The sequence below is a fragment of the Pieris napi genome, chromosome 2 (assembly GCF_905475465.1).
Source record: "Pieris napi chromosome 2, ilPieNapi1.2, whole genome shotgun sequence".
NCBI classification, from domain to species: domain Eukaryota; kingdom Metazoa; phylum Arthropoda; class Insecta; order Lepidoptera; family Pieridae; genus Pieris; species Pieris napi.
This window is the reverse complement of record NC_062235.1, coordinates 8667070-8798305: the sequence shown is the minus strand read 5'-3', so window position 1 is coordinate 8798305 and position 131236 is coordinate 8667070. Positions and strand designations below refer to the sequence as shown.

The following is a 131236-nucleotide window of genomic DNA, read 5'->3' as shown; positions in this document are numbered from 1 at the left end:
CCAGGACAACACACCGCGTACCACGGTGGAACTATCGTTACTTCAAATGATTTTATGCCTATGCCAATAACCTTTAATTCACATGGGTGATGAAGACTCGGTGGTCCTAGCTTCAACACCAAGTGAAACAATTTTTTTTTTCAGGTTGGTAGTTACAAATTAATGAAATAGAGACGAATTGGCAAACGAAGCAAATATAATTACTAGAACTAAATAAAACCTTTTTGGCGCTTACTTAATTTTGTTATAAAACATAAAAAATTTGTATTGAATTTTTCTTGAAGATTTTTATAATTATTTAGTAAATTGAAAATAAGCAAAGAAATAATAAGGTTTTAAATATTTTTCATATCTTTTTGAACAAATTAATGTAATAAGTAATATTTTTACTGTATTTATTTATTTATATGTATATTAATCAGCATGATTAATTATAAATTTTCAGTAACTTGTAGAAGTTGACCATCCAAGGGTGAAGATTTGTACTAATATTAACGATAAGATTTTCTTAATTATATATTTTATCGCGTAGAGTTATCGTTGTAGTTAAACTGTCACAACGCGCAAAACTAATATTCTTCATACAAATATTAGCAGATGCTAACGTTTAATACTTTGTCGCACATGGTAGAGCTACTGGCATAGTACAGTGCGCATCGTAAAAGCAATTAGTTTTAATCTCTAAGTGTGGCAGTAGGTTGCGTGCACCGTACTCTGAATGCACAACATTAAAGACTATCCAAGGAGCCACTTCGCTTCGGTGATTACCGTTCAGTACCGCAAACCGTATCTTCCTTTTAATCTGTCGTCAACGTTTTCAAAAGGTATTTAAAAATGTGGTTACGAATTCAATGCTTAGTACGTGAGACAGAGAAATGTATAGAAATATTACTACTACATTACTATCATCTAGGATACTTATTAGCTGTCTATGGAAATTCACGTTAATGGATGAATGCCTATCATATATTGTCTATATCAGGTGAGCCTCCTGCCTCGATTGCCTCCTGTAACATGAAAAAAAAACAAAACAAAAGCATGTCATGGAACAACGTATCCTTCAACTCGTACTCGTATAATCGTTCCATAAACAACAAACTCAATAGTATAGCTATAAAGTGATACTTTATTCATCACCTTTTTTTTATTTGTAAGCTTTTTCTCCAAGCTTTCAAAACGCAGGAGACATAACTTAGTCAAGCATATTTTGATAATCTTCACATTTTATTTATACTATTATACCACTTTCATGATTAGTTGGTCGAAAAATATGTCTACCTCTGGGGCAAACCCCACGAAAGACTTGGTTTAACGTCTTAAAAGCACAATATTATACAGTCGTTAAGACTATTTCCAGACGAGAAACAAAACAGTTACAAATGTCGTTTTGCGGATCGCCGACCGTCTAGTTCATAAAAAAGAAATAAATTGCAAAGTGATAAAAAGTGTTTATATGGACAGCTTAAATAGCTCTTAACTGTGCAGTTTATTGGATATCTGCATTTATTTTGGAATCCCAAAACGATAAAACATATAACTCATGCGTCAAACTTTCCGATTCGAAAATGATCACGTAAACTGTTGGAAAACAGTTTGTAACTGCGTTTTGAAGACAAATAAACTTTAACGCTGATTAGTCACCCGTCATTGTACTTTAGTAGTCTGGATTCGAATCTGTGAAAAATATATGTTCGTTTTATTTTGTTCGCCACAAAGCTTTTTGACGAGTTTTACATTACAGCACTTATGATGTAATGTAAAACTCGTGTTAGCTTAGTATTTGACTTATCAAACATTGTTAGCTAACACAATTATGTCTCTTATAATTGAGTGAATAAATTGAATATTTTTTTCTATATTTACATCAATGGGATTATAATATATTGTACAGAACTAGTGAAGACATATAGGAATTGAAAAACGTCAAATACGATGTTTTTTTTTCATATACACCCACGTTATAATGGAGACTGTAACGTATTTAAAGAATAGAGGGTCTGTTGATATCTCGATTAAGTAAATGGGAAAAATATGATACCCTACTTCTGGAAAGTAACATTTAAATAGAAAAAACAATTTTCTTTTGCTATCTATCTAATACAAATATTCCGTAAATGATAACCTAATTCTAAAGATAAACAACTACAGAAATCTTATTTTGTAAACGTAAAGCTTCGTCTGTGTCTATTCATAATCCGTCACCAACCAATACTTAAAGTTTTGCGAAAAGTATGAGTAACGTTGTTTGAATAATAATAATAAACATTATCTGTATTGTGACTTGGGCTTATTCTGCGTCTGTTTCATAGATCACTTTTCCATATAAGTAAGTGGGTGTGGTGTGTTAACACAGAACGTCGGGTTTAATAAGATCTAAGACATGCTGCGTTCTTCACGTAGTAGCAGAACTAGTACGTAGTACGAGTGATTGTTATATGCGAAGTCGCACTTAAAAATGAATATATACATACATGCCTGCAACTGACAATATAATTCCACCCGTATTACCTCGACGTCCGCCGTTCCACAACTGAGCGTTTTTCAAGGCAGTTTTTGCTGCGCACCACTACTATGTGGAACCAGATGCCCACTGAAGTATTTCCAAACCAACTCGACTTAGGGTCCTTCAAGAAAAGAGCGTACCAACTCTTAAAAGGCCGGCAACGCACTCGCGAGCCCTCTGGCATTAAGTGTCCATGGGCGGCGGTATCACTTAACTTCCTGCCCGTTTGCCCCCTGTTCTAGAAACAAAAGAAGCTCATGGGAGATTATTTAACTTGAATGTGCCTTGCCGATAGTGCTTTTGCCCCAAAACTTCCAAAAAATATTATTTACATACCATCTAACTTTGCTTTGAAATATTATTTTTTTAAATTGGTTTGATTTAAGCTTATAAGCTGTTATATACTGAATAAGCAAGAGGCGTCTAGACGACGATGTCTTATTTATTTCCACCTATTACTTGTGTTATTCATATAAATACTTTTCGGACTTTATAGCATAATATACTGTTATGTAGTACCAATTAGTACTGAATAAATAGCTTACAAGAGATTTGTACATTACAGGTTTTGGCTACACCGTTTATTGATATTCATCTAACAGTAAGTATGTTAATTTATGGCTTGGGGATTAATATGGCTACTTTTACGTAGGAAACTATACCCGCTACATGTTTATAATTTTTTTAATATTACTTTACCCTACAAAGTGCCAATTAAGCTTTATATGTACTCTGGCAACCCGAAGCATCATAAACGCTTCAAAGACATCCAATTTCGTCTAGTTTTTCGAGATTGGCAATTGTTTGCTTTTGTCGTCCTTTATTAAGCAATTTAATCACATTCCTTTAATATTTCAATGTCTGTTTTAAAGAATTTTTTAATACTCTATAAAGTAATTTGCAAATAATAATATTAATCTGAAACGCGATATCGTGGACTACGTGGACTTCGTTGTTTAATGAAAAAACAGCTGCACTAATTATACGGTATTATTTTTAAGTAGAAGAATTCTATATAAAATATGTTTTTACATCAATTATTAGGTCAATGCTATACAAAAAACTTGAAAATCAATGTTACTCGGTAATACGAAGTAAATATGGCATTTATTGATAAAAATATCAGTAATTGATAATAAAAGCCTTAAACATCTTGCAGTCCCTTTAAAACCTATAAAATTCGTGAATTTAGTTTTCGAGACGAGTCGATCCACTTTAATCGTCGTTAAAGTTACGATCAAGAATATAAAGAAATCTCGGAACATAATGAAAGATAATATTTTGTCACAAAATCCAAAAATTTAAAAATACATGTGAATAAATACGGTGCTTTATAATCTGCTTAAATTCAATGATTACTTAAGGTTTCTTTTGATCGGTCATATTTCGTAAAAATATATGTATAACTAATAAGTGTATAAAAATAGAAATTTATTCAGAAATCAATGATTAGAATTATGAGAAAATGTTAGTTACTTAAAGGCACCGACCTTCTCTGACCTGGTTCACTAGGATGGTGCACGATGAAAATTCGTCACGGAAGCTAATGAAGACTACTGGTACGGGCTGGTTGAAGAACCATGCTTTTACTATCTCGCTACGAATGACACATCTGTGGAGCGCAATAAAAAAGCGCGCGATGCCTCGGTAGCTATTGCAAGAAAGTGAGGGTAGGCATATAATAATCTACCTACCACGATACTTGCAAGACGAACGGCATGTTAATGTTAATTTTCTATTTATTTATATATTCTATAAGATGAAAACACAGTTTTGACTACGTATAAGTTCCATTATATGCATATTTTAGACATAGACATAGACATAACATTTATTACAAACAAAAACACACACACATAAACACACAAAATAACAATACTTAAAGAAAACATAAAATAAAATAAGACATCACAAACAATAAAAATTAGAAATTAAAATTAAGAAATTTTCTTTTGCCATTCGGTTCGCCTCTAGTGTGCAATGTGTGTGTACTGTGGTTGTAATTGGCCTTGGCTCAGCATTATGCTGAGGAGCAAAAAGTTCCACAGCGCTGGTCATTCTGCCAGAGACCACAGCAGCTAGTTTGCGCCTCTAATAAAATAAAATAAATAATTATAATACCAAGTAGAAAAATAATAATAATAATATTAAAGATAAATATTAAAGAAGTGTGAGTAAATCGTGTGTAACGGTGTATAATAAATAGAATTAAATTAAAAGTTAAAAATAAGAATAAACGTAAATAAGTAGATATTTGTTTGTTTTATGGGTAAAAACTAAATTTTGTGGGACTTTTGTTACATAAGTAGAAGTGTCTTATAAGTGCGACTAAAATTCGACTTTAATTGAAGACACTTCAACGGAGGAGGGATATTGTTCCAGCACTTCGTCGCGCTATATTTAAAACTCCCACGAAATGAAGCCGTCCGATGCTTGGGAATGGCCAGCTCCTGAGTGCAACTCCTGACTTTATGCTTGTTGGCATTACTACGCCAGAGGAGTCAAATAATAAACAAGCCAAATACAATTTTTGTCGACCCCCCATTGTTAGAAAATTTAAGTTGTTCAAATAGGGGGTGACATGAGAGCGAGGTGGTATGGTGATACAAAACCGGGCGCATGCATTTTGTACTCTCTGGATCAACCGTTGTGCTTTAGCAGTTATACAAGGCCCATACACCGGAAGAGCGTAGGTAACGTTTTAGTTTGTTTATAAATGATTATAAACTATAGATTGGCCCCATCAAGGAAGTAGCAACGAATATTAGCTAACACGTTGTTACTATAAGTAGGCGTAAAAAAGGCATTTTGTTACCAGTTACCTTGTGATACTTTTTGTTTGGTAATCTTTTTAAAAATGTCTTGTGATCAAGTCACACATCAAATGTATATAATATATATAAGCCTTAGTTAAATGATACATATGTTTATGTTTTAAATTAAGAAAAATAAATGTTAATATGGTAATAAATAACACAATAGTCTATTAAAAACTTATATTGTGAATGTTCTGTACTATGAAGTTGGTTCAAGATGTAATAACAATTTTTCCAAAGATCTATAAAACAGATAATTACCACTTAGTTATAAAAATTCAATTTATAACGTCATTCTGAAGGATTTGAAATAGTTTATTACCCACTCTGTCTGGTCATATCATATCGTTCATAGCATCTTTTCAATTTTTCTTGAATAATTCAACGATAGACGGAATTTAGATTATATTGCAAATATGACGCGCCTTGTTAGATAAAATTGACACTTTTATATTAAAATGAATTGTTTTCTGAAATGATCAATATTAGTTTGAAAAACTATTAATCTAGTATGAAATTGAATTCACAAGAATCCTATTAATGTAGAGCTATCAATCTTGTATAAAAAATCTGTCTAGATGTATTAGAGTATCCAAATTATATTCGCAGATTCATGCGTTACCTATATGTTACTTTATCGATCAATTTCATCATTCATCCACAAGTATCCATGGTCGATCTTTGTATAAAAAGGCTCCAAGACATCGCAAACAAGTATTTTTTCGGGTTCTAAATCGCACGCCTAACCACTAGGCTCTTTACATTATGAAATAATATTGTAAACCTAAAGTGTTAAAAGTCCACGTCAGCATATTATGTTCTTTATGCCCGCCTTCCACTGCGAGCGGAACGGACCCATTACGGACTCCGCTGTACTCGTAACGATGATTTTCATACTCTTAACTTCATACTTTCAACTCAGCTGCAGGTATTAATCAGAACAAATCTCTTGTGTGATAGGATGAGGTTTATTGGCGTTTAATTTCACTTTTGAATATGTTACAGTTGCTTACGTTCGTATTTATCGTGTGAAATCCGCTTATCTACAATGTTGAGTAATAAATTTTGGCACAGCTTTGGCGCGGTTTTCTAATGGATCCGAGGACATGACACTTGACAGCCATAGATAGCCGGTTGCAAATGTAACTGTCCTTGTGACTTCAGTTATATACAAAAGTATTTTGTACAAGCTATATATGTATGCAAAGAAAGTTGCCTGTGATTCAGGGAAGCTTAGGGAGGTAAAATACCTTTTTATGTTTCCGATTGGATCTAATGTGAACTGAACTAATTTTTCCTCAAAACTATTATAAACAATAAACTACAAGCTTCCTCCTTATCAGAATGCCAAATCATAAAATGACTGCTTTACGACTGATTTGAGCGCGACCGCCGCTGTGAAAACCGCCGTGTGAGTTCGAAAAGTGAGTTACAGAATCGCAAAGCTGCATACAAATTTTCGTATGCTCGCTGCGTACAACACATCATTACAACGTGTCGAGTGTTATTACTCAATATAATCACTGTGCAAGAACAATGAAAGCCCATAAATTAAACACTTGATTCGATCAGATGGGCGAATATAGGTCAATTACTTCCGCCACTCGCCACAAAGCTTACACCGACATACGAGTAATCAAAATACATGCTTCTATAGTAGGTGTATGAAGAATAAATTTGAAACTCTTGAGACATAAAAGTAACGTTACGTCAAATTATTTCGTTGTAATTTTATTTGGTAGCAGTTTTTTTACGGTTTCATAACTATCTTACTTCATAGTAAATATTATGTAAGTTAATAAAAAACAAATATAATTATGATCACGAGTAAAGAACTATGACAAGAGAGCTCCAACTTACGTAAGTGCTTTCTGTTTCTCATTTGGTTACCCATACAAGATTTATTTAAACATGTTGTGTATTTTAGGTAATGGTGAATTATATATACTTTATTTTATATTTCGATCGTCCGTTGTTTCTTAAAATACCTACGTCTCGCATTTCTTTGTTTCTCAAAATAATACAAAATATGATATCGTAATTTACAAAATATAAATGTTAAACATGTTCATATTGATTATTCCTTAAGTGTTTATAAATTTGGATCAATCAGACATGTGTTTATTGAAACGCTTCTAAATTATTATATACGAAGAAACAGATCCAATGATTATTTTATATAACTGACGATATTAATAACAAGTAAAAACATATTAGTCAAACTTACCTTAAATAAAAAAAATACTCACAAAGACTACAACATAGAACAAAAATCTTTTGGTAAAAATTAAAAAACATACGTATACTATACGCATGCATATAGTTATATATTATATACTAAGGTAAACTATAGTAATTTTAACAATAACTTTTTGAGATTAATATTGTATATGTATGAAATATAAAGCCAAGTATCTGTCAAATCATATTAAGTACCGTGTCTGATAGATCGTGTAGGTTCTTAAATAAGATAACATGCAAATTCATTTTGAATACGGCGGCTGGGTTTATTGACTAAACCATAATTGCGGGGTGACTCTTTAAATTATGAAAATCAGGTAATTAAAACACATATAAAGTAAAAGGACTACACCACACGAAAAATATACCCACGATAAAAAAATACTTTAAGTAAAAAGCCCATTGAAGCCGTGATCGATAAAAGCTTTAACAAGTAGGTAAGTTACTGAACGTCACGAGTCATTTAGGCCAACGTAATAGCGGAAACCTACGAACCATTAAAGACTTGATTTAATTTAAACCGACCTAAAATCAACTTACTTTCCATCCTCCGCTCAATTTGACAATAATAATCTCACCCGGAATACGGGCCTTACAAGCTCTTTTGAATTGAACAGAAACCACTGCAGTTTTAATCTCCCTAATTAATATTTGTAGTGGGTGGCAACGTAAAATAATAATATTTTCAAACGACAGCGCGGGTGCCGTTACTATTTTTCACGGGGATTTTAAAAACATATTTTGTATGTAACATCTTAAAATACGTAAACTTTTTATCTGTAACTTCTATGCCTAATTTACATTACAAATGAAAATATTTACATTATTAAATAAACGTTAGAATAAAATCCATAATACAAAATAGAGCTGAATTTGTCGAGTTTTGCATTTAAATGACCTTAGTAATTATCGTATTAAAGTTTTAGGCTTCAAATTAGGCACACTTGGCCTTTCTACGCTTTAATTACAGTTGAAAATTATTTATACTTAATTCACTTTAAATTACAAGTCTGTCTACAGAGAATTTTCTTAATCATTTACTGTAAAGTAGCGAATTTTACAAATAAACCAGCTGACGCATATAAATTAAAAATATATATAAAATACAATAACTTAAAAAATTCTGTATTTTACAGTTTCTTTACATTGTTTATTAAAAATATAATAAATAATTTATTCGTCTGAATTATTTTCTAATAACAAAAAACATTTAATATTTTTGCAATACTTTCTTGCAAACAATGAGTTAAAGACGACAAATTACCAGTTATGAAAAAATACAAAACGTACATTACTTTTCGTATTCAACAGCAGTGAGCACTTAATATAATAATAAAAACAAAAAAAATATTTGTAGATGGTAATAACTATTGGTAAGTTTCGAACCATCAGTAAATAACTTGATAGTAATTAAAGACACCAATACATTTATTGCTAGCAAAATCACCTAAAAGAAAACTATAGCTTAATTAAATGCCAACGTAACAACGAAAACCTCTGCGTTTTGACGTTCATTGTTTGCATACAGCCTGCACCGAAACCTCATTTCATGATATTGGCTTGTTCAAACAAGTGCAGCTGTCCGATACTGTACTATCTACAAGTGGCATCTTAATGACATTGCTATTAATGTTAATAAATCGATGGATATACGGCAATTATTAATATCAATTCACAATTTGATAGATTAAATCGAATGAATAAATTTCTATATTTTATTGCACCATGCATTTTATTAGACTTTTTGTTATCAGACTTTGATGGCTCTTGAAGCTTAGCTGCAGTGCCGTGCCCCTGCCGAGCAAATAAGCGGCGATAGCTTTTCTCGAAACAGTTCAGACGCTTTTCGACCATTAACTTGTTGTGGAAAAAAACAAGCCTGATTAACAAGCAGGCATTGTATAAACACGGTATATTTCAAATTTTATTCAATTTGAACCAGGAGTTCATGGTTTGTAACGAGTGAAAGTGTCTTAATTTTTTCACTCACTCACTCTCTCGTGTATAGTGTATAAATAAAGCAAAAACTAAAATATGCTGCAAATTTGATCCAGTTTTCTAGAGACTTTGTAATCCCATTTAAATATATAGGATTTCATTATTTTTTTGTTAAAAATATCTTTATTAAAAATGCTAATAAATAGCATTAACATTTTCTACTATACCTTCTATTCAGACATTTCATTACTATAATAAATAACGTAAACTTAAAGGCTGTTATAAACTTATTAACAAAGTCTACGGATACCACAAAAGCCACGAAAAACAAACTCCATTAAGGATATTTGCAAAGGTATAAATGTAATTACTGGGCTACGTGCCAAAATTGTCAATGTTAAAAAACGAAAAGTCAACTATGCTACAGGAAAAATAAATTAAACACCGTGTTCAAATATACGCGATCGAAAAAGGAAGTTGAATACGTTTTAATCACTAAAAATACATTTTTAGTAATTTGAACGTATTTTTTTATATAATAGGGGGCAAACTCGCAGGAGGCTCGTCTGATGTTAAGTGATACTGCCGTCCATAGAAACTCACATTGACAGAGGGCTCGCAAGTGCGTTGCTGGCATTTTAAAAACTGGTACGGTCTTGTCTTGAAGACGAAGTCGAATTGGTTCGGAAATACGACGTGGTGCGCGCAAAACTGCCTTAAAAACGCTCAGTTGCGAAAACGAGGACGTCGAGGTGATAAGGGTGGAATATGGTACATTTAGAATATTGTAATTATGATATCCTAACAATTCTCTTCTTTACTGGTAGACAATGAGAAAACCCTCTCTTATGCGGTGGTGCAGGGAATACCTGAGAGAGTTTTGGGTATATCTCACTCTGTAAGCAGTGTCTGGAGTGAGTAGAGTTCCACAATCCATTGTGACAACTTTGGGATGCGTGAATGCACGTTCAGCATTTAAACGATTACTTCTGTACCGTCGCATGAAATCCCTTAACGATTTATCGCTTTATATTTATATAGTAAAAAAATAATAAAATGTTTAAAGAAAATGTTTTAAAGTAAGCATAAGGGTTCGAACCTTTTATTTATACGTGTCATCGGCAGAGAATGGAGACTTTAGAATAAACATTAATTTTTGATTTTCTACTGAAAGTCCTATTGAGAGTGGACCTAAGAAAGTACTTTGAAGTATTTGTAAACAACTTTAAAAAAGAGCGACATTCAATGTGCCGAAATCTTTTTTAAAATTCCTAGGTTACTAAAATGAGAACCGACCTGAACACCTGAACTGATGTGACATCACGTTGGAGTTCATAAAATTTTGGTATTCACTAGTATTGTAAATCCAATATTAAAAAAGATGCACCCATCTACCCAATATAATAATGGTGCGTTATTGTGGATCACAAGCTGTGTGTAATAATATTGGACAGTAATTCAACATTTGAATTCACATAACTGCGGGGCTTCCTACAAATCCATGATCAAAATTGAAAAAACGACATGCTCCCCTGCCAATATCCTGGAAAACGCAATTTTGAGCTGTCTACTGCGTATGAAGCTTTGAATTTTGATCCAGTAATCCGCGAACTATTAGATACACAGAACCAAAAATGTTCGATTAAAAGCTTCGAATAAAAATTTGATACAATTATTTTAAATATCGAATATGCCGACCAGTTCTTACATAAACCTATTCGTAAAATGTAATATAATAAAATAGTTTGTCAAGTACATGAAATGTCATATCTATAGATAGACCTGACATTTCATTTTCTGTTCTTTAATTAGAAAATAAATCTTTGTGCCTGTTATTTGATATTTAGCTGCAAACGTCGTAGGCGGAAATATAAGAGCAACTAGATATTATAAGGTTATTGATTTTAAACATGGAAGTGTATCCTTTAAAGCTCTTGCTACGACCTACGGGGTTTAAAACGCCCACACGCCTTTAGAGAGCTTTTATATAACATCTATTTAAATGGGTTCGTCTTGAATTAAACGGAAAACCTTGTAACGTCTTATTATTTTATTAAAAATAAACTTTGTTTTCAAAGATCGAGTAGGTTGTAGAAATACTTATTAAGGCTTTTTCTTCTACTCTGCCCATCTTTGTCTCAAACGTAAACTCTACGCTTTACGTTTTTATGTAATTCTATTTTCGGAAAACATCTTGAAAGCCTTAATGATATATTGTAATCGATCCCGATCGGGATCGTAAATATAAATAAATTAGGTGTCAAAATGTGTGTGGGTAAGCGTAATCCATAATGTTCAGGCGTCACTGTAATAATAGTCCAGTCGCGCTTCAACGTTATATGTTCTCTTCGGATTTAACCTCAGAATGCATCTGTTTTAAGGACAATCAGATAATAAGTCTTCTGTCAATTGTCGTTTTGGGTCTAGGACATCCCAGTTCCTCACTATACCTCAACGTTAACATACTAACAAGATTAGTTTCACAGTGCACTTCCGGTATTTGAACCCACGACCTCAGCGTTCATAGTCGCTCGCTTTTGTGAAGGCTAACACTGATCTTCCACTCAACATACTATATGTATATTTAATTTACATTTTTGCTTTTGAAAATTTCAGATTCTAAACAAAATTGAAAATACTACCGTTCACAATCGATACTATACACAATACATAAATATTTGCTCTTAATAATACAGCTTTTTTATTCGCACTAATTTCCTGCAGTATTACTTAAAAAAGTGTAAACATCTATAACTGTATCTTAAACTTGTATCGCATACCATATAATTTTAAAATTACATTTTCGGAATAAAACTTTTCATATCCATTTAATATACGATGTAGGTTGGTTAATTAAAGGTAAGCGGCAAAAATTAAACAAGCATGTGTGCCCTGAATTGGTTTTAATCGCTATCCACACAATAAATTAGTGTTTTAATATGACTCGACAACATTGTCAGTCGATTTGCGGAAATTATTTTGGGCTTACCCTAATTAGTTTGCGGAGGATTTATATAAAAATAGCCTTTTAGATCGGACCAAATTTTATAGTTGTTATGTAACAAATATACAGCATTGGTTTCTATTACTGTGTATTTTAGACAGTTTTTTTTTTTTGTTTTTTAAAAGACAATTCACACGAATTGACCTAGTCCCATGCTAAGCTGGTGAAGCTTGTGTTATGGGTACTAGGCAACGGATATACATACATATTATAGATAGATATAAATACATATTTAAACCTAAGAACAACACCAAATGCTCATCACATCGATGTTCGCCTCAGCCGGGGATCGAACCCGGGACCCATGGATTCGCAGTCAGGGGTACTAACCACTAGACCAATGAGTCGTCTAAACATGGTTAAACATTATGTGCCTGCCATGTGTAACTATTGTTTCGGTGGAAATCAAATCCAGGACCTAGATATCCGCTCTGTTCGTTATTCTAAGCTGAATTATTTGATTTGTTGATTAAGTACTCTAATAAAACTACTTTTTCACTTACACTTTGATTGTGAAACTGAAAGTGTCTCGTGTCGGAAGCTAAGACACTTTTTGGGTCGCAGAAACAGTGTGGTGAGTAAATAAAGTGTTATTATTTTTACCATAAAGTAATACGTTATACATTTGTTAGAAAATACACTCCTGAATAAAATTATAATAATTTTAAAACAATCGCGGTGTTTGTGCGGTCTTTTTAATTACTCACGAAAGTGGATAATATTTTGATTTCATTTATGCTAAATGTCAACGCCATAAATGTTAAACCTTACTTCTGTTATTTTTGGTTACATTTTGTATAATCGTTCTTTTTGTCTCTTTAATACAGTTTTACTAATAAGTAATGTACGTTCACATCCCTCCGTAATAGTTCGACAAAAGCTTGGTTGATTCAGTGTGCTTAAAAGGTGCTTACGATTCTTGTTTCGGGTTGGTACAGATGATCCTTGTCTATAAATTAACAATGTGATAGACGCATAAATGTCTGCTTAGTATTCACGAAGGTAATTTCTTCAGAATATACATTATACATATTTCAATAACAATTTTTTTTAGAGATTCTATTGTAGCTCAATAAATTATATTATATTTCGGTCATCCAAGTTTTATTCAAAATACGTTTATGTGTAGTAGTAATTTTAAAATTAAGTTATCATTATTGTTTAGACATCTTGTCAGACACTGGCAGGTCAGTGCTTATATTGATTATATTTTTTCTAAGTAATATTCGGAATAAAATCCAATACGTTTTGACGTACAGAGGTTAAAGTTCGCGCTAGGTCTTGTTTTCGAATCTTAGCCAATCAAAATAGATAGTAAATGTGAATAAGACGAAATGCAAAAACCGAGCCCCAGTCCGCAGCTCTTTCATCCCTGGTATCAATGCGTTCTACGTTTATCACACAGTATTCGCCCGCCAACGGCACCAAGCGAGCGTGATTTGTGTCGTCCGTTCATTCGCGAATGTCTCGTAACTTTATTTCACTGTAAGTATAGACAACTTTAAACTATGATTTTAAAAAATAAAATGAATTATGAATGAACGAACAAGTGATAGCAATTGTTTAACAAACAATTTATAATAATTAATAAATCGTTATTGTTTTAATGTTTTAAAAACGTCGGTAAAGAGAAATGACTTACAAAGGAAAAACTTTTCCTTAATCGTTTTACATTTTATATAATCAGCTTACAAGAGTTTTGAAATTAATCGTGCGTTAAGCGAGTTTAAGAGGTCAATAACTCAAAATATTTTTTACTAAATAATAAATGAAAGTGCTGTTTTGATGTGTAAAAAACTGAAATTGTTATTCGTAAAATATATTTGTTAAAATAATCAGTTTGTCAAAGAAAATTATAAAATAATCCCAATAAAATCATGGACATATACTACTTATATCGCAGACGAAATTAGGTACAATACTATTGAATTGTTTTTGATCTCAATAAAGGCATTTAATTCATATATGCGACTTTGTAGGTGAGAGTTTAAATAGTATTAAGCTCAAACTATAAATGTATAACAGAATGCTTAACAAATAAATAAATATTAAATGTTTAACAATTCCTTTCTTCATAAATAACCAAGTTCTGTCAATGGAAAAGCATGTCATACAAAATTCAAATAGGAACACGTCCAAAGTTTTTGCAATATCTTTTTGACAATATCTAAACCAAATTGTAACTTTTCATACTAAAATAGGATGTAAGCGAGCTACTGTTTGTTTCTATAGGCCTCGCTAAATTATCGTGAATACAACTTCAAAGTACTAATTATATTAAGAGTCAATCCTGCACGTGTAATTGGAGTGGTTATAATGGAATTGCTGCAGGAAGCCCGCAATTATATTAATCTGTCATCTCTTCAGATTTGAACTAATTGACGAAATCAATTACATTAAGGAATTTTTTAAAGATCGAGGCGCTACTAATTATTTAATAAAAGCATTGCAAACAGATACAGAAAATAAATTTAACTTTCAATAGAAATTGTATGAATCTATAGCACATTGATTTCTCTTTGCAAGGTGAAAAAATAACGTATGCCTTTTAGTAATGTAACAACAATATAAATAACTTGCTAAAAAAGAGGGAACAAAAAGGGAGGTATTACTAGTAGTACACAATTCTCACTTATCTACTTTTGAATCTCTTAAGGCTTTCAATTAACATACATCTAATTAAGCCTAAATGAATTTATTCAAAGTATCGATGCCTATCGTGGTCCTATAATTAGATGTTATAAATATTTACAGTAGTTGTTCAGTTTTCAGACTATAGTTCGAACTAATTCACCTTAAACGTTTTAATATCATTAGAATAATAATAATAATCTTTATTTATTTCTCACAAAAACTTAGCACATAAACAAGTGACAGTTATATACTATGATAAATAAATAATTGTCTTACTTCTGTTTACGGAAAAAGCTAGTTTGTGTGAGACTGACGCCTGCTAAAGGTAAGAGTACCTGTGTTACAGGTGATCAGGCCTCCACCACTTCGGATCGACAGAAGGTCTTATAAAGTAGATAAAAAAAAAGAATAAGCGTTAATACTTTGTACCTCTTTAATTTAAAACAAATCGTTGTTTACAGTTAAATTTATTTAAATCTTAGTTAGACAGTAGTATCTTATGACACAGGACATCAATGGCCTTATTAGGCTAAAAGTAATTTCAGATTTTGTTAAACATAAAATAATTTAAACCAATTATTATGTTGCCTGCATAAGTAGAATATTTTAGCTATAAATGTTTAATCAAAGACTCTATTTACAATTTTAACATACATTTCAGATATTTAATTCTGGCGGTGATAGAACTAGCCAGAATATTGTTGAACCAAGTAATTCGATGGTCAAAAATAAACTCTATTAATATCGTATGCGTACACATACCATATGAATAAATGAAATCCCGTGTAGCCAACACTAGACAATAAAGAGAGCGTGTAAAAACTTTTCCAATAAAAACTAAACGCTGCTGCGTTTTATAAAAAAGTATATCTGAGCTATGCCAAGAATTCCAGTGCTATTCGTAAACAAAATCGCCGCGGCCCTTTAGAAATGTTTTACCATGTAAGTAAACATAATTGTCTCATTAAAATATCGTGGATTTCGTTACATGCTAATAAGTTCAATTATTTCTGGAAAACGATTTTATTTCTTAATTGAATTAAATACGATCTCTTATTAAAGACCGAACAAGACATTTATTACATCTTACGACATGCAAAGCCCCACAATTCAAATGTAGAGTAAAATCTTATATGTCGTATTTTAGTTACCAAAAAGTACCTAGTACCTTGTGTACCAGCAGGGAAGCAAAAAGTTACGAAACTAAAATTGCTCGCTAGAATATTGGAAGTATGAAATAAAGGCAAACAAACAAATTCGATTCATTACAAATCAGGACAAACATTGTAATTGTAAAATAATAACTGAGGTATTCCTTAAGCATAGCATACAATCATACAAACCAATCAAATAAAAATATTAATGACATCTACAGAATTTAATCATAACTTGACGATGAACGTGATTTAAAAAAAGAACGTAGATATGATCTTGACGTACAGTGAACATTGGCACTTTGCAGTACACCCACGAAGAGCGAGTTCGCATTCCAACGGCCCGTTTCGCGACCGACATTGCATCAATGACGTGACTGAAATGATTACTTTCCGATAACATTGGGTTAACACCTTATTTGCATGTTGAATCTTGATAGCTCAATTTTGTTTAACCAAGTATATCAAAGCAATTAGTCAACTTTGATTTATAAAGCAAGATTGGGCAAACATTATCAGTCTATTTGTCCGCAGGGATTTTTGACGATGTCCTTTAATAAGTTTCTATCATCTATTATATCTATTCAAATTTATCAGTCTTCGGTATGCGGGAGTACCAAACATTTCGACGATTTTAAAAAAAATCGTTCACATATACGCTAATTTGAAATAAACAGGACGCTTTTGCAGCAATCCAGTTCTTGGTGTCATCAATCAAGTGGTCTTCAAGTTTTGTTAAATTCAAACGTGTTTTATTTTAAAATAAAATACTCGTATTCGTTTAAATAACAAAGAAATACAAGACTATGTTACGACAGTACTTTGTTCTATTTAAGCTTTATAAGAAGACTAATTAAATGTGAACAAAAAGCGTAAAAGAAGAATTTAATCGGTCAAGGAGTGCATTTTATAAATATATATGAAATTAAATCAAAGTATTACGTGATATAAAGTGACCCAATCTTTACAAACTATATTAATACTAAAAATACTACAAAATAATGTTTCAGAGGCATTAATAACTAAAGATCCCTCCAGATACAAAAATTGCTATATTTCTGATAATGACAGCATTTAACCATATCGTAACAGCGCATAAAAACCGATAGGTTTTATTTTCTGTCACCTGCCGGCGTTACACCCGTATTGGATAGCCATTACAGTTTCAGGCGATATTTATATTATTCAATTAATGGATTCTGTATTCATAGTCTAGAACTTACATATCGTAGATTTTTTAGTAAATTATTTTTATGTTTAATGGCGAAGGCATTACACACATCACACAGGATCTGCTAGTCCGTAGTCAATGGCGCGTTTATATATTTAACACTTGCACTTATATAAATACAATATGAGAAGAATAGAAGACACACATGAGTTCACGCGGCCCTTTCGCTTAAAAGTATTTTGCAGTTTTATGGAGAAATAAAGATGTGTTGGAAGTAAATTTTCAAATCAATCTTAAAATGAATAGATATAGTATATTTTTATCATCGCTGTTTTTATGTCATTAATAAGTACTTACAACTAAAGTCTTACAATATATATTATTGGCATATTATCAGCTATCTATAGGCCATCAGCAAAACACTTTATGACCTCGGATGTGTATTATGACATTAAATCTCTTCAAAAAACGGAGGAGGATTTTACGTCTTATTATTTGTAGAAACAACTACGACACACAAAATCCATATTTTGTAGTACTTCCTTCAGTTTCCAAAGTATATAGGCATTACTGCATAGTAATATGCTACAATAAGTTAGACAAACAGGTACCTACATTATAAGGTTCATTTATCATTGTCAATTTAAGTAAATACGCTCATAAAGCCCGCATCCGTACAGATCTATCTATAAGACTACACCGTTTTATGATACTAATTTTGTATTTTAATTTTCATATTATCTGTTAAGTAATACAATTAACGTTAAGTATGAGATAAAAGCACCCGGAATCAACTTCCGGTGCAGAAGTTTAAGTGGCGGCTAAAATAACATGAAATTGTTTTCACTTTAAAGTACAGTTTGAAATTAGAATTCGCGGAGAATTTAAAATTATATTTCATTAAAACTTCTACGGTCTATGAAGGAGTAATTTCAGTAACATTACGTATAATTGTAATTTCGAGTATGAATGTTTTTCATATACATACTAGAAGTTTTGCACAGCGAAGTTAATTAACTTCTGATAAAATGTTAGAGTCTATTACATCTGTAGGCGGTAATGATATTTTAAAAGATATTCATATTTTCACATTTATACATAGAAGACCAAAGACCCTTTATAATGAGAAAACAACCAGTATTTTCCTTCGTACAAACGAAGGTAATAACAAAAGTGACTATGGTGAGGCAAGGATGTCATGCCTTATAATCTTATAAGGTGATGGTATATTTAAACACATCGAAGTTTTTATTAGCCCTTTTTTACATTAAATTCTCACTCCGCACTATCTTAATTATTTATCGCGGTTCAGTACGCATTTTCATGTAAATGAGACCAATCAAAAGACATGCAAAAAATCTTTATGTTTAAAGAACACGAAATCGAATCGTACTTAATTAAATTTGTAACTTTCTATAATAAGTGTCACAGTTAATTAAAAATGGTACGATTTTATGTTTATTTACACACCGAGTACATTGAATATTTAACGCGTAGAAACCGCAATGCTTATTTAAATTTATAGTGTAATTTATAGCGAATTTTGGCCTTACTCCGTTCCCAAATTACGTAACGACATATTGTAAATATATGCTTGAGAGATTATTTGTACGTATTTAATGTTCGTATGGAACCACTCTATTTCTCATAAATTTATTTATTCTAATATTGTAAGTAAAAATCCTGCATACATATTTTTATCTAATCTCAAATCCTAATATTTGAATGCCGACAGACTGTTGTAACTGAGTTTATAAAAGTATCTCCATTGCTTGAGAACGTTTTAGCCAAATGTCAATACTACGAAGTCTGTATCGCTAAAGAGCTTTCATTGCTATTTTTCCTACGAAGTACACAATTTCGATATTCTATACTCTATACTCTTGGAGATTTCAAGTCGCGTTTTGACATTATTTTAATGGGTTAAGACGATTTATGACATAACATCAAGCGTATATTTCACTCTCAAAAAACACGCTGATGTTTTAATAAATCCATCCAACGGTTACAATCATCACCGATAAATCATTTACACACACATAAATAACACGTCCTTAAACCCAATAAACAAATGGTAAGACTGTATGAAGCCATAATATAGCAGCATACTACAAATGAATAGGATTGGACGCCTAAAATTATACATAATAACGCTGTCATTGTAATACCAGTGGCTAACTGGCTACCGGTTACTGAAAGGATCCTTTGACGTTCAACTATTGTTAGTTCAACAATCGACACAGCTTTAACGTAGCATATACATTTCAGGCTTTGTTCACGAAATATTAGTGACGTCGCCTTTACAACATGCAAATGAATTATGAACTATTTTTTAAATTAACCAAATTCGATAACGATTACGTACCGTACGTATTTAAGTACTTTCTAAATCTACCGCCCATATGTTATAGCTACGTGTTAGTCGTGAGATCATCTGCCCTGTATTTGAGATATAGCTTGCTCCAACAAGACTTTTAGGCTTCACATCAGATATTGTTTTTATCATTATACTATTGGATATGTGTTTTCCGGTAGAAATGAAGCACAGTGAGACACATTTCTGAGTTGAATCCTGTTCTATATGTAATTCAATATGCATTATAATGTGTAAGATTTGGGAACCCTTTTAAGTAAAAAATACCAGCTGTTCCATAACAACGTTAATATAAATGTTTTCTTGTTTTTAATTATAATTTTAGAACATCTTACAACAATTTCTAATCTATATTCATGTACGAATAGCTAGAGATTTGACCCGAGGAATTGATTCTTATACGTACTATATAATTCGTTGAAAAGACCTACTATCTACTAGTTGAAATATATACTTTTAATATAATATATTAGGATGTTCATAGACTATTCTAAGATTAATCACGTAAAAGCAAATACTTGTTTAACTCTAGGGATTTCATTAGTGCAAATCACCTTGTTTTCCTTTGAGCCCCCACTCGAGAAAACATAAAGCATCTTCAGACGCATTTCATGTTGACCGGTGATAAGTCTGATTGAAAAAGTCGGACTTACTTTTTAAAGTTTGTGTCCACAATGACAACTTTAAATTTGGTTATAGTTTGTTTGCGTTTCCTTTCACGAATAGATCAGTCTGGCGAAAAATTAAATGGATTGAAAGGAGATTGATGTCTTTCTCAAATAAGGTTTATTTTGTGTTCGGTTTATGCAAAGATAGTTCAATAGTTTTATGCTTTGAAAGACTGCGGGCACATGACGTGCATTTTAACACTGTAAAGTTTTGATGTTTTAAAATTATATGGAACTGACTCATGCCTAGGTCGCTTGTATCAGTTAGAAATGTAGGCATTTTAAGTGATATTTTAAAATGTAATGTGATAATATGTTTAATGTACAAAAATACTACTAATATTGCATTAAGAAAAGCAGAGAGACGTAGTCACATGTATTAATTTATTTAACCGATAGGATATTGGTATTAATAGATGTATAATGTATATGCTATATGATTCTCGTCTAATAAATACCGATATAAAATAACATAGCACATAAAGGAATAGTGAGCAAATGGGCAATCCCATATGAGAACAGTCTTTGGTACTTAGGCATTCTAATAGTGTCAGATTGCGAGCATTCAAGAAAAGTCGGTTGGTGGACTTCCTGTATAACATTTATGTGCGCATTTAACACTCACTCGTATGGTGAAGGAATATCGTGAGGAAACCGACTTGCCCTAAAAGTCAACGGCGCGTGTCAGGCATAGAAGTGGTCACATGCTTTAAAAAAAAACAAGTTATTTCGTAACAAATACAGAGTTCCGAGGCCCATTTTTTATAACAAATTCAGCAGTTAATCGCCCTGAATCTTGGCCAACAAACAGTTGACCAGCAGTGGAAATTAATATATTTTTTTATCGCAAAGTATTGTTACATACATTCCAATTTCGACTATTACTTCTAAATTGATATTCAGAGCTACTGGATAAACTAATTGTATTTTCACTGAACTGAACATAATCATGGAGCTTAGATCAATTGCATCCAGTAATTAGTGTTAAGAGGATAATTCGAATCGTCCAATTAGATATAATAAGTTCTGCACAACTTTCAGTGCTATACGAAGATTGAAAACGGAGTCGTTTGAGATTTCTAAATAATTTCTCAGACTTGAATTATTAAAGTTATGCAGTTCGCGAAATTCGTTTCAATTAGTATTCAACGGGTCCACCTTTCGTTGTGACCTTTTGTGTAATTGTATATCGAATTCTTTAATTGCCACCGTTAACTTCGGACTTAGCTGCTGAGAAACTTACGCAATCAAAAATGTTTTGTAAAATATTTAAGTACACCAAAGCAAAAAATCTGTGTAGGGGAATAACTTGTAGACAATCTGTAGAAACACAAAAAATATAATTTTATCAAACAAAATTTACTTTCAAGTTCGATAATATTATATTAAAGCTAATTATTGGTCGATCAAGAAGTGATTAAATTAATTACTTAAAGAATGGTTTTATGTAGTTTCTATTTATTAAAGAATTTACCGTTGAATACATTATTTTTTTTGGCAATAAATTATGTGGCTGATACTTATTTGTTTGCTAAACATCTAAGAACAACATATTTTAGAAGCATAAGAGACTAAGCAAAGATATTACTTTAAAGAATACGGATAAAGACCTAGAGATTAGTTTATGGAACACTCTGAGTACGGCCCTTGAACGTACGTTATACGTAAATACTGTCACCAAAAAGGTTAGGAAAACCGAAGAAAGCTTTGCAATAAAATACCAGTTTTAGTAAGGAAGTTTAGTTTTCTCAGCTATAATTGAATAAATATTCCCCGACGCTATTTAAGTCTGTGGGCCCATTAAGGTTATTATTATAAAACACAATTACCTAGAGATAAAATCATTTTTATTTTTCTGTATTTAGACTTCCTTATGGAAGTTAGAATAACATTTCTTTATGTACGATATTTAGATCGCACTTTCTTGAAACTTAGATAATAACTTATGAATAATTTATCGTAAAAAATACAATCAGCCTCTCAAATAGAACCTTTTCTTACCCCAGAACAAACTCAAACCTCCGTTATGATATATTAATCTATCATAGATAGACTGATCTACGGGACAGGGCGTTTTATGGCACACATTATTGTTATCAAAGTACGAATGTTATATCGTTTAATTTGCGTTAAAATATTATACAACTATAAAGACAACAATCAATTTCACTACGTAACGGATTTTCCGATACTTCTTCTTTCTAATTCTAAAGAAATTACTGTGACCGCGTCTGATTTATCACGAAGACAGGCAGTCCCAAGCGTCTGTCACAAGTATTTGGGCCACTCTGACTCCCTTACATAGAATAAAAGTCGTAAAACTGTAATACCTCGACCACATATTAGACGCAGCGGATTATTTTCGATTACAAAGCTTGGCGATAATTTCCTTACTAAGGGTGCCTGGAAGAAATCGCCTGTTAGCAATTAGGCCGCCCGTTGCATCCCTAATAATTTAAGTTATTTATTTTCTTTTAATGTAACGTAAAAAATTATTTAAAAAAATCGCATGACTTCGAATAGTAGGCATATTAAAATGTCTGCCATTGTTTTAAAAAGTCCATTACATTTATACAGTGTATCTTGAATATTCATGGTTGATGAGAACGATCGCTCCACAATCCAGCCACGGCATATTATACGGTCTTAATGGGTTTCGGCCTTCAGCTTTAAATTCAAAGGGCCGGCACGACTTTTCACAGAAAGACGTACAGTGATTCAATAGATTCACCTTATTGTACGCCTTGCGTGGGGTCAGTGGGATTACCGGAGCTCACTCAACCCAATAAAATATGAGTATATATAAGTGTAGTTCAAAAAGAGACTACCCCAGATACCACTCGCATTTTCGAAACGTTTAGCGTATCGAACGTTTACTTTAACGTATTCAGGTTTTGGTGCTGGGGCAAACAAACCAAATTAAAACAGCGTACCATTTGTTAAAAGGCCAGTACTCGCGAGCTTTCCATTCATGGGTGATTGGCGGTATCACATGACATCAGTGAGATTTCAGCCCGTTTTCCCCCTGTTTTATAAAAGAAATTTACTATTATCACCGTGAAACAGACGCTGCCTATCAGCACGCGTTCATATAGTTTCGTAACCTTTCTTCTTGTTCGTTTGATGGCAATGACGATTAAATAAAATCCCTTTTTGACATTATATATGATATAAATATATGCAGCACAATGCCTCTCCATTGATAGAATTATTCTACCTGCTACCGCCCCGCTTAAGATAGGTGAGCGGTATGTGAACTGAACTGAACCATAAAATTTTGTAACTGTGATACCTGTGTGCAGAATTTAAATCATTTTAAAGGGTTTTCTGAATATTAATGCGAGCTGAATTTATGATTTTTATTTATATTGATTTTAATGACGATTGTTTTTCACAAACTCGCTTAAAGATTCTTACAAGATATTTAATTAAATGTCATAAAAAACTTGTTTGGCCGTTTGCTCCGTATTAAAGAAAAGTGGGATAACGGGTAAAAAATAATCATACATTACAAAATTTCTCATAACATTATAAGTGCCCATCAATCTGTATTTCATAGATCGGTGTGACTATCTGAGAATTTTTTTTTTTTTTAAATGGCGCATTTTATAGTGAAGTTAATTTTAATAGCAAGGATTTTGATCTACCATCAATATTTCTGCTGCTAAGCCAGCACAGATAATAACATTAGTCGGATATAGCTTCAACAAAGTGCGCCAAAAGCTATGCAAATAAAATCGTTGCGTTTGATTCATTGGCTTCCATAAATTACAATTGCCAATAAATTAAAGGACTTATCTATCATTGAAGAGCATTTGGATTTCGACAGACCAAAGCATCATGAAGTAGGAACTTTGCCAACTGTTCCATAGATCATAGACGCATTGATTTATTTACCTTGTTTTAGCGTTTCTTAAACGATTTTGAAAAGGTCTGTTTAGAATGCACTTAAAACAAAATATCTAAGCAATTGCAATAAAGAATAATAAAAGTATTAATGAAATAGAAAGACTTTCTTTAAATGAAAATGTATCATATAAATGAAACAAGAATGTGCTTGAAATGTCCTATTGTGTTTAAAAAAAGTATTTGCATTTACGAATATATATATGTATATATTAAGAAATGTAATGCGGTAAATTAGCTGCAATTTCATTTACATAATTATGAGATTTTGTATTATATGTTCTAATGAAGCATAATGCGTTTGATATATAGAAATTATGATAGTTTCTATTGAACTTTGGTTGTTAAAAAGCTCATTTAATGTTCTGACATAATTATAATAAAACATAAGTAACATCTTTTAGTATTTCTTTTAAATTATTCTTTTGCCGAACTGTGAGAAACCACGTTCCCAGTTCTTTTATAGCCCAAGGTATACATTTCTGCGCGTGCGTCAATTTTCTCGAACCAGTGTCATGTCAAAAAATTAGCGCCAATAAAATGCGATGCCGTCTTTAAAAACAATTTCGAACCATTAACACGAGCGAGTTTATATATTATTGCAATTATTGAATTCACTCATATATTTGTAGTTATTTTTAATTATTTTATCTCAAACCAGGCCGCCGCATTTTAACTCCTTTTTAAAATTTAAGGAATAATTGTGTTGTTTTTCAAGTTGCATTAAGCCGGCTTGCTTTATACAAAAAGTAATGATTTCATCATTATATTGCGCGGCATATAATATATAACTATTAGAACCAAAAATGACTAACATGGGAGCACAGTAAACCGAATACTCTTTAATGAAAATGTACGTAAGAAACAATAATATGTACAAGTTGACTTGTTATACAACGATTATAAACATTTATGAAAAATCTGATAGTACCAGCATTTTCGATGTTTTGACGTGCATAAGTTAATTTAATTTGATTCGTTGACGACCACAAGAACCACCTATACCTAACCGTTTTACCCGAATTACACTTCTGAAATTTAATTTTGTATTCCCAACACCATGTAGTATTTTTATCTATAGAATTATTTTAGCTAAAGCCTCGTTCTCAGCAACCAATTTGTAAATTAAATGAAGTGAATGACTTTATAAATATTAAGAAATCTTAACTAAGAGCGCCAGACACAATATTAATAAACATTAATAGAAAGCGATTTAAAAAAAGTAAATCCAGGATCATCCCGAGATAACAGAACTGTCGAGAAATTCAATTGTCTGTTAGGTAATGAGGTAACAAAGAAATCTGTGCATGTAATTACTTACAATGAATGACCAGAGGAATTGTACATTGTCTGAAAACTTTGTGAATTTCAACGTGTAAATATAGCTTCATTCGTCCACTTTCCATTTAACCATCTTGGAATTGATGTTTTCACAATCTGTTATTCACATCGCTTGTTTTAATACTTTTCTTAGTGAGATCTTAGTTGATCGTTTTTCGTGTTCTTTATTTATGTTTTTATTAAATATTCATTGAAATAAGTGTGATTTCTTCTTCTTATTAAATTCTAATGCTTGAAAATTATGTAATGGTTCCGAAATGACATTCAATATGCGAAGATAGGTGATCGGGTCGAGATTAAGAACTAAGTGTACGTATAACTTCTGTATGTGCAATACATTTTTGATACCGGTGTCATACTTAGGGCCTGTTTCACAATGTACGGATAAGTTCTACATAAGTTCCAAATTTGCTATTTATTACTTATTGGTAGGATAAACACTATTGTTGCGGTTCACGACTGTCAGACTATTCGTCACATAAAGTCCATCATAAGTATGAGTCCGATGAAGTGTCAAATAGCACAATTTATCTTCCAAATAATTTATGTGTTGCATAGCTATTGGGTACTTTATCTATACATTGTGAAACAGACTCTTAGTCTCGACTTTGAATGTCACCCGTAATGTTAATGATAAAACATTTTGATGAATTTGGTCCTGGATAGCAATTCGAAAGAACACATTTTTACTAAAATATTATATTAATTCTGTTTTCTATAATATCAATATATACTTTAGAAATCCACAGATAATCAGTCTTCTACCTTTTGTAAATATTTCCTTCCTAATTCTAAGGATTTAGACCCCGACACATAATTGATCACATTTTCCCTAATATACATTTACATAAGCAGCATTTAGTTTACCATTGTATAATGAATTATTCATATTATATTAATACTACTGCAGAATAAATTTTAGAAGGGAAATGGGACTCAATGTCGAATTAATGAATGTACTAGTAATATGAAATAGCTAGCGTTCATTTCGAATACTGTTATTACAGCTTAAACGTGCGTAACGATGTCGTTCTGATTACAGTAATCAATAATAATTATTGTTGACTTACTAGTGGAATAAAAACTATGTTTATACCACTTGTTATAATTTTGATACAAATTTAAAGAATAAATGAAATGTTTAAATTTCAGCTTTCATTAGAGACAGAAAACTTAATGTTTCTACATGGTTTAAAGAACAATTATATTGACTGCCCCGAATTGCTTAAAATATTAAACTTAAATGTACCCGATTATTGATCTCGTCATACTGAGATATTTCAAGTTTAAAAATTGAAAAAAAAAATCCTTAAAATTGTAATGGTAAACTGTTAAATACAATAAATAAAAAAAATTACGACTATAATTTTTTTAAATTAATTATAATTATAAATAATATAGGTAAATTTAATTTTGTTTCAGGAACAGTGCGATGACGTGAAAAACCTATAGCCACAGATCGAAGTTTAAAAATGTGTTCATCTAATATAAGTGACAATGACTCTTCGTCGGTGTGACAGCTTGCCCACGAGACTCCGGGAGGCGCCTGTCCCAAGCCCTGACACTTGTCGACCCTTCGCTAATAAAATATCGGACTCGAACACCGTCCCAAATTTCAGAGGCCCGCTTGTGCGGGATGAAGTTATAGCCACTTGGAAATCCCTGCACACCGACATCAGAAAAATAAAAAATGGTCATCCAAAAATTGATACACCACCCGATAAAATTATCGAGTCATATCACAAATTTCCATACAAGAATAGGCTCCGTCGTAAAAAGATTACTTATGGCAATCACATTTCCATTGCGTGTCAAGACGCCGATCGCAGTTCATCATTCCCCTTGGACATGGGCCAGGGATGTCCAAACCGACGGCCTAGTACCGTACGAAGACGAACTCTACTGGAACGCATTCTCTCCTGGCGAACCCCCGAATGCGATTGCCAGGGACAGTGCGCATCGAAAAAGCGTCAATCATACCCTCGCTCAGACATTCAGTGCACGTGTAGTGTCAGGAATCGGATCAAGGACAAACAGAGTTTCGCAGAACGCGGCCGCTCGAAAAGTGTCGGTTACGAAGTTACGCGTGAAGTTACCCAATTTCGTCGGTTAGTGCAGTGTTTTTATATGTAGTGGTGTTATTTGGTTGTTTTTTAATGAGTGTGGTGGTTTAGGTGCGCTAGTGCGGGTGCAACGGTGGGCGCTGAGACGGCGGCGGCCTTGAGGGCCAGAGCTGCTCTCACTCTCGCGAGACGGTACTACCCTGAAGGAGGCTGGGGTTGGACCGTTACGGTCGTTGGTACTATAGTGCAAATACTCGCACATGGTCTCCAACTTGGAGGCGGCACTGGGGCCATTGCCTGTACCGCTGCTGTAAAGTACCGTGTTGCACCAATTTACACTTATGGTGAGTGTTTTATACCGTTTTAAAAACAATACATTCTATATATGTTCCGTTATGTATCACCACCAAATATAATTGACTAACGGAACATTAATTACCGAAAAACGTCGATATTGGCTTTTATAATTTGTTCGCAACTCGGAAGTTTCATAAATTACGGGCATTATTGCCATAACCCTTTATCATTGAAATCAACACAATAAACTGACACAAAATGTAAAGTTATATAAAGTTACAAACAATAAGGCCATGGCTCAAGCAATAATTCACAAATTCAAAGGCGTCGGATTATTGAACATTCATTCTTGATCCGGAACATTATTCCGCTACAGTGACTTAAGAAAAACTTATCAATAAGTTTATATAAAAGATATTCTTAGCGGTTTTCATATCGAGATCCAAGAATTAATAATTGGCCGCGGGTATTCTAATTTGCTTAAGAGATATTGTAACAATGTTGGTATGGTCAAATACCAAACAACGCTCATCTAGAAGCACGCTGGAGTTCAACCTTCGTTGTTAAATATTTATTAGATTAAGATCGTCGTATCTTGTAAAAACAGCAAAGAAGTGGATCTCATTGGCCCCTTCCATTTTCCCTAGATAATTAAATATGGGTTCATATAAGCATTAAATAAACATAACAGGCGTGCCTTCCAATAGATCGCATCTTACTTAACATCAGCCCTGCGATTCTGTAACTCACTTTTCGAACTCACACAGCGGTTTTCGCATCGGCGGTCGCTCTCAAATCAGTCGTGAAGCAGGTTTTTTATGATTTGGCATTCTGAAAAGGTGGGAGCTTGTAGTTTATTGTTTATCAGAATGTCAAATCATAAAATGACTGCTTCACGACTGATTTGAGAGCGACCGCCGATGCGAAAACCGCTGTGTGAGTTCGAAAAGTGAGTTACAGAATCGCAGGGCTGGTCCTATTGTGGCCAAACGTCCAGTTCTGTATATATGTAAATGGTAATTATAAATAAGTAGAACTCCTTATTCTTTATTTTTTACTATCTAAATATAAATCTTACGAAACTTGATTGAAAGAGAAACCCGTAAATTTATGATGATGTATAACTGCCAGGATTAAGTTATGTCGACTGACCTTTTTGAGAATATATCGTAAACAATCGGAATAATTTAATATTAATGAAGGAAGTAAAGTAATTTATAGAACCAGTGATGCCCGCCGTCTAAGAAATTATGATATGAAGGATTAAAAAAAATACATTAAATAGTTTTGTTCGATATAAAATTTTAAATGTAAAGTACTAACCATTCTCGCAAATGCTATGTGAAAAGATACACGCTATGATCGAAAGGATTCTACGAATTGCACTAGATGTTCACCTACACATTATGGGAATCTGACAAACATTCTGAGAACAAAAGTAGGCTTTGTTTTATCACGTATTATTGTTAAGTATGCGGTTCTCATTCTTAAGGATAAACTCAAGCGAAATTTTTATGATTTTTGGCGTAGGCAAACATCGCGCCAGAAAATCGAGACTTTTGTGAATAATCGTAGCTAGCATTATACATAAATTAACCACGGAGATATAAAATAAAATCACCGTGACATGCGTAAAATACATCGACGAGTATTGCAAAACAGATAATATTTTATCGACAGATTTTAAGCGCTCTATGAAAATGGACGACATGTCAAGCATTTTAATGTGCTTTATTATATATCTGATATTTTTGTACAAGTTTTAATAACTACAATAGAGAATAATAGCAGAAGTTTTAATAGAGAATACAAGCTTGTCTTCCTAGTACGTGGTTCGTCTAATTATTACCTTTTACATAGAAATGAAACTCAGCTCCTCATATTCGAACGTAATAAGGAAAGCACTTTACCCACTGAAGCACTAGTATATTATATTGTTTAGATAAAACTTTGGTATCTATTTCTACGAAAACGGTAATTAAACTTTAGATTTACATAGTCGTGTGAAACTAGTATTAGTTATATTAGGTCTTGGGTGTTTAAATATGTATTTATATGTCTATCTATCTATAATATGTATGTATATCCGTTGCCTAGTACTCATAACACAAGCTTCACCAGCTTAGCATAGGACTAGGTCAATTGGTGCGAATTGTCAAAAAATAATAATAATAATAATAATACACAAAGCTTCGTTACTTGACAAACACTAAACAAAAAATAGAAAACCTATCATTTGGACTGCGTTTGGCTGAAATATGTGCAATCCCACTGATGAACTCAAACGGCGTTGGCAGTAAAAGTTTCTATAAATAGCTTAAACCTTGCCAAAAACTGTTTACATTAAGCCAGCTTACATTTTAAGGGTTAATAAACACGCTAAATAGACGCTTATTTTTATAAAACACTATTTCGGATTAAAGCTTGTGTATCTATTTTTTTTTGTATCTGCATTTATTTAACTGTTTCGAGCCACGAGATATGTCAGAACTATGATAATTTTAAATTAAATATATATAATTGTCAGAGTTATGTGATGAATAATACAAGTAAATAGATAATAATATGAATCTGCTAAGGAAATATACATTTTATTCACGTATGTAAGTGTGAACATACAGGGCAGTTTTGATAGTGCATAACAGTACCATTGAAGTTATACTGAATTCAGGCATCTTCGTTTTATTACAAGTTGATGGGTTAGCCTTCTTTAGAAGAACATAGTTTATTCTACTTAATTCCTGTGGTAAGGACACTAAATCATGTTGGTCATATTATTGTTACATAATCAATTCCATAAATATTAAAACCAGGATAAAAGAAAACTAATACTTAAGGCGTATCTAAAAACAAAACTTACCTATTGCTTATTTATCTACCTACTTAAAGAAAACAACTTTTACAAAGATACATTATGAAATGATTGTTCTTAAAATTAAATGTTTAACTTTTACATATTGTTCACAAAATTTTTAAACTTGTGTTGATATTTCTAAGAAAAAGAGTTAATTAGTCATTTAAATATTTAATTACAAGCTTATTTGAAAGTTGGGCGCCGTAATATGGGTTAAGGAAATTGTTAAAATAAGTAGTTTTCAACAATAATAATATCTGAAGTAAAACTTAACTAAATCTTAACATTAACTTAAATGAATAAAGGTAGGCGCCAGGGAGATGTTTGGACTATCCTACCAAACCTGTGATAAATTTCACCATATAAATAAATTGTTTTCCTATTACCATATTGATGGTACACCTAATTTGAAAGCGTTTCCCAAAGCCCAAAAAATTATATTAAAATTTAATATAATTTTACAAGAAAACAATTTATAATCAAGAGCGTCAATTAACGGCACTCACCGCGGCGTCCGTACCTATCTTTTCTTACCTACCCTCAATCTATTATAAGCCTTACTTTGATTCAAAGACGCCCGGTGCGAACTAACTCTTCTATCTGTCATAATAGTCTTGTTTCATATTAAGCATGACACACTCAGCAATTTTGTTCTAAATTAAAACTTTTTTTTATGTTTTGGTCTAAAGATTTATGTTCACTATGCCGTATAAGCAGCACTTCCCTTAACTCCTGTCTGATATAGTACTAACCATTCATAAAAGGTATTTCGGTGGAAATTGAATTTCTACGCAAAACAGACGAATGCCAATACTTTAGCTTCATTGACGTCGACAAAATATGTAATATTTTTGACTGTTTGAATGCAAACTATATTTTTTCATGTTTTAGTAAAACACGCATTTTTATCTCATCTCATCTCATTATCTCTATTCATTCTTGAGTAACTATATATTGCTATATATTTATAACTATGTATATAATATTGCCTCGTTATTAATTAATTCTCAAGCATTTCAGCAATCACGATTTTTCTTTCAACGTACAACATTTGCTTTCGCGGTGAAGGTATATCGGAAGGAAACCAGTATGTCTGAGATCCCAAACGGGCCATGTTTCAGGTACAAAGGTATCATGTCTTATAATTGAAAACGATTATGGACACATATCTAGATAGATATAACACATATACCCATACATAAATCTATGCCTAACACGTAGTTTTTCATCAATCAATTAGAAAAATTACAATGATCTCAGCTAAGCAGACAGATGCATTCTTTACACAAATTGCGTCAAATTTGGATTTAAGTCGGTTAATAACAGGAAACATTAGGCGGTATATAGAATGTACACTTAGTACACGATTAAGAATATTAAATGAAGCTCTTATACGCCTTTTAAGTACGTTCAACGAGTCACCATACCCATAAAAGAACTATTAATACGCGTTATAATAACAATTAATACAAATAAGTCATGTATCATTTACTTGCATCAATTTGTGAAGTAATTGATAGCGATACGAGTAATGATAGTTATTAACCGTCTATAGAAAAACCTGAACCTAGTTTGAATAAATTGCTTGACACACTTTTGTATTTACATGTTTGACATTAATGGCGGCTGTGATTAGACTACTTACATAGTCAATCAGATCGCATATTAGGTTTTACGCTGATATAATACGAATAATTGTTTTATATGGAAATTCACTAAAACTAGAAAACTCAATAATATTTTACTATTTATTTAATGCTTGAAGTAATAAAAGAACGTATTACATTGTTGTCATACTTATCATATTTTTCTGCTATATTAGAAATAGATATACAATAGTAAAAGCTATAATTTAAATCTTTGACTAATACTAAAGAAGGTAGTTCTTCCTTGAAGGATTGTGGGTTATACTAAGAAAAGAAACTAAATTTGCGGTTTCTGTCTAACTCCAAATAAATGTCTTGTTAGAGATGAATTCATTTCTATGACACACACCTTTCAATCATCCAATTTAAAGTAAATTTAACTGTTTCGTAGCTACGATGCAATAGCCAGACCGAGAAACAATTGAAACTTACAACGCTTTTGTCATACAGGATTCTCGACATCGACTCTGAATCTGTCGAGACTCCTGTTTGACAAAAACGTTACAGATTAAACCCGGTACTCATACTTTGCGCTAATCATTTATACCATGATTGTTTGTTCTACCTTCTTTTAAAAAAAAAAAATGTTATAATTAATCGTAGTAACATTTGAAAACTGAAAATGCGGGCAGACTACAGATATTGTTGACGTTTTACAAATATTCGTGCGCTGCATTATTACATAAACATAATCCTTACAATACTAGTTAATGTATACTACAAATAAATTAGATTAGCCACGAATAGGTAATCAACATATCGATATGGCTGACTCGCTTCCGTTCACGGCGTAGACCTTCAGCCCTTATTTAAGCATAAAATATTCAAAAAACCTTTTTGCATGTCTTCTATATATCTAATCAATCATAATTATAATTCGTTGACCTAGCCTAACCATACAGCTTGGGGACCATGAATTATCCATATCGTGGCAAATCACCATCTCATACAGAGGAAACTTTATAATTCTTCGCGCATAAATGCGAGAAGAATTATAAAGTTTATAACAATGCAATAATTACAAAATGTAATTGTAAGTGAAATTTATCAAGATTTTTTTTAAATTTCTAGTTTATTTAAATCAGTTCATTATTTTTAGGTTCAGTTTTTGACGTGATAACGTCTTTAAAATCGTTTTAGTCGGGTGACATGTTCAGAAACTTGTGTCACACCAAAACCTCACGAGCGCGATTGCAGGTATAACGAGAGAGAGACGGACCGATCTCCCGTCTCATCTCTAGCGCTGCCAGTCATTCCGTGAAACTTGTCACGCGGAATCCTCACGAGCGGAGGCTGGCATATATGTTTGTATAAATGTATAAAAGTATGTTTGTATGAATGTATGTATGAAGAAAAATGTATATCATAGTCGAATAAGTAAACTTGTCATTTTACACCCGAAATTTATCATCAAAAGTGTGAATAAAACGATAGATGTAATTTAAAATTTGAAAAAATTGTTATCTTCATTAATTCCTTACTTCCCAAAAACTTATATCACCAATAAGAAGTTATCACGTAAACATCTCGATCGTAAACCTACTTTACAAACAACCAATATTTTATTTGGTCATATTATATTTTAAATATCTATAAAATAAATACAGGTACTTGAGAATTTAATAAGTTGTTTAAAGTGTAGAGTAAACCTACATCTTGATAATGGACTAAAGGGTGGAAAATAAACGGATTATATCCAAGATCCCTTAGTCATGATTACGTCAGATCTCTTCATCTGTTAAATCCCTTAGTAATAATAATATATAGGTAATTCATGGAATGAAACAGCATAATTTCAAGTTACGATTTTATAAATGCTTTATCTCTCTCTCGAGACTCCGAGACCTACAGAGAGCAACAAAGTTTAGCAAACAATGTTAGGAATTTTGCGTACGAAATGAGGCTATACGCGAGAAAACGAATGTGATCGAAGTAGATTTTGTTTTGGGCAAATATATATTTGATGTCCTCAAAGAAGCGCTTTTAAGTAGGATAGCAGTCGTCATGACTCGTGACGAAACCTACTAAGGTCAATGACCTGTATTAAGGATAGATAAAATAACACAGATTAAACATGATGAGGAGCTTTTTAAAATAGCGTTTCATTATATATATTTGTCTATAAGTCAATTGTTGGCCAATACGTTGTTCAAGGTTCAAGAATAATCTGACCCAAGACTACTCCAAAAAGACGTAAAGAAATTGGAGAAAAAGTTGAAGAAATCCTTGCATACAAAGAAAGAGTATACAAAGAATTTATTTTATTTTCTATCTAAATATAGACGTCCTTCAGAAAACATAGGTTATTTTTTATTTTAATTCTGCGGATAAATGTCGGAAGTATAATTTTAGGAGATACTTTCCATATCTAAACAAACTTGGGTATGTTTTGATAGGTTGATGGATATTTGATGGTTTTCGGGATTATTTACTTGGATTATAAATTGATATTGTGGATGTGTAACGTTTAATTACACGAGCACAAATAGTGGTTTATAATAGAAATCTCAGTGTAAACGACTTTTCATTCCCAGTGTAATGTCAACAAACGATTAATTAAATTCTAAAGTTCGTAGAAACTTGAACCTAATTTATTTGGTAGTAGTCAATACAAAATTAAATTACTTGTATAATCTTAATACAACTTTAATAATAAATATAACTTAATAGCTATAATATATAAATATATTTATTTCACGTGAAATTTCAAACTTTTTCAAACTTCTACAGTTTTGGGAACGCGGTGGTCTGAGAAGCCAAACATCAACCAGCCATATAAACCTACTAGTTATTGCTTTGTGGCTTCAGCGTGCGACGCTCATACCTGAGGTCGTAGGTTCGATCCCCGGCTGTGCACAAATGGACTTTCTTTCTATGTGCGCATTTAACATTTGCTCGAACGGTGATGAAAACATCGTGAGGAAACCGACATATCTTAGACCCAAAAAGTCAACGGCGTGTGTCAGGCACTGGAGGCTGATCACCTACTTGCCTATTTACAAAATGAGCATGAAACAGATTCATAAATCTGAGGCCAAGACCTAAAAGAGGTTTTAGCGCCACTGATTTATTTATTTTTAATCACAATCAAATATGTCCATTGCGCTCAGAAACCTAGTTATCGACTGGTGCGAATCTGTTTAGTGGTTCCAGATGACTTCACAAACTCACAAAACGTTAAAGAGATAACTTTAACGTCGGTAACTAACACCACACAAGCATGCAAATAAATCTTAAAATAAAAAATAAATTAATTAATTTTTTCTTTAAATAAATCTTCGTTCAAATATATTCAGCACATCCCCAGTACATACGTCATTTAAAATAAGAACTAAAAAACGGCGACACGCATTCACGCTTTATACCTGCTATGTGCTTTTGTAATCAGAGGATGATACGGCAAATTATTGTTTTGACTTTTATTACGGCTCAGCTGCTAGACCCTTTATTGCGGTAGCAATAACTGAAGGTTGTTTGTATTGGCATACAAAAGAAAATTTATTTTAAGCCGTATTTTTGTAGTCAAGAGATTTTCTACTACCTAAAACTATAGGGGTACAGGGGCGTTCAAGTATTACGTTAGCAGATTTACTGCAATTTATCCCCTCCCCCCCACCTCCTCTTTTCAGCAAAATTAAGCAAAGCTCTCAAAAATAATAGTATATAAACGTATTAATTTTTTGTAGGACTCTTCGAAAATGCTTTTCGTTTTCAAGCATAGACAATGTGTGGGTAATATGTGTAAAAAAGTAAATAATTACTGTTGACGTAAACACCAAATAAGAAAATCAAAGACCACCCCCCATAAAGCTTACGTAATACGTGAACGGCCCCATACGACAGGAATAATTCTAGTATAACCACCCAGGATAGTTCCAACACGAGTATTTCGGAGGCGCTCGACGTCGCTTTTCCTTTTTTTTTTTTTTTTTTTTTTTTATTGATTGATTTTACTATGGTCCCGGTAAATATGTTGGCCAGTATACCCTGAAGTAATTCTCTATGATTTTTCATACTAAAAGTACATGCGCGAACTTTCCCCTACTTAACTTCCAATAGCGATATCTATAGCGATCTCAATCTCAATAATGAGTTTTTGTAATAATAATAATAATTTATTTATTGCAAGAATATGGTACAGAAATGTTAAGGTGGTATAATCGTAAATCGTTCGCATATTCTGCCACACACAATGGCGCGCAAATTTGTCGCAAGGAATTTTACATTATTAGTCAAAGTCAATTCTTATAGTATCTGTATCGTACATATCATCATTATTAAATTTATATCAATTACAGTATCCATAACCATTTATTGAATAGTAAATTTTTTCCAAAAGTAATACACTAAGTCGCTTTTTGAAGACTCTAGTCTGAAGATCTTTTAATTCTTTTGGTAATTTATTGTAAATTTTAATTTCTTTAATTTCTTTCCATGTCTACTTCTTACTTCGACTTCTACATTCAACTTACAAATATGTATGTTTCTGTGCACCAATATATATATATATATATTTCTAAAATATAAATACATGGAAGAGATAAAATTGTACCGAGGTATGCCAAGGATGCGACATCAGCGCTACGGATATGTGCAAATTTACGTTGAACTTCCAAACAAAAACGTCGTGGGAATCGGTATTGCTGTCGCCATGGCCAATTGGTAGCTTTTTGTTATATTTGTTTAAACATCTCTGTAATATATAGTAAAAAAGAAGAACTATTTAGAAAAAGCATTTACACGACTATACCTTACCTTCTAAATACAGCTTATTCATCGAATAATCACGTAGGAACACCTGCTCAGAATGTAAAATGTCGTGCGAAATGGTGCATAACAGCCTGTGAATACCACATTATTACGTGAACATCTGTTTAAAATAGAAAATGACCCTTTTCTTCTCGTAACATTTTACTATTAATGTTATTGAATATGTAAAAGATGTTATCAGTCTCAATTGCAATTGAATCGTAGAAAACTATAGTTTCTTTCCGATACTTTAAAAACGGGATAAATAAAAGTTGATGTAGTGTTTATATGGTTATGAATTATTAAAGAAATATTTATATAATACTAGCTGACCCCGCGAACTTCGTTTCTCCGTAATTTGATTTTACTTAGCCTACCTTTTTAGTACATACCAACATGGAACATTTTGCTATGCTACCCCAAAGACTGTTCGGTTTTCTGGAATTAAAACTTTTTAGGTTTTTCTGTAAATTTTTCTCTATATAAACAGTTAAACATTTATAACAATGTTCTCAGATTGCAAAGGCCTTTTCTGAAAACCTTTTTTACCGTGAATGGCCCAGTCTGTTGGTACCAGTTCCGCTTTTTTACATGTTGAGCCCATATTTGTATTCAAGTATCTATCTCCTTTCTCCATCTGCTACATTGATTTATTATAGTATTCCAGGGGAACATTACACGAAAAAATATGTTATCTAAACACGTTTCGAAGGTTTTTGTCTCTATTATTGTTACAAAACTCATCTTAATATATAAATTAAGTCGAGTTTCTTTGAACACAACTGGTCAACGGCTGAAGTTATTTTCATGATTTTTGATTTATTGTATTTGAATAATTAGAATAAGTATAAAATTGGTTTTCGTAACAGTCAAACATTTAATGTATTTAAATATAGGTTTCCACAATATGTGAAAAAAATGTAGAGTGAAATCTATGTTTATAAATAATACAATGTATACAGTATTAGTGTCATAAAATCATAAATTAAGTTCAACTAATCTGGAACACGACATTCATGACTGTTAGGTGGTAAGTCGCCGGGTCATCTAATCGACAATAAGTGAGACAACTTAAATCTTCTACTCGTAAGTATATAATACATAACCGTAAAAAAATTAAATGTACAACCAATTAAATCAAGTAAAACGAACAACTCCGTTTTAATCCTCAAATTTTCATACAAGAGACAGTTTTGCTTCCCCAGACTTATTGTACGTTCCATAGGTATTTAGGACATGCGAATTTAAAGAAGAAATATATGTTAACGTAAAATTGTAAACACCGTTAGATTGTAATCTATCTCGAGAGATTATAAACTGTCGAAAGATTGTGAACCTCAGCGTACTGGTTACAATTTAACGTATTATTATTCGGTAGATTGTACTACACTAACTTAGTTATCATTCAAACTTCTTTGGTCAATTACAGATTAATTTTACTTCCAAACAATTTCATATAACTACCGAATAATAATACCTTAAATTGTAAGCAGTTCGTTGAGGTTCACAATCTTTCGACAGTTTACAATCTCGCGAGATATATTACAATCTAACGGTGTTTACAATTTTACGGTGACATATATAAATAGTGCCTCAACAGTATCTATAGTACTAGTCTACTTAATTACTTACCATAACTTCATCTCCGGTTTTATATTAGATTACATTGTCAGTAAACATTATTGAGACATTAAACAAAGTAACAGAGTATCTGATTCTATCCTTTCATACTTTGTTGAATTACCGCAACACCACAGCGTCCAACTTCAATTCGCATAAATAACTTTGTTTCCTTATACTCCATATGTTCTGAAAACTTGTTTGATACCATTTCACAAAATATTCATACACAAAAGTTTTACAACGGAGTTCGCAGCTTACGATGCTCAACGGTTACAAAAGTGATTAGATATTAATTATAATGATTTTAAGACTTGTTGAACGAAAGTAATATATAATCCCTATACAATAAACGAAATTATTCACATACAGCAATAACAGTTTATTTTAGATAAACTAAATGCTAATGTACACCTTTCGCCAAATAAATAATTACCTAGTCCTCAAAGACGATTTAATTTAATTGATTTAACTCTCCAGCTTAACTAGAAACATAATTTCAGTTGAATAGAATAATTTCAGTTAAAAAGTATAAGGAATTAGTTCATATTTTTATTATAGTAGCTATTATTTTTAACTTATGATATATTATGAAGGAAGAGGACTACCAAATAAGTGGCTGATTTCGAAATTTTAAATGTACTCTGCATTAGGAAACATTTCGCGGTGATTCAGTGTATGACGTACTGATTGTAGCAGATTGTGAGTCTCGCAACAGAATGTTTGTCTAGAGGTAAAATGGAAGTGCATCAATGGATTTTCCTTCAGTGTCTGCAACCAATACAACGCACCCAACTCTCTTAGGGAGAAGGAAAGCATCGTTGGACAACCAGTCCAGCCACCAATCAGCAATATTTGAATCAAAAATCGACAACGCATGTGGCTAAAGTCGTATAAAGAGAATAATATCAATAAAGGAGAGTGTCCATCTAGTGCTCCGTTAAAAGAGACCATACACAGATAAATAATAGCTATTTAAAAATATATATTGCTTTGACAATTAACATACTTAGCGCTTCTGGGTCATTCATTTTGCGGTATTCATTAGAGTGATCTCATATAGGAGGAACTTCAATATTTGCAATAAAGCAAGATGAGATTAAAATTAATACGAGAATACTTTCATTAGAAATTATACTATGTCGAGCTTTATCAATATAAAGTACAGCTTTTAAAAAGCTGATGGTCCGAAATATAAAACAATATTATTTTAGGCCTAGACGATCCCTTTCGGGACGTAAAATTTACACAACACTTAATATTTTGTTAAAGATATTTTGACGTGATAACGTCTTTAAAATCGTTTTAGTCGGGTGACATGTTCAGAAACTTGTGTCACACCAAAACCTCACGAGCGCGATCGCAGGTATAACGAGAGAGAGACGGACCGATCTCCCGTCTCATCTCGAGCGCTGCCAGTCATTCCGTGAATGTATGAAGAAAAATGTATATCATAGTCGAATAAGTAAACTTGTCATTTTACACCCGAAATTTATCATCAAAAGTGTGAATAAAACGATAGATGTAATTTAAAATTTGAAAAAATTGTTATCTTCATTAATTCCTTACTTCATAAAAACTTATATCACCAATAAGACGTTATCACGTAATCATCTCGATCGTAAACCTACTTTACAAACAACCAATATTTTTTTAATATGGTAGTTGAAAAATCAAACATTTATAAACCTGTAGATATTACTGATTTTAAGGTTTACAATAGTGTTAGTAATCAGCATTGCTATAGCTGTCTAAAGAAAGTATTGACTTTACAGAGTTATATTAGTAAAAACAGGTAGTGAAACCTTATTACAATTTTATAACAAATAAATCCCGACTGTTTAAAAAAGATAACAACTGGACTTCACTAAGCTTAGTTCGGCTTTTGAAAATTTAAAATTCCATTTTTAAAACACCACTTTCATTTGTTCGGCTCAGCTGTAGTATAAATTTTATTGTAGGCAATTTTCCGTTCCTATAATACATTACAGGCTGAAAACCCTTCGCGATACTTACTGTATAATACAAAGTCTCTATATTATTATGTATATGAGCTCTTAGCTGTAAATACTATAGGCAAAGCTCATTAAAAATAAGAGATTCGTACCCAAAGGTCTTTAAATATCTTGAACACCATTGGCTAGTTCTAAATATCTTTTAATTTGATGCCAGAACGAGCTGAGAGAAACTCCAATCTCTAGACATTGTACTCCTGTGGAATACAAATGCGCTTCTTTGTAGACTGAACAGGAACCAACCCTTATCACCATTATCTCTTTATTAGAATACAAATTAATAGAAAGTATTTTGATTCAAAGGTCTACAAGAATGTCAAGTAGACACAGGAGTATATATCAAACTTAAACTGCATACTTTTTCCTGAAAAAAAAAAACTTCAAAAAGTCTTGGCCAGATTGCTATAACGATTTGTTGGCCATTTCATTTCTTAGGCAAGTAGGTGATCAGAGTTTTGTGCCTGAGAAATGTAGTTTTTCGCATCTAAGGCATATCGGTTTCCTCAATCTTTGTTTTTAATTTATGTTATTATTATTAATTACTTAAAATGTCACATGGGACATGGTGTAATGGTTGCAGCTCCTTACAAACATTTTGTAAAACAAAAAAATGGCGAATAAAAAGAGTGGCGGAGAGTTTATTGCCAGTTCTTCTCTCCCGTTCTACGCCCTTGAAAATTGAGAACTGGCAGTAAATGTAAAATTAGAAGCATTCATATATATTTCTTTACTGACAAGTCATAAGTGTACATTATGTTACCTATGTGATTAAATGTTTTTTTTTTTTAATTTATTTATCATACTAATGTTCACCGTACAAGCGACTCTTAAATTCGCACAAAGAAAGAAAAGTCTATAGATGCAGAGCCGTAATTTGATCGCACAAGGTGAAGAGTCGCAAGCAAAAGCCAACACTGTGCAGATTTTTCCGCATTAACCATATTAAAGCTACGATTTGCCCAGACTTATTAAAAAGTTTTATTTTGGTGTAAATGTATTAATATAATATATATTACACTACACTGAGGTCAGTGACCTCATGTGTACTCAAGGTCAGTATATCCCACTCGTCATGCTTTACATCCCTGAAACAGTTTACGAGACAAAAAGTGATATTCGTACCCTAGACTACGTTCCAGTCTGATTTCTTGGTTACGTTATGTAATTACCTTAGGAGATTTCTATCAATCACAAATTTTACTTGAAATAAATTTTAAAAAATTACTCGAAATTTTACCTCGCCATATTACGGACGACTAATTTATATTGTCTATTTGTACATAACTGGGAACTTTTAGTTTTGAATTACTTAACTGACCCATGGTTTACTCACTGTGATCACTCGTATTATACATTTTTATATTGATAAAAGCTTGCCAAAGCTTGGCACTCTGATACATTGGTAAAAGAACCACAATATAATGACATACACGAAGAGATAATACAAATATTTAACAAAAAAATTATAAAACAAAACAAATATTAAACAAAACAATTAAAATTACAAAAACTAAGCGAAAATCGATTCCTTGTAATTTAACTTTAATTAAGGATGTATCCTATACGTCCACGATCATATCAAACACATTCGATTTTAACTGAAAATCTTCTTTCATACCAATTCAAACTGATCTAAATTAAAGAGATCTTTTGTCGTTGTCCTGAAGATACGTAAGTAGTCCCAACGGCTAGGCAATGAATATTCACGTTAAAATTAATTTTCTAGCACACGAACCCTATCTAAGCGTCCGATGACTGGTCTTTAGTGATAAATGATGGTCTGCGATTAGCTCGCCGCACTAATATTCGCTAATGGACGATGTAGCAACCAACTATAGGTGTGCTTCTAAATGGAGCTTTCAATCTGTACATTGTGCTATAAATACACGTATGTCTACTAAAACACAATTTACAGAAAACATATTCGTGTTTATTTCTTATTCTGTTTCTTTTCACGCGGTTTACGATTTGACCAGTATATTTATGAACCGTTTGGAATATTTAATAACTGGCAAATATAAATTGTGTTGTGATTCAACGGAAAACAACCATCAAGCACCCCTACAGGTATCTACTAATATGCTGATTATAAATGAAAAAATATCACTAAAACAAATATGGTCCAATACAGTATATAAGATGTTTTTAGTTTTATCAGGCGTTGAAAAAATAGCACTTATCCCCTCAGTTACTTGAAATCTCGCCTTTACTTGCTTGTTGTCTTAAATTGGCAATTTAGGATATTTTCGAAAAAAAAAACAGTCGGTTTCGTCACCATTTGTTGTTTCTAATAATTTAATAAGGCGATCAGCCGGTTTCCTCGCGATGTTTTCCTCCACCGTACGGGCGCGTGGTATATGCGCGCATATACAGAAAGTTTATTAATGCATAGCCGGAGTTCGAACCTACGGCCACTGTATGATGAAGACACCAGCTCTATTTATCCAATAAGCTTGTAATAAAAAACTGCTACATACAATAGCGTGTTGATAGCGTTAGAATAAATATAGTTATATCTCAACATGAACTTACCTCAACTTAACATCTTACTTAGTTAGGCGTTGGGCCAGATAACTTATCAACTCAAAGCAATCCGCTGCTTTTTGTCTATACTCAGCTAATCGATTTCTAAAGCTGCTAAATGGACCGTATTAAAATATTACATAATCAAGGCTCTATCATCCGTTTACTCGATAGGCATTAAGGACAAACAAGTAATCAGCCGAAGTGCCATTAATATGTTTTTGCTCAGTTATCAAACCCGCCATATTGTCTATTAATTATTATCAAACACGTGGTAGTAGTAGTATAAGTCTTACAAAGTCCGTACTTTAATGAGATTTTAAAAATTAATAAAACTCAAAACGTTTTTAACGCATTTACGACTATTTACCCAACAACAATAGTGATTTATTTCATGAATACTCTATCACATAGCAATAATTATTTATAATTTACTACATATATTCGCTGACGTCAAAACTGTTTTTTGACGCATAAAAAAGAAAATCTAAGGAAATAAAACATTCATATCACAATGCATTTATAAAGAGTATTGAAATGTAATGAAGTAATGATTGAAATAAGGCCGTAATTACTGAAAGACAGTTTATCCAACATTTGCATGTGTAATTTATTATCAACAAACAGAGCGAAGTAAAACATGCTTATGTGCTGCCTAATTCATAACATCAACAACATATGTTCGTAAAGAGGTATTTTTATTATAAATAAAACGTGTTTATTTTGTTTCCGATTTTCTTAAAGTCGGAAACTACGTTTCTCTTCGATCAACACCTCTTAACCACATGCGAATTTATCGATTTAAGGATTAATTAATAAATATTTAATCAAACTATTGTTCACGTGACGTTTGCGTGGAAACTAGAAAAACGTATCTTGATCTGACGACACGCGTCTTTTTCATAGAGATTCCAGAAGCATAATGATAGTCTGTCCATAGATAACCATATTAAAATCCGTTGCGTTCGAAATAATTGTAGATATGGTCGCGTTATGCGACATTGTTTTTTTTTGTATAGATTAATGTAAAACTTTCTACAACGTACCATTTACACGTAATCTGAGATGATCCTCTGAAGACCGCTATAAATTTCACCAGCTAAGGTCACTCTTATTTTTTGACATTCCATGTTTTGTGTCCATTCCTCAAAATTTATTATCCTGTAACTGGACCTCGCTTTTCTCGTTTTATTATTCATAGATCTATCTTATATTTAAAAGATTTATTCATACATGAATGACACGTATTCTGATAACACTTTTTACAAACGTAGGTATTTATAAGAATTTATCGCGAACATAAAAATATTTGCTGTTTATACATTAAATGTTTTTAATGTATATAAGAACATTCATTATTTTTAGATTAAACATTAGTTAAATGTTAATCTAAAAACAATGGAAATTATTGAAAAAACGCGGGAAATAATTATGTTTTTTTAAGTTCGACATTACATTGACAAGTATTATAAAGAAGTCGATCTAGAGACTAAAGAGTGACTACCACAAACAATAGTCGTTACTAATACAGTAAAACTATTAACGCACATTAAGTTTGTCTGTAAATCGTTAATTAACAAAGCATCATTCTTTACAAAATATTTAATGGACTTTACTTTTTTCTCTTTTTACAATGACACTGGAATTTGGCTATAGATTATCATTCATATAATATCAATATGGAATCTAAATATGCCCGATAATTTCGCGTTTTTATATCAAGGTATTTCACCAAATGCCTACATAATCCTTTGCTGAAGGACGCTTTAACGCGTTATCCTTGAAATAAAATGGAGAGGGTTTAGGCCATTTTCGACCTCATAAATAGTGTTTACTAGCCTATAACATGGTCCAGCCTCAGTGTAACCTTCTGGCGACACACCCTAATAGGTGCCTTCATACATGACCTTTGAGTTTTATTATTTTACCTCAACTGAGATATTTATAAATTCTCGATAAAACGTTATTTCTTCAGGAATGTTGTAGGGATCGAAACGATAAGATACCGAGCGTCAATAAACGTAAAATTCCATGAGAGATTTATTCGAATAAAGAATTGGTATTGAATAGAATACAATACATTTTATTACAATAAATATTTAGCTATATTACATTTTCATTTTTTTAATCAACTTTTTTAAAATAGAAATATAATTTTACCGCAGCGCCATCTATCAGTCCAAATGTAAAAGGTCCTCGACATTAAAAAACTCTGACATTAAAAATATTAATATTTATAGTAATATGTTTGAAAAATCAGTCCAGGCGGAATAGAATCCTGCTAAATTGTCTCCAATTTTAATGGCATTCAGTTCCATACGCACCAGAACATAATATATCACTAGATACCTTTTGTAAGGTTACTATATCACATTATTGGTAAGATGAAAATATTATTTATTAACACCAAAATAAGACTTGGACTGAATAATATTTATAGTCTAAATTAGATATATTAACAAGCTTACAAAAATCTGTATAAGCGCCATCTTTGTTACGCGTTTGAAACCACGTACACGAAAAACATTATTGTGATACAGTCGTCCAAAGTTTACCTAAATTATATATAGATGGCATGATATTATATTTTATTATGTCTATCGCATACTAGATGGCGCTGATAAACTTATGAAAACTGAAGGATTGTGATTATAGATTTATCTACACACATATTTCTTCATATTCGTTTTTTTTCCTACAATGTTTGCAATATCTGTGGCAGTACTATATTTTTCTTTAACGATTTTATTTTGCTTCGCTTCACGAAAATTTTATGCCAAGTTCCATCAGAACATTATAGTATGAATTTATAAAAAAGAACTACTGTATATGTTTATTAAAAATATTTGACATTTAGTAATTTACAACCAGTAATTTCAATGGGAATAACTTAAAACAACTTACAACACTCTTGACCACAGAAAAATACCTTGAAGGAATAATACACGCTATGCGGAACGTACAAAAGTTGCTCAATAGAAGCACATCTGTTTTATATGAATTTGGCAACTATACACCTTATCAACTATAAGCAGATCATACAGCACTACTTCGTTTATTAAATACTTGCCTGGAAGTTCCACATTCAAAAATGTTAAATGTCTTCTAAAATATTTGTAACTAACGAAGATACATTATGTCTTTATGTCCTGAGGTAGTCCTCACATTAGTAAATATCAATCGATATCTAATACCTCACAATGGAACGTAATAAAACTACAATAATATGGACATACCTTCGTAAACCATACCCATACAGTAATTTAGAGGTTTTACTATCAGTCGGATCTCATAAATCAGGATTTAATCCGAGGGTAGTAACAAAAGTGATTATTCAGATAAAATATCCTTATAACTTGTTTTGTTTCCGTAGCGTACGGCCTATTTTTCTCAACAACAGGTGCCTCTGTCTAGGTATGAATATTTCTTCCTTGTAACGTACTTATCTTAATTGTATGATGACTGCGTTTGTCAAGTCAAGTCAAGTTAAAAAACAATATAAAAAAGTATAACAAGATTTATTTTGAAAAGTTATGACAATGTTCATTAAAATAAGAGATATTATAAATTTTTAAAATAATTATTATTATCAATACTTTTTCGGCCCATATATTTTACAGTTTCTACTTTCTATGTACTATGGAGCAAATTTATAACCGACTTCAAAAAGTATATTATTAGTTATATGTTATTGTTGAAAATACTTAATCAATTTTAGGATTCCAAGCATGGTATGTATTTATCCACAATTTTACGGAAACTAATTTAAATTATAGATACAATTACAGATTTAAGTGTTACACCTTAGAGAACAGTCCAACTTTCATTAATATCGGTAAAGCAGTTTTTGAGACATATATTATGTCAAGAGAAGACTCACAATATAAAGTATATATATGGCGCTAGAACCTTTTGGTCTGTGACTCAGATTTCTGTATCTGTTTCAACTTCTATGCCTGAGACACACCGTCGACTTTTTAAGTCTTAGGGTGAGATCTATAGTGCGCACTTGGACTTTGCTCAGACTTTACTTACGAAAAACACTAAGGGTGAGATCTATAGTCCGCACTTGGACTTTGCTCAGACTTACCTTACGAAAAACTTTGCCTAGTGTACACTAAGGTTAAACTATGATTTCGTATTTATAGACATTTTAACGGTGAGATTAAGCTAAGCCCAAGCTATGACAGCAAATGTCAAAATACAAATTGATGTTTCAGTTCATGCAATACTTTGTTTATTATCCTTTAAAAAAGTAAACAATAACAAATATTTAAACATCTAAAACGGTACACATATATCTTCAATTTATTGTTATTTATGTATTCATTTATTTTATTATTGCAATAACTAGAAATTTACGAGTAACCTTTAGAAAATGTATTAATTATTTAAAGATGACAATAATTTTGTTACGTAGAACGGATCGCATTGTTTTGACAACAGCAACAGAGCACTTGTATCAAATATCAACAATTGAAAATTTTGCCTAAAGTGTTGTATATGTTCGGAACGAATACAACCAAAATCCTTCCATCCTGTACGGTGAGAATGAATTCAAAAGAAGGAACCGTATTTTGAAACACACGGTATTTAATGTGATCCTGCCACTGATCATTACAAACTTGCAACCTTATAACAACAGAGGATCGCCAAACCTACCGCAATTGCAAATACTTTTTGCATTAAGGCATAAAAATGCAACTGGATGTTTTCAGGTAATATTGTGTTCATAAATATGTATGGTTTTTCGATTTGAATATTATAGGTACCTATGTATTCTCAAATGATTTTAAATACATTATATGTTGAAGACATTTGTCTTCTGACTTTCAGAAACATAACATATATGTAACTAATAATAATTCATTGACATTACAGATGGTGTGTGGTGATCTGAACAGAATAAGCCAATCTACAGTCTGTTTAATTATAAATAAAGTCTCTGCAGAGTTGAGTAAATTACTTCCTAGATTTGTAAATTTTCCAAGAAATATGAACACAGCCAAAAGGAAGTTTGAAGAATTAATAAGATCTAATACTCACCATGACCTAAACAGTATAATCAGAGCTATTGACTGCACCCATATAAAAATTAATAGACCCAAAGGTATCGCTCACTCTGAAGCATACAGAAATAAAAAAGGGTAATTTTCTGTAAATGTGCAAGCAATAATAGGGCCTGATATGGAAATATTTGATATAGTGACCAGGTGGCCTGGCAGTTCACACGACAGCAGGATATTTAGAAACTGCCAGGCGTATGCAAGGCTGCTAAATGGTGAACTAGAAGGAGTTTTAGTAGGTGACAGCGGTTATCCGGCACTTAACTTCATGTTAACAACACTTTTATATCCAACGACAAGAGCTGACAATAATTATAATTATTCTCAAATAAGAACTAGGCATATTGTTGAAAGGGTTTTCGGAGTGTAGAAAAGGAAATTTCCATGTTTACAGCTAGGACTACAGTCAAAATTGACAAAATATACTAGTTATATATAATTATAGCTTGTGCTGTATTGCATAATATAGGTATATAGAGTCATAAGCATCCCCTATGCTTATGATGATGGTGATCTTGCTGACAGCAGAAGTTGAGTAACACAGAAACAATGAAAGATCTCCTACAGGTCTAGCATTCCGGCAATCTGTGATTGCACAATTTAACTAGGTAATTTGTTCGGTAATAAAGAATATCAAAACAAAACTTGTTTCATTTTAAACATTTATTTTCTGATTCTTTTTTTGAGTGTAATACATATTTCTAATACTAATTTATATTTTTGTTGAAGAAATTCTATTTCTAACAGATTTTTTAATTTTATATGTTCCACTCCTATCTCAAATTTTTTAGGGTAGTCAGGTAATAAATGGTAGAAGATTCAGGGAAACGAAAATAACAGATGTGAAGCGAGAGTCATCGGTTAGGTTATAGTTTGAATTTCGTTGTCACTATAATATGCCAGGGCTGCCAGGTGACAGATACGATATCACACCAGTTATTTATAAGATCTCTCAAAAATGGGGTTGAACACTTATATAAATAATGTAAATAAACAACAATAGATACCATAATAATGTATAATTATTTTATTTCATCCATTTCATAGGTATTTATCAAGATCATTTAAAATTTCTTTGAATTCAAATTCTATTTTTCCCAAAGTCTATGGAACTCTGATACCAAATGGCAACACCGTTCATTAAAAACCGACAAAAATAAAAAGTCCAGTAAAAGATATGATGGTAGAGCAAATTTTAGGCCATTATTTTTGTTAGGCTTATAGTCAAAGTTTTTGGTAAGTCGTCGATTTCGTGGACTTGAGATTAAGCTAAGCCAACACTAGGGAGGGATTCGCAGTTTGCTCTATAAATACCGACTGTGTCTTAGCTCGATAGTTAAGTCAGAGTAAAGTCCAAGTGCGGACTATAGATCTCACCCTAAGGTTAAACTATGATTTAGTATATTTATAGACATTTTAACGGTGAGATTAAGCTAAGCTCAAGCTAAGACAGAAATTGATGTTTCATTTCATGCAATACCTTCTTTATTATCCTTTAAAAAAGTAAAGAATGGTTGTAGTTAAGTCTGAGCTAAGTCTAAGTGCGCACTATAGATCTCACCCTAAGACATTCCTCACGATGTTTTCCTTCACCGTACGATCGACTGTCAAACGCGGTCATGGACAGAAAGTCCATTGGGAACAGCTGGTAATCAAACCTACGACCCCAGGGATGACAGTTGCATCTTGAAACCATTAGGCCAACACAGCTCTCGACGTAAATAATATTGATATGTAAATAGGTTTCATTTAGCAAATTAATAACGGATATAATCTTTTTTCGCAATGTAACTTATAAGAAAACACCAGCGTCGTGTTGAATTGGAGACCGCTACGTTTTTATGGTCACTAACAACGTTAACCTCATCTAACCTCGTCCCAGTCAACTTTGGAAGCTCGCAAACACGGAAGCGATAACTATAAACAAGCGACAAAAACCCGTTCAAAGCTTCCTGGCGGGACGGGCTTGGGACAATCCCAACCCCACTCGGTCAGTTGGACGCAGATAAATTTCAACTCGTACACGCTCTGTTTACAACTTTTCTTGAGTAACCATTCATAGATTTTTGCTATACAATATTCGCACGTAATTGTATTTATTTAAAATGAACATAATTTATAAAATAAATTATTTTCCATTTCTATGTCTATATATATGGGATGTTACGTGAATATAGATTTTACCAACTGAATGTTCATAATACTCAAAGTTCTTGCAAAAACATATAATATTTAATGTAATAGAGGTACCTACTTATGTAAGTATGTAGTTATAACAAGCTCGTTCAAATACACACTAAAAAATGTGTCTCATTCATACAATTATTAGAGCAAGAATATAATTGATTATGACTACAATTTAATAGTGTACTAAATTTATAACTAAAGGAGAAGATAAGTATAGAAATAAGAAAGAAAACAAAAGTGATTGAGCGGAAAGTGGAAATGAGCCGGCCACACCGCTCGCAACAACAATAGACAAACGGGATAAGGTGTAAAAGCCCATCAGGGAAAAGAAAGAGACGTGACTTTTGCACCGTGGGCTGTCGAGCTTAAAGAAGCTGGGGATTAGCAGAAAAATGCTCAAGATAGAGTGAGATGAAGCCAGTTAGAGGCTATACTCTCCAAGAGGTCCTTAAAAAATATAATTATTTTGGTATACAATTTGAAGTGTGTGTAATTTCAATTACTATTATAGACTAGAATTATTAATCAAACTCGGTGTAACTTTCTAAGCGATTTTTAACGTATTTATATCATAAATTTGATCTCGAATATGTTTACAACATCGCATACAGGCATCGGTTTCGATATATGTATAGATTTCACTATTTATCAAATAAAGACACTCGTGGTCGGGCAACGAACCCTTTTTTAATACATTTTCGCAACTTTTTGTATCGTCAGCGAGATAACGAGCCGTTTGGGTTCGTACCCAAAGAAGCTCACTTCTTTTAGCATAATTTGTTGCTACTTTAAGGCACGAAAACATCGCCTGGCGTAGACTGAGTCATGTCTATCAACGACTGCTGACAGCGATATATTCATTTATCTTTTGTCTTGTACGTCTGAGATAAGACGCAATTACGAATGCTATTGCGTTGTTTTAAGTGGTTGTTGGATTTTATTAATTTGTAGATTCGGTATCGCTTTAGACAGACAATATTCATAAATATATGCATAGTAGAAAATGTAACACTACTACTAAGCGTGTACTATTCATAACAATTTATTTAAATCATCAACAAACTTTGGTGGGTTCTATTGTTCTAAATTCAAATTACTTCCAAGTCATTGTTTATTTGTCAATCAATCTTGTCATTGTTTCTATTCGATTAATTAATAACCTGATTCACTTCATATTCAGATTTAACATACACTGAACACAAAGTATAAGGCGTAGACTTTAGAGTTTAGAAGAAAATATTTTAATATGCTTAGATTTTTTTTTTCAAACAATAATTTTTCTATACTTACCGCCGATCAGATCTAATAAATTTTTAATAAAATTAAAGCCACTATGGTGAATGTCATGCAAGTGGATGAATCCAGAGATGTCAGGACCGTAGCAAGTGGAGATCCGTGGTCTCTGCCCTTCGTAAAACAGGCGTGAATATATAAATAAATAAAAGTAATTGTTAATTTAACTACTTGTTCGCAACAACGCGGTTTGCGTTATTTATGTCGTTGCAAGTTGCTATATTGCCTACCTCGTTTATGCAGCATCAAAAGATTTTTCAATCAGAATAGAGTTTAACAAAACAAAAACTTCAGCTTTCACTCCGCTATAACCCTACTTTTACTCCGTGTACATATCTACAATCTCATTAAAGATATTTTAATATGTAGGACAATATTTATCGAGCTTGTAGGTTTAGTAAAGCGTCTTGCATGCACGTTATCAAGCTTGAGCTGTTTATGATGCTACGGTATCTTACTTAAGGCTATGTTCACATGTAACGCGCGTTAACGCGCGTCAACGCGCGATCAAATTTGAAGAGCGTTCAGATGATGAGCGCTAACGCGCGTTGCGAGAGTACTCGTCAGTCTAGTTCGGTAGAACGTAGAATATGGACGTGGAAGAGGCTATTATTTTGTTTTTACTATATATTTATTTATATATTTTTTTATTTGGTTATACTATAAAGAAAAATATAGAAAAAGAAAACGTACACATTGGGTTCATCCAATTTTGAAAAAAAAATACAAATTATATTATAAATTTTATACAAATTTGCTATATTCCAACTTGCTGGCCTTTTTTCTACTCCATCGATTAGTAAGTCGATGTCAATATCTTCAATTTCACTCATTTTAAATGCGAGAACAAAATATAATTACGAAAATTAACAAAATTACATGCGATCGCGATGAAAGCGCGCGCTCATCTGAACAGCAAACGGACATTACATTAATATCAAAGCGCGCGTCAAGGCGCGATCACCTGCGTCTAGAGACTTTTTCTCTGAGCGCCGCGTTGACGCGCGTCACCGCGCGTTAACGCGCGCTCATGTGAACAGTTTTATGAAAATACCACAATGTCTAGTCGCGCGATTTGAAAACGCGCGTCAAATTTTTGCCATCTGAACATAGCCTTAGCCCTCCCTGTACGGTTGCCTTATATTGCTAAAAATACCTCACGCAAGCGAAATTTATTTTATTACGACTATTAAGCATATTATAGTTGTCTTCGATAAATGGGCTGAGACCAATTAAGAAAGATTTTTTAATTGTAACATTAGCACGCTTAACCAAACAAGCAAATATATTAGATAATTTATTCTGTTTCATTAGTCTGAAGATTTTTACAAAATTTTAAACGTAAAGGTAGATTTTATATTTTTCTCTTAAAGTAACACAGACGTATTTCCGTAACAATTCGACTTAGGGTCCTTCATGAAAAGAGCGTACCAATTCTTAAAAGGCCGGCAACGCACTCGCAAGCCGTCATGAGAGTGTTCATAACTTAACATTAGGCTGATCTGCTAGCCCCTGTATTAAAAAAAATATATTTACGTCTCGTAACGTCTACGTTTTGAAGCTAATGCCAATTATAATTTTTTGCTTTTTCAGTCGATGTTCGATGACTGAGAAACATCATGAAACCGACATTGCAACAAATAAATTCCTTTTTAACAAAAAAAACATAAATTTTCAAATAATACAAAGTGTAGGTATATATTTATTATTAGTAGGTATAGGTCCAAGGGGTATTAATTTTTAATTAAACTTAAATTACTTTGTTGGCGTCGGGACGTGACGACCCCATCGCCCACTGGTGAAATAACCTGTGACAGAGGTTATTTCATCAGCGCAATCAGTCAACCCCTTCCTAGTGGGAGTGCCATGCTGTTGCCTTCGGGCTTCAGCCAAATGGGCAGGCACGACCGGGGCAGTACCACTGTCTCTTAGAAAACCGGCGTGAAGTGATGCAATAGGCTCGCCTTATTGTACTCGCGTTTCGTGCGGTGAGAGAGATTCCCGGAGCCCATCCCCCCCTCCCCCATATGTAATATGAAGGTGCAGAAAAAAGAGAATCTACCCCAGGGGGGTACCACACGCGCTCGCGTTGGAGAATCCCCCTCTGGGCGTCCAACACCGGCACACGGAGCACCCGGTGGTGGACGCACAGGCTGCCCTTCGTATTCTGGGGGGGGGCAATTCTGCGCTCAATAACAGAAACAGTTATCGTTCTCGGGGCAAACGGAGCAATTCAACGCTCGCCGTGGACTTCACGAATGTTAGGGGGCTCAATTCCAATATCAACGCAGTCCACTACCATTTGGAGACTGCGAAGCCGGCCTTGCTCTTTCTTACCGAGACTCAGATTTCCTCCCCGGCTGATACTTCCTACCTCTCCTACCCGGGGTACAAATTGGAACATTCATTTGTGCCACGGGCGGGAGTCTGCGTGTACGTCAGAGAGGATATCTGTTCTCGTCGCCTCGGGACGCTTGAAGGAAGGGACCTATCTAACCTCTGGCTGCGCGTAGACTGCGATGACCATCCGCGATTCTACGCATGCCTGTATAGGTCCCATAGCGGAAATACCGAAACTGACCGACTCATTGAGCACATCCAAATGGCTACAGATTCCCTGCTCGAAAGGATTCCTACCGCTGAAATCGTGATACTTGGCGATTTTAACGCCCACCATGCCGATTGGCTCGGCTCTGAAACCACCGATCACGCGGGAAGATCCTTTCACGACTTTGCTTTAGCCTACGACCTGACACAAATGGTCCCTGCGATTACGCGAATACCAGATGTGGATGGTCATAAACCCTCTTTGTTGGACCTTCTGCTGACTTCACATCCGGAGAATTATCAAGTCTCTGTTGACCCGCCATTGGGTTCATCAGATCATTGTGTGGTCCGGAGTACTGTGCCATCTACGCGCCCTTCACGGCCCCGCTTTATGGGTTGTCGCCGTATCTGGCACTATAAGTCAGCAGATTGGGACGGGATGCGGTCTTTCTTTGCGTCCTACCCTTGGGGGCCTATGTGCTTTTCGCCGGAAGCTCCAGATTCCGTCGCCGCCTCTGTCGCCGAAGTGGTTCTGCAGGGCATGGAACTCTTTATTCCATTTTCTGCGGTGCCGATCGGTGGCAAGTCTCAGCCCTGGTTTAAACGTTCTTGCAAGGCGGCCTCGCGTCGAAAGCGAGAATGCTTTAAGGCATGGGCGGAAGCGGCGAAATCTCGTGATGCCAATACCAGCGAACTTAAAACAGCATATAACTCAGCCTATAGGTCCTTCAAACGAGAAATCACTAAGGCAAAGTCAGAGCACATTGCCAGATTTGGCGAGAGATTGGCCCAACTCCCTTCAGGGACTCGAGCCTTCTGGTCTCTCGCCAAAGCTGTCCAAGGGAATTTTTGTCAGCCCGCCATTCCGCCACTGCACAGGGAGGATGACTCTCTGGCCCACACTGCGAAGGAGAAGGCCGACCTTTTGGGCTGTCTCTTCGCGTCCAACTCGACTTTGGATGACAGAGGGAGATCACCACCGACCATTTCGCGGTGTGATTCTTCGATGCCGGAAATCACATTCCAGCAACGTGCCGTGCGCAAAGCACTATCTTCCTTGGACATTCATAAGTCGAGCGGGCCGGATGGTATCCCCCCAATTGTGCTGCGTACTTGTGCTCCTGAGTTGGCTCCGGTCTTAACGCGCCTTTTTCGGTACCTGTACTTGCTCGGCACTGCCCCGAAGTGCTGGAAGACCGCTTCGATACATCCGATCCCAAAAAAAGGCGATCGCTCTGATCCGTCCAACTATCGCCCAATAGCTATAACCTCCTTGTTCTCCAAAATAATGGAAACCATTATTAATAGCCAGCTCTTGAGGTATCTAGAGGGCCACCAGTTGATTAGCGATTCTCAGTACGGCTTTCGTCGTGGTCGCTCAGCTGGTGACCTCCTTGTATACCTTACACATAGGTGGGCAGAGGCAATTGAGTCCAAGGGGGAGGCGCTGGCGGTAAGTTTGGACATAGCGAAAGCCTTCGATCGGGTGTGGCACAGAGCACTGCTCTCGAAGCTTCCAGCCTATGGGCTACCCGAGAAATTATGCGATTGGATCTCCAGCTTTCTGGCCGATCGGAGCATCAAGGTCGTCATCGACGGAGCATGTTCCGACCTTAAACCCGTGAACGCTGGGGTCCCACAAGGCTGTGTTCTATCCCCGACCCTGTTTCTTCTGCATATCAATGATATGTTGCAACTTAGCAACATTCATTGCTATGCGGATGACAGCACTGGGGATACTTTTTACACTGGCCGGGCAGGTATTTCTCGGGCAGTTGTCGATGAGTACCGGAACAAACTTGTGTCTGAAGTCGAAACTCTACTACGTGGAGTCTCAGACTGGGGCAGACTAAACCTAGTCCAATTTAACCCCAAGAAGACACAAGTTTGCGCGTTTTCCGCTAAAAAAACACCCTTTGTCGCCACTCCTCTTTTCGAAAACACTCTTCTTAAAGCCACAGCCAGCATTGGAATACTTGGCGTTGACATATCGAACGACGTTCAGTTTCGCGGTCACTTGGAGGGAAAGGCTAAATTAGCCTCCAAAAAGCTTGGTGTGCTCAGCAAGGCGAGGCGGTACTTCACTCCGGGCCACCGCATGCAACTATATAAAGCGCAAATTCGGCCCCACATGGAGTACTGCTCTCACCTCTGGGCGGGGGCTCCCCAGTACCAGCTCCTTCCACTTGACCGTATACAACGCAGAGCGGTTCGAATCGTCGACGACCAATCCCCCTCCGAGCGGCTTGATCCTTTGGCGTTGCGTAGAGATGTGGGGTCACTCTGCATCTTCTACCGCATTTACCATGGAGAGTGTTCAGAGGAGTTGTTCGGATTAATACCTGCAGCTGAATTTCATCATCGGACGTCGAGACAGAATACGAAATTCCACCCGTATCACCTCGACGTCCGCCGTTCCACAACTGAGCGTTTTTCAAGGCAGTTTTTGCCGCGCACCACCACTATGTGGAACCAGCTGCCCACTGAGGTATTTCCGAACCAATTCGACTTAGGGTCCTTCAAGAAAAGAGCGTACCGATTCCTGAAAGGCCGGCAACGCACTCGCGAGCCCTCTGGCATTGAGAGTGTCCATGGGCGGCGGTATCACTTAACATCAGGTGAGCCTCCTGCCCGTTTGCCCCCTGTTTTATAAAAAAAAAAAAAAAAACAATAATTATGATAGACCTACTTACATACTACCTTAAACTAATTACAATAAAATAAACGCACAAATTTGTGTGTCATGCCCATTTTGGCGATTGTCGGAAGTCAATCCTACTTTATTAAAAAACATATTTGGAGTACTTAAGTAATTCACTTGTAGACTATGTTCGCCGCAATGTAAATAAAATATACGATTATCTCCTTCAAGCTAACCATAAGTCGTGTACAAGAATACTGAATTATCTAGACAAGTGCGTCCAGGCGATTACTAAAACACATTATTCTTTGTAAGTAATGGTCAGAGGTGGCCGAAAAATTCGAGTTGTTTGTTGGAATTGAGGGATTAACATTTTGAATTATATGAAGAAAGTCTGCAGTTGAGTGGTCTAGCTGCGGTCACTTCATTTAAAGACTTGGTATTTCATTACAAGTTCACACAAATCATACAAAGTATTCTTTTGTTTAGATGTGTGCGTCGGTTTTACATTTGTTAATTTGGTTGTGTGAAAAACAGATCAGTTGGCCTGCTGACTTAAGGCCCTCCCTCACCTCTCTCGGCTTTTTTAATTTCTTTTAGTTATTCTCTCAAACATCACATATAAAATAATGACAATCAAATACTTATGAAAATATGATATAGAATGTGCACTTGCTCCCACGGAGCCATGCGTCGTGAGGAAACCGGCATGTCTCAAAGACAAAAATCATCTCCTGTTAGACACAGCAAAGTGGATCACCTACTGGTCTACAAAAAAAAATACGTGACAAATGGATGCAATGTGAGGCCAAGCCACATGTAGGGTTGTAGCGCCACTGGATTATTATTAATACGATCGTAGCATGACGTTAGATAGGCGGTCTTTCCTCCATACATGGACTATTCAACGGAAAGATAACTTTTTAATTCCAATAATTATTTCTTTAGAATTCAATGTTTAAAAGGGTTTACTATATTAATATAGATAAAAATTGAAGTTATTTGCTTGCTATATAAAGCAAAGTAGAAAACAAATATGGCACGTCACGTACGTTCGCGATATTTCTGAGAATTTACACATTATTTTACAATTTATATTCACTTAAACACATGTGATTCGTTTAAAATAAGCTCGTTATGATTCTTTTGCGGAAATTGGTTATTTATTATTCGGATGTCATAAATTTAAATGTAATGTTAACCTAAACAAATATGTAAATTAATAATAACTTAACCTGAAATAATATAACACTAAAGTATAGGTACTTTACAGTGTACCTTATCGCTGGCAGTAACGATTTTCCCGTTGTATTGCGATATTTATTCGTTGAGGGAGGAAAGCACCACCTCTGGGTTCACTGGTACTGTCGACAAAGCGCCATCTTAAATCATTAATTAAAATCATGAAACTACGGCCCAAGTGTTTCTACCCCAAAGGGATAAACAATGTAGGTAGGAAAACTCTTACATTTTTGCCGTTTGTACGTAAATATTTATTATTATACAAAGCATTTACAGAAAACGAGAATAATATTAATGAGGCCTCATAATGCTCACATCAAAAAGCATTCGTATAAAAGCAATCCTACTACGAACTTAACTTTTAAACTCCTTTGTTTAATAACACAATATAATGAGCGTCACATATTAAGTGCTTCTGAAAGCCATTAGAGAATAAAATAAAATAAATAGTTAAATAACTATATTAGATCCCTAATACACGGATTGTTTATATTTTTATATGTATTACAAACCCTAAATTATACTAAAAAACAATTGAAAAACTAGACTGCGAAACTATGCGATAACGTAATTTAGTAATAAGTGTTTACTATGCAAACGTCGTGTTAGAACAATTCAGTTAGTAAATTATGTTTGTGTGAAACTTGAAAACTAAATGAAATTTACGTTCTTGATAAGAACTGAAGCTAAAACACAGCGCATATTATATATTATACAAAAGTGTTAATTTTATCCGTCTCTAAACTTCTTGTAACAAAACTATAGGATGACTTAGTTGAATGAGTTACTACTTACTATTTTCATAGAAATGGACTTTAATAGATGGACGCATTTTTATCAAAAAAATATTGCGGGCTACGTATGTTAAAAACGTATTGAATTTGACACATACGAGTCGTACAAAAATCTCTCTGTATAATTAATTCTCGACGCCGAAATTTTACCCTTACTATGTTCCGAAAATCAACTAACAAGATAAGTTGTACTCGTGAGTAATACAGTTTACACGGAGTGGAAAACGATCTTAGTACAAAGAAGAAAACACAGACTACTCTTAGCACTATTTAATGCTAAATATGCTAATGCTAATATATGCATGCGCAGCAAAAATAATCCACTCAGAATTTAATATTCTAAATATTTTAACGGATATAAATAATATTAAGAGTCCTTCAAGAAAAGAGCGGACCAATTTTTAAAAGGGGTTAAATATAATGATCACCATAAAATGCTTTGATACCCTTAGTTCTTTTACCAAAAATATATACTTAACACCAGATAAATAACGTCTAAAATTACAATAGTACTAGCTATTTTAGTCACGACTGCACTTCAAATTGTATTCGAACACCAAATGTAGTAAATGATCACCAAATCTTAGCGAGCAAATTAATGCGCTATTTCTGCCTAAATAAACCACTATGATTGACATAAAATGTAGGCTTATTACCAAATGAAGCATTATGATGCCATATTAAGTTATGTCTGCGGCTTACGATCCTCTCCCACCACACTGGGACATCTCGTTGGATTGGCGATTCGGCTTAAGCACGTCCAGCCACCTTCAGAGGCCAGAGCTATTCCGATTGGCATGAAGCGCAAAAGAGGACGACCAGCCAAAGCTAAGAAAGCATTAATTGTGCAGTGAATTAATACAGAAGACTGATTCTTCTTAAGATTTTTTAAATGCTTATTATTAGTTTAGTTTTAAGATCTTTGAACTGTTTATTATTAGTTTTAAGAGGACTATCTTTTTAATGATTGTTTCAATAATTAAAAAAGGGATTATTGAAATTGTAAGAGTTTTATTTTTTATTTTAGGTATAGCATTTGGTTGTAAACGAAACGCTCAAGATAATTTTTTTTTGTAGTGGTTAATCAATTTGGAGACAAAAAGGTTAGGAGTAAATTTACTTTACTGTGTTTGGCAAAATATTTTTTTTGCCGAGGGTAATTTACTTTAATCGGATAACGAGATTTTATTTTTTTGCATTTCATTTTAAATTAAAATATGGTTAATAATTTGGTTTTCATTAACTATTTTTGGGCTAACAATGAGTTTTTTGGAGCCAGTTTGCTTAAATAGGATAGCGAGATGTTAAAACTTAGGTTGTAATTTTACATTAAAATGCGGGTTTAATTTTGGTAATCATTTACTATTTTTGTCTGTTATATGTTACTATACCTGGTGGTAAGTTAAACATAAGCCTTTTTAAAAGGCCGGCAACGCACTCTCGATCCCTATGGCATTGAGAGTGTCCATGGGCGGCGGGATCACTTAACATCAGATGAGCCTCCTACCCGTTTGCGTTCTATAAAAAAAAATTATGTTCATAATTTGTTTCTTACTATATTAACTATAATCACATCTTAATGTTAGCCGCTAATATAATTATTACTTTGATTGTCTTTGTTAGTTCCTATTGATCAAACTACAAACTTTACTTTTATACGGTGTTAGTTACGCTCAGTATACAGCTTCGAATTGGGAGGGAAAAGTATAAGCTATAAATATATTTTTATACTTAAATTAAGATCAATAATCTTGCATTGTAAAGTTGTTCTATTGTTAGTGACGCCCCCAACATTTTCAATTGCGTAGGATGTATTTAATTCGAACTATAAAATTCAAGACTTGAAACTAATACCTCAAACTGGAACGACGAAAGCGTAGGTGTCAATATGTCCTGTCATAATCTTTAGCAGACATCTTCAATATAAAAGTTAGCTAAACATTTTAGCGTTAACCGAAATCAATTTTTAAAATTAATTTGATGTCGTATCCTAATAATCGTTTATGTCGCTGAAATTTAATTAAACTAAAATAATTTAGACAGTATAATATGAATTCATTTAAGCGGCGGTCAAACAGGCATCTCCTGGAAAAAGCTCTCCAATAGGCAACATCTCGCTTAACATCAGGTGTGATTGTTGCCACAAGTCTATCCGGTTCTGCCGTGCAATTCTGTTAATCCGTGAGTTCACCTCGCACTAACAACGCTCCCTTCCATTTTTGGAATCTCATGGTATTCTGTTAAGAAATTTCACATTACGTTTTGACAAGCGGAGGGAGCTTGTAGTTTATTGTTTATCAGAATGCCGAATCAAATAATATTGTACACTGTGTGGACTCCTTTAAAGCTAATTAAAGGCGGCAAATACAAGAAAAAATAATATTACGATAAAGACACATTCCAGTATAAGTATTACCGAGATTACGTAACTTTCTGGAACTATGATTAGTTTAAAAGGTAATAAATAAGGTTTGGCTATACTACATACATCTTGTAACTGATCATGTGTCACAGTACTACAATTACTAACATCACGCAAAAGGAATGCTTGCTAATACATACAAGCAAGGGTATAAAAATTAAGCAAATACTTTTATAAATTGATGTATTCTTTATAATTCAATTGTGTTTTGGCAACATTGTATTACTAATAGGTGGGTAATAGGTAAAACTTAGTGTTTCGAATTAAGCTAAAATAATACAAATATTCTAGCAAGAAATGTATGTGAAAGATATAAATCAAAATGATAATTAATACAAATGCAGGTCTCAATCCTATTTGACGAAATTAGTTCGCATTGTAAAAATACATCCTAAATATAGAATTGTGTTTATGGTACATTCGCCTTTTATCATGTTTCACCTATTCGGGATTTACGACTTTCTAGTATTTTTTCCTGTCTATTTTCGCATAGTAAGTAGAAGGGCGTTTTGGTGTATTACATATTATTTATTTACCCGAATAATACGTCATACTGACAATTAAAAAAATAAGTAACTACAAAGGTAATCCATATCATAATAAATAAATAAGCATATCATATTAGTTTAGATGCTTAATAATAGAAGTTAGTTAAAACTAATATTTTCTTTTCGTTCGTTAAAAAATATCTTGTGAATTGTTGAAATGAGAGCAATAAATATAAAAATTAGAATCTATGAGTCAATAACTGAATAATGTTTAATTTTGATATAGTTTCAAAAAATTCAAAATTAAAAAATCATTTATTCACGTAAGTAACACAATGTACACTTGTGAATCGTCATTAAAGAAATACATATTAATGCTTCTAATTTTACATTTACTTTTTGAGTTTATTGTATTAATACTTGAATATCCTCTACGATTATCCTACTGGACATTGGCAGCAGCTATGTCAGATGAAAACGCCAGAAAATTCACGAAACTAATCCAAGTTATATTATGAAAAACACGGTAAACATACACACCGTGAAATACAGTACGAAGCTGATGGCAAGCTAATACATTATAAAAGCTCGAGTAGGCTTTCTATGATTTAGGATCAAGTTACAAAAGTAAAGGGACAATATTCTGTTTACATTATTACCGACCATACAAACATTAATATAATAGTTTATTATATTTAGACCATAATGCCTTTTACAAGATGCGCGTAAAAAATATAACTCTAATTGTTAATAGATGACGATATCTTTTTGACGAACGAGAAAGTAGGTTTCAAAGAAAGCTAAATCCTTAATTAAAGGTCGGCAACACACACGACGAGTGAGATATTTTCTATTTATTTCATGTCTGCTTACTCACAATTTAACGGTTCATGCAATTTTCATTACATGTACAAAATAAAATTATATTGTCTTAATTACCTTTTTATATTAGAAGGTATAACAGACAACTATACAAAATATTACATTAAATTACCATAGAAGCAACATTATTTATGCACAGACAATATGACACATTGTGTAAGTGACAGATAACTAGTAATCCATTAGTAGCACTTCCGCAAAGTAATGTTTTTGTGCACATCTAAGCTGTCAGATTCAAACTTCGAACTTGAAATGGATTTAAAAAATATCCATTCAACATTCTTCAAGCCTACTTAATGTCCATTAGCAACTTTTTTGGATTCTCTTAAGCGTTCTTATAAAACTCTTCTTGCAGAGCTCAAGAGTAGATTTTAAATAAAAGCTCGAGACAATCTTATCACAAATTCGTAGTTCATTAAGCGACAATGCTTACTTATTACCCATAGATCCATTTAGAAGGTTAAATTGGTCTTTCATTGCACTATGTTTCTTTCTGCAAACCAATCTCAATCAACAGTTAGGCTCAAACAATGGTTAGTTTATTCAATGCCTAGCCTAGGACTCCTAGATTCGATCCCCTGCAAAACGATAATTGTTTCGAGTTGATATAAGGAACTTGATCTCATTATAAACTTCAATATTAATAGTGTACGACCGTAAAATATTTAAAACATTCAATAGGTAAATGGTACGTTTCTGCATAAAGGACTCTAGATGATGACTTACGGCACTCCTTTTCAACCATAATTTTGTAAAACTCTTTCAAGTAAATAACTTTAGCGGTAACTCGACTTACAACCTGCATTTCAGGTGATAATTAGCTTTTATAAATACGCGAAGTTATTTGCGAGTACTAAAACACAAATATGGTTACACCGTCCTTTGTTCGTCATATTAAAATTCTTCGCACTGCAAAAATAAACCTTTTTAAAATGGCCTTAAAATCTGCGCATATTACAAAATTCTTGCATAAATGGTTCAACAAATGAACGTCTTTCAGTACATAAATCATTTCACGTTGATTGAATTCTCGTCATATTTTATTATGACATAAACGAACAATTTATTATTCATACGTAGTAATTTTAAGCTAATATGAGTCGAAGCTTAGACGAAAGAGAAGTGAGAAGTTCAATTTATGAATCAACTTAGTAATAACCTTCCTAATAATAGATAATTACTGTTTTCTTTATAGTGCAAGTGTTAATTGCGGTAATAGGATGCACACCAATACATTAAATGTTATATATTTCGATTCTATTTATTTTTCTTCTTATTAAAAAAAACCATCGGTGCACAAACGGAATACACGATCTCAGGGTTCAAAACCACATTCATAAAATACTAAGAAGGCTGTTCCGCATTATACAGTCAAACTACAATTGTAATTTGCTTGAACGACACAAAAATTATGGTACTGTATACAAGAACACACGGAATGAGTAACGATTATATGCAATCATAATGGAGGTACACATTCAATTGGATTTTAACATCAATTATCTGTCAAATAATTTACTTTTTAATAACTGAGTTTACCTTTTAAAAGCAATTAGACCTTTGATCAGTCCAATTAAGACATTTAAGATAATGACGTGCACAATTTAACTCGTCCATGCATAAATTGAAAAATTAAAGTTGTTCTCAATTTGAAATGGTTGTAAACGTTTTTTAAATGGTGGCAACAAAATAAATAAACAAATTCGATATTCAAAAATATTTCACAAAGTTACATTATCTACTAAGATACAATGTGTGCCATTGTCAAATATAACGATTTTTATTCAAACGCGTTATAATTAAACTATATAATTTAACTCCACATAAATTATAAATGTAGTATTGGTTTTAAAATGAGTATAGGAATTATTCGTTCAATTAAAAACCTTATTGTTATTTTAATATTCATTTATTTAATTCCTATCCAGTACATTAATTATAAATAAATTAAATACAAATTGTCTTTCTAACCTAAAGTTTATAAATAGAAAAGTTAATTAGAAGAATCTAACTTAATCTGAAGAATTTATTTCCAAATACGATTTTTGTTTTCTAATTAATATGTCACTTTCTATGAAGACACGTTTTTTACACTTGAATAAATACTTTGCAGTTTTCCACACGCTACATATTTTTTCACGCTTTTGAAGATTTCACAGACCTGCGTTGATGGTGGTATAATGGTCCACCTTAAGGCAGTAGATCCGGGTTCGATTCCCGGCCAACACAATATTTTTGCTAAAGTAAAACAAAACATCCGGTACACCATTATATATTTAAAATTGTATTCCATACATAACTAGTCACAACGCATTTCATTCTTTATTATTACATCAAAAAAATACTTATGGTGAAATAAAAGGTTTTAAATCTTCACGATTTGGTCATAGTTGGAAAAATATATTGATTATAAGTGTGAATTCTGCAAATGTTTAAAAAGGTCATTGACCTCCATCGAATTTCAAAATTTAATAGAACAATAATTTACCTCAATATAAAACCAAATGACATCCAAATAGTTTTTCCTTTGCTGTAAGCGCACTAAAGTATGGAAGTTAAGTGAGCAGTGGAGTGTAAAATCTATGAATTGCCACGTTACCTGCGCTTAACAGTTCCTGATCGCAAAGAGAACTTTTAATAAGAAAACTTTTACGAACAATAATTTCATTTCTAATATCGTCATTCCTATGTGCTTCCAATCTAAGTTGTCTCCTCATTCTTACACAGTTTCCGTTTTTTATTGGAATCTAGCTGTTGGCTCAGCTACAAATCACTAGGAATCATAGCTCAGCACGGGCTGCTATGGCGAGCATAGCTCGGCCGGAATGGCCCGGGACTACTCGTAGCACAAGGGTGTCTACTGCGAGAATCGGACCTCAGCTTGGGCCACCCTGGGGTGGTCAATCGCCTGAATGGCAGGACTGAAGCTCACTCGTGTGAGCGAAGTACGAAGTAAGGGTTCTCGCCTTCTACGGTGAAAGAGGGTTTTTACGCTAATCTGAATTAGCATTGCCGAGGCCTTTAATTTGGAATTAGCTAGTGTTATTGGATCATCCGGATCCGTTAAAATGAGTCGGGGCCTCCTAAGGGCCTTTTTTGTCGGGAAGGGGTAATTGTTGATGCGATTGCGCACCAAAATGTTGGGATGGTGTTTAGCTTTGACGAAGCGGCGTGGGCTATGGTATGGTAGGGACTGTTTCCTAAGTCGATATTTTGCTTTTTGTATTTCAGACTTCCTTCTCTGGAGTTTTTTATCAAAGCCAACTGTCTGTGCCAATAGCGATTGCGATTAGTTATTAAGAATGTTATATATATTATTATGTAAAATATAATTTTGAATGTCTAACTGGACATCTTCGCCTATGCACACACTTGAATGCTGGTAAACGTAACGCTACGTTGAATGCGTAATTGTTATCCAAGATTTATTTTAAAACGACTGTTATACGCTTTCTCTTGTACACAGTACACGAATACAAGTGACTTTACCCAGCCGGTTCATTCAAATAATAATAATCTATGCATATTTTTTGTTTATGATATTACTTCATAAGTTTAAACATGAAAACCTCATTTAGTTTACCGTCCATCGTGTCTCCAAGGAAAATACAAACTGCAAAACCTCAACTGAGGCTAAAATTTAAAAAAATAAATGAAAGCAAATTATCTTAGCGAGGACTAGAATGTTTTTTGTTCTTAAGGACTTTTAGCCACCTGCGATCACATCGCAGCTCCCAGAACCTTGAATAATTGGTAATTAATGTTTATTATCAAAAATTAACCTAAAATGTAAAGGTCAATCTGTGTGTTTTACTCACACAATCGTATTTCACTTATTTTTTATTCGTTCATTATCAATCTCTAATGAAATATTAAGTTGTTTTTAAATACCAGAGATAATTTTGGTCTTAATGGGTTCGACTACCGAATGATTTAAATCGCACGTCAGATTCTCCATCACTCATACGTCGTATAAATTAACGATAATCTCGACCAGTCTAAAGCAACGAACGGATAAAGAGTAATTATTTAGTTACATATAAAGCGAATTTTTTATTAAATTTATCATTATTTATATACAATCACAAATTTAATGTACTTAGGACAACTACTTAAGCAAATTATTCCAATAATCTTTATTTATTTTAATTAATAGAATGATACAAACAACATATTTAACCTATTTTTATCATAGTGTGAAAAATATTTTTTTTTCCAACAAAAACGAAAACTTGATATTTTACCACACCAATATCATTTATCTGAAAATTTGAAATAGATGTTTAACATCTAAAGTGCATTAAGTTCTAAGTTTTATAACTTTTCGACAGCTATGCGGAAAAATAAAAGTAATTGTAGTATTGATAAATTATTCTAGACTTCCTATTAAACGCCGCGATATTCACCATATATTTTCTATCCCAAGATTATATAAACGCAATTAAAACCGTATGCGAGTACTGTGGGGTCCTCTGCCATCCAAGGGCTATAGAACATCGAAGATCGATACATAATACGCATATTTTGCCGACGTATAGGAAGTTAGGGAAAACCCGGTAGACCGAGGCTGCGAGGATGGAGTTGTTAAGGGCCTCGAAATATCGGTGATCGTTGGACGCAAGAAGCAAGATATAAATTGCGACGACGAAAGATACTTCGTCCATTGATGATATGAAGTTAGGTAATAATATTGTAAGCTTCCAAACGCCTAATATTCTTAAGGATAAACATCCCATTTAACAACACACGTGATTAGTTACATTGTTTTTTTTAATAACAAGCACAAACGTGTCACGAGATTGAAGATAACATTGTCGTGACTTAAGTAAATAAATCTTTTGGTGTAAAACAAACACGTATCCTTGACGGGATCATGCGATCCGTCACCATTATCTTAACAAATATGGACATATGAGAAAATAAACGAAAAAGAAAATAATAAATCTTGCGGTTAATTTTTATTCATTTATAAATCATAACCGATCCTTGACATAAATCAAGTATAAAGATGGATAGAGCCGCCTGTACTGCTCTATATGGCAAGCCTTGGTGGCCAGCGCAATCTAATTTATACTTTAGCTAGCGTAAGCTGTGAACGCCTGGTTAGTCTTAGGTTTAGTTGTATGATCGTCTCTTTTAACTGAAGTACGTTATTATTATTATTAAAGCTTTATTAATCCATACAACAATTGGTTAGTTATCATTCTTTAATATTAGTTGTGTTAGTATAAGTTTAAAAAAATTAAGTTGTTTTTTTCTGTTTTAGTGGTCTAGTTTTTGTATGGTATTTTAGGGTAAAAGCCTCCTCCATATTTTTCCATTTCTCTTTGTCTTGAGCAACATTCATCCAGTTTTTCCACGCTAGTTCTATCATATCATCTGTCCATCTTTTCTTTAGTCGTCCCGCGCTCTAGCAATAATAAAAACTTTTTCGTTATTTCCTGTCAAATTGTGAGAAAAAAAAATACTTTAGTTAACACGGTTGACTTAATTTTTATAAGGACCAGTTACTAAAACCTTTTATACGTGTTGGTTGCTATAATAAGACTAAGAAAGTGAACATTGTTTAAAAATTAATATATATATATGTATGTACCTTTCATTACAATAGGTGACCTAAGCGTAAATAAATAAATTCTCCATAGACCATAGTTTAAGTTTTAATATAAATTGATTTAATGCGGATCTTACAGTTGAGAAGCGTTTAGAAGTAAGTACATATGGATTAGAATAGTGGGAAATTTGTCTGATTCAACACGTCTGGAATAGCAAATTTTACGACATTTAAGGGACATTGTGTCTCAATGAAGACATACAATAACACTTTAGGATTCGAAACGGTACGTAGAGAAAGAAAATTTTAAATGGAGCCCATACCAGCTAAAAGACGCAATAAAATTTAATTTTGCCATCTTAAGCTTGTTCCAAATGGGCTTAATATGACATTGGGATCATTTCGCATCTGGAAAATAAAATATTATTGAGTATACTATATTAATGATATCATAGACATAGTCCAAAAGGCTATAAAACCAAATATAACCTTTTAAGTCTGGGCCTCACATTTACGTATCTGTAGATGATCAGCCTTATGTGCCTGACACACGCCGTCGACGTTTTGGGTCTAAGGCAACCCGGTTTCCTCACGAACGTTTCCTTCACCGTACGAGCGACTGTAAATCACATCTGTGTGTGTACATAGACAGAGTGCAATGACGTACGACTAGGGTGTGAACCTAGGATCTCAGGAATGAGAGTCGCACGCTGAAGCTTCTAGCCCGACGCTGCTCTACCAAAAGGGCATACTAAAGCTAAATTACAATTACAAATAAGTTAAAGTATATTCAGAAGTCAAAATCATTTATTCAAATAAGTAACACAATGTATACTTATGACCGTCAAAAAAAAAAAAAAATATATATTAAATGATTCTAATTTTACATTTACTGCCAGTTCTCAAATCAAGGGCGTAGAACGGAAGAGAAGAACTGGCAATACACTCTCTACCACTCTTTTTAATCGCCAAATTTTTTGTTTTACACAATGTTTGTAAGGAGCTGCAACCATTACACCATGTTCCACGTGACATCTTAAGTATTCAATACTTAACTAATCATATTAAAATAAATTAAAAACAAAGATTTGTCCACGTATAAATACTACACATACATATACTACATGTACACTAGGATAGAAGGCAACCGTGGAGGGTGATGTCAGGTCAGCCTTGTCGTACATCCCTAGGAGGTACCAGAAAACGGACTGGTCAAAAACCGACAAGCATGGTGAATGTCATGAAGTGGATGAAGGTATATCAGGACAGTAGCAAGCATAGATCCGTGAGATCCTACGGGAAAACGGCGTGAGTATATAGATAGATAATCCACTATGTTATTTTTGAGAACTTCATAATTTTCGTCTCTTTATAATTGTTACATTAAGGCCACCAATCTTACTAAGTTACAATATTATTATGCAAGATTCAACCATTGTAAGCTCAATTCTGCATGACAAACTTATCAAAAAACAACTCGCCAAAAACAAAGACAACATCGCTACTTATTACTTACATTTCGTACAATGTTAAGCGAAAAGCAAACCTATTAGCGTTGTTGGTTAATGGAAAAGGAGTGTTACACTTCAGAAATATCAGTAAATCTTGAGATAACCTTAGTACATGTGTCCGTTTGTAAAGTCCATAAATCAATAAAGTCGGGTATCTTATTACTATTTATCGCAATATAACGTTACATTTTGTCCTCACTGGTTTATTGAGGGAAGTCGAGCTAAGAGAGAGATATATATATATATAGAAAATGAAAGGTTATTCCTTGCCTATTATGCCTACAATACCTGAAGGATTTTCTAGGCTTAAAGTTACAAGGAAATCTGATGATAAATTTTTTGCCTTAAGTGCGCAGTAACTCTCCTGTCAAAACCTAATCACTCAGCTCACAGATTGTTTAAAAATTGCATTTAATACAGCATTGTAATTTAAAAATGTCACAATGCAGCGCATTTATAATCTATATTTATTCCACATGATTGAAGCAACCTTAATGCACGTACAATTTACATTCACTTTTCTTTATCATAACCGATCTGGACATGCTTCACACTTTAAGATTGTTGACACGTCGTATTGTGTCGTATATGGGCACGTACATGCAACTCTTTGTGGGTTTCCATGTTTAACTCCATTTTTTGTAGTTGCAATCGTAAAGTGTAGATTTGACTTTGATTTTATTAAGTATAAGTGCTTTTAACTTCTACAATTCTGATGTTTCTTTATTATTGATATGTATCTTCGTTAATTAAATGAAGAAGGTCGCTGTAGTTTAGGCTTTAAAGTCTTTAAAGTGCTGTTCTGCCAATCATAATGTATTGGGTTTAGGACCTGGAATACTATACTTCCAAGACAGGTTTTAAACTTTACATTTATCATTCGAAATAGCGAAAAGGCACAAAAAATCTGCCTATCTTTACAAGTGATCATGTATGTCTGACAATGTGTAATATTTTATACTAATGCCTTGAACCGACGTTATACCGTCATAAAATACTACTTAGGCAATAACAAACAATTTATGACGACCCAATAATACATGAAATGGACTGAGGCCTTGCTTAAGTGGGATTTAAGATAAACCTCAATAGTATAAAAGAGGTTAAATTCTATTGCTTGCGATTGAGATATAAGTCAGAGATTTTGCGCAAACTATGAGTCCCGTCCGCGTCTGTTGAAATCTATATCTATCTAATTTATATTATACAGGAATCAAACTTAACGCAAAATGTCGACTCTGAATCTTACCCGCGTAAAGCGTGAGCGAGATTTTTGTACCAACATAAAAAAAATCTAAGGAAGTCGGTTTACAATTCGATGAATATATTTTTAGAATTATTACTTCATTGGAATATGCATGAAGGGTAACATCAATCCTTTATCCTTCTTTGAACGCTTCTTTACTCATATCTATAATAATATCTGTGTATTATGGATTAACAATAAATCAATTTAGTTTTCTTTTCACATGTTTACCAACATTAAGCTTTTATGAAAAGAAATTTAAATGGTCTAAAAATATGTCACTATGGACAAGTTAAGTAAGACAAAAATATATACAATATCCTAACTAAACTTAAATTCTACATTTCACTGTTGTCGAAAATGATTAAATACGTTACTTCACAATCGCACATTTCCTCTCCACAAGTATCACTACGTAAGGGGCGGAAAACAAAATCCAAACATTGCAAGCTATAAGTCACTTCCATGCAACAAATTGGAGAAGTTATGGTTCGGGGTAAGAAAATTAATATGCTCGTGAATGAGGTATCGAGATTTCCTGGTGAGGTAAATGAAAACAGGGAAAACAAACAAGAGTTCAACGAACTCATAAACAAATATCGGAAAATTTTATGCATACAACTTCATTTCGTAATGCCAATGTAATTCAAATTAAATATGTAGAAGTTATACAGGTCTTAATCATAAACCCGCTATAGACCTTAATTAAATAATGTTTTGTCATGTTTATTGATATATGAGACATGAGAGTGACAAGGACATAACACTTAATAACACTTAATTTATAAATATGGTTTTGCAATCTATAATTCTTACCTTAAAAATACAGGACGAGTTTGAAACAATACAATGATTAGTTTAATGAATTTTTGGGAATTTCTCCTATTTCCTGGTGATTGAAAGAATATATAATATATATTCTTATATATATAAATAATATTATTATATATATATATATATATATATATATAATATTAATATAATGATATAACTTCATTGCAATATCCATTAAGGGTAACATCAATCCTTTATCCTTCTTTGTTAATATAATATATTAATATAACTTCTTTATATTATAAAGAAGAGTGGTTAATTCGTCCTACAGTTAAGCTTCAGAAATGATTGAAGGTGTAAAATATATGAATCGCCAGTATTATGATGGAAAGGGACACGAATAGTCACAGTTAGAACCCATTAAGGTTTAAAAAGTTAACATGTTTCGGTATTTTTTTATAAATATCAAATCCGAATCACTAAATAAATAACATATATATTAAAACATTTGATTAATAAAACAGCTGATTTGTTAACAACTAGTATTAATTGGTTAATTGCCTACACGGAACTGTCAGTATAAATCATTTACTGCCAAATAATTATTGATTTATATTTAAATATTGCATTATTAATTAAACGTTGATTTTACCTGACGAATTTATTAAGCGTCATGTATTGTTTGCTATGCCAGTCACTTTTCGTACCATCCAGGTATACACACGAAATATTACACATACTCCATATACTAACGCAAATAGTCCGTCAAGACCGAATCGAATCTTTCATTAACGTAATCAAACAATAATAAAGATTCTAAAAGCTAAAACAGCACAGATCAGCGATAGGATGTTTAATGTTCGATATAGTTCTTTTTTTAAATCTAATATTGTTTTTGTGTATGACATGTGATAAAAAAATAATTTTGCTGGCAGCCTGGAAAAAAGTACCAAATAGAAAGTCGGCCACAGCTATACCATGTGAAATAAATTTAAAACTTTATTTTAGAATAAATAAAAAAATACTTTTCTTACTTTTGCTGGTTAAAATACATTTAATGAGGCAATTGTAACCGTATCCGTTCATTGTTTATAAGTTATCTACATTAAGGACAACGTTATGCCACTTCAAATATCCGTGGTTGAACTTTTTAATTAAAATAAAAGCTTCAAAGCTCCCTTATGGTCCTTAGCTACAGCAGGCTTGCAACTAATGTTTCCTTTCTATTAAAAATATCGCCGGAAGAACCAAGCCATTCTGTTTCTGTTGTTATTTATCGCAGTCTTATAGTTAGAGCTAAACTGTACATTTCAAGAACCAAGTAATGAAGACTGACTGTTGACTTAAAATGTTCCGTCTTTATGCCGTCTTCGCGTTGCTAAGTCGGTGAACAAAAACATAAATGCAACGAGCATGTTCGATATCGATATGTGGCTTGCGCGTTTTTAATGCCTGAATCAACAAAACCAATTATTATTCATATCACAAATATACCAGGCGCCTCTCATTCGAATTCTTCGCGAATATAACAGAATAAAAACTTATCTCTGGATATATTCGGTAGTGGGACTACCTGGTACCTAATCCGCATTAAGCATAAAATTACTAGTTAAAACTATAATTGGAAGTGTAATATTTTTATTTTTTGTGACACCATAATTGTCGTGTATTTTAGAATAGATAGATTGTAACATATACTGAAGAAAATGCATTATATATGTTAGCTGTAGGATTACGAAATAAAGACACATATTATATATATATATATATATTATTTGGTGTACTTTAATAAATAATTAAGTACCAACTCATCTTCGTCAAATAATTGAAGTCGAAATAGGGGCCAAGTCTACACATATTATATCTATGATTATAGTGAACATTTCAAGCATTACTGTTCGAGTCATGAGGTCAGATATAGCTCCAAATTTTTTGTGTAACATTACATATATATATACATATAGCTGCGGCAGTTCCTTGAACTTCATTTCCCAAATGCCGCGTATCTGGCGAGTCTGCTTTGAATTGAAATGCGTATACGTAATTGTTGTTGAATCCATTGAGCTATACCACAGATATTTGTCTGTTTCATTTTTATTATCAGTAAACCACCTGTGCCAGCTACCCCGAAACAATCAATGTTTTTATGAACACAGAGTCCCTACCCGTCACCATTCTGTTGTGTTAGTACATTTGTGTGGACTCGAACTTTTTTGCTTTGAAAGAATAATAACACCGCAATCCATCCGTTTCTTTGTTAATTATTTAATTTTCGACCAGTGGGTGATCAGCCTGACATATGTAGATTTTGGGTTATAAGACATTTCCTTACGATGTTTGCCTTCACCGTATCAGCGAGTGTTGATTGCCCATATGGAAAGAAAAATAAATTGTTGCACCGCCTTGATTCGAACGCACGCTCGCAAGTCTCACGCTTAATCACTAAGCCAACACTGCTCGCTTTGAAATAATGACTTGGTATTTTTTAAAAGGGCAAACAAACAGTCTGTTACCTCCATATTGTATATTTGTTAACATTTTTTTTACTTATATATTATAATTATTTCGCTTATTCTAAGAAAGCGTTAAATTCTGGCACTATCTCATTCGTTTATTTATTTCGATCATTAACTAGACAATATTGTTAAAATTATAAATCTAAAATATACGATTTCATATTAAAAGAAATAAATTCGAATAAATAAACAGATTGAACCCAAACTCATACAAATAAAATATCCATCACTTTGTAATATAATTTGAGATAAAAACCAAATTTTTCTTCGTACACACAAGTATCTATCAAAATTTTATATTTATCTAAGACAATATAGACAAACTAAGTTGGCAAGCTAACACAACCTTAAATTTAATAAAAATATCTGTACTAAAGAAGACTTAATGTTTCTACATGGTTTATGGAATAATCATTAATCATGTTGACTGACCAGAATTGCTTATAATACTAAACTTAAATGTACCTGATTTTAGAACTCGATATGACATACTAAGATGTTTCATATCCCCTAACCGGTAACTGGTTCAAACTGGGGTAAACGGACAGGAAGCTCATCTGATGTTAACTGATACCGCCGCTTATGTACACTCTCAATTCCAGAGGCTTGTGCTTGGCCGGTCTTTTAAGAATTGGTACCCTCTTTTCTTGAAGGACCTTATTTATACGAATTGGTACCGAAATACTTCTAAAACAGCCTTAAATAACGCTCAATTGTGGAACGACGGACGGTACCCTATCGTAATTTCATACAGAACCCTAACTTTTTTTGAAAATATTGTAAAGTAGGCTATACAATATTTTTCGTCATATGATTGTTTGGATTAAATTATACTTAACATATTCTCACACCTACCGAACATAAATAAAGAAATCAATAAACTCAGTGCAGCCGTTTCGGAAGAGTTCGACCCCAAACACTGTGTTTATTATTATTGGATTCTCTTTTCGCATTTGTTAGAGCCTTAAGATAATAAGCTGATATAAATAACAATACATAGCCTTGGGTAAAACCAAGACCAAACTTTACCTCATAAATTGAATCTATAGTATGATTATTTCAAAGAAATGAAGCTCATTAAAAATTATTGTTTTTTATGGGAATCGTAAACTTACTCATACACACTCGAACCACTAACTCGTTGCGGCAGTCAATAGCTACTCTATAATATTTAAAGATTATAGAATTACAGTAGAACCTCGTTAAGTCGAACCTCGATAAGTCAAAAACCTCCAAATCTCGAAAAAATGTTTTGTTCCCTTCCCTTAAAACACCAAAACCTCCATTACTTGAAATCTTGACCCTCTGTTAATCGAAATAATCACCGAGTCCCTCCAAGCCATTTTGGTACATATTTTCACTCTATAACTCGAAAAATTAAATTTGACCTCTGTATCTCGAACATAGGAACGTTTTATTTTACAACCTTTACAACTTGATCATTTGGAATTTATTATCTCTATTGTTCGAACAAAAATAAGTTACCGACTTTAAGAACTTCCCGACAATGTGAGTACACTATTGTTTCTTAGAAAACATTTTAGGAGTATATAATAAAACACGTGTTTGCTTGCTTTGTGTCAGGTGTTCAATTTTGAATAATCAAAATTTATAAGAATAAACCTCAAACTCTTTATGTCGAATCAAAATCCGCCTAAGTCGAAATCCTCCATAAGTTGAAAACTCTATAACTCGAATTTTTTGGCGTCTCCCTTGATGTTCGACTTATAGAGGTTCTACTGTATATCTAGAATTTACTCTTGGTCTAAGATCTCTATAAAATCAAATCTCAAAAATCAAAATTCATAAAATACGGGTCAATAGTAAGAATATATTTTGCAATGAACATAATTCTTCGTTTTAAATTATTTTTAACGTTATAAATATTTATTTATTTACACTTCGTTTCAATAATTTAAATAATTAAATAAGAAGATACTGTAAGAAAAAAGTTAGATAAGTTGAGTGAGTGCAAGAAGTGCAAAACATATAATAAGATATCCAATTACTCAGACAAAAAGAATAGAGCAAAACAAAGCAATTAAAACATATGTAACAGTGAAAGGGATAATAAAAAAGGACATACGATATTTCTATTTAGTGAAATATTATTTTTATTAACCGAAGTGAGTTTTCTAATACCATAAATATTTATCATAGGAAAACTTTAATACGGCCAAAGGCAGTTAAATAAAATGTTATCACCCATTATTATATTTCCAAAAGTATTTGTTATTGGTTTAACATATGTTTAAACGGACGATTTTGCAAATAAATTTGTTTATTTGGATAAAGCTTGCGATGTTTGAGGGAAATATTAATGTTTGGGGCCAAATTTTATGATATTAGTTTTAAATCATCTTATTCATAATACGCCTTTATTGCTGAAAACTTTCTATATATTTTTCGTATTAAAGTCATTGTTTTGTGTTTGAGTTTTAAGCAATACTTGTCGTTATTATTTTGTTTTCAAGTAGTTTTTCCTTTCGGCGTTTTTGTTTCAGTACTGCCGGTGAATAGTATTTTCAGACTTCTCACGGAATAGACTAATAATTGGAACTTGGAAAAATAATTAAATTTTGTACTAAAACAAGTGTCGTCAATGTAATCGTTTCGATACGACGGTTACTGTACAACTACAACTACACTGTACTGTTTCAACTTGTGCTAGATGCTCTTATAGTATTGCGCCGGTACTTCTTTCCCGACAGCGATGCCACTATTGTTAACAACTTCAATATAATTCAACATCCGTAGCTCTGATGTCGCAACATTAGGATCGTATAAAAACTCAACATTGAAATCGGTATCGCTATTAGGAAAGCCGGTACTGTAATGACTACTGTCACCTCGCAACCTCTGACGTTTGTACTATTTATTTTTTAAACTGTCTTTGGTAAAACCTAAAAGTTTTCACCTCATATTAGCTAGAAACCTAAATCTCACGATATCTACAAAAAAGATGTTTATTTTATTCGATCGAGTCAACGCACTACTGACAAATTGACTTTGACAACCTCAAAGATGTGTAAAACAAATGATATCGTGTTCTCTTATTTCATAATCTCTACTTATAAATAAGTAGCTAATTACAAAGTAGAAGAGAAATGCTCAAAAAGAAAATTATTAAATTAATTTAAAGAGTAACGGTCTTTATTTGGTTGTACAATTATTACGAAAAACCCGCCATTACTTATTCAAAACTTCCTCTTTTAACTGTATAATTTCAAATAAATACGTTCACGCTATTTACTTAAATATTGTAAAATTGACAGCAAATTTGTTTTAACGCGAGATCTGAAAACGCATCTTCATCGTGTCGACAGATGTGATGGATTGTGTGATTCATCTTTTTTTGAACTTGGATCAGCAAAAGGAAATGATAAAAGTTGATTTTAATGAATGGAGCTTTCTTTGATTAAGAAATTCTTACGCTGAATTTCCGTCAACATCGGGAAATGAGTTTAATTTAAAAAGCGATGGAGTGACGACAAATTTTATTGAAATCATTAAGTATATATTAATAGGTGCAGAAGATTTTGGAATGTACGAATGTACTTTTTGACCACACCACCACCACGTGTGGCTGAGTGGTATATGGCGTATAAATAGCGTTTCATGTTAGATTTGTTTTGGATTTTTTGTGTTATCTTGAAAAATATCCCACACGCAAACAAACAATTACCTACTGTGTACATAATTACACGTTCTAGAGGCTTTTTGAAAGATTGCAAACAAGGACCTCTGTACGTACATTGTAAAGTGTTAATTGGTAGCGATCCAACCAGACGACATATATTTAAACAGATTATAAATTTTTTCGACTGTATTTGTTCCATTTGAGTAAATCTACTACGAAGTAATTGCCACGTTAACAAAAGGGTTCGTTAAATGCAACTCATTTAGTGCTTCTGGCTGAATGAGACCACAGTTACCTCATGTTTATACATGAGCTGATTAAGACACGTCCCGAATATTGTACTACAACAAAAGGGTGATTTCATTTGTCACTACTCTTCACTTATTCTGAAATGGGTTCTAAAAATCCATACAATGTATGAGTATCATCCTAAATTACAAAAACTAAGACAGATTGTTATATGTGTTCCTACAATCTGCATGGCATATTTTCAGTTATGTAGATAATTATGCAAAGAATTTAAACCACGCATTCCTTTGGTTAGGTTTAATTACACAGCCTACTTACTGTCCGCGGCAAAGATGTAATGAGAATTGCTCTCCTAGTTTATTTTCTTAAGCCGCATTCTTAGTGCGACTTGGAAAAATATCCAGTTTGCACAAAAGTATTCCGGAATATATTTTCGCATTGCCTGAAAGTTTGCAAAGGCTTTGGTATATTAAAAACATTTATTTTTGTACTTATTAATTTTAATATTGCCGATTTTATATTATCTACATGATGACTAATTACATAGCTCATATTATGTTAATTAAAAAAATAGCGTATGCTATTGAGTCCAACACTTTGTAACAATCTTAGAGCGCGTGCAATATTTTTTTCCTAACGCATGCCTCACCACTCAGATTTGTCTTGAAATCTGAGTGGTGAATATCAACGAATCCGAAAAGTGTTAGCATTTAACATCGTACCGGATGTGCTAAAGCTGTAATATAGGAGGCTGAATGAGTGGTACCAGAGATAATATTCTTTTGGCGGAAGTCCAATGTACCGCAACGCTGTAAAATATTTTCATCATACTTTATATCATGAGCATTAAGTACGGCACGTTTTCTTTAATCAATTCCATTAGAATTCAATTAACTTTTTCCTTCTAAAAATCGAATGGAAAAATATTCTGTGAATATTTTATTGCAATTCAATTAGTTCGTTTCCGAACGTCTCCTAATGGTAAAACGATAACATTGTTATTCTTATGAGAAACAATTAATATAGGAAAATTATCTATGAAGCACTGTTTACAATGGATTATTTGTTTGTCACTAGGAGTTCACGACTTTTTGGTGTTCTTAAAAATAGGCTAAATTTTTCAAGATTTTTTTTTTTACATTTTAACACTTACGTCCACGTAAGTAATAGTAATAGTTTATTATTTGGAAATTAAACTTATTATATATTGACATTAGTACCAAAACTTAGTATAGAGATGTCGAAATAATTTAAAACAAAAAAATGCTTAAATATCTTAAAATATCCTATTATTTTATGTTAACAAAGAAAACAACAATTGTTAACTAAACTTTGAGACGCTTTAAGAATTTTTAAAGGTTTTTGTATTCCTTTATGTTTCAGTAAATGATACAAACCATTAGGAATGAAACTGATAAAGTTACATCTCAGACAGATGGTAACTGAGAACATATACCTACGCTTTTCTCAATGGAACATATTTTAAGAATTTTCTCGAATAAAATTATGTTAGCTTTTAAAATGCTTGCGATGATTGCATCAAATTTAAAACGTGTAACTTTTAATGTATGATTTTCATGACTGTTTATTTCCCGTTGAGGGCGGACTTATTTTTATTAATATGCGTAATGAAATCACGGTGAATTGTGATATGATGTATTACTAACTTTTTTAATAAAAATAGTTTTTATCTACTAACTTTGCTGGTGCAACGACCGAAAGTGAGACTTGGACTCCGAGACAAGATAACGTCACCTTCAACGATCTTGCGCTGCTGCTTGCCAATCGGACACTTAGAGCTTATGTCCCAAGGCGTCTTTTTGCGATATATAGGCTGGCCAATTGGACAAGATCCTATATTATATCCTTTTGAACCAACCCTATTCTCTTTAGGTGGCAAATTCTTTTAGGATTATTCACCAGCCCTGGACTCTATTTATAAATGTGTTGTTGCAATATTGTATAGTGTGTAGGGCATAGTGCATACGGTAATTTAATAGTATCATTAGTTCAGTTAAAACTTCATAATTACCGTTTTCCTACCATAGACAAAGTATACTTGTATTGTACCAAATGCATACCTTCGCTAATTTTAGCTATTATTTCAAAGAGACTAGCTTTAGACCTGCAATCCTCATCCGACGTGATGTATAGCGACCACGGCCACCCAATAGATTTTTCTTTCAACTTGCAAACTTCCTATACCAGGAACTTGTTTATAAAAATATTATCAATGAAAAAGCTCCATTGCTCTATTTTAATTTCCATATATATTTCACATTATACTTTAGTGTTATTTATTTAAACGAAAACGATTGTGTGATCGTAAACAGTCTTTGATATCGGGTTTTAATATTAATATACATTTATATTCCCTTTGAAAAGTAAAAGCGTGTTATTAGTGTATTACAAAATACAAAATTAATCTTCTCGTGTAACGGTCGGGTGTTTGACATCACGTCGCATACAAACATATTTTAATTCAATATATTTCACAATTTTATCTTTATATCAAGCTTGACAGAAGTGGATTAATTAAATACATCTTTATTTTTTTATTTAACAAAAATATGTAATTTTGAAGTGGATTAATAAGGTCGCATTAGTGATGAATGTCTTACTGAGTTATTAAATGTCTTTTAGACTTTCGCTTACAGCGCATGCGTGTAGCGAGGTCAACAGTTTGATTCTCGGTGGAACAATAATTCTTCTGTGAACTTATGTACATACGCCTTAACCTTGCGCATATAGATAGACACTTCCATTGTTGCTCAACCAGGGTTCGAACACACGACCTCAGTGTTGAGATTCGCGTCTCTTGCTACTAGGGTAAATCTGCTTTTAGTATTCGGATATTCTCACAAATACTGCCAATACCATAAATATTTATCAAAGTTTGTACAGCATTTTATAAGTAATAAAACTCGCTTTCACATTTATAATATTAGGATATCGAATTGCGAAACACGATAAATTATAATAGTGACTAGTACATGTAAGTGATGTAATGCAGCTAGTTTAAAGAGTTGACTGTTACAACGCAACATGTACTAAGTCATGTACTGCTCCTACAGTAGGATAGTAGACATATGCCACAGAGCATTTTGTATACAGAAAATGTCAGTCAACGACCATTTTATATGGAAAAATATTAAAATCGCGTTTCGTAAGGACCCTTTTATATTAATATCAATTGTTATTGCCTATAATAATTATATCATCTAGAATCGAAACTTCCCAGTTATACACCATTAGCTTTTTCCACTATGTACAACGGAAGTACTTTGGTAGTAAAAACCCTTAACTTGTTTTTACTTGTATTCAAACTGAGCGCGTCTTATACATAATATACAAACCTATAATATCTCGATAGCATGAAAAGTGTTAACATAGAGTTGATACCAAGATTCCGAAACAATAGCGCCGTAACTGAAACCACCAAAGCTCTATACAAAGCCTTCTCTATGGCGCCGCGTTCGCACCGGTCGTCGAATCTGGAGCAGGCGGCAAGCGACGATGCCTCCAGCAAAAAATCAGTGTAAGCTCCACACTAACGCGTTGCGGTCGCGTACTAGCTCCCACAACCCCGTACCAAATCGAACGACGACAAAGTTCGCACAAAACTTTTATTAACTCAAATCCAAGTTTCAAGTGATTTTAGGAGTGTAGTGTTCAATAGGCGTGTAAGTTAGCAACATATGGTTGATAAAAACTATAATAGTCACGACTTGGCACGTGTTGAGGCTCACCATTCACTTATTCTACTTGCACGGCCAAAAAGGGCTACTCATGTATGAAGCTTTTTGAGTCTAGGACAAAGCTTATGTAGCACGAACCTCTTTACCTCAGATATAAAATACGAAAACGCATAAATATAAAAATATATAAAACGATATAAAAATATGACGTATCTATTATTAATTAACTCTTTAAATTCGTACGGAATGTGTATTTATCTGATATAAATTATTGAATAAAACTGTCTTTGAAAAAATGTTTACATATCTTTAGTAAACTTTAAGGTAGTGAGTATTTCATATACAGATTACTTAAGCCATTAAGTCACTATATTTAGTCTAGCTAGTAATAAAAAAATGCAGGGTTTTTTAGAGTTGGTATTTTCTTAAATTATTAATATATTTCATTTCTGATAATTTAATGGACCACTCTGACGTCTATTATTTAATTTACGCAAATTTTTCGTAAGCGAAGTCGCGGCAACGTCTTACAATCTCTAGAGACTTATTTCAAGTTATTCAATTTACCGCGACGCAAAAAACAATCACCCGCAAATTATAAATTATAGCAATCTCCGTTCAATTAAGGTATAATTATCGAAGTAATTAATTTTATGTGATATTATTGAATATTGAAACCAATTTATGTTATAATTATAATATAAAATGTATTCAATTTAAGATACATATATCGTACTTTCACTTGTAATATTCTCATGACACCAAAAAAGTATAAATATTGTAAATGCGAAATTAAAAGACACCAACTTCATTAAGTTAACAATATTAATATTTATAATTGTTGTTTCAAACCAAATTTCCTACATTTCTATTCTCTATTTCCAAATTTTCCTATAATTTCCAATTCAGATATTTTAAATACTTATTCTTATAGAGCAGTGTTGGCCTAGTGGCTTTACCGTGCGGCTCCCATCCCTAAGGTCGTAGGTTCGATAGTTTTCTATGTGCGCATTAAGCATTCGCTCGAACGGTGAAGGAAAACATCTTGAGGAAAAATTGCCTTAGACCCAAAAATTCGACAGCGTGTGTCAGTCACAGGTGGCTGATTTCCTACTTGCCTATTAGATTCACAAATGATCATGAAACATATACAGAAGCCTGAGGCCCAGACCTAAAAAAGTTGTAGCGCCATTGATCGATTTATTTATTTTATGTCAAATGCGTAAAACATTACATGGACTTCTATATAAAAGGACATTTTAAATAACAGGATAATATACTCAGAAAACAAGTTCTAAAAAATAATCCTTAAAATATATATGTTTAATAATTTAAAAATAATATATTCTTAATACTTAATTGTTATAGCGTAACGTCATTCGAAGTTTAAAATAAATATACGTTTTCTAATTTAGAACGACTATCTAGACTATAAAAGATTGTGTTAAAAAAATCCAGTGTCGTAATGATTTACTTTACTAAATGCTTATTTAATCTTCCCTTCAAGTGTGCAATAATTTTCCGCCACAAGGTTTTAAATTTTGTAAAACCTTCGCCTTAAAATTATCTCTGCCTGAAGTCTTAACATCGACTAAACGATAATATTTAATGTTAATAGTATTTGTCCATTACCGTAACAAGTACTTAAAACTTGCGTAAACTCGTAATTTTCGGTTAAGTTTACCACATAGATATAAAAATCAAAGGCAATGCCAAAAATATTTCTGATCACGTTGTGTCCTTTGAGCAGCAGCCAAGGATTCGCACATAACTTTATTTTGATTACACTTTCTTAACTTTTCGCTTGTGACGTGTAACATGTTCTATTTGTTTATTACTCTGTGGCTTATAAGTTTTACCACAGAGTATGTACTTATTATCTATGCTATTTTTTCTCTACTCTATATGCATCATTGGGTAAGATTCAGAGTCATGACTCAGCGCCAAATATGATTTTACTATGTCAAAAACGTTTTGGATTTAGGATTAGTGTATTGTACTTTACCGTTAGATTTGAATGATGTCACGCTGTAAAGCATCCATCAAAAGTATGTAAGTGTAAAAGTATGATTAGACAAAAATCATACTAAAAATATATAGCAAAATTTCACAATTCTTTTTCACACTTTTTATTCTTCACTGTGAGCCCTTGTTTGGAAAAAGCCTACTCCAAAGCATAATCTGTATAAACGCGTTCTCAAGCAGAAAAAAAAACTTGTAAACATCGTATTAAATGCCTGAAGACTTGATAAAATTCTAATTTGTTTGATTAGAATTTATTATACCGTTTATTAATTTGGTCCGAATTGTGCAAATTTAAATTAGGCTTATATATACATTCATTTTTAATTACCTGCACCGCGGGGCGCATGTTATGCGCAGGATTTCCATACATGGTGAATGTCTGACACTTAGCAATGTATAACTTTAATATGTAACTTTATACCAATTATAAAGTCGATACATTTGTCTTAAATCAAAAATTACTTTTTAATAACACATTCGACATGACACTAAAATATTAAACAAATTTCCACGAATAAAAAACAAACATTATTGTCAATTGTTTTTTTGTTGGATTCTTACCTTTTAAGGGGTTTCTTGCATTTCGAATTTCATATTTGACCGAGGTATGGCTTTACTAGCTAAGCATCATCTTCCTGGGTCAAGGAGGTTTTAAGGAATAATTTATTTGGAATAGCTATGGTGACTTCTTCTTCGATATCGTTTCAACGGTAGCGATCAACATGGCTACTTTAACTTGATACCGGGCTGAATTAAGATTTGGTACTTTAACCACAAAGCAATGATGGTAATTAAAACCTCCTTCTAGTAACGCATTTGCTCCGATCTTACATGCCCATTTCGATTATTTCGAAAACATTTCGACATTATAGCTTAACGCAGATTAGTAACCAGGACTACCTGGATTCAATCCCGGCATAACAATAATTCTGTAGGCACAGAAAACTGACCACTTATTTTGAAGCAGATATTTTTATGAAAACGCGGAATTTTATCTAACCTAAATTATTGGGTGACGAGAGTCTTAATTTTTTATATTGATTAACCTGGTTTTTATATATAAAATACCATTTATATTTCCTACAATTCGTAGATTTCAGAGAGTACATTTGACATCCGCGTTTAAAAAATATTTCTACACTATTAATCTGAAATATCTAGAAAATTGTGTAGAAAGTCCGTGTCATTTTGTAAATGATTAAACGCGTCCAACACTTTCTCTAAATCGTTTATGAATAGAACCGTATGATTCCTAATTACCACCGATATTTTGGAGCTCACTGCCATAAGTAGCTAATTAAATGTGTAGACGGAAAAGTTCAAACAATTCGAACCTCTTTCCCGGGAGGAGCGTTCAATGTTATTAGATATTTAAGGCACGATAAGAACGTAAAAGTGATTGACTCCTTCACGATATATCTTAAATCTCGGGGGTTGACGATTGATGACACTAACTTTCAAAGAAATCGGATATCCATTTATTGCCAACATTTTGGAATAGCAACAGTATATTAGGGTGTAAGAATAGTATGATATGATAGCCCAACTCCTCGTTAGGTAATATCTTACTGCATAGCTACTTTATGAGGCAAGTTATATATTATATATGTTATGTTGACGTTCCTAAGTGGACATAAATACTAATATTCTAATATATATAAAACTTCTAGACGTTATAGTCAAACTCCTTTTATTTGGAGATTTTGATGAAATAATTTTGTTATGTTTGACATGCTTGTATATAAGAGGTGTGTACTGAACAACGTCTGTCGGGTCCGCTAGTGATTAAATACCTATAGTTAAATTTGTATTGATTTGTCTTTTTATATAACGTATTCAAGCCTAGCTTATTTATACCTTGCTTATTATAAGTTAAACACTTATAAAATATTTTTTTATACATCGAATAATTTGCACACAATATCGATAAATGATTTTGTATAAGTCAAGTTTATGTTCTAGTCATAACGTAGGGATGAAATTTTTATAGTCTCAATTGACTTTTATTTAAAAAATAAAGTAACCAAAGCATACCGATACTAAAATAAACAATCTATTTTAAATACATTTATCAGAAACCTGAAAATATTCCATTGAATATATCTGCCGAACTTCTTTCTGCACTTCACGTTTTATACATTGTTGAACATTGTATGATAAATCGAAGTTTATTCAAAAGGACGGATTAGACGTGACCTAGTTACAAACCCATCACAAAACTTCACTCGCAATCACATGTGACAGGTTAGCGGACCATCTCATTTTGTCATCAATGAATATTCACACAGTTGCATAGGGGTCGGCATACTACAGCCCACGAATTGAAATAAATAGAGTGCAGTGATATCCTAGACGAGTGTGGTTCTAAAGACTAAAGTCCTATCTTGTATTCCTATGGATTTTACTTATTATATTCTATGTTCGTCATAACTTGCGCAAAGTCGGTGAATCAAAACATCGCTTCAGAATGCTCTTCAAATTGTTTTCCTGCATCAAACTTGTTAAGGAAATATATTTTTACAATCACATAAATACTCCCTTAGTCTGAAGGCTAACACTGATGATAGACGTCCAGTACCATGTGTACTGTAGAGTGCTTAAGTAAAAAAACTAAATATAATTTAATTATAAATCACACAAAAAAATTCAGTAAAATCGATTCTGCTGCTTAGGAGGAGTTTAATTAGAAACACACGCACAAAACAATTAAAAAAAGATGTAATATATAATATTTTTTATAGTATATTACTTTTGAGTAGAGTAGAGACAATCGTAGTAAAACAAACTGCAAGCATTTCATATACATGTTTGTGTTTTAAAACCTTTCGTCAAATTCAAACCATGCTTAGGCAAATTTGTTTCTTTATATCTAAACTTTATATTAATACTTTAATGAAACATTTCGCTATAATCGATAACAATTAAAATGTTTGTAATGCGAGTAACGTACCAAAAAGCCTGGAACGTTTAAAAACGTTCAATTCAGCACGAAATGCAATACTTTAAATTGAGTGCACGATTCTGTGGGATCAATTACTAACACCGTTCTAAAACTAACAGATATACGAAGACTTCAATTTATAGGTATTCGGTTCTGTGCAATATTCGCGCGAAAGAACTTGAATATATCGTTTCAAACAAATTAAAGTGCCGACAAGCAATTTTTAGAACACAAATCTTTTTATATCAACCTTAGTAGTGACTGACTGGAATAGGCTTTCAGGCTATGTAATTAATACACCGTCTTTAAGAAATCTAAATCCGCAAATACGTGCGCATTATTAAGCTTCTACATAATAATAAATAATAAATACCCTATAGGTTAATGCTTATCGAAGTATTTTCAAATAAAATATCATAATACAGAATTGATTAAAGATACAAATTTGTAGTTTACATAACAGTGTATAATAAATAAGAACAATGATAGACCCTCATTTTTAAATTCTATTTATTCCCTGCATAAAGGTAAATAAGTCGGAGACAAGGTGTCGCAAATCATACATCAAAAAGAGCAATCTGCATATATCAAGGCGACTAGACCGACGTGAATTAATAGATGCATAGAAACATATATATCACTGTAAGTTAAAAGAAGAATTCCCTGCCGTCATTTCACGGGAGTCAATCTTGAAAGAGTTATATGGTGTGTAAAACTGACATTTATGATTGTCGAATAGTCGTATTAATTAACTAAATAGGTTTTATATGTCATTAAAGTGTCATACAAATTTGTTCTGTCATAAATATACGTTAATGGAACTTTTTAGTATCATAGAGTTATAACACGTATTGTTGGTGAAAATCATGAGGTATGGCTTCCGTATGTAGCCAAAAATACACCTGGTGCCTAAAAAATAAGTTTTTACATTTACTAAATCAGTTTAATTTAATAAAATGGAAATAAGCACAAATACTTGTTAAAACATCTGCGTATATATATCATCAGAGAGATTTAGAATCAAATTATAATCTCTGTTTTGCTTATAATGTAGCAACCAATAAAAAACAAGTACACTTCGATACAGGTACTGCAAAGCACGCTTAAAACACTTACGTCTTAATTTCATATTGTAATAAGTGTTCTCGTAGGGTTACCATGGCAACCAACTGACGGTTAACTAAAATATAACGCAATGGAAAAAACAATAATTATTTAGTAGAATTAAAAAGAAATAATGAAACAAACTTGTTAATGTTTGTATAGTTAATTTGCACATTTTGACAAGACCCTTAAAATGCTTGTTACACGTAAGATACCTTAAAAGGTATTTCGCGACAGAAATGATTTCAGTAAGAATTTTTAAAAAGAAATGTCATCCAACGCGGCGCCTGCTATGGTACAAGCAATAAAAAACCTCTGTTAGTGCTCGTAAAATGCCCTAAACAGAGGATATAACGAAATAACTATCTCGATCAAAAAGCCAAAAATGCGCAAGTATCTTTTTTATTTCCCGTGTAATGTAACGGACCGTTAACATTTTAATATTTCTAGAACTTATTTACGGGGAAATTATTTTTATCTTTTGTGGGACACAACTGATGAAATCAAATTAGGCTTGTATGAATATTACAAAAACAAGCTTTTGTTATCAACGGACGGTATGTAACCGGTACTTAAAACTTGTGCTATGTCCTAGCTTCAGCAGGAGACACTTATCCCTGAGGTCGTAGGTTCCAACCCCGGCTGTGCATCAATGGACTTTCCACGCACTTCGTACTCACTCGTACGGTGAAGGAAAACATCGTGAGGAAACCGGCATGATTTAGACGGAAACAAATGACGGCACAGTAGGGTGATCACCTACTTCCTTATAAGAAAAAACAAATGATCACGAAATAGATACAGAAATAAGAGACCTAAAAGATTGTAGGGCCTCTAGTTAAAACTATTCACGTTATTATTATCTAAAATTAAATAGTAAAACTCATATTACTATGCTACTAATATTTGGGATCATGTACCAGTATATTATATTTTACCATACATAGATCACAGATTATAAATCTCACAGATTGTATTTGCTATACTCATTTAATCAATAATAATTAATCTAATCCATTGTATATAAAAATAAATTGATGTTCGTAAGTCTCGCTAAAACTCGAAAACGGCTGGACCCATTTGGCTAATTTTGATCTTGAATTATTTGTGGAAGCCCAGAGAAGGTTTAAACAGTGGGATACTTAAATAATCAGTAAAGAAAAATACTAAAAACTGAAAAATCTGTTCATATTGTGGGTTCCTTTGTCTTTTTAGAAAAATAGAGGTGTCCCTTGGTTGTCATATATTTATAGGTGCCTTCATAAATGTTGCTGCTGTAGTTTGAGGTCTGTTTTAAAAATGTTGTATTACGTTTTGACACAATCATATGCAGGTGATATGAAGTACACGAGTTCATTTTGTGTTGTTTTTATAAAAGGGATATATTATTTTTATTAAGGAAAATATTTATACCTATTAATTACCAATGTACTATTTCTTTGTTATGATTTCTAATCTGCTTATAAATCATAAACCTTTATACGTAATTGTTATGATGACACGCGGGCAATAAAACAGACACTAATGTATGGCACATCTATCTTCTAAATGAATCTGAAAAAATGCCGAGCGCGCGAGTTATAAGCCTGTGGACAAGTTAATTGCGGTAGACCAAATTAAAAGACGAAGAATTCTTCCCTTTTTATCACTAAAAATACACGAACATGATTACAATATACATCATCATACAAAAACCCAGCAACATAAATTTAATTATTAATAATAAATTCAATTCGTCTTATGTTTTTATAGTTTCTTTTACATATATAGTTTTGAAGTCTTAATTTTACATTTTGTATTTATGTATGAACTTATGTATGTATGTATGAACCACGGAAGAGTATTTAGTCACCCACAGCACAGGGATGTCCCCAGTGTATGGACCAATGTATGTTTGCCTATCATATAGTTGTTTATTTGTTTAAATAAATAAAAAATAGCGTGTGTCTACTCTGGTTATTCGACTCCCGGCTGGGTAGCAATCAAATTTTCTATGACAATATCAGCTAAAACACAAAAACCCGTAGAACATACCTATCCCTTATTATCGGATAATAGATTTAGTTGAAAGTTACTATGTACTCCGTAATTTATAAAAAAATCATATTTAAAATAATTTTAAAATCTTTTTGTGTGTGTCAATAGTTAATTTGATAAAGTAATACAAGTTTGTTATTAAATGACGTTAACATTTTTTTTTTTTTTTTTTATATAACGGGGGGCAAACGGGCAGGAGGCTCACCTGATGTTAAGTGATACCGCCGCCCATGGACACTCTCAATGCCAGAGGGCTCGCGAGTGCGTTGCCGGCCTTTTAAGAATTGCTATGCTCTTTTCTTGAAGGACCCTAAGTCGAATTGGTTCGGAAATACTTCAGTGGGCAGCTGGTTCCACATAGTGGTGGTGCGCGGCAAAAACTGCCTTGAAAAACGCTCAGTTGTGGAACGGCGGACGTCGAGGTGATACGGGTGGAATTTCGTATTCTGTCTCGACGTCCGATGATGAAATTCAGCTGCAGGTATTAATCCGAACAACTCCTCTGAACACTCTCCATGGTAAATGCGATAGAAGATGCAGAGTGACCCCACATCTCTACGCAACGCCAAAGGATCAAGCCGCTCGGAGAGGGATTGGTCGTCGACGATTCGAACCGCTCTGCGTTGTATATGGTCAAGTGGAAGGAGCTGGTACTGGGGAGCCCCCGCCCAGAGGTGAGAGCAGTACTCCATGTGGGGCCGAATTTGCGCTTTATATAGTTGCATGCGGTGGCCCGGAGTAAAGTACCGCCTCGCCTTGCTGAGCACACCAAGCTTTTTGGAGGCTAATTTAGCCTTTCCCTCCAAGTGACCGCGAAACTGAACGTCGTTCGATATGTCAACGCCAAGTATTCCAATGCTGGCTGTGGCTTTAAGAAGAGTGTTTTCGAAAAGAGGAGTAGCGACAAAGGGTGTTTTTTTAGCGGAAAGCGCGCAAACTTGTGTCTTCTTGGGGTTAAATTGGACTAGGTTTAGTCTGCCCCAGTCTGAGACTCCACGTAGTAGAGTTTCGACTTCAGACACAAGTTTGTTCCGGTACTCATCGACAACTGCCCGAGAAATACCTGCCCGGCCAGTGTAAAAAGTATCCCCAGTGCTGTCATCCGCATAGCAATGAATGTTGCTAAGTTGCAACATATCATTGATATGCAGAAGAAATAGGGTCGGGGATAGAACACAGCCTTGTGGGACCCCAGCGTTCACGGGTTTAAGGTCGGAACATGCTCCGTCGATGATGACCTTGATGCTCCGATTGGCCAGAAAGCTGGAGATCCAATCGCATAATTTCTCGGGTAGCCCATAGGCTGGAAGCTTCGAGAGCAGTGCTCTGTGCCACACCCGATCGAAGGCTTTCGCTTTGTCCAAACTTACCGCCAACGCCTCCCCCTTGGACTCAATTGCCTCTGCCCACCTATGGGTAAGGTATACAAGGAGGTCACCAGCTGAGCGACCACGACGAAAGCCGTACTGAGAATCGCTAATCAACTGGTGGCCCTCTAGATACCTCAAGAGCTGGCTATTAATAATGGTTTCCATTATTTTGGAGAACAAGGAGGTTATAGCTATTGGGCGATAGTTGGACGGATCAGAGCGATCGCCTTTTTTTGGGATCGGATGTATCGAAGCGGTCTTCCAGCACTTCGGGACAGTGCCGAGCGAGTACAGGTACCGGAAAAGGCGCGTTAAGACCGGAGCCAACTCAGGAGCACAAGTACGTAGCACAATTGGGGGGATACCATCCGGCCCGCTCGACTTATGAATGTCCAAGGAAGATAGTGCTTTGCGGATAGCACGTTGCCGGAATGTGATTTCCGGCATCGAAGAATCACACCGCGAAATGGTCGGTGGTGATCTCCCTCGGTCATCCAAAGTCGAGTTGGACGCGAAGAGACAGCCCAAAAGATCGGCCTTCTCCTTCGCAGTGTGGGCCAGAGAGTCATCCTCCCTGTGCAGTGGCGGAATGGCGGGCTGACAAAAATTCCCTTGGACAGCTTTGGCGAGAGACCAGAAGGCTCGAGTCCCTGATGGGAGTTGGGCCAATCTCTCGCCAAATCTGGCGATGTGCTCTGACTTTGCCTTAGTGATTTCCCGTTTGAAGGACCTGGAGGCTGAGTTATATGCTGTTTTAAGTTCGCTGGTATTGGCATCACGAGATTTCGCCGCTTCCGCCCATGCTTTAAAGCATTCTCGCTTTCGACGCGAGGCCACCTTGCAAGATCGTTTAAACCAGGGCTGAGACTTGCCACCGATCGGCACCGCAGAAAACGGAATAAAGAGTTCCATGCCCTGCAGAACCACTTCGGCGACAGAGGCGGCGACGGAATCTGGAGCTTCCGGCGAAAAGCACATAGGCCCCCAAGGGCCACGCAAAGAAAGACCGCATCCCGTCCCAATCTGCTGACTTATAGTGCCAAATACGGCGACAACCCATAAAGCGGGGCCGTGAAGGGCGCGTAGATGGCACAGTACTCCGGACCACACAATGATCTGATGAACCCAATGGCGGGTCAACAGAGACTTGATAGTTCTCCGGATGTGAAGTCAGCAGAAGGTCCAACAAAGAGGGTTTATGACCATCCACATCTGGTATTCGCGTAATCGCAGGGACCATTTGTGTCAGGTCGTAGGCTAAAGCAAAGTCGTGAAAGGATCTTCCCGCGTGATCGGTGGTTTCAGAGCCGAGCCAATCGGCATGGTGGGCGTTAAAATCGCCAAGTATCACGATTTCAGCGGTAGGAACCCTTTCGAGCAGGGAATCTGTAGCCATTTGGATGTGCTCAATGAGTCGGTCAGTTTCGGTATTTCCGCTATGGGACCTATACAGGCATGCGTAGAATCGCGGATGGTCATCGCAGTCTACGCGCAGCCAGAGGTTGGATAGGTCCCTTCCTTCAAGCGTCCCGAGGCGACGAGAACAGATATCCTCTCTGACGTACACGCAAACTCCCGCCCGCGGCACAAATGAATGTTCCAATTTGTACCCCGGGTAGGAGAGGTAGGAAGTATCAGCCGGGGAGGAAATCTGAGTCTCGGTAAGAAAGAGCAAGGCCGGCTTCGCAGTCTCTAAATGGTAGTGGACTGCGTTGATATTGGAATTGAGCCCCCTAACATTTGTGAAGTCCACGGCGAGCGTGGACGGGGGTGCCTTTGTTGAGTTGCTCCGTTTGCCCCGAGAACGATAACTGTTTTTGATGTTCAGCGCAGAATTGCCCCCCCCCCCCAGAATACGAAGGGCAGCCTGTGCGTCCACCACCGGGTGCTGAGTGTCCCGGTGTTGGACGCCCAGAGGGGGATTCTCCACCGCGAGCGCGTGTGGTACCCCCCTGGGGTAGATTCTCTTTTTTCTGCACCTTCATATTTCATATGGGAGGGGGGGGGGGGGGGGGATGGGCTCCGGGAGTCTCTCTCACCGCACGAAACGCGAGTACAATAAGGCGAACCTATTGCATCACTTCACGCCGGTTTTCTAAGAGACAGTGGTACTGCCCCGGTCGTGCCTGCCCATTTGGCTGAAGCCCGAAGGCAACAGCATGGCACTCCCACTAGGAAGGGGTTGACTGATTGCGCTGATGAAATAACCTCTGTCACAGGTTATTTCACCAGTGGGCGATGGGGTCGTCACGTCACGACGCCAACAAAAACATGTATATAATGCAGTTTTAAATGGGTTAAAATAAATTGTATTAATTCGAATTGAAAATTCTATGCAAAAGTAATTGCTTTAATAGATGTTTAACTTATTCAAAAGGATGGAGACGTGACCTAGTTACCAACCCATCACAAAACTTCACTCGCAATCATCACATGTGACAGGCTAGCGGACATTGTCATTTTGTCATCTATGAATATTCACACAATTGCATAGGGGTCGGCATACTGCAGTCCACAAATTGCAATAAATAACATAGCAGTGATATCCTAGTGGACGAGTGTGGTTCTAAAGTCTTATGTTGTATTCCAATGGATTTTACTTATTATTACAATCAAATAAATAGCCTTAGCCAGAAGGCTAACACTGATATTGACTATATGTAGTCCGATAGTCCCGACAAAAGTCTAGTACCGTGTGTACTGTGGTGTGCTTATTTAAAAAAATATAATTAAATTATGAATCGCACAAAAAATTCTGTAAAATCGATTCTGCCGCTTAGGTGGTGTTTAATTAGAAACACAAGCACAAAACATTTATATGTATAAAGATGTAATATACCTCTATATTTTATAGTATACTAGCTAACCCGGCAAACGTTTATTTTGCCATGTATATTATTTCAAGGAAACATTTTTTGGGTTCAATAACTGCCTAAAAAAAATAAAAAATAGGGATTGATCGTAGAGGGGTGAAAATTAGGTGTTGTAGGTATTTTTATATGTTGTATCATAAAAAAATAAAACATTTTTTTGTTTGGGGTGGACACCTCTTATCACTTAGGAGTTTGAAAGATAGTAGCCGATTATCAGACTTACTGAATATGCATTAAAAATTTCATCAAAATCGGTCCAGCCGTTTCGGAGGAGTGTGGGAACGAACATTGTGACACGAGAATTTTATATATTAGATTACTTTTGTGTAGAGTAGAGACAATCGTAGTTAAAAAAAACTTCAAGCATTGCATCTACAATGGGGTTTAAATGGGTTAAAATAAAATGTATTAATTCGAATTGAAAATTCTATGCAACAGTAATTGCTTTAATTCCAGTCCCCCAATTTAACCTACACCTATGAACTTTTGAACCTTACTTTCTAATTTCTATACAACGCACGATTGGGAAAGTCAGATCAATTACACTTACCACTATCTATAAATATATCCCACTATCTGCCCATGACTTCGCTTTGTATGAACCTTTACCTACGGTTTAACAATTATTTCCAGTGATTTTTTGCGATTTTCAGATTTCCAATCACATTCTTTAACGAATAATCGATTTCACTTTTTCTTTTGATCTAGAGGAAAGTGACCAAATATGGGATAGTATCCCTAATATGGAATACCCCTATTTCTCCCAAATGCAAACTCACATACGCAATAAACAATGATTTTCTGTCTCCTTTTACTCCCGTTTACGCGTACAAGTTGTAGCATGTCAGTTGAGCAAGTACTTTCGTCATTGTGACAGTTTTTTGTTTTGTCGCTACCGCAAAACTTTCTAAGGTATGGTAAAAATACGTATTTTTCGTAAAGTAAGTGCACAGAGTATTGATTTTATAGCTTTTAGAAACCGTTTAGACGTTCTTTTGTATGTTTTAGCGGTATTAGATGATATAACTTTCTTAAATATAAAAATCTGAATGTCAGTTTGAAATCGTTGGAAAATCCAAATATGGACAGATCACAGTATCCAATTATGGACTATTCCATAATTGGTCCTCTAAAGTATCAGCTGACATGATGATTTTGTTAATTGTATATTTTTTTAATGTTTTACCAAAATGGCGGGCGTCAACTCAAAAACGAAGCGAAAAGAATGGATTCAGAGCATATGGCGGAAGTAATAAAATTAGTAAGAGAGAAACAAATGGGTTATTTAAAAGCTGGAAAATACTTTGATGTGTCAAGATCTACTTTGTTTTGATTATGTCAGAAAAACGAATTTTCTCCAGGAGAAGCCGCAGCTACTACACTTGGAAAGAAAACTGTCGTGTTGGCAAAAAACAAGAATTAAAAACAGAATGAGAAAATATCAAAAGGAAAAAAAACAAAAGAGAAGACTAAGCCTAATTCACATGATGAGGAGGTGATGCTATTTGATACTGACAGTGAACCCGATGCCTTGATAGGATATATAGCTCCAGAATCTGAAGATTCGGAGTGTATTTTCTGTGGTGTGCTGTTTTCGAATGATACTCATGGGGAAACATGGATCAAGTCTCTTATGTGTGGACTCTGGGCATGTAATGATTGCGCTGTGCCAAAGTTTGATACCTGGATTTGTGATTTTTGTAAAAAAATTGTGTACCTTTCTATATTATACCAAGTTTCCAAAGAGTCTCGTGTATTTTAAGGTTAATTTTTGATAGTGTTTATAGTATTCCATATTTGGGGTACCTATTCCATATTTAGGTACCTAAATCGTTTTTTAGTTTCTTAAATTTTTTCTTACCTTAAACTAATCGATAAAACCTAAACTTGTTACAAACTAAAGTGCAAATATATGATTGTTAATAATCACCACAAAAAGTTTTTTATTTATAACACTTGTGGAAATTATGCCTAAAAATCAAAATGGTATTCCATATTTGGTCACTCTCCTCTAATTTAAAAAAAATAATCAGTGGCGCTATAATCTCTTTAGGTATTGGCCTCAGATTTCTGAATCTGTTTCATGATCATTTTTAAATATAATAGGCAAGTAGGTGATCAGCCTCCAGTGCCTGACATACGCCGTCGACTTTTTGGATCTAAGACATGTCGGTTTCCTCACGACGTTTTCCTTCACCGTTCGAGCAAATGTTTGATCTGATTTAGATTTGAATAAAGCAAAAAAATAATACAGTACTTACGCGATAATATTCGTGACCTAAACGTGCTATAAACAAAAAATAAATATTTCCATGTAAAAGTAACAAACCCAGTTTCATCTGTAAAGTAGAATTCAGAAATTATTAGTAAAGTTTATTAAAAAATATAACTTTTCCTAAAAGTTCGGGATAACGGTAGACCGACTGCGGAGCCATAATTTTTTTAATAACAATTCAAGTTCTTCAGGCTTCCAACTTGAAATTACGTACATTTATTGATTTCTTAATCAGAACCAGTACAAAACAGGTCCAATTGTAACAGGTATAGTGTACTCATTAATTTGCATAACCATTATTTATCGACAATCAAACTAATTAATTTTGCAATAATTAAGAAAGTTGGTGGAGAGGATTGGGAGAAAAATGCTCAAAACAGAGAGAGATGGAGTCAATTGGAGGAGGCCTATACTCAATAAGAGGTCCTTGAAAAAACCGAATATATATATATATATATATGATGTGTGTATATGTATATATGTATGTATTTTGTGTGTGTGTGTGTATATTTTGTAACTTTTTGTAAATTTTATTTTGTAAATTTTTCAAGGAATAAATGAGGCTTAATTATTATTAAATTATTCTAGTGTACTCATTAATTTGCATAACCATTATTTATCGACAATCAAACTAATTAATTTTGCAATTGCTATTTAATCAATGTTTCTGTTTCCTGATAAGAAGTCATAGAACATCTGTAAACTGCTTTTTTTACTTGATTTAACTTGCTTTAACCACCTCCTAGCTTCGATGGATGGAAAACCCAGTTGTTCTGTGTTTGCGGCTACAAACTATTCGGTTAAAACTACCGAACGAAATGTGTACGATACTTAAATAGACAGGGAGGAAAGTTTAGGAGTATGTACAATAGTTTAATGTAAATTGATTGATATGTAACGTCTATATTTAGGAGGTCGCTAAAAAATTGCCAAAATACACGAAATGCGGTCGAAACTTCCGTCCGTTCGTCTTAGTATAAAATGTGGTCTAAGACAGTAGCGTTTTTGTTACTGGGTTTACCATTCTGTACATGGAAATATCGTAACCATAATAACAAAAAATATGATTAGTCCATATTAATAGGGCCGTTGTATTTTGGAATGTCATAGAAGACGGACTTGTGAATGATTAGTGTACCAAACAGTATACGCTCTGTGCCAGATCACAAATGTTATACATTTCATTATATTCTTTCCGATTTCGGTGTTTGTTTTTGTAAGAACATACGTCCAAAATAGTCCCATAAATAATTATAAGAGTCTCTCATTCCTAAGCGCCATTAGGGGTTGCTATATAGAAATGATTATATGTTTACCCACAAGAAACTCATTTAATCGGTCGTCTTGTAAATTCTTTAGCAGGTTTAAATAAAAAATTAAATTTCTATTAACACCGGGTAAATACAATGTAATAATTATATTTCTTTTGTAACATAACACAAGTCCGTAGCACAAAATATCTTGGTTCCACAATCACGCAAGATTTGAGCAAACAATTTACTATTATTAAAACAAAAGACGACGATGTTTGATTCTCACTGGACGTATTATGTTAATAAAGCCGCATTTATATTTATCTGACGTGTTGTGTTGTGATGCTCTCTGTCGTGATGGCTACTGTTCACATTGATATGACGTGTTATGATGCATTATGACGGTTTTTTGTATCAGTTCCGTCTTGACTCCCAGAGAGTTCACACATTTGCAATGTAATAAAATAAAATAATAATTATTATTACCTCGTAAGTAAAGTGCTTTTATTTGTATAATTAAATAAAAGCACTTTACTTACGAGGTTGTTTCATTTTTTCTCCTATCTCTTCCCAAATAGCTGCTCTCATAACTTGATCTTTATATTCTTTACATTTTGGAATATAAATCACTTTAAATTGTCTTACGTATTCAATTAGTTGCTCTTCGTCCATTTCTGACGCGTAATAACACAACACTGGCGCGTGCACACTAGTCTGATGCGGTATGACGTCTCACGGCACCGCCCCCCGCACCTCACCCTTTCTGACGCGGACCGGGATCACCTGTGACACGACACATCAGAAGCCGTCATAACACACCGCATTGAATAAATGTGAACGCTTCCATATTAAATGTATGAAACTGATACCGTTCTGATGCATCACAACACAACACGTCAGATAAATGTAAATGCGGCTTTATGTGAAGTATCGTGTCGCGTGTCAACGCGTTTTGAACTATAGATGTTAATGCAATCTCGAATCGAGATCGTCTATTCGAGATCTCGGATAGTTTTCGAAAACACGATTAAAAAAAATATTTTTTGTAATAATTATTGTAACTCATATTTATTATAACTGGTCCTATTATTTATTTACAATAATTTAAAAGTAGTAAATAAAAATATATTTCCAGAATTACTTCTATCTACCTATACGATAATGCCCTCTCAGACTTAACACTGGTAGGCACCATCGTGAGTAAGCCATTATAAGCGAATATAGCTTCATCTCTTTTTTTATGAGTGAATCTTATCTATTGAATCTCGCAGAAAGACGTGAAGAAGAACTGAGAGCACCCAGAGTCTCTTCTAATTAGTTTCGTCGCCTTTCAAATGACGATGTTCCAAGTCATCTTTATAATTACAGGAATTTTTAAATATAGCAACGCTGTGTTTGCATTTATTCGACGCTGAGAGATACCCTTCTTTATCGAAGAGATTAACTAGTGTTACCTAATCTCCTTAATGCTATGAAATCTCGTCATTACGCTTCGGAATTGATCTCGAAAAATGGCACGCGGTCTTGGGATTGCAATCCCTAGTTGTTGACTAAACGGAATCAAACGCGCCAAAGTCCACGCCAATTAGTATTTTGTTTTACATTCTCGGTCCCAGGCTACTTTTTATCCAAAAAAGGTGCGATTCGCATGTCATACTCATTTTACATCAATAGAAACGTCTAATCCGACTCTTAGAGATAAATAAAGCGGTAATATTTCAGTGAGGAAATCATAAACACGAGTAAACAAACCGTAGATTTCTCACAAAACTTTCAGTGTTACTTCGATAATGTTGCGCGATAAATTGTGATTTAGAAACAAAGCTTTTTATACACGATTTCAGATAGTTCATAATACATTATTACATGCCTAAGTATTGTTATTGACATTATTTCCATGAAATTTAATGTAAAAAAAGTCGGTTTTATTACGCACCTTGTCACATTATTATCAATGATATAAAAGCCATTAAAAAATATATTACATTATATTTTTTGCCGATTTTAAACAAAGATATATATGTTCCTCGGTTAGCAGTTTTGTAGCTTATACACAGACACAGAGAAAATCATTTTATTTGTTTCCTCCTTTCCCCTACAATAATTTTCATTAAATTTAATATATGTAAAGGATTCTACACAATGTAGCCTAATTTTCGTCTAAAATTCACTAAAGGGCCCGTTTAGTAAATCACTATATGAGAGATAAAAGACCCTCAAAATAGACTTACAAGATTCAGGCCTACATCTTACATTTCTACTCCATTAAACAAGACATCTATCTCACATAACGACACCATAATGAACATTATACTTTAGTTTATGGTTAATAGTCTTAAGACTCAAATAATACAGGCAAACACATATTTTTTCATGGCGTACCCTTGTTTTTAAAGACTCACAATCAGCTGATCGTGAGCTCGTCGTGTGGGAGTCAACAAAGAAATCTGCCTCCGTATTCTGTAAATATATAGAATTCACTTCTTTAGCTATTTGTCTAATCAAGTCTTTGGCCGATCGTAGTTTACAGAATCACTCTACTGTTCTGAATTAATACTAAGAAACTGAGTAAATAAATGATTTATAATCTTTCGTTTAAAATATATTGAAAACATTTCCCGCTAGACCGTGGTCCTATTTTTAATATAAAAAAATCTCCAGTCCAGTCTTGATATTAATTCCTTTGTCCTAAAACAGATAAAAAGAAAATAAAACCTTTTATAAGTCAGCTCAAAAGTTAGCAATGACGAATGCTTTTCAACTGTAATTAAACCCCGACATTCTTGAACATTTTCATTTAATTAGCCAATAAAAATCGCGTGAAGATCTTTATATAAATGAGTTTCCTGTCGCCGAACGAGTGCAAAAACAAATTTGTATGAAACATCTGTTTACCGGTATGATATTATTATCTCTTCCATATCCTATTAGTTATGAATTACGGGTTATTTTCAGCGGTGTGAGATTCCATTGCGTGTGTTAAGTGGACCATGTAAATGTATGTATGGTGATTATAAAAATCAAATACTTATCTATTTTTATCACGTGGATTTAGTCTTGTTACCCTGCTTGAATGGTATGCCCATACAATCAGGGTAACAAGAATAAAGTGTTGAATGTCTAGAGAAATATCACAAACGTATTTTGATACTTAAATCATAAGTATTTCTATACAATTACTTAACCTTCAATCATTCGTCTTGCGACGCGCTCCAAAACTTTCGCAGTCGTAAAATAATTTTATGAATTCCTAGAGATATTTTTGACTGTTGTCTCCATGTTTTACGACGCTCTAAGGCGAAAAATACTATTACTATAATCTGTTGATATGAACCTAACCTTAAATACTATTTATTGAGTTATTAAAATCCAAACACACAACAAGATAATAATTCTATTTACGTACCACAAAACATTATAGAGCAAAGCAATAGCTATCCACAATATCCTTTGTAGACGTCTAACCAATTGCATTTAGAACATAATCAAAGAATAGCTTTAAGCTCTTTTTCGAAGCTTTAGTGCGTAACAGCGACAGTAAAGAGATTTATATTTGAATGCGCCGAGACGCGGTTTCTTCACGATTCTATCTCAAACGCTTATCCGACGTTATTATCAGACTCATAGATATGTCAAATGGCTCGATAAAGACGCTTTATTTGGTCTTCTCTTTCACGATGATCAAAAGTTTAACGTGGGCGGATAAAGTTACAGTTTACTGGAATAGTGATTTGTGAGCCTCTATGCCATTTAGTAAAGTGAGATTCCGGGGAGATGAGTGAGCGGACATGAGCGTGTTAAAAAGGGTGCGGTGATGCAAGTGACGTGGGCGCATGATGCGCGCTCGGTTTGATGGAAGAGTCATGGTCGTCGGGCGGTGGGCCGCTGCTGCGTACGAGGTCTTTGCCTTTGGTGCTAGAGGCCAGCGGCGGTGTGCCCGCTCGCCAGACAAAGCTAGACCCTCGGCAGTTATTGACTCTCACCCGACATTACTACCCCGAGGGCGGCTGGGGGTGGGGGGTTGCTATAGCTGCGACGATAGCCCAGCTTCTTGCTCACGGCTTGCACCAGGCTTCTGCAGTGATCGCTGTAGAAGCTATCAAACGGTTCGGTCCGGAGGTGCAGATGCAAGCAGGTATGTGCAAAGTAATCACCATATCAATCGGGGGCCATACTAAATGTTGTGAATTATTTTATTAACTTGTGACCTGTATCCGGCCTATTTATTACTTTTCCTTATTAGTGTTGCTTGTAAGAGATCGCTTGAGAGCTATAGGCGGCCGTGTAGCCGCCTATTAGCCGTGTATTTTTTTAATAAGCAAATTGATAGAAAAAATTAAATGCGTTTAGCCAAAAAATTATTTTTATTGTTAAAACAATTTTAAGTGCACAATAAAGTCAATTCACCTTCAATATTGGTAAAATATATTGTCAATATCTTAATACAGTAGCATATAATTATCTACTGGATTATTTACCGAGTAAATAAGTTCGATTACAGACAATTACATAATAATAATTTTAACAGAAAGGTTGAGTCAGCAATTAAACAACATTTATATGTCAACCCTTATACAGTTTCATTATAATGTTACTTTTAAACGACACGTGAAACCTTCAATACCGGATCACACGCTTATTGTTTTTAATAACAAACTAGTTTACAATAATTACGTTATTTTATTTATTTTTACTCATTTTTGAGTAGGCAAGGACTTGTATATTATGTTTGTGTTATTATTACTAAGCAGTATTGACCCTCGGAAAGATAACACCAATAAAAGACGTAGCAATGAAACTTATATAAATATTTTAGGAAAAGTTTTTATGTTTGTTTGTAGAAACTGCTTTACCTATAATAGGAAGCTAACTTATTTCTGAGTAAATGTGGTTATATTTGTGTTTCCCGTTTCCCGGCAATTGAAGTACGGGCATAAGTTATAAGATTTCTATATACATGGATACAATAAATTTTAAATCGCTTTAAAAAAACTTCTACCTCATTTACCACGGAGAGTGTTCCGAGCAGTTTTTCGGACTGCAGTTTTTTACCCTGCAGCTGAGTTCAATCATCGGACGTCACGGCAGAATACAAAATACCATCCGTATCACCTCGACGTCCGTCGTTCCACAACTGAGCGTTTCTTAAGATAGTTTTTGCCGCGCTCCACCACTAAGTGGAACCAGGTTCCCACTGAAGTATTTTCGAACCAATTCGACTAAGAAAAGTGCGTCCCAAATCTTAAACAGCCGGCAACGCACTTGCGAGCCTTCTGGCAATGTGAGTGTCCATGGGCGGCGGTATCACTTAACATCACCGTTTGCTTCCTATTACATAAAAAAAAACATTATCGTTTTAAAAAAAACCTTTTTCACTTCAACTTTCCGTTTTAGGAATAGAATTGAGTGGTACTTTAAATTCGTCAATAATGTGCGCCTCCACAAGTTCTAGATTTGGAAGATTTCCAAGCCCTCGACAATACTTACTTAAAACCGTTCATATAGTGTCTGGATAGTTGTTGAAAGTTTCACCGATCCGATTTTCTCTAACGAAGTCTATGCTTTGCAAGATTGGTTTGCTATCAAGATAAAACAAGAGACGTATTTTGACTTAGAATACAAAGTGCTGATTGATCTTAAAGGTTTTTGTACAAAAGCGATAGTTTAGTTTATCTCTGAGCTTAAATTTTGTATGAACAAAACTACATCATAAAACCAATTGTATTTCGATACTATAATTTATAAAGTATATATAAATTATTACGTGTTTAAATAGACCCAAATTTTAATACTTAAGATTCGGTCAAGAAAGTAAATATCCTTAACAATTGGAATAACTTTGTTAGAGCATTTCAAGGTATGTCGTCATCATAATTCATAAATGTTTAAAAATTTATTAATTTCTGGGTTAGTTTCCCGATGTTATAATAATTCTATTGGATTGACACGGAAGTTTGAGTTACAAACACTTCAATGACCATTTCTTTAATCTAAATGAATAAAGTTGGAAAACCCTAAAATATATATATCAAGGCTAAGAATCAACTCACTTGTATAGAATATACCATATTTGTCCTTTTAATAACTTTTATCATATTTCACTAGAGTCACCATTAAGTATAAACTTATTTATTCATCGGCTTAACCCTGTTGATATTTGATCTTTGTCAAACAACTTTATTGTGTCTAAGCGAGTAAATATACTCAATGTATTTTGTTTAACATTAATGTCCTACGTTTAATGTAATCTAGTTAAAGAATGTTGTGTAACTTTCATTATATGTGGATTCAGTCTATCAGCCTTAATGCACTGTAGCTCCGAAAATAAATAATGATAAAAAGAATCTAACCGAAAATTCAACTCATACATAATATGTTGCAGCGAAACTGCGTTACACGAAACAAAGACTTGAGTTAATCAAGTTTTGGATAGAATTAAAACCTAAATTTAACTAAAGCCTGTTTACTTAAATCAAGTTTGAATCTATTTTATAATTAGATAGTGTTGTGGGGGCAGTTAAAGTTGATTGAAGGTTCTCGTACCGTACTACGAAAACTATAGAGTATAGGCTATAACAGAGAAAGTTAAAGAGTTGCCAGATAATTGAAGATCACCAATAATTAGTACTTTTTTGTCTGTGTACATAATTATTTTCTATTTTAGTACCTGTTAGGGCTTAAAGGTTTTATGTGCTTAGACCAAAATATTGGTACCGAGAATTGAACTGGAAACTAAGTACTTAATGATTAGTGTGCCTTCACTCCTGATGTAACAATACTTTATACTGTATGTTAAGATAATATTTTCTAGGTACATACATAATTTATATTAGTAGGGTAGAACTGTAAATATAATAAATAATTTATATTAATAGGGTAGAACTGTGTTACAAAAATTACCATGTGTTTTAAGTTAAGTGAATATATTTGAACTTGGCAATCGACTCAAGTAACGCAAAGTAATTTTATTGCTACAAATCTGTCTAGTCTGGATGCTCGGTTTAAATATATTAGGGGACACGACACTCGTAAAACTAACAGTCAATAATACATTTACAATTGCAATAATCCGATTATATTTAATAGAAAACTTATGACTGAATAATTCAAAGAAATGTGGCAAGAAGGTTGAAATTGTATTATTTACTTTGTGAAATTGCCGTCTAATAAATAATCTCTAGATTTCACGTCCCGGCCAAAGATTCCTGTATCTGTTTCGTCATTATCTCTTATAGTAGATACATCTTTATAATTATCTTGATCTAAAGAATGAGGCAACTAAGCTTCCAAAAGTAGTGCTAGATGAGTGTTGTCGTATATTATATTATTTCAGTTCGACTTAGGGTCAAGAAAAGAGCGTACCAATTCTTGAAAGGCAGGCACCGCACTTGCGAGCCTTCTGTCAATGTCCATGGGCGGCGGGGCGGTATCACTTAATATTAGATGAGCCTCCTGCCTGTTTGTCTGCTATTTGGTTTTTTGAACTTACCAAAATCTAAAAAAAATCTAAACAAGGGTTTTTTCTAATCTGAGTACCTACGGCTGTTAGTATTAATATTTTAAATTGCGTTGTCCATGTTTATTTTACTTTATCTTAATACCTGTGAACAACAAAGGGAAAAGCTGTGAAAAGAACAAAGGATTATAACGTAAAAATACGCATGAAAAATTCTTCAATACAAATGTGTTATAAATTCCAAATCCGTTCTAAATATTATATTCTCGCTGCGTATAAATTGAATGATATCGTCTGATAAACGGTTACATTAATCATCACCTTGCGAAAGACACGTAATGAATAATTTTATAGCTCACGCAATTTATGAACTTTCCCTTGATACATTTGATATTTTAAATCACGTGACGATTTTTCGTGAATATTTTCGCGAGTAGCATTAATTTGTGAATTACTTAGGGTTACCACTATAAATATGTATATATTAGTATTCACCAACAAGTCACACATAACATACTCGGAGTAATAGTGATGCATAGATGCAAAGTTGCAACAGATGCATCGTTTTATTCGAATTTGCGAAGCTCTTGGACATCACGGGCAGTCTAGTAAAGCCCGCAAACATTGTTAGTCCAACTAAAAGTTAATAATTTATTTTAAAATGTTAATAATTTATTTTAAAAGTAAATAATTTACTTTAAAAGTTAATAATTTACTTTAAAAGTTAATAATTTACTTTAAAAGTTAATAATTTATTTTAAAAGGTTAATAATGTATTTTAACTTGATTGTAATGTCAAAATTTACAAAGCAATTTATTCGTCCCAATAAAAAAATCTATTAATAGATATAAATGCATAATTTCCCTAAGACACGAAATTAGTTCCGCAATCCGAATAAGGTTACAAAGTAGTACAAATACTGGAGAGATATGGTTAAAATTAAATGAAACAGTTAAATCAATACTGTCATTTGGCAGTGGTATCTCGCTTTATTCCTCGAATGGCAGCATTAACTCAAGATAAGCTTTAGGTCACAACTTATACAGGAAGCTCTATGTTTATTTAATAGCTTGCATGGGACCTGAGTGCGATCCATTCATAACAATATATTTTGTTATCTACCAGAATGTAGCAAGTTAAAACCTTTTACGAAGATTTACATTTTTAAAACAACTTTATAGATATCTTATTTTCCTTCCCTTAAATCATATAAAGATATATAAGTATATATGACGACTCATTGGTCTAGTAGTTAGTACCCCTGACTGCGAAACCATGGGTCCCGGGTTCGATCCCCGGCTGAGACGAACATCGATGTGATGAGCATTTGGTGTTGTGCTTAGGTCTTGGGTGTTTAAATATGTATTTATATGTTTATCTATCTATAATATTTATCTATATCCGTTGCCTAGTACCCATAACACAAGCTTCACCAGCTTAGCATGGGACTAGGTCAATTGGTGTGAATTGTCTTAAAAAAAAATATATAAAATATATATATAGATATCCTTTCTTTTCCTTTCTCTGAGACAGTAATCTTTGTGACTTAGGTCTAAGTACGCAATTAAAATATTGCTATATATTTATAAGTTCCATAAAATTATACATGAAAATATGACATCACAAATTTTGCAACATACACATCAATTATATTAGAACATAAGCAAGCTAGCAAGGGAAAAAATTCAACAATTAAACAAGCAACCACAAAATAAAAAAAATAAAATTTTGAAAAGAAAATTTTGCAAGCAAGTTAGTGTGAGTTAATACTCATACTAAATTAAATATTTTATACAAATAAAGTAGATCAATGAAGTCACGTCGGAGTTTTAGAGTATCTAACTTGAAATAGTCCAAACGAGCCTCGTACGTTTGCAATACACCACGCAAGTGTAGACGATTGCAAAGCTTCTAAGGAAACGTTTTTGAACTGTTTCAATAGTATTTATGTTCGTTTTGAAATGACCAGATAACAGTACCATATTCTAAAATACTACGGACAAGTATTTTGTAAAGAGTTACTGTACTTTGAACGTTTGTAAAGGATGAAGAGGACCTAGCATTTTATTAGCCTTGTTGGCAACTGTTTGCGTGTGCTCAATGATATTCAGTTTTATTATTATTAATTTAATTGTAAAATCTTTCACTATATTCTTTTTATATCAAAATACAATGTCTTGGACAAAGCCAAAGGTGGATGAAGCGTCGATATAAGACACGATTATGACGAACGTCTGTTTCGCACGATATTCGCAAAAAGCGCTAGACTGGCAAAAAGGCTGGTGGAGCGGGTGGCCGCCCTAACTGCCAATCATCGACAATCGTTTATTAGGATCGACGTAGGGTGATACCGATATATTAGTGTTGCCAACCTCAGAGCACATTTATCATCGAAACCGACGTTTAATATGTTTCGGCTCGGTGACAGCAGCCGTGATAAGACCGAATATATTTTTAATATAATTTCAGAATTATCACAACATGATTTGTGGGATAAGTTGCGTAATTTCTGTTAAGCAGACCGTAATTAATTTTTCGATCTCGAATTTGGAATAAGTTTAGGTCGTTTTTCCGTTTTCGGGTAATTTTAATTTTCGATTTAATGACGTAATTAAAACTTCGTAATTGCCTTTTTTGGCACTCGTATTTATTTGCTGTTTTGAGTCTGGTTAGCTTAGACAAGTGGCTTCTAATCTGCAAAAAAGTATTTTATATGATATAGTCTAAGAGATAGTATAAAAATCTAAATGCTTTACGTATATGCCGTATAGGCTTAGAAATCTTATCAGTTATATATAAGCTTGATCAATGAAACAGATACGAGAATGTGTGCTATGGTACATACGAGACTTCAAAAATATACATTTTGTATATATTACATGTGATGCTTTAGTTTTATTTATTTTTAGCAACTCGAAATAGCAGAGTTAATAAATTTAAAAGTAACAAAGAGACAATAACTCTTGAAAACAACTTTCCGACGTTCATTAATTGAATATAAGAAACGGGAATTCAAGCGTTCAAAGGGAAAACTTTAATTTATGATCGCATCAGTCAATAACGTCACAAGTTCTATGAAAGAAACAAGTCATCGATGTATAACAAGCAATAAATCAAGAATCCTTTGAAGAGAGCCGTGTTAGATGCTATTAAAAGTTAAAGAGAAAAAACTTACCTTTGGCAATTTGGCACAAAAATGTAAGGAAATTGGTGTATCTTTTAAAAGCGCCAAAGCGTGAAGCGGGTGGCACAGACAATCTTATTTTGTTGTTATTAAAGAGGATTATTTACATTGCTGTGAAATAAAACATACCTTAGTGCAATAGTGATTTATAAAACTTGATTATTTAAATTTGTTTCAATTACTTAAAGGATACTGTCTCGTTATAAATGTCTATCATAGAGGAATAACATTGATATAATAAAAAGAAAGTTTGAATAACATACAAATTTTACATGATATGTTATATGGAAGTAATCCTATAAAGTAATAGAGGTACTTTATATATTACCTTCCCCATAACTTAGTTTATGACAGCAAAATTGTTTTCCATACATTTATTTCTGTGCTTGTATACTTTGCGTCGTACACTTGTTTCTCTTTTGAGGTTAAGTGTGGAAATTGACAATAACAACTATTACAAACAAAATAACAAAAATGTAACATATAGTCAGATTATTGTAACCATAAAGACATTACAATATACATATATTGATTTAAAAAAAATGTATGTTGCTTATCCGGTCAGACTATTTAAAAGAAAACACATAATTAAACTTAGTTTTATATCTACAAACTTTATTCATTTATAAGGAGATGAGGTAGCGATCTCTTTATTCTGTTTCCAGAACTATGCAAGAATATAGATGTTCCAGTGCATTTGTTGTCAAAAGAATAAACTTGGCCATTATTTATGATGTTATATTTCGCCGTAACTGCAGCTCGTTCGTAGAAATTGTGGGAATAGTTTTGAATTCAAAAAATGTGATTGTGGCTTTATACTTTTGTTTAGCGACGTTCTTTGTTTATACGTTTGTGATAAAGTACCATTATGAAAAATACAGTACTTCCAGATTGAAGCGTTTTTTTCTTTTGTAAGCTTTTGATTAATGACATTGTAATGAAGCACGCAAATTATAGAAAAAAAAAATAACGTGGCTGAATTCCCTAAAATATCCTTAACATCACTTACTTGCAGGAATATAGGTCATTATAAGGGAAAACTTTCCTTTGGCTCTATTGTTTTGGTATATTTGTATACATGAAGTTTAATTTTATTAAGAATAAATTTAATGATTATGAATGTTTTTTAATTATTATACAATATCCTTTATATTGAGTAATAATTTAAATAAAATACATCAACTAATTAATTTGTACAAACAAACTTCTAAAGGTATCCACAGTTCTGTGTGTTATGTGCTGGGTTTTAGAGCCATTTATATTTATTCTGTACTGTTAATATTCTTTCTTAAGCTTGTCTGAAAAAAGAAGTTCCTTCTACATTAGATCCAATGACGTCTATATTACAACAGGTTACTTCACTAAGCAAGAACTATGTATTTCTATGACAAAGTTTATATTAGAGGATTAAATAAGGTTGTGTTTCAAAACGATCGTAAGAAAGTGTTAAAACCTCCTTTTTAACAAAATTTTATACTGTACCCCTCGTTATACAATACTTTTATTAATCATTATACTACTTCACTAGTGATGTGATGTTATTTTTATGAATGAAAGGTTTAATGAAAACCTAGGGTAATATTTGCCTTTAGTATGGAAATATCACACCAGGCTCGATATTTTGTTAAAATATACTCAATTCATGAATTCACTTACAAACTCACTTCAACACGATGATGAGTCGTGTGCGCGTCTTTAACCAATAGTTGGGTGAAGTAAGTGCGAGTCGAAATTAATTCAAAAACACTAATAGAATCAAAACCAAATCAGTAAAAAGAACATCTTGACGCTACACTTAAAGGGGATTCATGAATTCATCACCTACATGTTCCTGCTATTATCCTATTTATTATTAATAAAGTATTTAGACTTGAAGTTGCATCTAGCTACAGCAGATTTCGGCGTGGTGATAAATTACCTAGCTCGGAAATATGACATCTTAAACAGTTGCTGATATATTGTTCAATTAGCGTGATAAAGTGTCGTCCTATATTTAACCATGCAAGATCTTTAGTCTTCATCTGTATTATACAGAAAAACTCTACAAGGCTCAATGAACTTTTTTATAGAACACGGCGGAGGCAGGAGGCTCATCTGATGTTAAGTGATAGTGCCGCCCATGGACACTTACACTTCCAGAATGCTCGCAAGCTACGAAAGTAACGACATACATAAACTAAATGTAGGGAGAGTAATCTATAGTTTATGACAATTGTTAGAAGCTGTTGCATTTAGAAATCGAATCTTAACTACAATTAATAAAATATTCGGATAAGCAACGATTAATATGGTTTGTATATTTGTAGTCTTCCTTAAAATATAGTATGTCCCTTAACTACAAACATCTAAAACCGTAAACTATAAATTCAGAGTAAAGCCAGTCCGGATCTTAAAAAATATGTAACTGTGTTGCTTCGAGTGTATCGTCATACATATAATTTGATAAGTCGGCGACAAATGTAATATTTTGATACATCAATCAGTAATGCTTGATTTAACACGTTTAGCAAGATTTATTCAGCAAACGCCAACATTCTGTAGTTGAAATGTCGACGAACCTTGACGTAGAAAGTTTTTCAATAAGACCGTTTGTCAGTTGTGACAACCACAACGTTTATTTTACAATGAAATTTTAGTAGGAGAGTTGATGAATGTTCAAAGATAATTTTATTATATTTTTGTTCAGGAATGAGAAATGAGAAGCCGTACTTATGCACGTGTTTGATAATCTTTTACGTCATATTACGCTCCATTTATTCGTAGTGTTTGAGTAAATGTGAGTTTTAATCTAAAGACAAACGTAGAATCAGGAACAAGGATACCTTATTAATAAAACTCTTAGACAATCCACCTAAAAAACCTTCATAAATTTCATGTTCGTGGTATCACAAACACCTTAGAAAAGTATGCTCTTAAGCTAAAGCTCATTGCTTTAAAACAAACAAGTGAGGATTGTACAATGTCTTTTAAACTTGGTCACGTCATGTCCGCGCAAATTCCTCTTTATTATAACATTTTATATATTATTTGTCGTAAAGCGAAACTTCTATAACAAAGTTTCGTTGAAGCTTAATATAGCAGTAAAATCTCTACGTTATTAGTCTGTTGAGATTATGAAATTCGTGCAGAGGTATATAAAGTAAAATTTAAAATATACAATCTATTTGATAAATCGTCATAATATTATCACATTATAAATCATTTACAAAAATTGAAGAGATCGCTTGGAAGCGATAAGGCCGCCAGCCATCCTTTTAATTGAATTATGTCAATTATATTATATTTCTTTATGCAATGAAGAGTTAATAAATAAAATAAAAATGGACTGAATACTAGCAAAATATTCGTAAACAGTGTGTGACATGAAAGTTTCTAGATACACAATCGTGAAAAAAAAACCTTTAAACGGCTAAACATTAAGTAAACCATTGGATAAACTATACTGTGTAGCGTAAAATAGAACTACAAGAACAACAACTATTTTCCATTTCTATATAGGTACTTTTTATGGTAACTTTTTTTTTCAAAGTAACCGAATTCAGTTTCGACGGAATTTTCTCTAGTAGTAACTAAGGTTTCTGTATGGACGAATGACCTACACCGCCTCTTGGTTTAAAAATATCTCTGGAAACAACATATATCTGGAATCAAATGGCTTTATAACCATGACTTATACAAGAGGAAACTATTTGTTTTACTCAGATATTATCAGGACACGGCTCGGCGACTCTAAATGTAAACCATTAAATCTATCATCCCTTTCAATAATGCTGAAGATGGCAAATGAATGGGACACTAAATCTGTTTCGTTCATACATACGTTGCCAATAAACATTATTTTAATTGGATATTCTATACCGATACTTGTATAATGGCAAGTCGTTTAACAATCTGTCAGGATATTTCTTAATGTGCATTTTGCATGCAATTGCATTCGAATTCTATTTGAAATGTTTACAGTGATTAATTGCAATTAATAGTTATTTATTTAGAAATAACTTACCGCTTACTATAATACAAAATAATTTTTAAACGCCAAGTAGAAGGTTACAGGCTTAACAATAATATGAGAAAGGGAATATTAAGGGAAGTATGCGAGTAGGGTGTGTGTGTATACTGTTATATGTATATATATATTTCGATATTTGAAAAATATAACATTGAATGATAGTTTTGAAAATATTTAGTTTTAATTTTTAATTAAAGATGAAGCAATTCAAAAGATATATTTATTAACACCTGATTGTTTATCACTCGAGTGCCATCTAGCGGCAGTATGTGAAATTAAACACAATCGTAGGGGAGCCCAAGCGGGGATTTCGGGATTTACTAAAGCGCAGCAGATTAATATACAGGGGATACCTTGTACCCGGTTAAGTACCTCCACAAAACATGAGGCCCATATATAAGGCCGCCCGTGAAGGATACAGGATCAGATTAGTAAAAAAAAATTGACCATCAGAAATTCTCGAGCGCGTCAGATTAAGGTAGGGTGAGTTAATTACATCCTAAAAAGTGAATATTCCACTAATCTGACAATTTGAGAGTGACGTAAAAAATGGAGAGGACAACAAAGTTGTAAAAAAAAACGTCATCTCGACATTCTCGAGCGTAGCTAAAATTTTTTTTATTTTGAAAGAAATAATTCAAGAATAATGAAAAATATATAATCTGACGATTTCCGCAAGCCGAAATAACAAAAATTCGTCGATAAAGTTAAATGCGTGCAGCTGCGTGATGCCTACATTTCCTTAAACCGATCGGAATCTACTAAACGGCGTTCTAAATATTTACCTCAAAATTATATTTCCTGTGAATTTGAACCGATTCGGACCGATAGATTTTAAGAAATTTTGAAAAATCTCAAAAAAAAATAAGTTTTTTTTTTTAAAGTGGTTTCTTTATCGATCAACTTCAAAAACTAATCCGCCTTTGAGCTTGAAATACCACGTCGATCGCCACCAAGCTGGTCAAAAGCGGTTGATTCGTTCGAGAGATATCGTGAACGAAAGAAACCCGAAAAAGTGTTTTTTCGGGATTACTCCGAAATTTGTGGTTCGATCAATTAAACTTTTTACTTATGAGGATGATAAAACTGCGTCGAATGCCGCCAACCGCGTGAAAATTGCTTGATCCATTCAAAAGTTATTGCGGTTTGAAAATTCCAAAAATAGTGTTTTATGAAACTTCTATCAGACTTTCGAGCTGGGAGAGCTCAAATGCATAGAAATGTTATTTCTTTGAACTCAGCGAGCTCAAAATATCAATTTTAAGCGCCCAGGAATGGAATTAGCGGGAAGTTGCAGGGATGGCCTTTAAGGTGAACCGTTTTTCTAATATTTTTTTGTCAGATCAGGCGAATCCCTCTAGATAATCGTCAGATTATGAGACAGTACGTTTAGAACATAAAGATGAACCATATATATCTTAATCTGACGCGCTTGAGTATTTCAAAATGGCGATTTTTTTTGCACATTATGAAAATGGCCGCGGGTTTGCGTCCCATCGAAATCGTCAGATTAGTGAATGAGAGCTTTTTTTTGGTGCACTTAACACTCCCTTAAAAAATCTGACGCGCTCGATTAATTTTTTTTTTCATTTTCAACCCTTAAATACAACCACCCGCATCGATCAGATTAACATACGTACATTATTAAAATACGTAGGGCATTGATGCTATCAATATCTGACGCGCTCGAGGATGTCCATGCAACAGATTTTTTTACATATTTAAAAATCTATAGCCGCTTCCCCCACCGATGTAAAGATATATATCAAATAACATTTTTTTCTTCTTATCATCTAAGCTTTGCATCCCAATAGGTCTCTACGACGTTCGAGTAAATCCCCATTTAGCATCGTAGGCTCCCCTACTACAATGACAAACAAAATTCATTAAATGAGTATTATTACTATCACAAAAGCAAACTTTATACAAAAAAAAACATAGATAGATTTTCTTTGTAGAGTCAATCTCTGTGTGAGTGTCTGCTTTTTAAATGAATATAAAAAGCCTTTCTCATAAGCTTTAAGCATTAAGCATAGTCAAATATAGTCCTCTCAGCAGTTGTCAGCTTCAAGCACTATTCTCTATAGTTTATTGGTGTAATGAGGTTCATAAATGAAAATTAACTAAGGTCTAGTTGACAAATGATTGATCCTTTAACTTTTCGGAAGCACATGATAAGTCAGTTTTGTTTTTAAAAATACGATTATTTAAATAAGCTCCTTTAAAGTATGTTACTTACTCCGCTGATATACCAAAGCGAGCCTTGGCCTTCTAAAGTTAAAGTTAGTCGCTAAAAGTCTACCCGCAACTTCATACGCGTGAAGTTTAGTTTCTTTCTTACCCTTTTTTGATTAATATACGACAATATGTATTATTGTGATATTTCATTCAACCATTAATTACTAACATTCTCCCTGATATTAGTTTTTAATGTGGCGAAGGCTGAATATTGAATACTGCTCTTCAACTTGTTCAAACTGCGAAAAAATACGTTTTAAATAAACAAAACAAATTTTGATCTCTATCAATCTATTTAACGTAATAAGTAAATAGAATATTATTATCCTTATTATAAAAAAAGTGTATGAAAATTTTGTACATTTATATTCGAGTTAACGCAGAACGTGATGTCGGTGAAGCTCAAACGATACCTTCAGTTTATCGCAATGTTTAATACCGTCATTAAGACAATTTCGCTTTTAACGGCTACTTAATTTCTGTTAACGATGATGTATTGACGCCTCACGTACACATAAATACCGCACGATTAAAGATTAATTACGAAGCATGAAAGATATGTGTAATTAGTCATTCGATTTATTTTTCACGCTATCTCAAACACTGTACAACTTCTAAATAACAATTAATTAGCGATCCAGCGCCCCTTACACATTGAGTTGCTTTTAGACGATGTTCTGAAATGTCACCTATACAATTTTTATACTACAAAATTAAACTGCAGGGGCAAACGGGCAAGAGGCTCACCTGATGTTAAGTGATACCGCCGCCTATGGACACTCTCAATGCCAGAGGGCTCGCGAGTGCGTTGCCGGCCTTTTTATTATAATATTAGAACCTGCGATTTCGTCGGTGTCCAGCCTGTATCATAGGTGTATTAAATATATTTTAAAGTGTCTAAGTAACTTGTAATATCGATATTTCTAGTGACATTTTTAACAAGTTTAATTAAAACTCAAATACATAAGGCTCCGTACGAATCCAGGCAGAAAGCAAAAAAAGACGTTATTCTATGTATTTACGAATGATTTAGTTTCTAGTCGCACACACTCAGATTTAAATAAATTTATACAATTTACCGTAACCGCGTTTCAGTTTTCTATTATATTACTAGCCCGTCCGCATTTTCGCCGGCGTGGCGTGGCGTTTACGACGACATCTTGAACAATATTCTTTATATTTCAGTTAGTTTTAAAACTATAATGATTTATACACCTAAGCCTTTCTGAGATAATTACTCTATTGTGAAGGTAACCGTAAGGCTTCTTTTATTTAAATAAACTTCATTTTAGGAATGTATAGTTGTCTAGTACACAGACACTGTCCTTTCTTTCCTTATTTATACCTAGAATTTAGGTACATTTTGCGTGACAACTGACAATACTTAAACAAATTAAATAAATATATCCTTTCTATTAATATCTTTATTTAGTCCAAACGTTTTAATCCTAAATGAATTGTTCAGAGATATGTGACATAAACGCTCTTTATGCCTACACTATCGAAATAACTTGCTGAACTTATGGGAGTCCGAAAGTTTTGGACAGCTGGCTTCAGAGTTGTAATGATGTACTCAGAGTTACTTATATACCTGCTCAAATTCTGAGAGCTTTTTTTATTTGACAACTACTAAGCAGAATCTTTATGTAACAGATTTAATTCATCAATTCGTCAATTGCACTCTTTGCAAAGGTAATCGTTCTGCTCTTTGTTTCAAATTATGTTTGAGGTGTGATGAAGATATACAGATGAATTTATTAATTAAAACGGTTTTAGATCGTTTTATTTTTTATGTTGAAATTTAGCTAGCGATATTTGATATTTTTAACTACTACGTTTCAAATTATTACTATATTGTATACATGGGTGATACCATGATTTAGGAGTAATTTGAATATATCTAAATTACGTGTCACGTTCTTTGTCCGTTATGGATTCCTAAACTACTAAACCGATTTAAATCAAATTTGCACACCATGTGCAGTTTGATCTAACTTAAAAGATAGGATAGCTTACATATATATATAATTCTAGTGTACGTGTGTATGTCATTCAACTTCTCTTGAAACGGCTGTACCGATTTGAATGATTTTGTATGCGTTTGGGTGGAGCCCTGGATGGTTTAGACAAATCGGCCCGGCAGATGGCGCTGCTGTCGGTACTTTCATACTTTTTTTTATCCTAATCGCTTGAAATATCATGCAGGACAAAGTCTGTGCTAGTTATATTAAGCCGGGTCCACATTTGTAGCATGTTGACGTATCACGATCACTCGTATCGTATCAAGTGTTTGTATCATAAATATGGACGCTCATTTTGTCCATGTCGTATATTTAAGGCGTATCTTGTAAAAAACGCGTCCATACTTATCAAATGCTGTATCATGTCAGTGTATCGGCTTTAACTTTACAAATATAGACGCTTCACTTTTCTTCCGATGTATCATGATGCGCGTGTCTTTCAGTGCACCTTTCCCTTCTCGTAATGTTCAGTCATATCTTCGTTCCCAAACGGTTTAGCCATGTCAGCAATTGCTCACAGTTTGGCGGTGACTAGCGCCTGTTATATTATCATTAATAGTATTTCAAAAAAAGTTAAATCTAGACGTAGACGGCGCTGGAAGTGTTTAGAAACCGAAACAAACATGGTGGAATACCATTGATGCGAGATTTAAAATTTCAGCATACCAGCGGAAAATACAAAAATTTCACTCGCATGTCACCCATTGATGTTGTGTATTCCCTTTGATGATCGCGAAAAAACCGACACAGGATGGTTCGCGGTGTATCACGTATCGTATCGCGATACAGTATCGTGATACAGTATCAAAATACGTCCATACCACCGATCGTGATACGCGTATCGGATACGAGGTGTATCAAGATACGCGCTTAGTGCGGATCGGGCCGTATCCGATACGGCATGTATCATGAACGGGTATCATGTTGCGTCCAAACTAACGATCATGATACGCGCCGAAGCCACGCAACGGAGATACGATACACCGAAATGCTACAAATGTGGACCCGGCTTTATAGGTAATGAACGCTTCCAAAGCTTATATCTCCATGTACTACTAGCATTAATGATGTCCGTGACCAGCCTGCCTCTTCTAAGTGTCTAATCGTTTTATCCTATAAAATACTGATTTAAGTTAAGATATAGTAAAGGTTTTATATTTATTTCAGGATGTCTCGGAGCAATGTCAGCAAGCGTGGCCCTGGCTCTGTCCCCTGTGACGGTAGCACTCTGTGTTCGGAAATCAACACGAGTCACCGCTGTGGTTGGAGGTCTTGTAGCAGCCCTAGGATGTCTCTTTACATCTTTCGCGACACAGTTTCACCAGCTATTCTTCAGTTACGGTAAGAACATTTTTTGCTTTCGTTTAATAACAGATACTGGACAGTTCTACAAGGTTTTACAAAGCGGTATCTGCTTCGCAACATCTTATATCAACTGTTACCTGTAAAAAAGCAATAAACAAGAAGGTAGAGAGATTTCTTAAAGAGTTGTCGCGTGCCTCTTCGGTTTTTATAGTGACGTGAGTGCGTCGGTTTCACCTTACATGACAAAAGTTAAAAAAAAATCAGTGGTGCTACAACCTCTTTAGGTCTTGGCCTTGGATTTCTGAATCTGTTTCATGATCACTTTTAAATCTGAGGCAAGTAGGTGATCAGCCTCCAGTGCCTGACACACGCCATCGACTTTTTGGGTCTAACACATGTCGGTTTCCTCACGATGTTTTCCTTCACCGTTCGAGCTAATGTTCTATGTGCGCAGAAAGAAAGTCCATTGGTGCACAGCCGGGATCGAACCTACGACCTCAGGTATGAGAGTCGTACGCTGAAGCCACTAGGCCAACACTGCTCACATGACCAAAGTTACCACTACTTAAATAATTGTATATAAAAGAAAAACGAAAACCAATTAAAAGAGACCAATAAACAATAAGGCTACAGCTAATTACAGAAATTTTAGGGTCACACCGCAAGGATTACAAAACAATTAGCGCGCAATGTCTCGCACTGTGGGACGCCACATAAATATTTATCCAATAAGAAACTGCTAAAGTAATAAAATGAGGGTAGCTCTGGTCAATTTTAAACACGTAAGTGTCAGTTGTGAATTTTTATTAGACATTGAAACGTCGATATAGCACTTTAAAGGAAATGCATGCAATTCAATGAGTTCGGCGGAAATTTTCCCGCTGTTTCATTATGAGGTCAGTATTAGCACTAGTGGGTCTTTATGTGCATTCTAGCAATAACAGGGTAAACGTATTTGGCTACGTTCCATACACCTGTGGTTTCACTGGAATTCAAAAACGCTTTTTGTTTACCAATCATGATACCTCAAACCTTGTTGATTAGACGATAGATTTTGGTCCGAGAGATTTTATGGATGGGTTTATACTATCTGAACAGTTTATTAAAAAATCCCAATCTTGATTTTGTATGCCAAGTATGGAAAGTGCCACCCGTAAGTGGAAAAGGGATTGGATTTTGACATACGGGGGTCATAGCTTACGAGTCCCGACTAGCATTGATCGTATAGTAAAATTCACTTTATATGACATAATAAATATAACCACAAAATGCACTGTATGAGCAACTCCAACTACTTATTATTTATACATAATATGCTTCACCATATATTTTTTAAAGAATGTCATCGATTCCTCTATACACAACCTCAGAGACTGATAGTCTACCTGAACGGAGTGGTGAGGGAAATAAAAATTGGTGGAAAGCCGAGTAATCGTGTAAAATACGTAAAAATAATATTCTGAATGTTTGGAACTTCTACAACATAACATGTTCCCTCCTGTGGTAAGAGTCACTGCAATGCACGCGTAAAACAAATTGAGACAAAATTAAAACATTAACATCAAAGACTCTCATACGTGAATTGAAAATCATGACTGAAATATTATGTCAAGTAATATAAATTTCATAAAATATACAATTGAATTAATATTATTCGTTGACTCAATTTATTTGGCGTCGCTATATACATCAAAGGAATTCGTTAATTGGCGTGAGTAGCGGATATTCAATGCTCGAACGATAATGCGCTGAATTTATTAAGACCTAGTACTTTTTATTACGCATTAATTAACTACACATACAGCTTATGAATAATCAATAAAAACTTTGTTTTGTAAACATATTGAAGGTCACGTTTATAGGGCAACTTTGTAATTTAAGATATTAAAATAGCATCGCCGTATCTTAGGATGTAGTCAGCTTCTGGTAGTGGAAACATCCATAAATATCTTCTTAATTCCCTCATCGATAATATTCAAGAAAACGCGTTCGTCAAGTACTTTACATTCTAAGGACATACGGGAATCATAAGCTATGTCTGGTTTCTGAATCTCACTCTAAGACAATAAAAGAAGTATTAGCCTAAATTGATTCAGTAATATGTAATTATTATATTTCAATTTTATACAATAATAATTTAATAACAAACTTTTAGTTACTTAACAAAAAAGACACTTACAACGAATCGTTACTTTTGTTCTTTTAAAAATACAAGTCGCTGTTATCTAATACATTCAAAAGAAACTCGCTTGAGAATTAAAAACTATACATTTTGATTTGTATACTAACTGGTTAAGGATCTTATGAGGCAAATTTTTCGATCCCATATATCTATTTGGCAACTTATCTTTGTCAGATTCTTCATTAATTATCCATATACAGAGGGTTGTAGATAGACACAGAAACGTGTTCAAGTGTTCAGAGGCGTTGTTTGGATTAATACCTGCAGCTGAATCGGCCGTTGCGCAGAAAATTCCACCAGTATAACCTCGACGTCCGCCGTTCAACCCGCGTTTTTGGAGGCAGTTTTTGCCCTGCACGACCACAATGTGGAACCAGACGCCCACTGAAGTATTTCCGAACCAATTCGACTTCTGGATTTCAGAATTCGGTCCTTCAAGAAGGGGGCGTACCAATTATTAAAAGGCCGACAACGCACTCGCGAGCCCTCTGGCGTTGAGAGTGTCCATAGGCGGCGAGCGGTATCACTTAACATCAGATCTCCTGCCCGTTTGCCCCGTTCTATAAAAAAAACTTACACGTATAGTAAACACACTCCTTATTTGAATTCGGTATAAAATTAAATTACAAAGAAAACTTGTTTGTACCTCATTGATACGAGTCCTCGCGTAATAGTGAGGTCGAATATCGTAGATATTATTTTATTATCCTGCAAAATGACAATATTCGAATTGAGGATATTTCCAAGTCCGTATTACATTAGCTAGTACTGTGTTTATTACTTTACACTTTTCCCATTTATTAGATTTAAAATTAAATTTGTAGTTATGGCCTTGAATATAATCCTGCTGTATTTACATTGAATAGTTCTGATACCTACGCGCTTAAAATTGGTTATTTAGTACTTCGTAATTTGTTACAATTAAGATAAAAAGGCTGTAAAACTTCTTACGTATAATAATTGTTATTTGTACTAGAGTTTAAATTTACTCGTATTATTAAATAGTTTCTAGTGATTTAAACTTATGTTAAATTATATAAACTACGAAAACGATTGAATAAAATGCCATATCGTCAAGAATGAAGTGCCTTTGCTAACCGCTAGTATTAGCATTTAAATTGTCAATATACTTGTAGCCAAGTAGCTAGTTGACCAACGTTTTCATAAATACATACTTTGTAATACATTATTGATTATTAGGTTTTTAGTATTACTGCTGTATGTTGTTTATTTGCAAAAGTACTCGCGGTTTCATAATTATTAAGGTGTTCCAAATTTGAAATACTTAATTCTAATCTCATCTAATTGTCTACTTTCTAAATAAAAAGTGGATTTTAATTTTCAGCCAACAACGAATCGGGTACAGATTAATAGGATTTTAAATTGTTCTTTGTTTAAATAAGAAGATAAGAGCCATTCACTAGCCGTACATTTTTAGCTATAGTCAAATCTTTGCTATTAATTTATACTTTGATATGAAACTTCTTTATAATATTATTAGGTTTTCTGATTTTAAATTTACTTTCTCACTGCACTTATAGCAATCAGATTTACTTGTTTAAATTTGAGCAAGTCCAATTCTAAAAACTTTTATTTATTACGCTTTGAATTCGATTCAAAGGTTTAAATAACCTAATTAGGAAATAAATTTAAATGTTTTATTATAAAAACCTAAAATTTCTAGGAGTTTATGCTATTACCAGCAGCATGAGACAAAGGTCTCGTTTCCTTCTCGTAATTTGTACAAAAGTCGTAAAGCATGCGTAATCGTAAATTTTCAATTGCCTCTAAATTTTGACCCAATTTTGATTCGCACATAAAACGTAACCTCGAACGCTACTTACTGTTTCGAGGTTTGTAAATTGAAATTCTATGCTTGTTTTAAGTGAAATTATCCTTAAACTGCAGTATATGAGTTGATTTCACTTTGTGCTCGAGAACTTTTGAGATTAGGCAGCGAGCCTATTTATTTATATTTTATAGCCGCACCAACAAAACGAGAACTAATGTGTGGCCACGATAGGTGCGAACGGCGTGCACAAACATAATACATATGATAATTTTACATCAATGAAAAATGACAAAAAAAACAAAAGAAGCTAAGAGTCAAGTGCTAACAGAATGCCCTTCATATAATCAGATGGTAGGTCAGAAAAAATATCCAGATCGTTCGGGCCCTGGAGCAAATTGTTCACTCTAGCTTTGGTGTGGTGGTGCTACAATCTTTTTAGTTCTGGGCCTCAGGTTTCTGTATCTATTTCATGATCATTTGTCAATCTAATAAGCAAGTAGATGGTCAGCCTTCTGTGCCTGACACACGCCATCGACTTTTTGAGTCTAAGGCAAGCCGGTTTTCTCACGATGTTTTCCTTCACCGTTAGAGCGTATGTTAAATCCGCACATAGAAATGATCCAATGGTACTCAGCCCGAAATCGAACCTACAATCTCAGGGATGAGAGTCGCACAAGCCAGAATTTGACAAATCAATTAAGTTACTAATTGTAATGAAAGCAACATTTAGTTGAATTAATTCTATAATATTATTATTAAATTTTCAACAGAAACATTTATTCAGATTCTCCATATTTCAGTAGCTTGTGCCACCGTTATTACATTTCTCATAGCATTGTAAATTCTATGAATAAATCTTGCGCGTTATTTGGAATTGAGAAGTTAGATGTAGACTAATAAATATTTAAAGTTCCATAGAACAATTGAATGTGAGACACACATATTTCTGTGTCTCAAAGTAATTATTTTCCAGTTACTAAACTTTTTAAAGTCTGTGATATTCCAGACTCCAGCTCTGTACCTTCAAAACAGTTAAGCTAATTCTTATTGAATAACAAACATCCGAACTTACTGTAGCACGTGCCTTCTGTATATAATTATTATCAAAGATCAAATACTGTCCTAAATATATATTTATAATTTAAAACACTTCACTTCAAAAAAAAAAATTCAAAGTTTATATAAAATTTATTAAATTGAGAGTAAAAAAGTCAAAGCATATGTTTGGACTAAAGGGATATCAGATTTTTATAAAATTGTTTTGTGGTTTAACAAGGCATTCGGCAATTTTACAAATTTTAAATATTTAACATGTTTATTTTGGTTTTGGCCAAAATAAACATGTTAATATTAAAATTTTAAAATGTTATTGTTATTAAAATGCGTATAAAAATATCAGACAAAAATCCGGATACATGTTTTTTTCTACGATTTGTATCGGGCACAGCAGGCTGATCAATACATTATTTTACATCTGCCCCATGCCCATTATGGGACATTCATATTTAACTTACTTTAAACCATTTACCATTTTTTCTTAAGAATGACAACCCTAGCTAAATTTAGCCAATGGACGGAAATTTCATTTCATTATACACTTGGAACGAATTTAATCTGATAAAATAAATTGGCATGATATAAGCCACATACAGTAAAATATGTTACTTTACCTCTTTGTTTTTGTAATTGTACCAAATTATGACTATTGATATAACGCTGCACAGTTATAATTGGATACCTAATATCTACGCTTATACAAACAAAATATGTGGATTTGTAAGTTTTATCACTTACCCTTTCACTGATCTAAGAAAATAATTTGACACCCATTTAGATCTCAGTTTCTTTGGATTAATCACCGATTAAAGACGACAGTTGCAGTGCACTATGTGTGTCATATTTCACGCGAAATAAGCTTTTAATAATAATAATCAACCTTGTATTTTCCCCAAACAAAAACAAATAGAAATAAATGGTTGATCATGAATACAATAATCAACAATTGCTAATTTAATTTTGAAAATGAGAACTAACAATTTCCAGGGACCGTGGTCGGTGTGGGTGTGGGACTGACGAGAGACTGCTCCACTCTGATGGTGGCCCAGTACTTCAAGCGACGCCGAGAGCTAGTAGAAATATTTATAGTCAGCGGAAGTGGACTAGGTATCGCTGTCATGTCTACATTCATCAAAGGGGCGATCAGGTATAGTGATAAAATGGTAATATAATAAATCGCATGTTAATGCACTAATAGTGATTTATCCTTACATATGGATTACCTTTGTGGCCAAATTTGTATTGTAAAAAATAATCTTTCAACATTAATTGTATTTATTTAATTATTAAATCATACAATAATCATAAAAAAGACAATATAGAAAGACAAAGCAAATTACATAGATAAACAATATTTATGAAACAGAAAACAAGTACATTAAAAGACAAAAAAAAATTTTTTTTAAATATACAATTATGTCCCCTTAACATATAATCAGTGAAGAATACTTTTGGTAAAATGATTAATAAAGGAATGTCGAATATCCTGGGTATACATTAACAATTCTTTGTGAACATAACAACATCAACGCTCTTTTAACTGCTGAATTATATTGCTGAAACTGAATATACAACGTAAATCTAAAAAAAAATACCTGAAAACTAACAAAAAATAACTCAAACGACATGTCGTCACTAGATTGCATTGGCGCTCTCAGCGTTATTTTCTGTTGAAAAGTCAATGAACAAGCGCCTGTGCCGTACTTAATTCCCCAAGAATGTCTAATAGGAGGAAAATGTTATGATTGGGAAAAGGAAGTGTGTTTATAGAGAAGATTTTTTCCAGAGCGATCGGTTGGAGACTTGGCCTACAAGCAGTTACAGGAGTCGTATTTGTAACATTCATACTCGGCACATTCTACCGCTCAGCATCTCTATATCACCCACAACGCCGGGCAATTTTGCATCTTAAAAACCAAAATAAGATCAAGAGAAAAATGAAGGATAGAAATAAATCCGATGATCGTCAGCCGTTCTTTGACTTCTCTACTCTAAGATCCAAGACAGTGCGTATACTTCTCATGTCCACTGGAATATCTGCGTTTGGGATTAATACACCGATTTTCTATCTCGCATATCATGCTGAAGAAGAGGGTGAGTTGAAACACATTTATATAAAATTAGATATCGCCCAGATAAATACAATTGGGATAATATGTGTTTTATAGTAAAAAAAAACAATTCAATTCAATCAGACAGGTTCACTTAATTACACAAATTTAGTTTCTGATTTCAAATTCGTTGAGATTTGATTGATTTTAGAAACCTGTGTGTAAATCGCAACTTAACGCATTTTTTTATACTATCACCGATATTCGTTACTGGTAAAGGAAGAAAAATTTAAATAACCTTTGGACCAAGTTTTGGCCCCTTAAATAGTAGACAAATACTTTAAGCGACATTGCAATAAATCATATTATAATAATAGACGACAGTTTTCCGGTAATGATGATGACATAAAATACGACTATTAAGTGCCGCAGGGTAACAATGCCTACCACGATCGTGGGCACATAAACTGTATGTAGGTAGGAAATCATTTATTGAGGAATTATTTTTAGATCTGCTGGATCCTTATCTAAAACTTAAAAAAAAAATAGTTTAGTTTCTTATCAAATTAGTATAAGCAAATTATCAGAAAGAATATAGAAAGTTTTTTCAGCTGTGTTGTTAAAAATACCGCTAATTCTAAAAGAAAATGTAGGTATGATTTATTGTAGACCAGATCTTTTAGCAAGTTAGCTTATGTGTGGAGATTTGAGAGATTAAAGTTGATTAAACTACAATTTATTGTATCGTTTGTATAACTTTGATTTTGTGTGTTAAGGTTTGGGCGACACGGCAGAAATACTGCAAGCGTACTTAGGCCTAGCCTGGGCGGTAGGTTGTGCAGCCTTTGGGTTACTGGTACGTCAGAAATCAGCTGAGTGTCGCATAGCAAGACAGTACTTGACCCAGGCTGCGGTGTTTGTCTGTGGTTTGGCGACCATGGCTCTTACTGCTGTTGAAGGGTCACATAGTGGATATGTGATGTTTGCTTGGGTTTATGGTATGTGGCCTTCTCTATTAAGTTTCAACTACCTTTAAAGTTTTTTTCTGAATGAAGTCTACAATGCTTATACCAAAATTGTTTCACCAAGGAGTTTCTCTTATTGTTTTTATGGCGTGCAATTTTCATAGTCTGTGACATATCGCGATTTTGGCGCAATTGTTATATTTATTTATAAGGTTCAATCCCGATATATTAGATTAGGTAAATTGTACATAACTGAAAGAATAGACTTGTGTTCTAACAGAAAAATCATGAAACAATCTTAATAAAAGTGGTAAAGACATAATATGACTAATTTGTACTCCAGGTATATTCTGTGGTGGCTACCACTACTCCTTAAAAATGTACACTTACGAACGCGTGCGATCACGAAACTTCGCCCGCACTTGGGGATTCGTGCAGTGTTCGCAAGCTGTACCCATTGCTATTGGAGTGCCGCTCTCGGGTAAGATAAAGAAAGTTTTATTATTGAAGTTGAATATGTATGGCAGTCTAAGCGGCAACACAGGTTATATTAATACTATGTGCGAAACATTGTCTATAATAATATTTTCATATGCTTTAAACATACATATATAAGTTTTTAACATTTAAAGTATACCTACGTTCAAGTTAAAAAGCACTTCTCGATTAATAATTTTCTTATAAAAACCTGAAACTATTGGCATACAAAGGCATACTTCTTTTACTAACAATCCAATTTATAAGATAATGCAGTTTTGTAGTGTGAAAAGATATTTTTTTCTATGATTTCAACCTAGGATTATTGGAAGTATTTAGTGTTTTTAATAAACAAATCGTTCTTGCAGGGACGTTGACGTTATTGTCAGAATATTTAAGCGCTAACTGCCCACGGCTATCTAGTGATCCTGCTCCGCAGATAGTCTTTGATATATCACATTATTCCAGGGTATATAAACGTCGGTTGCGGCGGCAAGGCTGGTTACTACTTCAGTTCGACGTGCTCACTCATAGGGTCGCTCTCGCTATTTTGTATTGACCTGCATCGACGGAGTGTAGCGCACAAACAAACCAAGTACGTATATAATTATGTTTTGTTTTCCGAGAGCACCACATATTTTATTAAAACTTTTTTATGCATACTATACTATATAATATATCATTATTTTATATTATGAGCTTACTTTAAAGTTGGCATATTACGCGTATTGCCGCGAAGTTTGTATTTGTAATATTTTGCTGGATTACAAAATTGACAAGTTTTCTTTAATTGTGGTTAAAGATTAATCAACGCTCACTTTTGATACTTTTTATGCATTTGTTATGTTTTTACAGAGAGAACGGCGGTACAGCGTCGTGCGAAGCTGCGCATGGGCCGGCTCGTCGTAGCCGAAGTCGAGATCGAGAACCGCGCGCAGCTACTGGCGCAGCCACCGCTTTAGGTATCTTCTAACAGTAGTATAACCACCAGGGCTTTATCTTATATGATCTCATTACACATGTATTATCCTCCTTTTCAATGAAGACAGTGCTTATTCACATATATATTATGTAAAATTACTGGCCGTGCCTACCTGACTGAAACGCTTGTATTGTACTTGCATTTTTATGCAGGACTAGGTACACATTATCTATTATCATAAGAGTCCGTGCAGAAAGAGAACCAGCGTGGCTAGCCAAACTCTTATTTGCTACTCGTTTAATTGAGTATCAAGATAATTACTGTCAAACTATTCCATCGGGTATTTTACGCTCAGCATTGCTAACACTTTCCAAAAATAGTTCTAGGTGCAGAACTCGTGGCCCCAGGTCGAACTGGGCGCGACCTGCTGGACAGCATAGGTCCAGGTAGTCTCGGGTCACCACCGCCTAACCTCCCGCCGGAGCTGACGTGCATTAGCGAAGAAGGCGGCTTAGACCTAGACTTGGACTTAGACATCCCAGAGCATTTATTAGAGGATCTAGATTGTGGAGGCGACTGTATTACTAGCTGTAATAAGGTGAGAAAACGTAATTTTACTTACATTATATACGAACGATAATAGTGTTGGTCCTTTAGGTCGTAAAGAAAACTATTTTTCAGGTATAATGTTTATATTTAAAAAAAATACAAAGTGCTACATACATTGCCAATATGTGATGTAAAATTATACAATATGACTCATTAGTACAATATTATTTCTTTATGAAGTTATCGAATATAATTATCGGGCGTTCGATTACAAAATTGATTAATAGAGCCCGATTAAATGTAAACAAAATCTACATTTTTCAATCATATTTTGAATGTAATTAAATAAATGCGATAAAATACAAAAATAAAAAAATAATTGACTACAGTACTAGAGAGCTTTTTAAAATCAAATTATCACTAATATACCAGCTCATTAACAGTGCCATATTCATATCTGAACCATTCGGTAAACTAATTAATAAAAATAAAACATTTTCAAGGTGATGATTATGTGCCGGTAACAATTGCCAAATGGTTTGATAAGTTTTTGGCACTTTACATATAGGTTTTAAGTAAGTATTAAGCTTGCTACTGAGCGTAAATAGGGCAAAGGTACAAATAAATAAACAATATTCCTCAATATTTGTTCAGCAATTTAAGCATAACAACTTATCCCAGCTTTATACTTGGCTACTAATAGTTGGAACTTGCATAAAAATACATTGTCATAACATGATCTACACCTGATCTATGAAATAATTTGTTATCTTTTTAAGATATGGTACAAGTACACAATTTAAAATAAATTCATTTTTTTGAGTTAACATACAAGTGATCATGTATTTGTAATATTGTAACACTTACAAATGTTGACATTTTTCCGTAAATTTTTGTAATTATTTGTCAAAATATTGTAAAGGATAAAAAACTGTTTTTAATAAATGAAATAGCCAAGTTACGAATTAGGGTTGCCTGGTCTTTCTAATACGGTTTAAAAAAACAAAAAAGATATTACAGCTTATCTATGGTCTGTAAATGGAGCAAATTCTTACAAAATAAATGCTCAATATATACTCACTATTTGCCTCATATCTTTGCAGGTAGAAAACTATCTAATGCTAAGCGAATACGAGAACAACTTAATAGCGGAACTGCCAAATGTAAACGAGCGTCGAGGCCGACGTTGGTCCATAGTTGTGGCAAACTCGCCACAGCCTTCGAACCACGACACGCCTGAACACTCCATCAAATGGAAGAAAAAGTGCCATAACACAAACAACAGACTGATAACAGTTATCAACGAGGCCTCCATGTAAAGACAATAAATAGAAAAATAAACCTATTTAACCTCATAATTTATTTGATGTGTGTTAGTATTTGTGTATTTCAATAATTTATTAAATTATTATTAGAAATTGTGTTTTCTTATTACTCCCTCGTGTAACTCACGTATTTGCTTTGATGCTAATTAATACAAAGATTTTTTTTTAAATCATGATTTTTATACCCATCTACAAAATATTTAGTCAAAATATTCTATAGGTCTCCTTTATCTTATGAATAACCGAAAATGCTTTTCTATTACCTATGAGTTACTAACAAGGAACAGTTTATAAAAATTATACTACTTAACACAACCATTTAAAAAAGCAGTAAAATAAGCCATAAGCAAAAAAACAGGGTAAATAGTAATTAAAAACAGCAGAAAATCTCTATGAGATATACAATTCCGTTTAAGTCTATGGTCTCACAGATCACCTAATTACAAATGCATAATAAAAGAGACCATCAAGTTGTGAACAGTTAAAAATGTTGCTAACCTTGTCTATAGTAGGTATACTAAGCGAAAGATAAAGAATATGTTTATTATGTTTATTATGGAACATAAGATACAGGTATCACTTATTTCACGTCATTGAATTTGAATCGGTAGACATCCCTACTCATCGGCAAAGAAGACAGAGGTTGTAGGCCGAGAGAAAAAGCCGGCGTAAAAAACTCTCGGTACTCTTTTTTTAACTATTAAGTTATAATGAGTACAGCTTAAGAAATAAAAAAAGTATGCTATTACCAGAAAGACAACCGTCGCTGGATTTAAGGTCGCAGTACTAATAAATTAATTTTTTTGTCGACAGATCTTAATATAAAAAATGAAAAATTGTTTTTTTTTGTGAATACATGAAATGACGCGCAACAAATATGAATTATATAGGTTCGCGTGGCCACACCGGTTACCACACAGATACTATCAACGGTCCTTGATGGGCTTTTGTAAATATGCCTAATATTAAATTGGACGTTTCAAATACATTGATACGATAGATTTTACCCTTTTCGTACACTTAAAATACTGATATCAAACGCATATTAAAAGCAATGTGCAAATAAAATTAACAGGAACTTAATTCTCATAACCGCTGAGGAGCTACAATGTCCTCTAAGAATTGGGCGAAACAACGCATCGCCTGTAGAATCGCAGCCAACAGTATTGAGAGCGAGAGGCTCACCAATTTCTGACTATCCGATTGGACGAGTTCGTTATTCCCCACAGGAACTAAACTAGACTCTACGCTTAAAATACTTGAGTTATCACAATCACTTATATTTGTACCTACCGTCCTTTCAGGTTTTTCGACATCACATGTCACGTTGATCACAATGAAATCATTGGGAATCACATTTATATTAGAACAACTGGGAATCTCATTCCATCTTACACTATCGTTTAGGCACTTGACTTTAAGAGAGTCATCGTTCTCACCCGAGGACATGCCACTGTCGTTATCGGGGCTCGACTCTTGCGAGAAATGGTTTTCCGAAATTTCGAAATTCGTTTCGTTAAAGCTGCCGTAAGATGGCGCTTTTACCGTGCCCGCGGGC

General features: G+C 33.6%; 2 protein-coding genes and 1 long non-coding RNA gene across 8 annotated transcripts in view; 2 read left to right on the top strand and 1 right to left on the bottom strand.

Moving 5' to 3' along the window:
* The first annotated feature begins 13925 nt into the window (after positions 1–13925).
* LOC125063081 (monocarboxylate transporter 10-like) lies at positions 13926–129771 on the top strand. 5 transcript variants are annotated; one of them, XM_047669323.1, is made up of 12 exons: positions 13926–13987; positions 27173–27858; positions 27925–28157; positions 118222–118395; positions 124377–124536; positions 125176–125483; positions 126217–126438; positions 126749–126886; positions 127351–127477; positions 127738–127844; positions 128185–128402; positions 129457–129771. In XM_047669323.1, exons 2-12 carry the CDS (start codon positions 27248–27250, stop codon positions 129670–129672), a joined length of 2514 nt encoding a protein of 837 aa, XP_047525279.1. In that variant the 5' UTR covers positions 13926–13987; positions 27173–27247; the 3' UTR covers positions 129673–129771. The 5 variants fall into 5 exon arrangements, with proteins under 5 accessions (XP_047525279.1, XP_047525284.1, XP_047525280.1 ...); XM_047669328.1 differs by lacking the exons at positions 13926–13987; positions 27173–27858; positions 27925–28157 and adding exons at positions 82096–82252; positions 101900–102280; XM_047669324.1 differs by lacking the exons at positions 13926–13987; positions 27173–27858; positions 27925–28157 and adding exons at positions 82096–82252; positions 101854–102280.
* Positions 47820–50147, top strand: LOC125063083. Its single transcript, XR_007119461.1, has 3 exons — positions 47820–48235; positions 48399–49966; positions 50126–50147. It is a non-coding gene; the product is annotated as an uncharacterized LOC125063083 (long non-coding RNA).
* A 1334-nt stretch (positions 129772–131105) lies between the features above and the next one.
* Positions 131106–131236, bottom strand: part of LOC125063082 — a 4412-nt gene continuing 4281 nt past the window's right edge. For both annotated transcript variants that reach the window (XM_047669329.1, XM_047669330.1), the window contains one exon: positions 131106–131236. This exon is cut by the window's right edge and continues 128 nt beyond it. The gene's annotated coding sequence lies outside the window, so the exon portion shown is untranslated.

Bases quoted from the DNA above. Each gene is read 5' to 3' on its own strand.
- LOC125063081 (XM_047669323.1), top strand. From the start codon at position 27,248: ATGACTCTTCGTCGGTGTGACAGCTTGCCCACGAGACTCCGGGAGGCG. The intron at 27,859-27,924 runs GTTAGTGCAGTG...GTGGTGGTTTAG, and splicing joins GAAGTTACCCAATTTCGTCG to GTGCGCTAGTGCGGGTGCAA. The intron at 28,158-118,221 runs GTGAGTGTTTTA...TATTTATTTCAG, and splicing joins TGCACCAATTTACACTTATG to GATGTCTCGGAGCAATGTCA.